Here is a 121,896-nt window from a genome sequence, read left to right as displayed (position 1 = left end):
CTGTTTGCTTGTCTGTTAGAGCTGGTAGGGCTGGCAGCTCTCCTCTCTCACAGGCGACCGAAGACACGGCTTCTCCTCGCGGAGCTGAGGCAGTCAGCAGCCCACCATTTTGAGGTGAGGCGCTGCACACACGCTCCCTTTACCAACAGGCCAGGACGCGCAGTAGCTGCCCGAGCTTCCTGCCGAGATTCGGCGGAGCGGGTAAAAGCGGTTAAACCCCCCCACAGTGGGGGTGACCGTTACGGTCTGCAGGAAGGAGGAGAAACAGGGCCAAGCGCGGGCGGCCAGCGGAGGCCTCCGGCCGCCGCATGCAGCAGCGTCACGCCCTGCGCCGCCGCTCCTCCCCGCTGGGCCGGTCCGGTGCCCCTGCTCCGCCCGTCGCGGCTGTGACGGCAGCTCTGCGCGGCGGGTTACGGGAGTTGGCGCGAAGGAGGGGGGTGGGAGGCATGGAGCTGGAGGCGTCCCGCTAGCGAGATAAACCGCCGCCGGCAGCATGGTGAGCGCGCCGCACCGGGGGTGGCGGGGCTGCCTCCCCCCGCTCCCCTCCGCGGTATCTCCCCCGGGCTGGGGGGGGGGAGGAGGGGTGCGTTGCGCAGTGTCCCGCCAGCGGCGGGGCTGGATGGGCGTCTTCCGCCACGCGTGACTGCAGCCTCGGGGACGGCGGAGTCCGTGGCGGGCTGAGCCCAGCTCTGCCCAGCCGGCGTCCTCCGCCCGGTGAGCGGATGGCCCCGCGCTGTGGCGCAGCGGCGGAGGCCCGCGCGCGCGGGAGCGGAGGCGAGGCTGCGGAGCAGAGGCCGCGCCTCCCCTCCGGCAGAGTTCGCGCGCTCCCCGCCGCTCCCGCCCTGAGGGGCCGCGGCCCGGCTGCCAGCGCCTGCTAGGAACACCCTCCCAGCCCAGGAAGCGGCCGCGGTTGTGCCCTGGAGCCGAGGGGGAAGCGTCTGAGGCTCTGCAGTTTCCCGCCCCTCACCCGGAGCCGGGTGGCGAGTTAGGCGCGGACCGTGGGCTTGTCCGTCGGGCGGGGGAAAGGCGGGCGAGCTGCCCACTGTCTGTGAGCGCGGTCTGCCCGAGTTTTACCTCTCCCCTCAACGTCAGTAAGGGCGTACGCGAGGCACTGCTGCCGCTCGGTTGCAGAAAGAAGAACTGGGAAGCCTAGAAGTAGGCACTTGCCTTAAATAATGAAGGATGCAACCCTCGGTAGGGTGTAGAGGGTGGGTAAATGTACATGCATAGGTGTTTGAAAGCTCTCCAGAGGTTGCGCACCTGCACGGCCATTATGAGATGGTTTCCCTGCTTCATCTCTGGCTCAGACGAACGTGCTTCGCTCAGGTGGAGTGTCTGTGCACATGCAGTCCTGGCTTAACGACAAACGCTGTTCAGAGCCAGTTAGGTTCAACTTTGGTTTTGGACTCCTCACAGAGTTTAACCTTATTTATTTGTGACACCTGATGCTCAGCAGTAGTGGGAGGTACAATCTCAGTCTTTCACAGCACTGACAGGTCTGCCAGCAAAAAGAATCCTGAAACTGTAAATCTGGTATTTTCAGAGTTTGTTAGGGGTGGCACATGACTAAATTGATGTACGAGGACAAGACTGCTTCTCCTGTTGTCCTGCCATCACCTCTTTAGAAAACTGATCTTACTGGAAGACTTGCTTCCTCTTTTCCAGCCTTCCTGGGACAGAGATTTTCTGCCTCTGTGTAATCTTCTGAATGTCACATATCTCTCAATGTCATGGCGCTTTCCTAGAAGGGAGGAAGACAACCATCATTTTGAGGAGAGGATTGAGTTACCTCAGCCCATTCCCTTTTCTGTGCTGAAGATGCTGTACAGCCATCACTGCGGCAGCTATGGAGATAGAGACAAAAATACAGTGATAGTAGTAGCTGTGTAGCCTGCTCTGTGTATAGTGACAGCACAAGTATATTGGAATTTAATATCATACCCTTGCAAAGTAACTTTTTCATGTAGTGCCAAATATAAGAAGCAGTTGTGCTGAACTGATGTGTGTAGAGCTACACAATTAACTGATTTGTCTTAGAAGGGATTGATTGGTTTTTAACCCAGATTAATGGCCTGACCCAGTTCCCAAACAGAGAGCTATACTGGTACACCTGAGGGGAGTGACTCACTCAAGGAGTGGCTGCTAGCTGAACCATTCATGTGGTTGGAGCTGTAGCATCAGCTGGTTTGTACTTAAAACTGTGATACTGTTTAAAAAATACTGTGTAGTACCTGTGCTGCAGTTACCACTATTGGTAAACATTAATTAAGTGTCATATACAAGCAAGTATTAGTGGTTTCACTGAAGCAATACAATAAACTTGATTTCAGCTAGTGCAATTTTTCTGGACGCACCGGATATCAGAGGTGATATTTGGACTAAACTTGCACTGAAATAGGCAGACTACAAAGAAATTATTCTTTTGATGCAGGGCCCTCATGGACACACTTAAGAATGCCTGAAATAAAGTGAATTACTTTCTATTGCAGTCATTGATCTAGGTGGGTGAAATTCAGTTTTCTGTCTTGTATTTTGAGGTGCAAATGGAATTATATGATGCTACTTTGGAGAATATTCTGCCTTACTGAATACTAGTCTTCTAAAAACAGTGCCTGTTATGGTGAGGTTGAGAGGGGTCTATCATAAAGTGTTGGAGTAGCTAATCTTGGGTTTAGAATGCCTTTGAAATGCAGGGGAAATAAAAAAGTGCAGAGTTTATGACATTTATAACTGACTTTTTTTGAGCTGTGTCTCAAAAAAGACCCTTACTAAGATCTTAAAAGTCACCCATACAAGCTCTTTGAGTAACCAGTCTTTCTACTACTGTAGGTTTCAGTTTCTATTCATGTCGTTCAGTAGAAAGGACAAATAGAAAGCTCTCAAGACAAAATTTGCAATCTGACATGATTAATTGTGATGGTGTTCTAGTATTGCATACATTGGAGGATTTGAAGCAGTAGTCAAAACTAGCAAGAACTAGGTGGCACAGCTATTACTGAGATCATACCATTACTAAGATAGCTCAGGAGGAAGCAGTGCACCTGAACACAGCTTTATAGGCTGTTCAGAAGCTATGTACTAATTACCTCAGAATTTAGTAAGAGCCATTAGAAGTTCTTTCTTAGTTCCACCTCTTAGGTGGAACTGCTCAGAGTTAACATGACTTGTCACTTGTCACTTCCATGATCTGATCTATCAGCAATCCTGGCAGACTGGGGAAGTTTCACTCGATTGGAGGCTGGCAGGTGTTACACCCGTATATAAGAAGGGTTGGAAGGATGGGAAGGAGGATCTGGGGAACTACAGGCCTGTCAGTCTGACCTCAGTCCCGGGGAAGATCATGGAGAGGGTCATCTTGGGAGCTGTCATGCAGCACATGCCTGATGGCCAGGGGATCAGGCCTAGTCAACATGGGTTTACAAAAGGCAGATCCTGTCAAACTAACCTGATCACCTTCTATGACAAGGTGACCCGCTTAATGGACAAGGGGAAGGCTGTGGATGTGTCTACCTGGACTTCAGTAAAGCCTTTGACATGGTTTCTCACAGCATTCTGATTGAGAAACTGGCTGCCACTGGCCTGGGCAGTGTACTGTGTCCAGTTCTGGGCTCCTCACCATAAGAAGGACATTGAGGTCCTTGAGCAAGTGCAGAGAAGGGCAACCAGGCTGGTGAAGGGGCTGGAGGGCAAATCCTATGAGGAACGGCTGAGGGATCTGGGGCTGGTTAGCCTGGAGAAGAGGAGGCTGAGGGGAGACGTTCTCACCACCTACAACGACCTGAAGGGAGGTGGGCGATGGTCTCTTCAGACAGGTGACAGGACAATGGGAAATGGCATGAAGCTGTGCCAGGCCAGGTTCAGATTAGATATTAGAAAAAAATTTTTTACTGAAAGAGTTGTTGGGGCTGGAACAGGCTGCCCAGGGAGGGGTTGAGTCACCATCCCTGGATGTGTTTAAAAAAAGGGTAAATGAGGTACTTAGGAATATGGTTTAGCTTAGGACAGGAATGGTTGCACTTGATGATCTTAAAGGTCTTTTCCAAACTTGTGCTTCTGTACTCCTGAAGCACCCATGGGGAACCACACCAATACAACTTTGACTCTTTAATTTTAGCTTTCTGGGCAAGGGGATCACCTGGGACAGGCATGCTGGTGAGTGTATCTCCAGCGTACACAAGGCTGATGGCTCCTGTGGTTTTGGGGGGAATGTACCAGAAGAAAACTTGCCAGTTACATTGGTACACGCCTTTCCTTGTTTGACTAGCACAGATAAAAGCTGTGTGTAGGCAGTTTTTCTGCCTAGTGAACTTGTGTGTGTGCATGTACCAATAAGATGGTCTGTCTGAGTATGTTACATAGATAAACCCAGAATGGAGGCAAGCAATCCTGTGTGGGATATAAGCTTGTGTAACAGTTTATAAATGGTCTTCAGAGTGCTGGATGGAAATCAGTCTGATAGATATTTATGTTGCAGTTAGTTACGCAGTGAACTAAGGGTTTGTCTCTCTTAACAACTGACATGAAAAAAATCTGGCTCTTGCAAATCTCGGATAAAAGCTTCACTGAGGTATATCTTTATTGTTGCACTGTGGCATACTTTTCTCCTAAGCAATTCCACATTTACCATCTGTTGTAGTCCAGCAGTGGCTGACAAGGTTACCTTTTCTTCCAAAGAGCGGGATTGCTGAAGCAGATTGTAGGACTCAACTTTGAAGGGCGAAGAAGATTGTGCGTAGATGTCGCTTTTCCTCTGTAGCTTAGGGCTGTGTAGTTTAGTCAGTCAGAAGTAGATGGTCACTCTGGGAAATTAAAATTTGCTACCTTAAACCAAACCTTTTTTCAGAAATCTCTATGTGGATTGTGTGCTGTAACATTCACAGTAGGAGACTTGTAATGTTTTTCTGTTGCCTGTGCTGCCTCAAGCCTAAAAAGAAGTCAGTAATAACGATTGCCTGATCAAGTCTATGAATTTGCTCTGAGAATTTTTAAATAGATGCTTTATTGAAACTGTTAGCTGTAGATATCAGCAGTCAAAATTTCAGAGCTGTAAAATAGCAGCGTTGAGAATTTGTGCCTCAAGGCATAGATTCCATAGATGGGAATGTGTGAAGTCTCACCAAGGAAAAAGGCTTCTCAATCTACCGTTGTCTGTTTGCTGAGTCTATGTTATATTATGCAGGAAAAATATAGAGTCTAACTTTTTACAGGAAATAAGTAACATTGCTGATTCCAGAAAATTGTTTTAAGCTAAATACATCAAATACACCTGTATGTATCCCATATTTTGTGTATGCTTTCAAATTACATTTTCCATTGATTTTTAAGCCCTATAGGCTCTGATAATCCAAACCACCTGGGAACTCACTGGTAAGAGAAAAGGAGCCCGAAACGCTCCCTCTGATCAGACTTCTGTGGAGATTCCTCCTATAGGGGTTTCCTACTTTACATGTAGCTCCCTGTAATGATAAACACTTCCCCAGGTGAACTCTATGATGGGCAATAGCTGTCAGCTGGGTAGAACGTGTCCTGAGCCTCACCCTGAGCTGGCTATATATTTTGGCAATTAGGGTTATGTTCTCTCTCTAAAATGGCTGCTGTCCCTGGAGGCAGCAATTCCAGCCGGGTATGTGTTCTCTTCATTTATTTTTAATAAAACTGAGATACTATTTTTTTCAACGGTTGTCAGATTTGGTTTTGTGCGTACAAGAGTTCTGCCTTTTTTTTAAAAAAAAATAAAGCTTTATTTAATGATTTTATGTGCCTAGAAAGTTTTCTTATGGTTATGCTGTGGTCAGATAATAAGGTTACAAACTAGACTGTTTGGAGCTCTTCATATTAAGTTCTTTCTCTTTGTTTAAGTTATAATATATTTCTGTCTGGCTAATTCTTTTTTTTTTTAGTGGCACGAGAGTTACTGTCCTAAACTTATAACAAGTTGAAAGATGGGATATGTCTCACTACTGCTTTCTAGATCTTGGTGCATTTCAAATCTTCTTGTGTTTTACAGTACATCATACCCAAGTTTGGTAACTTTTACTATAGAAATACTTTGGCTTAAGTTTATAATAATTAATTGGAAATAAAAGTTATGCACCTTGAGTCATTGTTTCATTGCTTATGAAGTTTGTTCTGAGGTGTATATTGGTGATGTCCAACTAAGGGAAAAATAAACTTTTTATGGTTCAAAGACAAGAGAAAGGTGGTGAGGTGTCAGCAGCTATCTTGAGCTAGTCTTTGTTTTCTTAACTGTAAACAAAATTTCAAGATCAACAAATGTAACAGCTGGTTTGGAAGTAATTTACATGTTTTCCTTGTCTATCATGTGAAACTTCTAAAAGCTATCTGTACTAAAAAAATTGTAAATGTGTAAATCTGTTTTCCACTAGGATATCCGGAAATTCTTTGGTGTTGTACCTTCTAGAAAGCAACAGGATTGTGACAGTGTGAAAAAGAGTGAAAAAATTAAAAATGGTGAAGGACCTTCAAGTGGGAAGAAAAAGGGAAAAGAGACTAAGGTTAGTTTTGCTTTTCTTATTAAGTGCTTGGTTTCTCTTGTGTAGGCTTGTTTGTACCTCTAGCATTTTTTGAAGTCATGGTTCTTCTCAGGTGTGTCAATCATAGGCATGGAAGGAAACTACCATTTGATAATGCCTGGCATTGGGGTTTTGTAGGTGAAGAAAATTGCTAGTTTTAAAATTGTTTGGCTTGTAGAGGAGAGGTAAAAGTTGTTACTGTTAGGGGCTACCAAGGAAATAATTTGATGCATTTGAAGCTATTTCAGCTATAGCCCATGGTTCTCTAAGTAGCTCTGCTTGTTTACCTTATAATTTAAGTAAGACTGATGCTTATGCACAGTAGATGTAGACATACCATAAAGATACCATGCTTTCATGTATAGTGAAATCTGTGGTGTCGGTGCCCTCTGACCAGTTTTTTTGACTAGTTGTTCAGAAACCTAAACAGGTGAGGGAAGCAATAACACTGACTCTCAGACAGGGTCACCTAGGAAAACCTATTGCAAAGACCAACCACTGTAAAAATGACAGGTTAAAATTAGATGGTGTTCTAGCCTCGGTGTTTTTCATAGTAATTGTGGTGTAAAAAAAGGAAGAAGTGCCTAGAGGGAGCTTTACAAACATGTAGAGAATGGAAAGCTTTCTAATAGGATAGAAATTTCAATGTGAAGCATCACAATCAAGATCTAAGATGTTACTTTAAAAATATATTTTGGCTGCATAATTTCACTGTTTGAATCTGAAAATAGAGGCCCATTTGTGGGAGCTGAAAGACAATAGCTATTGTCTTGTGTGATCTGTTAGTTGTACTTTGCACTCAGGGATTTAACAAGTTTTGGATTGGAATTGAATGTGGGTTATAAAACGTTTATAACTTATAAATTTAAATATTTATAAGTTTATAACATATAATTCTAGATAAAGAATGTATATATATATATAGATGCATTTACAGCTGATGGTGACTAGAATGCAAGCATACTTGGTGGTTTGTTAGGCACAGGAAACTTCCTACCTGCGTGGCTTGTGATTTTTCTAAATGTCTAAAGCTTGTCAATGCCTTAAAAAAAAACCCCACCAAAAAAATCCAGTTCCTTGGGACAGTTTAATACAAGCTGCTGCTAGACAGAACATATTTGTCCACTGTGACTGTTGGTGTGATCTCTTATGGGAGTTGTCGCGCTTAATGAGTGAGAGGAGAAGCTGTAAGTGACCAGGAGGCTGAGTTAGGAAATCAGTCTAGCTTCAGCTGTTGTGTATGTTTTCTTCCTTTTTCACTTAAAAGTGTTCTATTCTAAGCTGTATTGAATTCTGGTGGTGACAGCAAAGCTATATCCATAATGGAACCCAAATTGAATTCTGTACAAGTAACTTACTGGCCTGTCCCTTCTCTATTTCTGGTAGAACCATGCAGTTTCTCTGTTTGGATTAAAAGTTGGAAGCACTTGAAAATCTGCCTAATTTACTTTAATTTGCATTAAACTTGAAAATTATTCTCAACATAATCATCTATGGCTTGCTTGAAGCACATTTATCGTTACCACTGCAGTTTCTTCCTTATTTTCTCTGCCCTGCATCCCACTTGTGAGTTAGCACAAGACTGTTGGTAAATGTAACATTGGGAAATAAAAAAAAAAATCTGTCAGAATTTGTTTGATACTCAGAAATCTGAATGTGTAAATGAGTAAAAGCTTGAAGGACCCGTTTACTGGTTGAACTAATGGACTGTTACTCTTAGGTGAATAATTCACCTAGTGAAGATGAGTCCAGACCGAAGCGACCAAACAAGAAAAGAAGAATAATCTACGATTCAGGTAGTGATCACAGTTATTTCTGAATGCTCCTTTGTATCTCTTGCATCAGCATTCAAGATCAGTTAGGTAAATGGGCCTTTTGAAAGTGAGCTGTGTTTTGAGTATGTGGGTTTTCTTATGGGTGGTGTTTTGGTTCTGGGGGAGTGAGGGGGAGTGTTGGGTTTTTTTAGTAAACTAAAAATGTTTTTCTCAGTAATTATTGCTGGATAGCTAAATATATTTGATGATAATGAGCACAGTGTGTGCCATGTATGTAATGTACAGTGCAAAGCAACTTTTATGAAAACATCTGGAAAAAAACCCCAAATGTACAAAAAAAAAACCCTACAAAAAATGTTTTGAGCTTTTGACAGAATTTACTGTCTGAACTTTTTTCTTATGAAGATGCATATAAATTGCTGGGAGTTTTAGGTTTCCTTTTCTGCTAGGGATGAATAGCATACTATGTTTGGTCTTGGAGGCTGATCCCATAACTTCACATTTCTGTACACTGCATGAATGTAATATAGGAGATGTGTTTTAAAAGGCTAACTTGTGTTTCCATATGTGTCTTTTAAAATAAAAATCTCATAAATGTTCATCCCATAATTTTAAATTCACTGTATGGAACACACTGAATATAATTCAAAGCACTGTTATCACATTTAAAAAATATTATTTGGAATACTGTAAGGGAAATCTGTTTTATAGCATTTATATCTTAAAAAAACCCACAACAATAAAACAAATAACCAAAAGACGACAAAATTGTCAAGCCAACCTGCAAATTGTTGCCTGTTAATAAATTTCAAGCTTTTAAATTAAACTGTGAGCTGTTACATCATTTAATCCCTGATTGGATTCTGAATTTTGAATACTGTGCAACTAGAAAAGATTGCAGGAGTTTCTAAGAGTTTTGACTCCTACTGAAGCCTTCAGCTTGAATTTTTAGAAGCAATCTTCTTAACAGTAGACAACTGCTTCACATGTAGAAGAAAAAATATAACACAAACCTTTGTCAGAATAATGCTGTTACATATAGAAAAATGGATTTAAATCTTCAAATAAACTATTCTATAAAAAGTTCCTGTTTAGCAAGGAGGAAGAGCAGTAGAAATATTCCTGCGTTAAAAGGTGGAGTAATCTATAACTCAACTGCTACTCTTGAAGTACTGATGCTGCCTGGAGATTTTATAAAATCTAGGTCATTAGTAGTAGAAGAGCAAAAGAGAAATAATGCTCAAAGTTCTTGAAGATGCAAAAATGTGCTGCTTTTTTTTCCTATAATTACAATATATATTAGAGTTTATCATGGAAAAAGGTAGGTTCTGAAGGGTTGTTCTCTGTTAAACTTGCTAGTTGTCTTGACTTTGCTTGTCCTGCTTAATCATTTGGATGTTGGGATATATAATGTACAGTGGTGTAAGGTTGGCATCTTAACAACCTTTGGGATCTGGTGAATGGCAGTCTAACAATGATCTGAAGAATCAGTGCGATCTATTCTAGCCTTTTAGCTTTTGGAATAGGTGTTGTGGAATATATCAGCATAATATAATACTATGTAAATATAATCAGGCTAATGAATCTATGTTAAAAGCCTGCTGTGGTGGTTTGGGTTTTTTTTTGTGATATTTGTTTTGTTTTTTAGTAATCTGATGTGGTACTCTGGCAGTTGCATTCCTATTTGTAAAGGTTTTTATACAGGCATAGCAGTTTTTGGAAGAAGTAGCAAAATGCTTCTATGTAACAAACAGCACTGTCTAGACTGAGTTCTGACCAAACTTTGATTTGGTGATGTATATGCTGGAATAAATGATGGCTGGACTATTAGCTGGTAGAGAAGAACAAAGCTGTGCTCTGACCTTTCATGGGATACATTCAGCTGAGTGAGAAAAATATATCTGAACATGTTAGTTAATGTTATGTGATCTGTTACTTAAAGCCTGTACATATGTGGTCAAAATACAGATTCAGAAGAGGAGGTGCAGTCAGTGAAAAAATCCAAGAAGCCACCTGAGAAAAAAGGAGCTACTTCAAAACCTGCTAAAGTTCTAAAGCAGGATCCTGTTGTTTATATTTCAGAGACAGGTAATGGAAGAAATATGTCATTGTATCTTATGTTACAAATGGGGTGGATTGTTTGATATATTCTTAAATATGGCCATAAAACCTAATACTGGGAAAGACAAGCTGCATGTGTTTTAATGGTAATGATACAGCTATTGGCTTCAGAGAAACATTTTACAAGAATAAGAATGCAGAAATAATAGGTATAAAAGATCATAACTGAATTTGTAGGCATCAAACTTTTCTTTTTGGTGTTATGCAGCTGAAAATTTAAGAATATGCTTGTTGTTGGACTTGCTCAAAAGTCAGAATCTCATTCTCAAAGGCTCTGTCCCATAGCAGTGTGTTTGAAAGAGCCTTCTGGTATCAGGTAGTACAGAATTGCCTCAATCTATTTCGTAATTTCAGTTGAAACTTTCTTCCTGAATTTCTTTTTATCTCTTCCCTATAACCATGTGGGGTGGGATACAGCTTTTTTCAAAAATGTTGATGGAATTCATTTTTTTTTGTTTCTACAGGGGTGTTGATTGTTGTGCTGCTTTATTATTAGCTTGTGAAGTTGCATTTTAAAAAGGGAAAAAAAAGCCAGAGTAATTGCTCTTTGTAATTGTATAAGAGTATTTTGTTGCTAGTGAAAATGAGTTTATTATTTTTACTGATGGACAAAGTTTAAGTTACTCTAGCAGCTAGCAAGGAAAAAAAGCCTTTTTTATTGACAGAAAAACAGTCTTGGTGTATTGGAAGAAATACAAGTGTTTGTTGTGCTTGTTAAAGTAACTTCATTCAAAAGTCAAAAAAAGTCCATGGAAGCTGGAACTGTACAAGATGACCTGTTGTCACGATGTGAATCTTGCCTGTTTTCATCACAAGTGGTTATTTGGCAGGAGTTGTGACTTCACTTTTGGTTAATAATCTTTCATACGTACCATGTAGCAGTAATTATGCACATATAGCAATTGCCTTGATCATTTGAATATTGTAAAACATATCTTAAGGGGGGAAAAAAAAAGCCTAGTGGAAGACTGAGTTACTTATAAAGGTAGAAAAAACAAGGTTGTAGAAACCGAGTAGGATTGCAGGTTAGTGGAAACTTGTTCCTTGAGAGCTTAAAGATGGGACAAGAAGAGGATAGCTTGTGAATGTGCTTGCTGGGTATGGACTCTTTTAATGTAAAGAATATATGGGGGGAGAGGTTGGGGGGACTACAAACTGCAGGAAAAAAAAGTGTGTGTACTTCATGCTTGTTCCTCCTTGAGGGAATTACTTCTGTGTGCAAGCTGTTGATTCTGTAGGTTGCTTTCAATATTTTAAAGCCCAAACAGTTTTTAAAATCTATTTAGAAAAGGAAACAGGTTTAGTTTAAAATGGAAATTGAGATCTCAAAAGGAAAGCGTTTAGAATAGTACCATGGAAATCATAATATAGGGAACAGCCTTTTTCTTTTCTGTCAATCGATGGCTGTTTTCCTTTCCATCTCCAGAATGACTCCTGAACCCGCTTGAAGATTAGGTTGAATTTTTAAAAAAATCTTTTTGATACAGAACCAGATTTTAATGTTTTTAGTCCTGTAAGTGCAAATAAACCCTTATTTCTTCTGTGCTGTGTGCTCATCTTTAAGGTCAGACCTATGATCGTAACATAGAGGTAGTACTTGGGAGTCTTTGGAGTAAAATTTTACATAAAAATACGTAGGTTCTGTTTGCAAATTTGCTATGCCATTGAAAAACAACACCACCTTTACTACATCAGTAATTTATATACTTGTATCCATAGCACCTAAATGGGTACATAACAGTAACTTATTTGCAAGTAGATTTTTTTTTCCTCATGCCAGTTATGGTTCAGAGTTCATTGACTGGGGTTTTTAATGGTAGAGGTATTATGTGGTGCACCTATTATGTTGTTTGGTTTGTAGTTTTTCAGTAGTTAGTTTTTTAAGATATAGGAGGTTTGGGGTTTTTTTAGAGGTTTCTTGTAGGCTTTAATTTTTTTTCACAAAGTATGTGAAAAGAGATGGCAAATTTTTGCACTGGAGTATATACACTACTTTGAGAAGGTAAATAGAATTTGAGAAGACCTCACTGCTCATGTTTGCTGTAGAGCTTTTGCATTTAACTTCTTTCAGCACTTGCATAAGTGACCTTTGCTTAAAAATACCATAAACTTACTGTAACCATTCAGAATATTTCAATTATAAACTTTAGCAGGTGAACTTCCCTAGTTCCCACTTGCTTGTATGAACATTCTGTGACTGTAATACTTCATGTTTGTTGGTTTATTTGTAAAAGACCGAGTTAATCCCCTAGACTAGTTTAAAGTGTAAGAGAGGAATTACGTGGTTTTTGCTAGACTGGTTCATTTGGTCTGAAAAGGAACACTATGTCCTGTGTGGCTCAGGATGTTGAGCTGCCTGAGCTGCAGCTGGATAAAAAAATGAATGCACTTGTACTTGCCTGGATTTTTTTCAAGTTTACTTTTCTCCTGTTTCTTAATTATATTCATTTGGCATTAATGAATATTCCAATCATGAAGTAAACTTCAGGCAATTGAACCAGAACATGAAGTTTCATTGCATGGTGAGCATTCAGATCTGCTTTTGTGAGATAAAGCTATGGTCAAAGCAGCCAGTTGAAGGGAATCAAACTCTCTGGAATAAACTGGGAAGAGTTAATGGACTGATTATTTCTAATTGCATATCCATGTAATACAGCAAATTTCTATGGCAAGGGCATTTCAAATAGAGCAACTCCTTCCAAGCAGTGGTTTTGTAGATGAAGATAACTTCCTGCAGTTCAGATATATTCAGCTTCTCCTGTATTTTAAGGCTCCCAAAGCTTCTTTCTAAAGATATTTTTTAAAAGGTAATTCTTAGCCAAATATGTATAGCTTTATTTGGTATGTACTGGACTATGTAGTTTGGCACTAAAGTGTATAATTACAATTAGACGTGGCCGTTATTGCTTGGTGGTCTTAGATCTCCGAACCTTTCTGTTTTAAAGTGAAAAATACAGCAGAGGCAACTTCTTGATATTATCTTTGATAATTGGGAAATCCAAATGTAAATGATATGTCAGGGAAGTAAAGTTGGTGTGATTATGGTAAGCTTTGTATTTTTATAACGGCACGGAACCTTGACGTGTCGATATAGGCGAAGTGCTGACAATTGTGGTTTAAAGTGCATGTTTGTAGTACATCTAAAATCAACTAGCTTGTTGAGAAATGACATAAAATCTAAATGACTGTACAGACCAGTCTTTGAAATGCAGGTTGCAAGTGCTGTGTTTTTAAACGTGGAGGAAGATTTTAAAAAAGCAAAGCACTTTGCTAGTAACACATGGCATCTGTTCTTTTTGGAAAGAGCTACGTGGGTTGAGTTTGAATAGGCCTACTGTGTTAGGTTTGGGGGTTTTTTGAGAAGTGGTGGTCATCTTATAATCTTCTTAAAGATTTATTTTAAGCAAAAGGAGAATGCAAAACTCAGTCCTACCAAGTGTTGAAATTGAATACTGACCAGTGCATATTATATAATCAAAACCCAACACAATGACTTCTTTTTGTACACACAGGGTTTTTTTCTTCACCCTCAAGTTTAGCTTGGACAGCAGTCCTTGTCCTAAACCTGAAAGTTCAGGACAGGAACTGTTTTAAGTACTTGTGCAGCTGTGGTGCCATTGAAACTGAACAATGTTCAGAATATTGTGTTTTATACAGTTAATGTAGATTTAGTGGCTTCTGGATAGGATATAGACCTTTGGCTCCATATAGAAATTCTTATGTAGTAGTCTACAAACAGCAGTTTAGTAAACCTTTATCATAATAAATACAAGTTATTTGTAACATGTAGATCTCTTGCCTTTATCTGGAGTTGTTTTTATAACATCATGGTAACAGATTGTCTCCCCATTAAGTATTTTGTATTCTAAGTAGAATAGAATCCCAGGGGATTATGTTCCTGACTGATGACTTTGTTTATTATTTCTGTACTGATGTACTAAGGTGAATAAAATATGTTGTTCTGAAGGTTGTCTGAAGATCTGGCCTGTAATTGTTGCTGTTGTCCCTTCCTGCAAAAGATCACTCCCTTTTTAGATTGGCTGGGGTCATTCCTGAGTCTGAACCTTTTAAAATTATCTAAATTTAATGAAACATTTAAAACAGCTTCGGTAATTTTGATAGAGCTTGGTTAGGAAACAACTACACGTTTGCTCTGAAAGCCTCTTGAGAAAGGGTGAGGATAGGAAAGAGGAAGAGGAATAACAAACAGTTACAGATGGGCTGCAGGCCTTAGTTTATTAACCTAATTATGCTTCTGCTAGAACAGTGTATAAAATAAAAGCCAGATGTGCTTTAATGTCATTAAATAGTTCTTAAAATGCTCAGGAGTTAACAGGTGTTTGTTGCTAGGGAAGTTTGGTCTTGTGCATTGCCTGGCATAACAGGTCCTTGCTTTATGTGTAGTGTTTGCATCCAAAATAATTAAAAGCAATCTCCTGGTAGCCATCCCTGTCTGTTCCATTAATCATGGTTAGCTTTCTCTTTGTTGCATCTACTTAATTTCCAGAAAACTTGACTAGAATACACAGTCTTAATTTGTGTTTGCAATTCTGAGCTAATCCTGAAAAAAAGCCCCTCAAATGTGTACACTCAGGGTATTTTTTCATGGTGTAGCACACAAAAATGTGTCAGTGCAAACAGGAAATGCTGTTCTTGGAATAGTTGTCTTCTGCCATGCAAAGATTTTTGCAACATATAACAGTGAACTAGTTTATAAAATTGGTTTTTGTTTCTTTGTGAAGTCCATGACCCCTCTTAAGGCTATCTCAGCTGTTCACAGAGCAATTGCTATAAGAATACAATTAATCTACCATTTTTCTAAGCTAAAATAAGAATTTTGATTTTTATTTTTCCACAAATTGTTGGCTGGCTTTAAGGAACGAGGCATGACTTTTACAGGTCACATGTTGAAATGCTGACCTGAAGCAGCAGGTCTAGGACTGGGAATCCAGCAGCAGTACTAGGACTCTTGATACTTTTTGAAGTTGCAAGTGAAGTCACCTTCATGCTTGTAAGGAAACTCAGCATGTGACTGACGTTGCTGTTCACCTCTGTGGCAGTTCGTTTCAAGGAAGAAGTGTTAAGGTTTTACTGGAAAAGTTGATGCTATTAAGTGCTCCAAATGGAGTACCTGGAGGTCATGCAAATTTGTGATGTGTTTATGAATTTCTTGAACCTGGTATGAAGCTGTAGCATGAATACCTGTCCTCTAAAGCATCTCTTCAAAGCCACTTCATAGAATGGGGGTGGTTTTGTTTCCTAATGATTGCTTTATGTTCTTATTTTGTCTGCTCTTTATTTAATTCTATAGATGACTGTTCATAAGTGCTGTGATTCTCTTGCCCTTTTTCAACCACCACTTGCAGGCAATAAATGCTTTTAATGCTGCCGTGTCTAGGAAGGGCATAATTAAAGCACTAATTATTGGTAATGCTTAGTACTAGCATCATAAATGACACAAATCCACATCTTTTTTAATTAAAACCTAATTATATTTACTGTGCTTCTTTCTACTTGAGAGAAAGCAATATCCTGTTAATTTTTGTTGTTTAAATGGTTATGAGTGAATAACTAAAAAATCAATATTGCTAGCAGATCTTCTGATAAAAATAGTGATGAGTGAAGATTCTTTTCTAGCATGGAACAGCCTTTAGCTGAAGGAAAGGTGGGAGCCAGGGAGCAGAACGGAATTTGTATCTTGTTTCTGTAACAAAATAAGTTACTAATTTAGCTGTTGATTTGTAGTAATAGGTACATTTTAGTCCTGCAAACATTATCTTGTTAAACTGAAAAGAGTAAAAATACTTTTAAATTAAATTTGAGATATGCAGTCTCCTATTCAGAGTTCAAACTGTTGTAAATTAGCCTGGGACACTAGATGCTCCAGTCTCCAAGGTATGTAATAGTTAAATTGAGCTAAGTGCAATATTTACTGCTGCTAGGGAAAGTTCATTGAGAATAGTAAAGCTTTTAGCTTAGTGGTAAGAGTTGCTGCAGTCAACTGAGGGGCTGGGGCTTGAATGTTCTCTTCAATATATGACTTTGTGGATTGAATTGGTTGAAATGCTGCTTTCTCATAGATAATTTTTTTTTATCTTTTGGTGTTTTTGATTGATTGACCTGATGAGCCAGTTTCCCCCCCTTAAAATAAAACAAGGATATACTTATTCTTTCTCTCTGAACTTTCCCAAGAATAATCAGGATTCCCCTTTTTACTTGTTATGTTCTGCTTAGGAACTGTTCAGGAGTGTAAAGCTCCAGCTGATCCCTAAAACACTGTTGTTACTACCACCTACTGAACAAAGGTGAAACAAAAAATAGTTTTCCTCTATCTCTGTCTAGTAGATAAGAAAAATGACGTTACAGACATAAGACGTTTTCTTGATAGCTTCTTTAAGGTTAGATAACCTTTTTGTGTGGAAGGAAATACGGGGAGTTAAATTATTGATGGTAAAATGCACATATTTTTACAATAATGCTGTCAATTCAAGTTCTGTTATAAAACAAGCTTAGAATTGCTGTGTTTATGATATGGGGAGTGTCTGAAACATCTCTATTAGGAGAAAAGTAAAACCAGACTTCAGTTAGCAGCATGCAAATGAGACAGCCTGTGTTTCTGCTCCTTTCAGTTCTTTGTGCTTAATTCTTTCTGTGTCTAGTGTTCATTTTAGGGATTTTCTTGCAATTGGCTTCTGAGTGCTTGCAGATGTTGGGTTTTTAGAAGAGTTCATGAAGAAAGTGCTTTTATCACGAAGAAGTTTGTCTGGTGATGTTTGACTTGTGTGCTGTCATATTAACCTGATTATTTGGCAGTGATACATACAGGTTTCTGCATGCTTCAGCGATAGGGTTTCATTTGTATAACTGTCAGTGAGACTTCACAACGTGCCACAACTCTTTGAAGTCCTTGGTATGTTTTTTTTTTCTTGTTGGTTGATTGACCAAGTGAAGAGTTCAGCTCCAGAATGAATGAAATGGCTCTCACACACACTTTCTGTCTTCTGTTGTGGGGAGGACCATGTCCTGCCTGTTACAGGAGAGTCTGAAAGGGAAAGGTTGAGTTTTTGTTCAGTGGTCTGTGGGTTAATTGTTAATGAGACCGTGTATGCCATTTTATCTCCTTTTAAATTGGAAAAACCACCCCTATTTTATATGCTGACCTCTTGTCTGGTTTCTGTGTAACTGCTGCGCTCCTTTGCTGGAAGGAGAGTGTGTTTAAGTGCAGAAATGTAGAGGATGTAGAAATAGCTCATAGAATCTCTGACTAAAAGGGGAAAAGAAAGACATGGTGTTAGTGTTTCTGCTAAAAAACATTCATAAGCTGTGAGCAGTGCTTGACAAATAACTGATAAGCTTATTCAAGAAGCTTCTTGAAAGTATACCCTAATATTTTCCCATACTTTATAGTGAAATTTTGAGATTCTTAAGAATATACAAGTCTCCAAAGCCTGTATTAGCTGCTCTGTTAATGCATACTGTAAAGTAATAAAATGCATGTTGCTTTGTACTTCACATTTTATGTGAAGGAAGAATTGTGCTCTTCAAATGGATGCTGTGTTAAGGAGAGGGTTCAAATTTCAGTGACATAGGTTTGTTTTTTCTTTTGTTCTATATGTAAGAAGTGAAGGCATTATTTGCAAAGCTCTCTAAATGTGAGATCATGTCTGAACACAAGTAACAGGTATCATGCATTGTTATTTCAGTACTCTATTCAGACTTGACCTGTGCTACTAAAAGAGGCTGAATACTATGTGATGTGCAACTCAGCCTTTTTGAAAAAATAACTTCTAAAGATCTATAATACTTTCTTAGGATCTCAGTTGATGTAATCTGCCAGGATAGCTCTCTTGAGAGTTCCATGACAAGAACTAAAGTTCTACATAGCAAAAGTAATAGAATGTTCTTCATGTTTAGATGAAGAAGATGACTTTGTCAACAAAAGAATTTCCCTGAAACCAAAGGAGAATGGGACATCAGCGATTGGTTGTCCAGGAACAGCTACAGTTAAAAAGGAAGATGTAAAGCCACGAGCTAAAAGCAAGCCATTGTCTCCAGTGAAACAGACTCCCACATCGCCACTTGATTTTTTTGGGGCAAGTAATGTCCAAAGATCAGAAAAGAAACTGGTGGCAAGTAAAAGGAAAGAAGTGAGTACTGGTTTTGCTAAGGTTGCTCGTATGTCTCTTGGCAGATTAAAATGGCCATTTAATGACTGCAAGGAGGTACTTAACTGCTTGTCCTTCTTGATGTTACTGTTTAATAACCACTCAAATGTAAGTTAATTCTGATGAGGGGTGTGGGCTATTCTAAATGCTATTTTAGAATAGGATTTCTGTCTTTGAGAAGATAGCACAGTATTGAAAATAGTGTTTTCTCTATTGCTTCTTAAGTGACTTTTCTTAAAATTAAGTAGATCTCTGAGATTGAGTGGATGGGGTAGCATATAGTAGGAGGGAGAGGGCAGGAGGCAAAGGATGAATGTTGTTTTCCAAAGCTTTGTGGCACGTATTCCTGGAATAACAAAGCACCAAACAAAGCATGGAGGAAACAAACAAACAAAAAAACTAACCCAAAAACCCAATCACAGTGTAATTTTAATTTCTGTTTCAAGCTGCCTTATAGCATGGCTTCGTTTTGAACAATAACATATCTTGAAAACAGCCTCGTTTAATAGTGTTTAGACTAGAGAGCTAGGAATGAAACACCACATGTCCCATTCCCAGACCCTTTCTAGGACTATACAGAATAAATTTCTACAGATAAAACTCTTACAATTTATGCAGTATTGGGGAAACTGAACTGTTGGTCTTCTTTTTTTCTTAAATATAGCCTTCACAAAGCAGAGACAGCACACTAGACGATGAAGCCATTGCTAGGCAACTGCAGCTTGAAGAAGATTCAGAGGTAAAAGCTCTCTATATAAATTTGTTGCTTTATGCTAAGAACAGTTAGTTTAAACTTAGTTGTTTTTCTTAAGAAATTGATTGACTCTCCGTGTATGCTTTAAATAAGTGTAATAAAATTAATCTAGATCCTTAATGTGCAAACATTATGACTGGTTCTGTTTGATATCTCTATTAATGATATTGACAGTGGGATTGAGTGCACCCTCAGCAAGTTTGCTGATGACACCAAGCTGGGTGGTGAGGCTAATGTGCCACAGGGGCAGGATACCATCCAGAGGGACCTGGACATGCTGGAGATGTTGGGCCCAGGTGAATGTCATGAGGTTCAACAAAGCCAAGTGCAGGGTCCTGCACCTGGGTCAGGACAAGCCCTGTTATCCATACAGGTTAGGAGATGATGTGCTAGAAAGCAGCTCTGAGAAGGACTTGGGGGTAACTCATGGATGAGAAGCTGGACACTGGTGGCTTACGTGCATCTGCAGCCCAGAAGGCCAACTGCATCCTGGGCTGCATCAAAAGTAGTGTGGCCAGCAGATTGAGAGAGGTGATTCTGCCCCTCTACTCTGCTCTGGTGAGATGTGACTTAGAATACTGAGTCCAGCTTTGGAGTCCTCAACACAAGAAAGACATGGACCTGTTAGAGCACGGCTGGAGGGGGCCACGAAAGTGATCAAAGGGCTGGAGCACCTCTCCCATGAAAAAAGGCTGAGACAGAAGAGAAGGCTCTGGGAGGACCTTAGTGGCTTTCCAATACCTGAAAGGTGCCTATAGGAAATCTGGGGAAGAACTGTTCACGAGGGCATGGAGCGATAGGAGGAGGGGTAATGGTTTTACATGAGAATAGGGGAGATTTAGGTTGGGTATTGGGGAAAAATTTTTTCAATGTGAGGGTGGTAGATCACTGGAACAGGTTGTCCAGAGATGTTGTGGAGGCCCCATCCCTGGAGATATTCAAGGTCAGGCTTGATGGGGCTCTGAGTGACCTGATCTAGTGAAGATGTCCTTGCTTACTGCAGGGTGGTTGGTCTAGATGACCTACCTTTAAAGGCCCCTTCCAACCTAACGTGTTCTATGATAGCCACACAGTTATTTTTCTGGGCATTATTTGGGCCTTATTACATGCCTCAGGTTTGTGTTTGGTAGTCACTGTCTTTCCCTTTCTCAAGTGACAGGGAATCACAGATGCATTTTGTTATTCAGTGAACATGAAAAATAATCCCTGTGGCATAGAGGTTTTATGCAGTCATTCTCTGAATCTTACAGCATGGCATGCTGCACTTCTAGACAATTATTTTTGTTGTTTTGTTAGAACAACAGTCAGTGTTTATTGGCGAGAATATGCACTATTGAGGAATAGAGGTAATAGAAGAAGGGGCTGTGCTGTATAGGAAAGCTAAACTGATGGTCAGTTGTCACTGCAGATGCCATGTTTCTTAAGTGAAATAAAAGTGAAACCAACCTGGCTTTGTTTTTTACAATTCATGAATAAGTTTCTCAGATTCCATGAGCAGTATTCATGATTACTGGTTCTTCAGTCAAAGAAAACAGATTGTGTAAGTAGAAATATTTAAAAAATTAAATATTTGTGTAACAAATCCAAACTACTTTTCTCAGTAGACTTCAGTCTCTGTTTGAGGGAAACAAGTAATTCTTTAGTGCCATTTTCAGAAATGTATTTGCCTCTGGTAAGATGCACTTTTTCCAGCTATGTGCTGTCTTATATTAGATGAATTCTTCATCTTAAGCTTTAGAAAAGATACAGTAGAATTAAAACTTGTCAGACATGAGCCTAAAAATATTTTTTTTCCTTTCAGCTGGAGAGACAGCTGCATGAAGATGAAGAATTTGCTAAAACTTTGGCCATGTTGGATGAAACACCACAGAAGAAAAAGGTTGAATTTTTTAAACTGTTTTTTAGAAATTTTGTTGGGAGTGTTCTTACTTTACACATCTAACTCTTGTTTTGAGACTTCCATACAAATTCATTAAAACCAGCAAGAGTTTGCATAAAAATAACACAGCAGCTTTTCCTACTTTTCCTCCTGGATTTCCTTCCCTCAGTAAATGATGTGTCCTTCCTAATCAGACATCAGGCGTCGTATTTCTGTCCTACCTGCTTCTGTTGATACAGGATTTTAAGTTCTAATTCTAATTGATAGAAGTGTGCTAGTGAAGCCTTGTGCTTTAGATTAGCTGTGGTTGTCTTGGTTTGGAAGGACCAGATCAAGTGAAGGGAGTCAGTGGCACAACTTAGTGAAAAGTGGTGGGACAGAGGGAGAGGAAAGAGAATACCCCCCCTTGCTTTGAAAGAACAGGCAAATGTCGATCTTGAGTATTTGAGGCTAACCCCCATGGTGGGAGTTTTCCCACTTCTCATAGGGAAGTTAAGGCACAGTGAAATATTTTCTGTGTTGTACCTCTTAGAATTTGGTATCGCTAATATGAATTGAACAACTATTAGTACCTCTAGACTAGCCAGTGAACTGATTGGGATTGAAACTTCCTGTAACCTGGAAGCCTGTCTGGCCTTTGACATACAGAATTATTGTGTGCATGGCTGAGAGCAGAGTTTGCTCACCTGCCTTTGATAGAGACTCTGTCCTACCTTGTGGTAGGGATCGGCTTTGTTAGATGGCATTCAGTCTGTTGTACTTAATGGTAGGGAAACGTGGGGATCTGGACTTAGTGATGGCTTGGGACGTGTGTCTCTTGACTTTGGCATTGTTTGTTTATTTAGGCTCGGAAAGATTCAGGAGGAGACCAAGCTGCATTGAGCATCAAGAGCAGTCCAAACATGACAGAAAAGTGTAAGGAGTCGGAAAAAGGTAGGACACCCGACATAGAAAACATTTCACCAATTTATAGTGTTGATAAGAGACTTTTATAAACATCCTGTCCTTCCTCTGCCTCCTTGCAAGCAAAAGAAAGAAACTCGGCAGGTGGAACAAAGAATGACACCACGAAGCAGCAGGCTAAATCTGAACATTCAAAAGGGCCTCGTTTGTCCCCACAATCATCTGATGGTAAAATGACGAGAGAGACGATAGATAAGACCTTGCCTTTGAAGCCTAGCTCTAAGCTTGTGTCCCTGAAACAAAAAGATGAGATGGCTGAGAAGGAAAGGAGTGCTCAAAGTTTAGCATCAAAAGAAAAAACTGCCTCGAGGAAAGAGGAGAAGACAACGCCAAAGAAGGAGAAAATTTCTCCCAAAAAGACTGAGGTAGGAGCTGTCAAAATGAATTTGGTTAGCTTGGTGGAGTTTGCAGGAAAACAGGTTTCCTTTATTACTGTTTGTGTTGTTGTTGTTACTTGGTACTTTGAATCTTCTGGGCAGTTCTTAAGACTGAATTGTTAAGGCTTTAATTCCTAGCAACTCTAAGAACATAGGGGAAAAAATCATCTGGAAAAGCGTAAATTAAATGCATGAAGGAACTGAGAGCTCCTTAACACTCTATGCACGTACACTGCAAGATAAGGTCAGTTCTTTTTTGCATTTAACTTTCCTGAAAAAACGCAGGAATTCTGCCACTTGCTGAGTGACAGCTTGCTGTTCCTGTGAGCACGGTGACCATGTGGATGTATGCTGCTGTTGGAATGATAAACGACATAGTTTGGTGGTTTTGTTCCCCTCCCTCCTCCCTCTCTTGTTCTGAGGTATATTCTTTGTGGTTGATAGTATGTAGGAATATAATTTAGTTTTCTGTCTGGTTTGGTAACTGAAATTATTCAACACACTGGCAGTTACTGGCTACCTCAAAATGTACTTTTTAAATCCTAAGGTAGAAAGTAGCCAAATTTGACATTTAAATAACAGTTGTAATAGGGAGGGAGAGCGTGCAGCTTTTTTGGGGGTAAGCTTTGATTTGTTGTTTTTACTGCTTAAAAAGCTCGAATGTCTCCTAAAAGTAGAAACACCACAAAGTAGACTTCATGTAAGTGTAGAACTTGCCTATACCTGATCATCATTCTGAAATAAAATACAATGTGAATTTAAAGCAACAATTTATAAATGAATTGAGCAAGTATGTGTGGAATAGAGATTGATCTATAGAAAACTGACAATAAACAATAGGCACGTTTTTTAATCTTGAGAATTTTTGAATCTCTTTTCAAAAAACAGCAAGCAGTGCCTCAAAACACAAGGTAGCAAAGCCAGAGCAAGCCTCGGCATTGCACCTTAATACCCTACAAATAAGTGCTAGAGCTTATTTTTCCTTTGGTGCATAAAAACATCTTAAACTATGGTGCTTGAGTTTATTTTGTTGTTTTTATATTTGTAGTGTGTACTAACTTTTTTCCTCTCCTGCCCAAGTCTATAAGCCCTGAGGACTCTGAAAAGAAGCGAACCAATTACCAAGCATATCGAAGCTTCCTTAATCGCGAGGGTCCGAAAGCTCTGGGTACCAAAGAGATACCTCAGGTAAGTATGGCTACAGCAGAGGTCTATGTGCAGAAGTCAGTTCTGTCATGGGCTAAATGGTGTAAGTGGTCTAGCAAGTATCAGCTCAACTATTTAAAAACTGTGGGGTGTTTTTTTGGTTTGGTTTTGGTTTGTTATGTTGGGGTGGGTTTTTTTAAATAGGAAGTATGTATTGGAAAAAGCTAAATTGTAGTTCAAAGTGGTGACTACATGTAAGGAAATTGCTAAGAAATTGAACTCAGTACCTGGTTTGTGAAATCATGGTAACGAAAAATAGTTGCTGTCATACATTTGACTGACATGCTGTGCTTGAAGTACAGTGTTACAAGTACATTCAGCCAGGTGAACAACGTGTGAGGCTTTCTTGGTAGCTATTCCTTTTAATAGCTTTTCAACTTGGAGAACTCTTGCCTAGCAAGTAGCATAGGCTTATTTTTAAAGCTTTGCTGGTTATTTGACATGGTAGGGGGTTAAAGTTTATGATGAAGAGGTGTTTGGTAGAACTGCATCTGGTAAGGGCATTTTTTGTAATATTACTGTTCTCAGGGAGCTGAAAACTGCTTGGAAGGCCTGACATTTGTAATTACTGGCGTTTTGGAGTGTATTGAAAGAGATGAGGCCAAGTCTCTGATTGAACGGTATGGAGGAAAAGTAACTGGCAATGTCAGCAAGAAGACAAATTACCTGGTTATGGGGCGAGACTGTGGCCAATCTAAGTGTGAAAAGGTGAGTGTTCCTCTGCCCCAGCAAAGGAGAAGTGAAGCCAAATGGTTCCTATCTGTGTTGATGTTCTGTACCTCTGCCATAAGGAGGCAGTGCTACAAATGAAGTGCATGTTACAAAGGAAAAGCTGCCAATGTTTTAGGACTTTTTCTTAATCTAAATGTACACACATAAAAAACCCCATCAAACCCTTGTTATTGTTGTGTCCCTAAACATAGTCTTCACTGGTAAAGCACTTTGAAATGAGTTACGTAACTCCTAACTTGACTTGACTTTTAATTCTTATTTTTGCTCCAGGCCTCAACTTTGGGAACAAAAATTATTGATGAGGATGGCCTGTTCGACCTCATTCGGACCATGCCAGGCAAGAAGTCCAAATACGAGCTGGCGGCTGAAACGGAGGTGGGTTTATTTTAAACTTGGGGAAGGGAGGTGGTGGTGTGTGTTTGGTTTTGCTTTTGGTTTGTTTTTAATAGAAAGGAATCTAGATCTTCTGTCCCAGTAACAGAAACCTTATGATTCTTAGTATGACCTTCAAGGTTAAAAGTATTGAAATTAAAATTCTGAATTTATGTATGAGATCTGTGTGTGGGAGAGGGAGGAGGCTTTCTTCTTACTTATTCTCTGATCTTGTTCTGTATTTAGGTATCTGAAAGGGGGTGATTTTTGTCTCCTTACATGATTTCAGTTTTATCCTTTGGGTATTTGCTTAGCCTTTGAAATGAGTAACTGTGGCTGATGCTGTGTGGTACCTAGATCGGCCCAATATCAAACCAAACTGTAAATATGGGACAACTATTTGTAAACCATCTGTATATGTGACAGGTTTTTGTCTTTTTGGGGTACTAGAACTATTATTCAAGGTAAATTTTTCAGGGAATACTGTAAAAGCAGTAGCAAGTCTTTTAGGCATATTTTCATTTAGTCTTTTGTGGCTAATAGAATGGTATTAAAACGTGTTAGCTCTGACACGTGCTGTCAGTATATGTGTTGCTTTAGTACTTCTGGTGTGGCTAGACATTGTTGCATGTAAAGATGCTATTGGTGTTTTAAGGCAAAGCAACTCTAATCGTACTGGCTAACTGCTTTGACTCTTGGAGGGTTTTTTTGGATTGAACACTTTCTGGGTTTGTAATTTGGTGGTTTTATTTCTTAGTAAATAACTGTTCCTTTTACCGATGTGCTACTCTTGCTAATTGTTTTAGTGTTCGAGCTCAGAAGCATCATGGGTGTTTGGCCCAGTTGTTCTGACCCAACAATCATCCCCTTAACACTATTTTTAAGATGTTGCACCAGGCTCAGTGAGTAAGGGGACTCACTGCTCTGGGAATGACTAGAGGTTTTCTTGCCTCTTGTGGGTTGTGCTACAGGACCAGGTGGCATCACGTCTAACAGTGTTTTATTTGCCAGAGAGCAGTGTTTCTTTATCTGTTCTTCAGGTTTTTCATCAATACATAAGCTTTGTTATTTTCCTAAGTGCCTATGTACATGTGTTTAAGGACAGCTTGTTTATTTACTGTACTTTTTTTTTTAATTTCCCCTTTTCTTACCTTTACTTTCCTAAGGCGAAGAAAGCAGAGTCGAGACCTAAAAAGTCACCACAAAAAGCTGAAGCTGGGAAAAGGAATTTTAGCCCAGTCAAAAGGGACACTGATAATAATAAAAAACCTAAGTCTACTCCTGAAAAAGGAGGTACTGCTGGATCTGTTAAGAAAGAAACCAGTGCTGCTCGAAAGCTTACAGACTTCAAATGGCAAGCTGGAGAGAAGAAAGAAGCCCCAAAACCTAAGGGGAACTCTGAGATGAATGAAGGCGAAACAGAGAGATTGCTATGGGTAGATAAATACAAGCCTGTGTGTCTCAAGGCAATAATTGGACAGCAGGGTGAGCAAAGCTGTGCCAACAAACTGCTCCGGTGGCTCCGAAACTGGCACAAGAATGCCTTGGAAGATGGACAAGGTGACTGGCAGGGTGAACTTCTCTGTGTGTTCCTTACCAGGAAACCTTTCTTTGGTTCCCTGGACTGATAAGGGCCTTGGGGATAGCAGAGCGAGTCTAGAAATCTGGAATAAGGCTGAAGTCAATTCTGTGGGGTGTTGTTATTTGTGTGGGGCTGAGGTTTTTTGGTTGGTGTTTTGGATTGTATTTCTTTTTCCCAGCAGTTGAGCCTGAGTGGTGTATGGGTTGGGGTTTTTTGTTTTAAGCAGTAGTCCACTTACCACCCCTACCCTGGTTTGGTTTGTGGGGTTTTTATTGGGGTTTGGTTTTTTTTATGATGTGGTTGTGAGAAAATTGTGGAGATGGTTGTACTGCAGTAATAGCACTTCTGCTGTTCTTTGGTTTAGTATCGCTGCAGATCTTAACCTAGGATGGTTTAAACAGCCTTTCCCCAAGTGGTTAGGATGCAGATTTGACAGGGGGTGATTTTTGTCTGCTTAGATGGTTTCAGTTTTATGCTTTGAGTATTTGCTTAGTCTTTGAAAAAACAAGCCTTAAATGAGGAAAAACTCAAGTGATGCTTGATGATTTTAAGAGTTTACATGCAGTGTGCAATTTGTTTTGTAATGCATACCTAGATAAAACCTGGAATCTTGTTTTATAGCGAAGACCAATAAAACTGGAGGCAAAGATGACGGTACTGGCTTTAAAGCAGCATTACTTTCTGGTCCACCTGGAGTTGGCAAAACTACTACAGCTTCTTTGGTTTGTAAGGTGAGTTCGTAGTCACAGTTGTTCCTGTGCTGTTTATGTCTTGATGCCATGTCTGGATACAATGTGCAGATATCCCCTCAGTGCCTAATTGTGCCTCAGAACAATGTTTACAGGTGAAGATATGTGGATGTTTAGATACCTTTCTCAGGTCTGGGGCAAGAATACAGCTATGGGTGTCTGTGTTTCTGCTATACTGAGAGGAAGCGTATCACAGTATGTTGAACAATTTGAAATGGTTTTCAAGAATTGTGAGTGCTCAGCACTAGTTCTGCAAGTCAGAGACTGTTTGCACTTAATTTAGCGGGAGTCAAAGTCTGACAGGCTTTTAGGAAGCTTCTATGACAGATGTGGTCATGGTTTTTATATATTTTACACAGATATCTTTCCCAGACTCCAAATTCAAATGCTACATTAGAATGAGAGAAGTTGACAGGACTATGTGTCCATTTCTAAATCTGAATTTAAAAACCACTTTTTCCTAATTTAGCTGGAACGCTGTGTTCTACTAACTGTTGAGAGAGTCAGCTGGGAACTCCATATTGTAGAAATACCATTAAAGCTAACTTACTAATAGTAATGTATCAAGTCACAGATTATTTTTGTTCTTTGACTTGCAAGAACTGGCTTTGAAGGGTTGAGACTATTGTCAGTGCTCTGATCTCTGTGCTGGGAAGCAGTGATTACTTACCTCAGTATTTGAGCTCTGTAGAGTAACTATTTCCTCCCCTTGTGTGTGCACTCCCCCTGCCACCCCTCTAGCCTTAGAGCTTTGCACCAACAAGCTCCTGCTGCAGCCCCCCAAGACTAGCCCTGCAGGAAAGCTGGATGTGCTGACTTGGGCTCACTTCTGCACTAGCATGATCTCTTCTGTTTTCCAGCCTGGCTTGTTCTCAGCTGCTTCAGGTCCCTGCAGAGTGTTTCACTGTGCTTCACAGGGGTAGCCAACAACCCTGTTGTTGAAGCTGCAGGAACGGAGCTGTGCTGAGCTCACGTGGCATCCCTCTGGCAGGGGAGTTTGCTTATAATGGAGCAGCTAGATTCCTTCAGGGACCGACGTGCTGCCCAGACCTGTTCTGAAGTGTAAGGACAGCTGGGAGAGCCCTGTGGTCCCTAGCTGTTTAAACAGTTAGAAGCTGCTGCTCTCAGAGGGATGTGGCATGTTTCTTGTCCTGACCATTTGTGTGTAAGGCTTTGATATGCAGCTGGAAATACCATGGAACTTAGTCAGCCTTGGCTCATACATAGTTCTGCTTCTTTCCCTGGTGGTAGTTCTGGTAATCCTTCAGGACTAAATCTGAGTTAGTATTCCTCTCTCCTCGCTGCTCCCCAGTTCTCTTTTCGTCATATCTGTTCCATGTCTCATCAGAAGTATTTTTGGAGTGCAAGAGAAAAAGGGGTATAAGGGGAGAAAGGAATCAAACCCACAAATTGTGTGTGGAAACAGTGTTGTAAGAGCTGTCATCTGGAACTCTGAAATCCTGTTTCTGACTCTGAGTACATGCATGCTCCTCCTCAGATCTGTGTTCTCACTTGCTGTGTGGTGTGTGTGTTTGGACTAGGAGCTGGGGTATAGCTACGTGGAGCTGAATGCCAGTGATACTCGCAGTAAGAACAGCCTAAAGGAAGTAGTTGCTGAATCTCTCAACAACACCAGCATCAAAGACTTCTGTGCCGGTACGTCTGTTGTTGGAAGGAGGATTCATGTGTTTAGTTCTGACCTTCCTGTAACCAGACTCTTCCTTATTACACAGCAGTGTTAGGAATGGAACTTGCTTGTCACATGGAGGGATCCAGCCTTATTAGGGATGGCTTCATGTAGTAAACTTTTATTTCACCTTCACTTGTAGAATTAAATCCTGCTATCAGTAGGCAGTTGTTAATCTCCACAGACTACTCGAGAAATTTGCAGTTGCTCATCTGTTGTGTGGGATTTGCTTCTTGGAAGATGATGTGAGGTTGCAGTCAGTTGCAGAGCGAGAGGCTCACTACCACCCCTGTTGTCTAGGATGGGGTTACCTAACGTATAAAGCATCGGGTAAATCTCTGAGCAAGACCCTGTTTTGTTCCCATCTCATTTTCTTGTCCATATTCATTTTCAGGCACATCCTCATCAGTTAGCGGGAAGCATGTATTGATCATGGATGAAGTGGATGGTATGGCAGGCAATGAAGACAGAGGAGGGATTCAGGTGAAACTGCTATAGTTACTAGCTGATGCCATTGCTAAGGGTGCATGCCATAGGTAGCACAAAATACTTGAAGGCATTGTGCTGTCCTCAACCCACGGTCCATAGAAGGTCTCTGCAGAGTAGTTATCTAACCTATCTTAGAAGTCTGTGTACAAAGACTTGCACACTGGTAGAGGAGGTGAAAAGGTAATTCTGTAAAGGACACCTGGAGTGATGAAATTGAGTGTGTGCACTTCAGGTGTTTGTTCCTGGACAGGTGGATTTATCCCAGGGTCTCTGTAGCTGACGTCTGCCTGCAGTGGGAGGCTTGTAATCTGTCTGGGACTGTTGTTCTCTTTACTAGGCAGTAACACTGAATAAATAGCATGGCATAGGCAGTATTATCCTTTGTTCTCCTTAGCAGCTCCTGCTTGAGCTTCTGAAGGTTTCCTATAGCCACATACAACACTTGCACAAGCAAGGGCATACAGATTTTGAGCTCTGATGCAGATGCTTACACTGCAGGAATATGAAGTTGATCTGAATTTCATTAGAGCAGGCAAAGTTTGTTCTGGTAAGCCTAACAATGCTGGAGCCTCAGGGGTGGGCTCTTTGGGCAGAGAAAGTCTTTTAACTCCCTGCTGCTTCATTTTTTGTGTCAAGGTGCAGTCAGAAAGCTGTGTGTTCCCTCTGGGCATAGGCTGGCAGAACTGCCCTTGGGACAGGTGAATCTAGTTCTACAGGTGGACAGCCCTACTCTGGGCAATGGATCTTTAGCCCAAGCGTGGCTCCTGGGAGTGAGTAGTGGAACAGGGTAGAGAGCAGGTACATTGCAGCTGGATAGAGCAGCAAGCGAAAGCCGCAGGTGAGGGGTGAGGCTTTCACTGGGTAGAAACATGATTCCAGCAGGAGGGGTGTTACAGACTTGTATCTGTCAAGGCTCTGGTTAAGGTAGGGACTAATGCTGGTTGTAATGTGTTTAAATGACAGGAGTTGATTGGATTGATTAGACACACAAAGGTACCCATCATCTGTATGTGTAACGATCGCAACCATCCTAAAATGCGTTCCTTGGTCCACTACTGTTTCGATCTTCGCTTTCAGAGGCCTCGTCTGGAGCAGATTAAGGTAGGGAGGCTGCCTGTGTAGCAACTGCACCGAATCCCCATCAGTCCCTTCTGTCCTGGTGTGGCAGAGTTCATTCAGAATTGGGAATGCTGCTGAAGGCTTAATGGGTCATCTCAGTGAGTAACTGCTTTTCAGAATGGGTTCTCTGACTTGCTGCTTTTCTCACCAAAGAATGGGAAGAATCCCAAAGCCTTTCAGACTTTAGAAGTCTATCTTAAATGTATCCAAAGATTATTTTTTAAATTAGCATGTACTTTTCTACACCAATGATAAAGAATATTTATGAGAGAATTTAAATTATGCATGCTTTAAAAAAAAACATGGTAATGCTCTTTCATAGACTTGTTTATGTGTTCTGCAGGGGGAAGAGTTAATCAAAAGTCTCTAGTGACATGTTCTCAATTGTGTGTGTTACAGGGAGCCATGATGTCTATTGCATTTAAAGAAGGTTTAAAAATTCCACCACCTGCTATGCAGGAGATAATCCTGGCTGCAAATCAGGACATCAGACAGGTCAGTGTCCGCTCAGAGCACGCATCGTGTACAAGTCCTTGATTCCACTGTAGCATTATTAAGTATAGAGATCAGGATGTTTTCTGAGTCTTCCATTTGAATTGTATATTTTGTCCTTTAGGTTTTACATAATCTGAATATGTGGTGTGCAAAGGATAAATCACTGACTTATGATGAGGCTAAAACAGATGCCAGCAGAGCCAAAAAGGATATCAAACTGGTAAGTGTAAAATGCTGGATCGGCTTTTACTGTCTGATTTTTACAAGCTTTATAAGCATATTCTCAACTAAAGCAGTGATAACTGGGATGCAAGCAGCTGTCAAATTTGTCACAAGTAGTTGAAGACCAGTAAAGCCAGGACTGAGTATATATTTTGATGTATTGGTCTGTTACATAAGACGCAATTACAAAGCTTGTGCTTCTTGTCCCGAGTTCTCTAATTAGGAGATAATTCTCTTAGTATCAGAAGTACAACGCAATTTTCAAAACTGCTAAGTGTTAGGAAGGAAGTACTGAGCAAGGAACTTGACCTGATGAGTCCAGGTGTTGTTGGGTACCGTCACTCTACAGCAGTTTTGTTGATCCTGTGCTGTGTCCTGTTGTTTGTGTTGACCTTCAGCCTGCTGACTTTGGAATGTCGTTTACTTAGGGCCCTTTCGATGTCGTCCGGAAGGTTTTTGCTGCTGGAGAGGAGGCTTCTCGTATGTCTCTTATAGACAAATCAGATCTTTTCTTCCATGATTATTCTCTAGCACCTCTCTTTGTCCAAGAGAACTATGTGCATGTGAAACCAGCTGCTGCTGGGTAAGTTACTCCATACCCTGAATTGACAGATTTGTGTGTTGAGTAAAACTAGAGTAAAACCTGTTTAGACATTTCTGCTTGGTAATACAGTCAACTTGTTTGTTTTTCTCCCAGAGGAAATCTGAAAAAGCACTTGGTGCTCTTGAGTAGAGCAGCTGACAGTATATGTGATGGTGATATAGTGGACAAACAGATTCGTAGCAAGCAAAACTGGAATCTTCTCCCAACGCAGGTGAGCCCTTAACACTCACTTTGCGTGTCCTGTGTAAAAGACTCATCTGTTGAAGCTGGTGTGTCAGTGTAATTTTGTGACCCCTGTAGCTGATACCTCAGACAGTGTTCTCTGTTCTGCTGGTGAGTAGCAGTGTTGTGGCTTCACCTATTCATAGCTCCCCTGTTCTTACCAGCACGATCGATTGAGTCTTCTGGAACTTTGGAAAAGTTTACCCTTCTTTACAAAGTGTGGGGACACATGACATGTATCACTTCTGATGTGTGGTTACAAGCCTGCTTGTCTTACTGGTGTGCTTCCTGTCCCAGCCAATCACCTGGCCAGTGTTTCTCCCAAAGCTTCACCACTATGCTTCTGCTGAGCCCTGAAACACTGGCAAGCCTTGTGCTTGAGGGATTGTGCCCAGCATCAGAGACTGTATTGTAGATGAAGTTGGAAGGGACCTCTGGAGCTCAGCTAGGCCACCCCACTGCTTGCAGCAGGTTTAGCTGAGTTGCTGAGGGACTTGGCTAGCTGGGGGTTATGTGGGTTTGTGGTATTCTCTGGAAGTGTTCCTTCACTGTCTCCATCTGTTGGAGGTTACAGCACATGTTTGTGTGAAGTCAGCTGTCTGGCTGCACTCTGAACTGGGCATGAGAAACAGGGTAGGTTTTTTAATGGTATTTAAACCCCAGTAACTTCACAGGCACTTTAGAACATGGTAACAAATAAGGTGGTACAAGAGCTGAAGCTGTCCCCTAAAAAGGGGTTGAACAGAAACAAGCAACCAGGAGAATTCTTAACACGAGCGGCTTCCACTGTGGAACTGTTTCCACTGCCCCTTTTTGTCAGACCACTGTGTCACAGTGTCAGTGAGACTTGTTCCTTGTCACTGAGCCTGGGATGTGTGTTACTTTTTCAGGCCATTTATGCCAGTGTTCTCCCTGGGGAGCTGATGAGAGGTTACATGACCCAGTTTCCCGTCTTTCCCAGCTGGCTGGGGAAATTCTCATCCACAGGCAAACACGATCGGATCACTCAAGAACTGGCGATGCACATGAGTCTCAGGTAGTACCGACACTCCTCTGCTGGGTTACATCGGTTTGGGTATTGAGCTCCTTACTGTCAGCTCCTTGCTGAGCTCAGTGCAGGGTTCCCTGCAGTATTCAGTGAACGTGCTCCTGTGTTGTGGAGTTGCTTTCTTAGCATTTGGTCTGGGCAACAGCAGACAGCAAACACCCTTAGTACAGTCAGCAGTACTGAGACCTTTTTCTTCCCCACACCCCAACCTGAAGTTATTGTTTCTCAGTTAGGGGTGTGCTTCCCCGGCCTGTTCTGTGTTGGGATACCCTGTGTTGGTCACCCCTAATGCAGGAATGGCGAAGGGAATGGCACAGCACCACTTGCAGTTTGCTCCTAAGGCAGCTCATTATCTGTTTGCTGAGGGACATACCTACAGGTTGTTTGTGTTTAGAAGCAAGTGGTGGTGGCTGTACAGATTTACTCACTACTTTCACTCTGACAAAGAACCCAGATGTGCAAGAGGACAGTAAACCTGGAGTATTTGTCGTATTTGCGGGATGCGATTGTCCAGCCCTTGAGAGACTTTGGAGCAGATGGTGTACAAGAAGCTGTAACATTCATGGACTCCTACTGCTTGATGAAAGAAGATATTGAAAATATCATGGAAATAAGCATGTGGGGAGGCAAACCCAGTCCTTTCTCAAAGCTGGATCCCAAGGTAAAATTCTCTAGTGAATTTTTTCCCTGTTCTTCCATACCTTTAAAAAGAAATCCTTGAATTGTAGCTGTGGCATGAATGTGTCACTGAAAGGCTGAAGTTGGTGAAGCTGCTCATTAACTGTAACTTCATTACAGTAATCTTTTATCATCAGCTGTCAGAGATGCTACTAAAGGTTCAGGGTGTGTCCTAAAGGGGTCTGTCCTGTGCTTCCTTCAGGAGCCTTACACCTGGTGTTCCTCCTGTGGAGGGTCACTGGGAGCTGGCTGTGCCTGGGACATAGGAACGGAACAGGGAAGGGATGGGGAAAGCTGCTAGCTTGCCCCAAGGAACCTGCTGGCTGCACCCCCATCAGGCATTGCCCCTGCCCCTCATGGCATCGTGAAGAGGCACAAACTGTCTGCTGCAGCATAGGCCCTGCATTTGGAGGCCAGCTGGCAGCTTGTGTCTTTCACAGTCTGATTAGACTGAGCTGCCAGACATGGGGTCTCCCCTGGAATCTGGCTGGGAGGCTTCCATGGCTGGGACAAGGTGAGCTTAAGCTCAAGTCCCTGCTCCCAGCCAGGCAGGTGTGAGATCTGAACCATGAGCCCCATCTCAGGTTGGGTGCTCGGTGGAGGAGCAGTCTTCTCTGCTGATACCCAAACCTGCACTGCTGCTAGTTACTCCAGTGCAGTGGGTGCTTGGGGCTGCCCAGGGTGGCTTTGGTGTGACTTGTACTTGGCAGCAGGAACACAGTGCTGGCAGTGTTGGAGGGCTGAGCAAGAAGCATGTGAAGATGCACACACTACCTGACTACAGTCTCTATACTACATGGGACTTTAAAATGAGCTTGCACCATCCAGCTGTTAGAAGAGGGGACACAAGGCACTTACATGTCTTTGGTCAGGTTTCCCGAAGGGAAGATGATGTGGCAGCTGGAGCCAGGACTTCTCTGCCTCACAAGTTTCCTTCTAACTTAACTTAACAGGTCAAAGCAGCTTTTACCCGTGCCTACAACAAAGAGGTGCATCTGACTCCCTATTCACTCAGTTCTGTCAAGACATCTAAAAGGCAGTCGGCGTCTGCGATGAACTTAGAGCTGAATGAAGACTTGAATGTGGAAGAAATCCAGTCTGATGAGGATGAGCAAGACACTGTTGAAAGTGATGCGATGATTAAGGTGACTTACTCTTAGTGTTACGCTACCACACTACACTGCTTTCTGGGACATTCCCCTGAATGGAGGAAAAAAATCATGGGAGATAGGAAATACATTATCTCAGCTCTTAAACTCTTAACTAGTAGCATGAGAGCCTTACTTCTGTTGCCTTCTGCTTGAATGTTGGACCCAAGTGAGACATTGCTGTGAACTCCTGCGTAAGGCATCGTTCCAGCAGTTAGGAATACTTAGGTGTTGGTGGGACAGTGCCATCCTCAGGAGCAGCCCCTGGCCTTTGCAGTGCTGCCTGCTCCATGTCAGGGGGTCGCCCCTTAAGAATGAGTATTGTGAGTTTGTAGGCCCCAGGGCATTCAATGACTTCATCCCTGGTGGGGGCAGAGAAGACATGCCTTTTAATGCTGACACCGCTGTGGTTGATACTTTTACCAGGCTGCAGTTGGGTTTTAAACAATTTTTGTGTTCTGTTTGTAGCAAAAAAAGGCAAAGTCTTCCAAGCTGCCAAAGAGAGAGAAAAATGAAGAAACAGTGAAGAAAGAAGGGAAGAGAAAAGAGAAAACAAGACATTAAACACAATAAAATCTTGCTTGCTCTGGACGCAGCCTTGCTTACCTAACTTGTCAGGAACATGAAACGGAGCCTGTGCAGGAGCTGGGAACGTAGCACCAGTGAGTTAAAAATGCTCCTCTTATAGAGGTGATGTAGCTACTGTACTCTCACACTATGCTGTGCTGCACTTACTCTTCCTGTGCTACAATGTTACAACCTAAAATTACGCTTTGTGCAACAAACACCAGGGTGCATGAACATGACAGAAATGTGATGCGTAGTTACCTGGTGTTTGTACTCAGTCTTCCTCTGACATCTCATTTCTTTTTTCTTGGAATAAATCCTCTGGTATTATGTGGTCAACTCCTGTAAATAGTACATGATGCAACACCCCCCCCAATTGCGTATTTGTACATTGTAGAAATTCAGCAGTGTATAAAATTACAATAAAATGTTTCACAGGACTCTTTTAAAAGTTTTGATTAGGTTCCTGGAGTGTTCTGTCACTCTCCCTCTGTCCTTCCATGGTTTCTCCTTTCCTGCAGGCACAGGATGTGGTGGCAGTGTTTTCCTGCAGGTTCCCTTTTGTTCAGCTGGAGCCACAGCAGAACAGTGAGGGGGTTTAGTTCCAAACCTGACTGAGGAGCCTGTGCTCCTATGAGTTTCACCCTTAATCAAAACCAGAAAGGAGTACTTGGAGAGTAAGAAATGCTGAATAGAAAACAGTCAAAAAAAATCCAGAGCTGCTGTTGAAAGAGACCCTGGGGTGTGGCTAACACCCTGCTCTTGTCTCTGGTGCAGATAAAAGGCAGATTTTGCTCTGTAAGAAGAATTATCACTTTTATTTACTATAATCAAAGTACAAAATTTATCAAAAGCTAAATATTTACAGGCTATCACAAAATAGAAGTGACACTGGTGATTGTCATGAAGTCCTAGTGGGGAAGAGAGGTGTCATGTTGTGATACAGCTGTTGTTGCTGCTTGCTGGACAGCACCTGCAGGTCTGAAGATAAACAGAGGCTGTTAGTCATGTGCCCTGACAGAGAGCAGCTTTCTCACCTGGAGGAAAGTACCATCACTGTGCTGTGACTGACCTGCTCTCACAGGAGGCTTTTGCACCAGTAAAACTGCCTTCAAATGTCAGAATGAATGAATGACACTTGACAAATTTCTTGAGCAAAACTTGTGTCTAAGTGTGTGTGGCATAGATGGAGTGGTGGCCTTGTTCTGGAAACATGAACATGTGAAAGAAATACTGTTGGTGTCCTGTGAGCTATGATGGCCTTGTGCTCTGTTTAAGAGAGAAGGCAGAACCAAGCATGCTGGATTTGCTCCTTCCTGTGAGCATTTATCTGTCCCTACACTTAAACGCTGGTTGGTAGGTCTGTAGGAGGACTTAATGAGGATTTGACATCTGCAAACTGTTCTCTGTGCTACTGAAACACAAGCAGTGTCAGGAACACTTCCCAAACCTGAACAGGCTGCAGACACCATGACTGTAGAGATAAGCTGTGTTAAAACCCCATTTAATGACCAGGTTGTTGGAGCAGCAAAAGCTACTGCTCTTTGCCCTGAGGCGTGCAAGGAGGAGATGCTGCTGGCTGTTGCTTAACTAGAGCACAGGCTGGATGCTTGAACCTTGTGTTGCCCCTTCTGGGAGCGATTCCTCGGACAGGAGACAGGAAAAGGACAAAGTTGGTGCTTCAGTACATACCTGAAGTTACTGGTCCCCATCTTCTGCTGTCAGGTACGCTGTGCAATCACTTATTTTCTTCAGATCAACAATGTTAATCCGTTCAGAGCACATGGGACATACATTCTCAGTCTGTAACATGCTGTTTAAAAGGAAGGGTGATTGATCAAAGGCTGATTCCAACACTTAAACTGAACAGCTGTGCCTGAGGCAGAAAGCAGCCAGCAGAGTTCTGACTTACACCATGTAACACATGCAGGCCAGAGCAACAGCTGCTTCTGTCCAGGCAGAGCAGGGGGAGTTGTTTTTAACGTTTGGGAACTAACAGTGCCAGGAAGGCTGCAGGCACAACTGGCAATTACAACACACAAAGGAGCTCAGGGTGTAGCATGAAGTTGGGGGGCTGGACCTAATTATCTCTTGAGGTCCCTTCCAACCCCTACGATTGTGATTCCTGTAGCCTCAGCCATTGGTACAGAGCTGTCCTATCCCTTCCCCTTCTCCCACAGAGGATTACAGGGGCTGAGACTACGGCTGCCTCAGTCTGTGCCCCGGACTGCATGTGGTTTGTTTTGGGGGCTATTGTGCAGCACCTGTGGTCCCCAGGCTCAGAACAGGTCCCCTTTCTGGGAGGAACTAAGACCTTTGAAACCCAACATCTGTCTTCAGGTCGGCTCCTGTGGTGGGAGCGCTGCAGCTCTGACCCAGCTCAGGCTTAACCAGAGTTTATGGCCCACTGTGAAGTGCTGTTCTGCAGGTATGTGGGGCGAAACCGCTGGGTAGGGGAGCGTTCCTCTTCCCCTCCCCCACTTGTGTTTAGTTCCAAATCAAATGAGTTGCAGCTAAAACATAACAAACAGAAAACAAATCCCAACTTACTGCTTGAATTCTGAATAGAGGGCAGGGAAGTCGCAGTGGGGGCAGACTGTCCAGTCATCTCGTACCATATGCTGTCCCTGTGCACAAAAGCAATTAATTAAGTAATTAAAGGGCACATGGTGTCCTACCACACTGGGTGCTTGGTGTGTAGCTGCTGTGGAAAAGTCTCAGCCCTTGAGCTCTGAATGGCTGGAGGAATTAAAGCAAACCCACCACACTGCTGCTGTAGTAACTGGAAAAGGCAAGATGCCCTGTTTCCCAGTTCCCACCCTCTTCTGCACAAGGAAATCTGAGACACTATTGAATTACAATTCTTAATATGCTTTTAGTTCGTCAATTCTAGAATGTTCCCTGTTGATCTGTGCTGAGAGACATACATAAACCTGCTGTGACTTCTGCTGTGGCATATGACATTCAAAAACTGCCCCAGGAGCCACATCACCTGAGCCTAGGTGGTCACATTTGCCACTCCCCAGGGTGAGCACAGTGATTGCCTCGCACTTGCCTCTTGTCCCAGGAACTCTCTCTGGGCATGTTTCCTAGTTTGCTTTCAATACAAACTATGCTCATGGTTGTATGAAACAAAACAGCACCCTGTGCTACACCCAGAGACTTACGTTCTAATAAGATGTGCAGCAGGAGGTTTCTGATGCTCTTAAGGTACTTAAAAATGCTGTGTTCCTGCTGATGTTACAAACGCCTGTGATGTAAATTAACTATAACCACAATGCAGCCTAAGTAACTAGTGTGACATGTACCCAAATATCTACACTACACTTAGCCCATAAAGATGCACGTAATGAAAGTGAGCCAGGCTTTTACGATACTATTTCTAAAATACACTGGTCACCTTACTCTGTTCAACCAATCAAATAAAACATAGATAATTGCTCTGAATACTTTGTGTATGGCTTGGCATTCTTGATTTTTTAGCTTTAACCAACTGCAGCATTTAATCCCTGCTCCAGTAAATTTTGATTTTCCTGTAATTCCAGCATGCCAAGTCACACCTGGTATAAATGGAATGTCAGTTATGCAGTAGCCAACTTCAGCATGAAGATTTTGTACTGATGTTGAGTGAGATGTGCAGCTCTTCCCCTGGGAAACGTAGCCCAGCCCCACCTTTCAGTGCTCTCTGAAGTATCCTCTAGCAAAAACTGTAAGGACTGTAAGTAAAATGCTGAGGTCCCTGGCTGAGCCACTGCTTATCCTGGGAAGTGCCTAAAAATTCTGTTATGTTCTGGACATCCCCCAAAACAGATTTTTGAAGGGTGGTTTGGTTTTGGTTTTTATGTGCAGTCCTGGCAGCTTGGAGCTGGGGTGGAGCTTTGCCCTCCACAAGCTTCTCTACAGGGAAGAAAGGTGGAGCGTCTATCTCTGCCCTTACTGAGCTGGCACCTTCATACAACCCTGTCTCTCTTCTCTCAAGCACCCCAACTGTACCCTTTTGGGGGGCAGGGGAGTCTGGGTGCACCAGCTGCCCTCTCTGGAAGGTGAAGCCTTCGTGAACCACTGTGTGATTTCACCATCACCCTTCAGTGCCTGTAACTTGCAGGTGGTGACCAATGTGGCTCCATGCTAGTAACAGACAAGAGTTTCTCACTTAAAGCAGCTTGGGAACCCCTCCCACAAACCAACCCACCCCAAAAGAGCTACCCTGAAGCCACTCACACACCAAAGCCAAGCTCCGAGCCGGTTCTCAGCCCGCAGAGAACGCCGCAGCCACTCACCGTTGCAATGCAGTAGGGGAGGTTGTTTTTACAGCTGGGACACAGGAGTTCGCACACTGGCAGCTGGAATGCACAGTAGGGACAGGCTGTTGTTGGCTCTTCTGCCTCTGTTGTGTCGGGACGTCTAGAAGATACAAAGGTAAAGAAAAAACCTCAAGTGCTTTGAACTTACACAAAGATGCTTTACAAGGCCTGGGGTAGGTAGTGGTTTTGAGTTACCTGCATAGGTTCCAGGTGCTACTTCATATTCTACCAGGTAATTCTATCACTCAAGCCTTCTCACAACTATGTAAATTCAGAAATAGGTAAATTTCCCCTCAAATCTGAAGCAATACCACCTTTTTAAAACCAAAACAAATCACACTGAATACTTTGAAAGCTTTCAAAACCCACGTTCTGTATGTGTGGAGTTTCGAGCTGTGGTCTCTGTACTTCAGTGTGCTTCTGTGGTGGGAATGACCACAAGGGGCTGAAGTAACGAGGACTAAGCCTGGCTCCCTGGTAGGGTGATACAGCCCATCACACTGCCTCGCTCAGGCTTGTGTTCAGCCACAGCCCAGTCAGAAGGAGGGTCCCAGCCCAGACAGCAGGGCACCTGGGGTGGGAGCTAACATTATCCCAGGCAAAGAGCTCAGATCCCTTGTAGTATAGTTTCCTTTCTAATGTTTAGCCTAGTAACCCTAGAGACAGGTCGAGGGCTTTGCCTGGGAGCCTGATGCCTTGCAGAAAGCCTCATTTCTCATTCCATGAGCCTGGGCACATGCGCTTCCCTCGCAGTGGCCTGTTGCTTTGTCTCCACTTACTTACAAAATCTGTGATATGGATAATAATGAGATTAAACAGGGATGTCCTATTTTAGAAGCTTACTGGAATGTTCTAGAAATAGTAGCAAGCAATTAATAGGGAAGAGCTTCAAGTGAATTAAAAAAATTGGTTAAAAGATACTAAACAGAATAGTCTGAACAGTTCTCACATACACAGCTGTTCTGCCCACTCCTAAAGTGTAAGTGAAAAATCATGTGATGCCACAGCTTGAATATAATGCTCAGGCTGAGACAGGCCAGAGCCAGCTTCAAGGGATTCCAGATCTCTGTGGCAAGATGATACATGGGTGGGGGACAGCCAAAGCAAAAGCCTGGATGAGAGACTGAGCCACTGTGTCGCAGGAGCAGGACCTGGCAGTGAGGACAGATGCTATGAAAACATGAGCTTGCAGCCAAAGCAAATCAAACAGGGTAGAACATGGAGTCATTCTGCTACTACACAAATCCAGGGGTTGCCCACACCCCAAGTACAATGTGCCATTTGGGTCCTGCCCCTGCCAAAAAGGCCGTAAAAGAAGTTCAGAGAAAGGCTGTCAGGATCAGAGCTATGCCAGCTGAGACTCTTCAGGTCCTGGAAACAGACCTGATAGAGGGGAAATGAAACACAGTAAGGTCAGCTAAGATGCATTCTGCATGCACATTGCATGTGAGGCTTATCACATCCGAGGGGCCAGAAGAGCCTGTAATTTTCAGAGAAGGGTGGAAATGGTTCTTAGCCTTCCAAAGCTGAGACAGTGAAGTAGTATGAACGCCAGATGAAGCCCAAAGACTTTCTGAACAAAGCCAGCATTACAAGTAAAGCCCTGGTGTTTGGAAATAGACTCACACTGCTCACCTGACCATTGCTTCAATTTTCTTCTTGTACTTCGGATCTATTTTGTTACGATATTCTGGTCTCATCAATATAGCAGCAAAACTGAAGGCTGAGTTCTTCAATCCTGCTCTGTGACACTCGATTACAGCTGAAGTCAAAATTGGCACAATGTCTGTAAGAGAAGGAAACAGTGTTGTCAAGTACTTATTTACCAATTACGAACATTGAAAGCCTTTGAGCTAACAGGCCTGAAAAGGTGCTGATGAAGAACAGTATTGTTTTTCTTCCTCGTGGCACACAGCTGCACTATTCCTATAGCCATATAAAAGAAAAGCTCTCTCTGCCTTGCATTTCTGAAGTTCATCATGGCAGCAGGCATGTTTTTCACTACAATAACCATTTCTCCCAAATCTGGTCTGTGTTAGCTGAAGTCTACATTTCAGTCACCGTTCTCCACGTACCAGAGAAGTATTTTCAAAAGAAGGCTTGATTAAAATGTTGTGATTTTACACAGAACCAACCAGCTGAGCCTGAGTGTGGTTCAGGCAGCCCAGTACTGCAGTTAGGGAAGGTGAGGACAGACCAGTCCACTGGCGAGGAGCCCATTCAGGAGGCCGCATGCCAAAGAGCTGTCCTGTGGGGCACGGCAGAGCGCTCCGTGTATCCCTGTGGGACCACAGGAGGAGAACGCACCTTCTCCCACACTGATGGAGCTGTCCTGTAGAGCACAGCACGTGCTACGCTGCGGGCACTTACGTGATGGGAACTTGCTGATGTTGTTGGCCACACGAATAAGCATACGTGCTCCCTTCAGGTGATCACCACGTTTCACGTAGATCTGGAATACAACAAGTGTATCTAATTAACTGCAGAGAGTAACTCCTGGCCTGTTCCTGGCATCCATCCTTGTAGGGGCTGCACGCCCACGGCTCTTTCACAAAACTCATCAGAGGAGCACTGTGACACAGACCACTGACTTGTGGCTCAGGGCCAGGAAGACTTAACAACTAGAAATCACTGGAGCCCCCTGCTTCATTTCAGTTACAGAAAAGCAGCCATCCACTTAGAGATGACAGCAACATCACCACTAATAATAAACCCACCACCTGATAACAGTACTAGTAACGTAATATTTATGAGTATGAATGCAAAAGAAATGTAGGAAGCCATATGAATGTTTTAATTAGTCATTATTTAGGAAAAAAAAAAAGCTAATCCAAGAGGCAGAAACAACCATGGGTTGTCCTGAAGCTTGCTGGTAGCACGTACTTGGATTCTGTGACACAACCCTTATGCAATGGAATTTATGTCCACAGAGCATCCACACGTACACTTCAGTAAATCAGAGACCATGCAACTCACACCTACATCGAGGTTCTCAATTCATTACCTTCACTAAAACATAGCTGTGTAGAATCATAAGGTTTGTAGCCATCTCAGAAGGAATTTTAATCTTCTGGCTCTTCAACTCCGAATACATACTGAAAAGAACATCATGTGCATTTCGGTAGTTTCCTTAAAAACAAACAGCACTGAACAGTAAATTTAGATTTTCTTAACAATTTCTTTAGCAATGACATATACAGGAGCTGCCCAGGAAGTTATGCTGACTCTTAGAGCAAAACATCTGCACAACAATTACTCCAGAAAGTCTCATTTGCTAGTCACAGTATCCTAAAGAATGGCAGTAGGGGAGTTAAAGAGGAAAAAAAACCCATTACACTTGGGAAAGTCCTCCCAACAGCAGTAAAACGCTTGTGTGGGTGACCCTTTCACACTTTAAAACTGGAAGATGCTGCATCCAATATGTTGCTTCTGCACTAGAGGAGAACAGGTACTTTTAGAGCATTTGGAGATGTTTTGTTCTCTTTTTGTTCTCCTATGTCAGATATTCAAAAGCTGCTGTTTAAATGCTAATTTGCTTTGACAAACCCATGCTTCTGCAACCCAACAACCCCAAAAGCTTTCACAGAGGTAATTAAAATTCACACATTAATTCACTATACTGCTTCAAGGTCATTCCCAAGGATTGGCCAGAAACCATAGGATTTCATGGAATTATCACCTTTTTTCTTCAACATGTATTTCTCTACCAACAACCTGTTACATGTTGTTACGCACTGCAGTTGAATCCACCAGTGGAATTTGTGTGAGGAACCAAAGCATCACTCCAGAATTAATTCTTGGAAAACAACATTAACCTTTCATGCTTCGTTACTGACTCAGTCTCAAAATCATGTGATGACATAAAAACAACTTACAGGAAAACTGCACATAACATGGAAAATACCAAACAGCTTGATTTTTAAGGAAAGAATAAGTTATATTTGTGTAAACTTCAGAATGAAACTCCTAGCAGTCTCCTGAAGGAAGAGGGGACAATCTAAAAATGCCTCTGAGGAGGAAACAGTTACTGCAAGATTGGTTATTTTACTGAGAACCTCACTGAACTGATCACACTGTTACAGAACCCATCTGTACTGCGAGGGAATATGAAATACAGGACAGCAAACTGCATCTTAGGCGTACGTTTGTGATCAGAGGAGCTAGAAAATATTTTAACCCTTGAGCCTTTCCATTTCCTGCTTACATAATCAGCACAAATGCAAGGATCAGTGCCAGGTACTGCACTTGGGTCCCAACAACCCCGAGCAGTGCTACAGGCCTGAGGAAGAACGGCAAGAAAGCTGCCTGGCAGAAAAGGACCTGGGGGTGCTGGTCAACAGCTGGCTGAATGTGAGCCAGCAGTGTGCCCAGGTGGCCAGGGCAGCCCACAGCATCCTGGCCTGTATGAGAAATGGTGTGGCCAGCAGGACTAAGGCAGCGATCATACCCCTGTGCTCGGTGTACTGGTGAGGCCACACCTGCAGTTCTGTGTTCAGTTTTGGGCCCCTCACTACATGGACTGTGAGGTGCTGGAGCATGTCTGGAGAAGGGCAATGAAGCTGCTGAAGGGTCTAGAGCACAAGTCTGATGAGGAGCAGCTGAGACAACTGGGATTGTTTATTCTGGAGACAAGGAGGCTGAGGGGAGACCTTATGGCTTTCTACAACTACCTGAGAGGAGGTTCCAGCCAGGTGGGTGTTGGACTGTTTTTCCAAGTAACAAGCAGTAAGACACCATGAAACCACCTCAAGATGTGCCAGGGGAGGTTCAGATCGGATATTAGGGAAAATTTCTTCACCAAAATGATTGTCAAGCACTGGAACTGGCTGCATGGGGAAGTGGTTGAGTCACCATCCCCAGAGGTATATAGAAGACGTGTAGTTGTGGTCTTAGGGACAGGGTTTAGTGGTGGACTTGGCAGTGCTAGGTTAATGGTTAGACTTGATTTTAAAGGTCCTTTCCAACCAAAATGATTCTAACAATTCAGTTCCATGATCATACAATGGTTTGGGTTGGAAGGGACCTGAAAGATCATATAGTTCCAACCCCCCACCATGCTGGCCAAGGGTTTAAGTGATTTTCTACTCCTTAGCCCAGTGCTGAGGAGCAGTCCAGAAACGTTTATTTGCCTGGGCAGTTCCTGAAGCTGCTGCTTTTCCTTTAGAGAGATTTTTCTTATCTTACTTGAAATGAAAACCAGCAGTGTTATGTTAGGGCTGTTGCTATGGCTCCAGAGGACAGCAAGTGACAGAGGCAATAGTTGTTCTGCTTCTAGCCCTGTCTCTTCTTATTCCTTTTTTCTATTTCTAACTTCAGCTACCTATTACAGGGGAAGACCAGGCTTAAGCAAGCAGGTATCTGATCCTTTAACAGGAACCATCTCCTGGGCACATCTCCCACTGAAAAAATCACATGCAAATACTAAAGGATCAGTATTCCAGTCATAAACCACATGTAGAAAGAAACTGCAGTTCTGAGATGTGTGATATATGCAAAAGTGAAGTTGCAGGCAATCTTAGGCACTCAGGCTACTTGAATGTAATGAAGAATGTAGATATTTTCCACAATTTTCTTTTTTCAAATATTTAATACCCAGGTATGAGGCCCAACTTTTCCACAAAGGCTACATCAAAGTTCAACCTGAATACAATTAAGAAGTGTTATGTGTCTTTACCACATAAATCCTATATAATTAGCAGTACCCTAAGTACTGCATGGCTGTCCTGTCAAGAGGGGCTGTTCTACCAGGGAGACTTACCTGAACGCTGCTCCTCCCTGGCAATTATTATTGCAGTTCTAGCAGCTTCTCTGTATAGCTTCAGTGCCATGTATAAGCTGAACAGGTACTTGGCATCCTTAATTAAATCATACAAAAGCAATTAATACTCATTGAACAGACATCCAAGACAGCTAAAACTTGACAATTAAAGGGCCAGTCAGCTACCAGAAGGCATAAAATTCATAATTTGCTATACTTAGTTCTTTAGACATATTCCACAACTGGAGGATGGCAGATGTAGCAAAGCCTTCACCCAAGAACTGTCAATCCGACAGCAGGAAAATCAGTGGAAGGATTCAAAACCAGAACTTTAAAAATCGAGATGGCAGTACTGAGGAAAACAAATGGGCACTCATATTTGCTAGCAGGCTAGCAAAAAAAAAACCCAACCCACAAAACAACAAGAGAAGAGAGAATTGCTCTTTCCTAAGAAGAGGTCCATAAGGAGATCATTCCTAAAAATGCAGCTAAACCACAAAATTAATTTATCTTGTTTATAAGCCTTTGAACTAGTAAATAAGATCAAGCAAAGCTGAAGCATTGTCTATAATGGTATGGTTCCAACTTCAATAAACGAACCAGCAGACAGACAGACACTGGAAGCTTTACAGACAGCTTGGCAAAAACTCTAAGCCAGGTGCAGTATTAGGAGTAGTAAACCCAGACATTTACAATGTGTATTCTGTGTTAAAATGGCAAAGAAGTGTCTTTAAAAGGAATTGTATTAATCAATGTTGTGCTGTTCCCTGGAATTCTGTGTGGGTTTTCTATCCAAGTCTCAAGTACATAGCAAAAAAAAGCAGAAATCCAAATGAACAGAAGTAAGGATGATGTGAAGACACTGCCTTATACAGAAGATGACTGCAGAGATTCACCCCCTACTTGAGAGGCAAGGAAAAATAAACAACAAAAAGATCACAGAAATGAAACCCAGAAGGACTGGCACTCCAAAGGAAACAAGTCCAGCCAAATTCTTCTTTTTAAGTTGCAATTGAAAGAACACCATTAAGTGACAAAGAGTAATGCATTTTAAATTGATGGAGCAGAATTCCAAGTAACACATGATCAAAAGGTTGATCATCATTAGAACCATAATTTAACAATAATGAAATAGTTATCTGGATAATGAACTAACTACAACTATTTATTAGTGGCCAATATTTGTCCACTGTAATCTGCCTTAAAAAAGGAAAATTGCCATTGTCTGGATGGGGGAAAACAAAAATTATGATGAGTGGTAGGCTATGATGTAATTCTTCCCAATTTCTGACACCTCCTAATGATGACCATTCCACCGACGATAGTAGAAGGCAGCCCTTCTCCCCCTTCTTTTTCTCCTGCCACAGCAGAAGGATCCTAACTCTGCACAGACCAGTGTTGTTCTTATATGGTATTTGTCCTGACCCTAATTTTACTTCAATAATATCCTTCAATGATTTACATAGCAGCCAGATGCATAAAAGAATTCAAAAGTAGGGGGTATTTAAGACACATTAGCCTCACGTTTTACTTTCACGCTCTTACCTTTAAGGTCAGCCATTTTAAAAGCAAAATGAAGGAAGGAATTTTCAATGGACAACAACTTTTCCTAAGGTCTTTGGAAAAATGATGACTGCAGTCTAACTGATGTTAATGTTAGATGACCACCGTTTTAATTCAGTTTTGCATTTTAAAACACAGGTACTCAGAAAACATGCACACAGCAAACAGCAGAACCTTGCTAGTTAATGCTCCCTGAAAAATTTCAGAGGGTTAACGTGACAAATTAAGAATCTTTACACATTAAAGTTAGAAATACATCAGTTGACATATAAACTATTTCTTAAATGTGTTATTATTTAGTCAGACAACAGTATAGCAAAATTTTGGTGAGCATAACAATTTTGAAAACATGGTACTCCAGTAAAATCCCACATAACTGTTGGCTGTGCAAGATTTAAAGCAATCAGGCTGCTGTGGGCGATGATCTGGTTTAAAGATCAATGCTTGAAAAGATTAGCAAGTTTCTGCTGCATGGCTACTTCAAATTCACTCTTACTTTTAGCTTTACAAAAATGCCACCACATAAAAGCTTCTATTTTCTAAAAACAATCCCATTTGCTTGATAATTTAAAAGACACTGTCTCCGCAGCATAATAAAGATGAATTGTTTTTAAAGTATGTTTTTTTAAACAAGTATGTATGGCTTGATAAAGTAAAATTGCATTACTCACTGAGAGAGACTATGGCAGATTGGATTAATGCATTCAGAAGAACAAGAGAGAGCTTTTAAACAAGGAAAAGAAAGCTCTACGTTGAAGTTCAAAACAATGTTAAATATGGCAATTATGGCATTCATAACATTCCTAGAGTGTTTTCTAAAAAAACTTTAGAACCTCTTCATGCAGAACATCCTGCAGCTCCCTTACCCAGTCCTACCCACTTCTTTCAGCCAGATGGCTGGGATGCTGCTGTTAGAAAGGAGCCCGGCTACTACAGCCCTTGTGCATCCAACCTGCAGCACTCATAGGAAACTGCACTGATGCTGCAGGAATTCTTCATCTGTGGCCTCAAACAGTGTTGTTATCCTCTGGTCTCTTGCAGTTGAATTTTGTTCCTTTCACTATGCTTTGCTTCTTTCAATTTTATTAACGCTTACATTTCAAATCAGAGGTAAATAATATGAGGTGAATTTTAGTAAGAGATAGAAGGGTGGTTTGGGTTTGGTGGTTTTTTTCATTTCATAAAAAGCAAGGTTTGGCTTGCCCAACAACTATCCAGTGTCTTTAAAAGTCTAAAACATCAAGCCCTTAATTTCTAGGCACTATTACAAAGAGGAAGGAGCCAGAATTTCTAATCTCCCAACAGAATCATAAACCACAACAGTAATAACAGGGGTGAAATAAACTTACTGCACTGAGATCACATCATCTCCATCATTACCACACCTTTCTGTGCTCAGCAAGGCAGAATTATGCTTCCATACATATAATTTTCCACCTGACCGTGTTTACTCTGAGTTTGTAGGAGACCTTAAATTCATTGACTAAGATCTAATTGCAGACTCAAATGTCTGCCCCTGAAGCCTGGCTTTCACAGTGGAAAAACATGGGTGTGGTGCCATTGAGCTCACACTCAAGCTCTGCTTTAACAGGGAGGAAGACCTGACGTGGCTCAGCCACGCAGTTCTCTAAACTCAAGCCCCAGTATGACTGAACATTCCCTAAGCTCTACAGACATCAAAGCCACAAACAGACTGTGAAGCCTGTTTTTCCTATAGCTGGAACTCAGAGAAACCACAGAGCCCATCAGCAGTCACTCTGCAGAAAGGCTGTTTGCATCTTAACCTCAAATGCTGCTGAACATCAAATGAACAGTGGACATCTGTAATCTGTCCTGGAAAAAAATGTAACATACCAACAGAATATGGTCAAAATCTACTTCTTGTATTGCCTATATAGAACAGATCTAATCTATGTTCTGCTTAGTCTGTGAACAATTCCTTTATTACCAAACCTAAGGCAGTGGCAACTAATACAGAAAAATCTGTCAGCAAGAATCTTCCAACTCCCTAATCCAAGAGGGAAAAAGATTAATTAGTCTACCAGTCTGCCAGAAGCCTTTTATTACACCCAGTGAATGGTTTCCTTTTAAGAAAGGACCAGGAAACCCAGAAGAAAGGGTAATGGTCCTTTCTAAATTTTAGTAATTGATCACATGACATTAAAATAAGCCTCATAGCACAGAGCACCTCTTACCTCACAGAGTACCTCCTAAATGCATAAAAGAAAAATAAGGTTCTAAGGATCCAAAGAAGATTTTTCTATGACAGCGAGGAGTAAAAACATAAAAATCAGTGTCCACAGTATTTTAGTCTCCTCTTGTTAATCAAACTTTCAGGTTAGGAAGGTTTGTAACCAAAATCTTCAATTGTGCTTCCTGTGTTTTAAAATTTTCTATCATAAATATGTAACTTCATTCTCCAACACAGAACAGAAACTCTGTGGTTTAGTTAACAGAACCACAGCCTGTATCTGCAGATGAAACTGTACCTATGAGTAATAAATTCAAACTTCAAATACTTCTACATAATAAAAAAATAAAAGGATTTTAACATGTTTTAACTGTCATACATTCATTCACACGAAGCTGTTCTATTTTCAAGTCATCTCAGTGGCAAGTTTTTAATTCCCCTGGGCTAAGCTTGCTTGGAAAACATGGTCATTAATCACTTCAGAAATCAACAGAGAGCTGGTAATGTTGAAAATCTGTTCACAACTTTTTATGTCTTATATTGATGTGTGAATACAGGAACTAATGTGGCCTCATCATCCCTGGGGTTTTGCCCTTCATCTCCTATTTCCTACCTTACTTACTTCCACTGCAACAGTTAGACAAACTCCCCACACCACATGAAGGGCCCAGTGCTGTAGCTAGTCTTGAGACACACACATGCTGACAGTCGATCCAGGAAAGACAACAGCCAGCTGGCTAACTGGCATGAATAAACAGCTAAAATTTGCCACTTTTCCTCCATATGAGCATGAATTTTAGTCTCCTCTGCCCAACTGCCTGCTTTCATAGAGCTTAGAGAGTGAGGATTATAGTCAAGATAGTTTCTTCCCTCCTTATCTTTCTGACACTGGAGTTACTGACTGAATGATGCACAGAGTTTATCATGCAAGTCTTGCACCTTAATGAAACCAAGCTAAAACATAAATCTGTGTCTACCACAAATTTCTGGACAAAAGCTCAACAGACATCTTGTCACACAGCAACTTGACACAATAGCAGTGATGAAATACAGTACCTTGGGCATGCCATCACTCTCTCCCATAAGATAGTCTATCAGCTGATTTGTTAGGGCTTCATCTTTTGCCCGACCCACCTATTAAAGACAGAAAATATTATGTTACATAAAAGAAAGGAAAAAATACTTACTCAAAAGTTTCCATAAACCCCTGAAACTAGACAGTTAAAACATGATTTTTTATTTCTCTGTGTTCAAACCAGATGATTACTTAGTTCATCAGCTTTGACATGCAGTAGTTTGTATTTATTTCTAATGTGCTGTGTCAGGGAATATAACTAAATAGGCTTCAACTAGCACGAGCTGCTGAGAAGGCATCTGAATCAAGAGACCATGAGCTGAAGCCTGCTGTCACAAAGCTACATCTATCAGCCCAGCACAATCTGTGTCTCAGAGGAGTACTTGGTGTTTGTCACTAGAACAGAGCCAGCACTACCCTGGCCAGCTGAAGACAGTCCAAAAATAAAGCTGAGATATAAGTAAGCCTGATGCCGCAACTGGTCTTCTGTCTGAGACTGGGAGCTGAGAGCAGAGAGCAGTGGACATTAGCGACCTTGGCTTCAGAAAGGCTTTTGACACTATCTCCCATAACATGCTCATGAAGTATGGGCTGGATGAGCACACAATGAGGTGGCCTGAAAACTGGCAGAATGGTCAGGGTCAGAGGGTTGTGGTCAATCATACAAGGTGTAGTTGAAAGCCTGTAACTCACAATGTACCCCACAAGTCAGTAACGGATCCAGTCTGATCTGAACGATGGGGCAGACTGCACCCTTAGCAAGCTTGCTTGATGATAAAAAACTGGCTGGAGTGGCTGATACACCAGAAGACTGTGCTGCCACCTCCATAACGTCCTCAAATGGCTGGAAACTTGGGCTGACAGGAACTGCCATTAAGTTCAACAAAGGGAAGTACAAAAGCCTGTACCTGGAGAGGAACAACCCCATGCACCAGTATACCTTGTGGGCCACCCAGCAGGAACACAGCTTTGCAGAGAAGGACCTGGGGGTCATTAGGCTGAACATGTGCCACCAGCCTGCCCTTACAGCAAAGAAGGCTAATGGTATCCTGGGCTGCATCAGGAGGAGTGCAGCCAGCAAGCTGAGGCAGGTGATCACTCCCCTTTACTCCAGGTGAGGTCACACCTGGAATACTGTGTCCAGTTCTGGGCTCCTCAGAGAGTTCAGCAAAGCATCACTCTCATGAGGAAAGGCTGAGAGAGATGTGACTGTTGAGTGTGGAGAAGAGAAGGTTCAGGGGGGACATCTCAATAATGCAAATACTTGAAGAGAAGGTGCAAAGACGAAGGAGTCAGGCTCTTGTTAGCAATGTCCAAATCACAGGCAACAACTGAAACACAGCAGGTTCCATCTGAACATCATGAAGCACTTTATCACTGTGTGGGTGACTAAGCAATGTGCCGATGTTCTTCAGGGAGCCTGTGGAATCTCCTTCCTTGGAGATACTCAAAAGCTGTCTGGACATGGTCCTGGGCAAACAGCTCTAGGTAGCTCTCACTGAGCAGGGGGGTTGGATCAGACAACCTTAAGAGGTTCCTTCCAATCTCAACCACTGTGGATTCTGTGTCAAAGTGAGAAGGGAGGCATACAGACACTATAAACATGTGTCTGACAGCCACAAAAATCTGAATTAATTCATGAACCATCCTTTCAACACTGAAAACACCTTGTCCTCTTGTGTCTGTATTAACTTGTTCTACATTTACTGATAGAGTTTTCCTTCTATTTGTGATCTACCCAAATACTCACTAATGCTAAAAAAGGCCTCAACACAATCTCAAGAAGTAAACTTGAAAAGATGAAGAATTTTTTCTTATATCAAAGTTGCTTACTGTTTCAATTGCCATTTCTATAGCCAAGTTATCTTCTGTGTTTGGACTTTTCATAAAGTGCTTTAATGCCTAAAATGATACAAATGAAAAGTTAAAATTGAGACACACAATATTAACTTCTTACTTATTTTTAATCAAATTATTTCTCTGCATTTTGACAGACAAGTGGCACACCAAATGCTTATCCTGACTGTATTTTACAGCCACCAGGATAACCACATATGCTACAGAGGTAGCAGCTGCTCTTACAGATATTGCTGCAAATAGGAAGAGTTGAGCCTTTGCCAAATTCTGGTGTATACCTTCATCTAACTATGAAAGATGTTCACAGCAATACAGTGAGAAGAAATGAATGATTAACATGCCACTGGGCCCTATCTACACCACAGCTGAAGGAGTCATCACCTACAATGGTTGCAATTTGACAAAATCAGTAATTTTTTGGGTATGTGTTCAGTATGCAAAACCATTTAATAAGCATCAGTTCACTGATTTGTAACTGATCAAAAGGAAGCATGTCAATTGACATACTTCTATTAGTATGTTTCCTTTTAAAAAAAAAGCTTTACATTAGGGTATGCTGTAGTATTCAATGATTTAATTTGTCAGCAACCAAGTCTTCACTAATCAAGCTAATAAAATACAAAGAATTGGTATTTCTGTGTTCACGACATTTCAAGATTCATTGAGAATTACTCTGTCATTGACCCACCTGGAGCCCCTACTGCCATGACAAAGTTATGTGCACAGCAGCGTATCGTTCACAGAATACAATGCAGGTAACTGTAAATACAAATAGTTCACTCACATTTTTTACACGTTTTAAAACTATCATCAGTTAAGGCAGCTAAAGTCTACTATGAACCTTCCTGGTTTTGAAATACTGTGCTTGGAACAGTTTCTAGGAACATTCAGTGATCACTGTTTACATACTGACCCGTTCATATTGACCACACAGCAAAAAAAATTTTCCCGCCTGAAAATGTTTCTTTTCTCCTTCAAAATACAGGGCAATGCTCTGGTAGTCTTCATTGGTAGAACTTTCAGAACCTGCAGCAGACAGGTAGCAATGACAGCAGAGTATTCTTACTTAATACGACAGAAGCCCTACTGAAGAAACAAATTCCTATCCTACGGGTTTTTTCCTACTGACATTCCAAACTACCAAAGCCAGCTAGACTCAAATTATCTCTTACACCTTTTTTTCCAATTTAGTGAGACTAAAGTCATTAGGAGCCAATAATGCAGCGAAGCAATTGTTTCCATAGGTTTTGCACCATAATAGGATTCTAGGTTTTTTAACAGACTAAATACAATGGTGCAACCTACTAATGGATTGTTTCCATTATGACTTAGCAACAATAAAACAGAGCAAGAGGTTATGAGATTATCACCTGCCTTATTTTCAGTTTAAGAATATGCAAGTATACAGGGCAAGACTACTGGGACCAATGTAACCATATGGTAGTGGGAACAGCACCTAGTCTTCTAGCCAAGACTCCATTTTTCTGTACACATCTAAACCAAACACAGCCACTACACTGAAGGGAGGTAGTTTTAAACCCTTTTCCCACCCACTTAGATTACAATTAGAGACATTCTTTTTTGGATGGGAGAGAAGGAAGACGGTATAAAGAAGAGGAGAACAATAGTGGCCACCTTGATAAGCAGCTGCAACAGTGTATCACCAAGCTAGTTAGCTGTTGTGGGGTCATTAATAACCTTAACAAGAAGAATACATTTTTAAAGGAAGAGATTAACTGAAAATGTGAGATAATTTGGTAGATCCCTGTGTGAAACTGTTTACACAAAAAATGGTGCCTGACATTGGCGAAAAATACAAAAAACTCTTGGAAAGTGCCACGCTGTCCACTGGCTGACTAGATGGCCCGAGGTAAAAGTCAGCTTCTCAGCAAGGTCTCCTATTGGTCTCTCACTGAGACAAGGGGAAGCCACAAAGGGCCGTAAAGGGAAAAAGAAAGACAAAGTGATGTAATAAAATAGCTGGAACCATGGAAAAAGGAAAAAAAGGGCATAAAATCAAGAACTGTACCAGTGAAACTCTCAATTTTGGAAAAGCAGTACTATGTGTATCAAGGTCAAAGAAAGGGATTCCTTAATACACAGTAGCCTAGACAGGCTTTAAAAGCTGAAAGCAAAGCCAAGTTAGTGGGCCAGAAATATCCCCAGATTGCCAAATCTGACCTTGGTGACCTGAAATGGAGAAGTCTGGGAAACAAAACTTCATACCCCTTATGACTTCAAACTGGTCTAAACTAATGAAAAGAACAGCAAAACATACTGCAAGCAAATTCACAACTTAGAATACTCACTGATGATATCAGCGTAAATCTCCATCTTGTTGTGCTGTTGAGCTAATGTGAAAGCTTCATTGTTGCACTTGGACATGACCAGGAACTGGATGGCAGAACCATAGTCACCAAGCTGCAGAAAGAATCTAATCAGAATGAACAAATTAATACCTTAGTACTAATTAGCACAATGAATACACTAAGTGTTTTAGGAATATAGTGTATTTTGTGGCATATAAATATTATACATTTCTGATTTATTTTATATCTTGATAAGTTTAAATAGATGACTAAACTTAGAAATACTACAACGTGGACACATTTATTATTGCCTAAACTTATTACTTCAGGTTAATATAATTTTAATCAGAAAGTTTAAAAAAACCCCCAAACAAACCACCTCTAGAGCTGTTAAAATTTTAGAGAACAAAAGACAAAAAAAGAAACCAAAATATGTAGTCACTGGCCAAGCACCAGTAACCAGAGTCTGGCATGTTAGTGAGCCTCACCAACTTCCTACAGGTATGGCCTCTATCACTTTTTTCTTTTAACCTGTGTAATACGATTGTGTGCTGGTTTTGGCTCAACTAGAGAGAGAACTTTCTTCATAGTAGTAGGGCTTATGTTTTGGATTTATGCTGAAACAATGTTGATAACAGAGGGATGTTTCAGTCACTGCTGAGCTGTGCTTACATGGAGTCAAGGATGCTTCTGCCTCTCACAGAGCACCCCAGCAGCAAGTAGGCTGGGGGTGCACAAGGACTTGGGAGGGGACACAGCCTGGACAGCTGACCCAAACAGAGCCAAGGAATATTCCATAAAATATGATGTCATGCTCAGCATATAAAGCTTGAGGAAGCAAGAAGGGAGGGTGTTTGAAGTGATGGCACTTCTCTTCCCACAGATACACCTTATGGAGCCCTGCTCTCCTGGAGATGGCTGAACACCTGCCTGCCCATGGAAGTGGAGAATGAATTCCTCAGTTTGCTTTGCTTGTGTGTGCAGTTTTTGCTCTACTTAAACTGTCTTTATCCCAACCCACGAGTTTTCTCCTTTTTCTATTCCAATCACCTACCAGGTGGGAAGTGTGGTGCTTATTTGCTGGCTGGGGTTAAACCACGACAGACTGTTACCTGGCCACCATCTTTGCCCCATCAAGAGACTGTGTTTCTCTCACGATATTAACAGCCTTTTCAGGATTATTAAGGTGATCCAAGTATAGTCGAATGACACTGTCCCATTGCTTTGCATGCTCATAAGCTATCACAGCTTCCTTGTACCTGCAAAATAATGTTTCCACATCAGCTTTTCTAACTTTTAAAAAACTCTTTTACAATATGGTGTGACAAACACACAGTATTTTACTTCTGAGAGGTTACTCTGTGGCACCTTCCTTTCAGTTTGCATGTCACAGCCTTGTTCTGCATTTACTTCACTCTTTTTCTTGTGGGAGAATGAAAGGCAAACAGAAAAATGTCTATCACAACACCATTTTTTACTTACTCCCAGCATCCCTTTTGTTTTATCTTAAAAGCCATTAATCTGCTCCATTAACAAACATCACCTGTTAGATCAGTTCCATATGAAATAACTCGTGAGAGAACAATAAAACCCAAACAGATGATAATTAGTTGTATAATTTTAAAAATAAGATTTTTTTGTCTGTAAACAGGATCAAGAAATGTCTCATTCTCACACTGCACAATTGACAAACTATTTTCTAGTCTCATCAATGCAAACATTAGCTTTGGTGCTGCTTCATATTACAAAGTATCACTATTCTAAAATACATTTACTTAGAGGAAAGGACTAGCAGAAATTAGATTTCGTGATTAAATATAACCTATCTTGGGCTTTCATTTCAGCCAATAATTTCACATGAATAGATATTTTGCATGTGCAGCCTTTAAGATGTAACAGTAATTTGTAGAATAGAATAAAAAAATCTTTCCTTATTCCCCCTTTAAATTATCTTTTAAAATCACACCTAATGAGTCGTTAGAAACAATTGAACTTCAGTACCCTACTAAGGGGAACACTGCATTGGGTGCACTACTTTAAAACCTTTCATGACTTTTCTTAAAAAGATATTACTGCTTATACAGGAAAACAATTGATTAGAATTAGCCCTTATGTTTAAAATCTTTACACAACATTTTATATCCTTCAGAATCTCTTTTCAGAAGGCTATTTTACACAAAATTCAAAGCCTGTCTTTTAATTTATTTTATAAAAAATGACACATAAAAATAATAACAACATGGTTTATTAAAAAAGGTAAGCATTCAAACATACCTGCCATCTGCTTCTTTGGCTTTTGCATATTGTAGGTGAATCTTTGGAGATGAAACATGAGGAAGAAGTTCACCAACCTTTGCCCTAGAAAGACAAGATAACACTTATTTATTAAATACATCTGGTTTCAAATTTTCTCCAGTAAACCAGGCATATTTATATCAACACTGAAAAGGTCGTTGAAAAAGCAGTAATTGAAAATAATGTTTAAGTTTTAAAGGCACTTTAATATTTTCAAATAACTACACTTTGTAGACGTAAGAACTGGAAATTATAGGCTGCTTCGTGAACATACAGGTGTAAAGAGGCAGAGTATCTTCTCCTTTTGAGGTGTACGAGCATAAGAAGTGCCACACCAATGATTTTTATCACTGGTATTCTCTAATTTATCTACAGAAGCATCACAGTATTAAAACTGTAACCTAAAAGAATGTGCAGAAGAGTACAAAAGACCACTTGTGCTCTAAAAATGAGATTGGAATGTTTATGTTCATTTACAGGTGCAGTTGTGATTACTCCTGTGACTGTGCTTAAGGCGACAGACTGTACAGAGGACTCTAGGAAACGAGAACCAGCTTTACAACATCCCTAACAGCAGTGTGGAGGAACACAGAACTGTCAGTCCTTCCATAAATCCAGCTCAGGAGTTGCACACAGTGCTGCAACCTATAAAAGCCAGCAAACTAAGCAGTGAGCCTTTTAAGTGATAGGATATGAGAGGCTGAATAGGAGCCAACCTTAACTCTCACCTCTCTGCCCAAACTGACCTCCTCCTGCTGATGTGAACAATGCTTGTCTCTCCCACTTTCCAACTCAAATCAAGGCTGTCATTATATCAACACTACTTACTGAAGTGCCCTCTTGGTCTGTTTTGATACCAATTAAACTTTCATGATGGAATAAAATTTTCCTTAGTAAATGAACATAAACATTCCAACCTCATTTTTAGAGCACCACTGTGAAAGAGCAAGGGTCTTTCTGACCTCAGAACATCAGTTCTTGATATCAGAAGTCCATAAAATGTAATTAGGCAAGAGTGAAGCACGCCTCTCAGTACATTATACTTTTCCACTGGAAACTTGACAATAATCAATTTCACTTAAAAAAATTAAATGCCAGTTATTATGTATGACACAGACTCCACTTGAAACAGCAGATTAAAATTCCAACTGTCTGAATGTTCAGTCTCAGCTATGTATATTATAACTGAAGACATATAATAAACTGAACAGTAGCTACATGAACAAAATTACTAAGTATGTGCATATGCACACACAAAAGGACTCAAAACTGCAGGTAACTTTAAACATAATAAAACTAAAATACAAAAGAAAAAAGGAAGGCACTCTCATCCTTTACAGTTATGACTATATTTAAAAACACTCCAAGCTTGAGAGAACACTGTCCTTATTTAAGGTTAGGGAAGTGAACAATGAAAACAATGAAACAATTAACGAGACATGTCTGCTGTTCTGAGAATCATTCCTCTCCAAAAAGCACCACAGCAAATCCTTCCTGAAACCTGTACTCACCAGTTTTTACACCGGATGTATACTGACGCTGCCTTGTCGTAATACTGTCCCTTCTCATAAAGCTGAGCAGCTTCTGAAAATTGCTACAATAGTGGAAATAAAATTAACATATAACTTCTAAATTAAGGTTGAAAATAATGAAATAAATAATGCAATGATCAGCCTTAGCTTTATTAACTCTTCTGAATACCTTCATACTTTCCAGAATAGCTCCACAGTCTCTTTTTAGTAACCTACTGGGATGTTTAATGGCCTGGTTTACCCCTCGACGGATATCTCCCATTCGTATGGACATCTGGGCCATCCCAGCAAGGCAAGCTTCGTCGTGCTCCTGGTACTGGCAGTCAAACAAAAAGCAGTAACTGTACATTACAGGTCACAAAAGCCACAGTAACTAAGCACTGAAAAACGTTACATGGACTCAAATCAGGTTTTGTCTCAACGTTCTTGCCTAGCTGCTGTCACTCATTTAGGAGAACCTGGGTCATTTTTCTTCTTAAGTTTTGTCTTTAATTTCTGCATTTTCCTTACAAGCTCTGCCCAGAGCAAGCATGCATGAGAAGAATCTGTTTCAGTAAGCTCAGAACTACTTTCCTCTTTCCTTCAAAACCAACAGCACATAAAAAGAAACTACAAGCAAAAGAGGGTATTTCCTTTTGTTTGTTTTGTGTTTTTTTTAAAGGTGTTAAGGTCATTGATGTTTCATAAAGCTTGAATTCAGAAAATATTGCTATTGCCCTGTTATGTTCCCATGCTATCATTTAAGCTGCTTCATAATGGACATTTTGCCACCATTAGGGGAAACAGTATCAGAATAAGGGAGTGGCTACTGACTATGGTCTTTATTTTTTAACACAAACCTTGCTAGATAACAGCTCAATAAAGAAGAACAGAAGGAATAATTAGTACTTTTGTTGTAACAATGAAAACCCTAGCAGTATTTTCTCTGATATCTGCACGTCTATTATGAAACTACTCATACTATAAACCTCAGTCTAGTTATGCCATGTTAGTACAACAACAATACTGCTTTATACCCAGAGAAAGCACCATTCTTGCATGTTAAAGTGCAAAAACTACTATCCCAAAACCAAGTCATATACATTCAGAGCTGAATAAAAAAAACCTGAATTCAAATGAGTCTGAAACATGACCACTTAATGTGCAGTATGATAGTAAAAGTGTGATTATTATTAAAAATAAATTACCTTATTGTTTCCAGTGATTCCCTTCTCATAATGTGCCAGAGCATTAACATAATCACCCCTAAAAGAAAACTGGAAGTTATATGGAGTAATAGGAAGAGATGGCCACCTTCCTACCACACAAATTATACATTTATCTGTCTTGTTTTAGACATAATGGCTCCATACAAGGACATGAAGCATGCAAAAGATGGACAATTACACAGGATGTCACGACACCTCCCGTGCACTTTATAAAATATCAGTTAAAGAGGCACCCTGTCTCTTGATTCTGTTACACTCAGACCAGTAAGCCTCCTGTGAAAGGCAGGCAAAGAATCTATCTGCACAATATACCTCACTAATGTCACCTCTACTTCCACATTCTCCAGGAAGATAAATGAAACTAATCTTCTAAGCTTTAGAATTTTTGCTATATAAAAACACAGCTCAAGCTGCAGATGGCTGCATTGTGATGAATAAGCATCTCCTCTCAGTGACACTGGCACTTCCAGGGAGAACTTGTCTAAAAACTCTATTAACAGATAGGAGCTTTTCCTCTTAATTTAGTCATTAAACAGACCAGGTTTCTTCAGGGAAAAAGTGGCTATAAATAGACTTTAAAATCATGGGAAACAGTTAATACCTTCTCTCTTTTTCTGGGACTGGCAGCCTTGAAATGTTACACCCCTCTACCTAAAATATGTAAAAAAGGAAGGCCTCTGGATATTTAATGAATGACAGGAAAATGGCAAGGGTTTTGTCCAATGTAGGAAGTGTTAAATGGTGTGAACTTTATGCTCCAAGCACTTGCCTGCAACAAAATACTCATTTAGTAGATTATATTACTGTATAGTAAGACCTATCAATTGCAGAGAAACCAGATATACTGAAATTAATCAAAACCATCCTTACAAAGTTCTCTTCCTCACACTACAGCTGCTAGACCTCACAGAATCCTCTCTCAGCAATGCAGTCAACTGAAGTATCTAGATTCTATGTTCTTCTAGTGAGCATGAATATTGGTTTATTATTCCTATACTGCAAGTCTGCAGGAGAACTTACGTGAATTCAAGCTGCACAGCATATTCCTTTGATAGGAAGGGGATTTGGTCTGGGGCCAAACGCTTAGCCAGCTGAAGTGCACTGTCCCAGTGCTGCAAGTCTTTTTGCATCTATTAAGAAAGAAGAGTAACATTTTCTGATGCAGCTACCAATTAATGCATTCTAATATGGACTCTGTATTATTCTAAATACCAGTACAGAGCTGTTACTCTAGAAAGATTCAGACAGTTTGGGAGAGAGACAGAAAGAATGTCTGTCAATCACACAATGGCAAGAACAAAACCATAAAAGGGCAGAATTATCAGAAGGCAAAATATTCAAAAATTACAGTGGAGATGAAAACAGCAAAAAAAAAAAAACCCAGACATCTTAAATACCTCAAGTGCAGCAATAGGACAGGAGGATGCCAGATATAAATCCTGAGCCAGATTAAAATCACTGGTAAACATTGCAAGATGCCCCGCTAAAAGGTTGTGGTCTTCTATTCCCTACAAAAAGACACAGTGGGAGCAAAATATTGTTGTAAGTAACAATCCAGTAAACACAGTAAACCAAAACATCCTTTTACTTAACAACCACATGTACTGTATTCTACAAACCAGAAAAAAACCCTTACTTTCTTATTGTAGCTCAAAGCCACTACAGCTAATACTCTAAAATCAGCAACTTGCAGCAGTGTATCTTTAAGGTACTATTTCTTGCACACTTCTAGATGTGTAATTGCAATCTGTCAGTTTGTTTAAAAAAAAAAAAAAGAGTGGCCTTAAACATTTTCTGAAAAATAGCAACAGGAAAAAAAGCCTCCAAATGCCCAACACATGAACATATTCTGCTACTCTCAAGCAAACGCAGAAAGGAATGTTGCATATTCCAGGAGAGAATGAACCACACCAACAGATAGCTAAGCAAGTTACGTGGTTTGGACACTTTCTCTTCTGTAACTATTAACTCCCTGGAAAATAATTCATCTCTATTAAAAAAAAAGAAAATCCCCATAAAAAGATGAGTTCATAGAACCACACAATCATAATTGTCTTGGCTGGAAGGGACCCTTTAGAATTCAGCAATTCTTAAAGACATAAATCACCATATTTCCAGTTTAAAAGGGACTTTACCTTTATTTGCTCTAGTGACATCACCATCCCAGCATCACCCAATGTCCGATAAACACGTATTGCAAAATCCACCTCCATATGATATAAGCAAGCTTTGGCCAGCTCATTCCAACCAGACTGGTCATTGAGAAGTCTGCACAACTCCCATGCTTCAGAAAACCTATAGGAGGTAAAATGCATTTAAAACTAGTATTACTCATAAATAAAATTCCATCTCAACACTTCCCTCCCACCCCTCCCTGAAATACTACGGCAGGGAAAACAAAAGCCATGGAGAGATGTCAAGAAGAAAGGAGAAATAAAAATACCTAACAATGCATAACAGTTCTCTTTCTACCACACTTTTTCAAGAAACAATTTCCTTTCCCTATTCTGGCATTCTTTTCATTATATTGATTTTTCCATTACTTCATTACAGAGGAAGGGGAGTATGCAAGAAGCACCTCCAACCAGTTTTCAAAGTGCCATTGTCACAGCATCGAAATCAGTCTTGAAAAGAGTTACTTAAGCTTTTACTTGACAGTGGAAAAACAAACGAAGGGCCCCTGGTCACTTTGCTTGTTCCACACAGAGAGCTACATGGACTTACGGATCAATCTAATCTATCAACAGTCAGCAGGACATTTTTACATCACCAGGATACTCTGTATGGAGTTATAAGCACAGAAGAAAACAGTTTACACAATATAATTAAAACGTAGATGTACCTTTTCAACATTAAAGCCTGAGTAAGCATTTGTGTTAGCTCATTAGGTCCAAAGTCTTTCAAATTGCCAAGGAAACTGTGAGTGCTTAGATAGATACTGTTTGTTTTCCCACTCTGAGTCTGACAAGTTAATTCTCCATTATACAACAACAAAGGTTTATGGGAAAAAGGGACTTCCGTGCCACCTGCCAAAATTACCTTTGATCCTAGAGATCAGGAAGAAAAGAAGATACCATTTAAAAATCCCTATATGGTAGGAAGTGTAGCAAGCTGTCATAGCTGAGACAATGCAGATTTGCAGGGCATTAATTCAACATCTCTACTTCTGGTAGTCACCATCTACAGTGCAGTGCATAATTTTCAGGAAACACACATAACTTAAATCCTCTAAACTTGCAAAGTCATTTCCCAGGTGTTTGTAGGTGATGTTTCTTAATGTTTCTCTGTCACAATTACATAAATTGCTATGAATACAATCTTGGTTAACAGTGGATACAAGTTTTGTCACCCTGATCTTAAGATTTTCTTATTATCATTTCAAAATGCAATTGAAGCACAATATGCATATTTCAGATGAAAGGCTGTAACAGCAAGAAGCTTAGGGAGTTAAGACCAAAACTCTTTGGTGGACCTTTACAGAGAAACCTACAAAACAACTACTTTTCTATTCATCAGTTGCACTTAGAAATTTCTGCAGTACTATTTATTTTTATATCCAGTTATGAAAATATTTAAGACAAAGAAAGATTCAAAACATATTTTACATTATTAACTGAAATAGCCAGTAAGTTTTTAAAAGCATTTAGAGTACCTTGAATGGCATCCTTATGAAAAACGTATGTGTACACTTTATCATCATCAAAAGCAACAAAAACACCTTTATCCATGGGCCAGTTTTCCCACAGGATTCCTTTAATAGTTGGTGAGAAGTTTGGAATCTCATATAATCTATCATTTACCTACAAATAACATGTAAGTAAAATTACTGGCAAGTTACTGAGGACACAAACTAAATATTCATCCCAGTTAAGACTAAAAATAAAAAAGGAAACAGATAATCACAGACTTGTAAGGGTTGAAAGAGACCTCAAGAGATCATTGAGTCAAACCCCAATATGTAGTGCAGATATACAGAATATATATAGTGCAGGAATATGAAGAAAATATTTAAAGAAAAAATTTTCTTATAAGCAGCGACTTAAACATAATGGCTTAATTCAGAAGGGAAGTAAATGGAGAAAATGCACATTATATTCATGTTACTTACTTTTCTGAGAAAAAAAAGGTATGGGGACAGGCAGTGAAACTGGCTGTGCTTGTTAACGGGCTAAAACATCTGTACTTGAATACAACCATTTCTGAAAATTACTGATCAGGAATTTAGTATCATGACATTGTCCTGGTATGACAGATTTTATTTCCTTACACCACCATTACCTTCAAGCCTTCTTGGCAACAGCTTCTACCAGCATACATGTTGGAGTGACAAAGCTTCTTCATTCCCTATTAAAAGCACTACTGAGCTGAAGAGCCTGCTTGTAAATGTAACTGTATGGGTATCCCACACAAACTTACTGGACAAAAGACAAAGCCATCACTTTTGTCATCTATGAAAGCCAATCTGGTTCCATTGGGATCTGGGAAAATTTTTCTCACGCTGACAGGGTGCCGATATTCATTCACAAACTGCCAGTCTTCAATGTAGAAATAACGGATCACTCCGGTCTGAAAAAGGTAATAATTACATCACTAAGTGGCAAACAGATAAACTGGTTGTAGTTTCTCCCACCTTAGAGCTGAGTGTGAAGTCTGTTTAAAGCCTGCTTCGTTGTTGACAGAAGCTTAACCTTCAAACACAGCTGAAAAATTTGCTTCCAAGGAGAGCCACACATTCTAAAGATCAGATGCCCCAACTCAGGGTAGAAAAGCCATCCAGCTGAAAAACTGGCTTTTGAAATCAATTGTAAAATTTGCACACATCATAATAATAAGTTCCAAATTTTGTACTTTGAATTATCAGTACCAGTTTAAGTACTCAGGGAGGTGGGAAAGCCCTCAACTGCCACAAAACCACTCAAGTTACTAAACACTGACAGCACCAGTCTTGGTGATGCTGCCTTTCCCCTGGGACATCAATACATCAGTCTGGCTCACAAAGACCACAATGCCCCAAAAAGGATTAAAAGAAAAGAAACTGCCCCTCACGCACAGGAAAATCTCTGGAAAAATCCATAAGGATGCTCACATCCTTCTTCAGTGGTCTCCTAATTCCTATCTTGGTTGAAACACCTAAAAAAAAAACTCTCTTTGGGCAAAAGCTTCAATAGTAAGCCAAGACATCCATTTATGCTATCATACTTGTTTACCTCCGTACCTTTTTGGCCACATCTATCATACCATCACCTGAATCAACAAACTTGCAACCCAAGGGCTTTATTTTTCTATTTGGAAGACCATTTGATTGCCAACCCTCTCACTAATGCATCAGAATTAAATTCTGCTATTAAAATCAGTGTTTTGCAACAAACACTAGTAAAAGCAACACCTAACCTTCCTGCCAATGCATCTCATATAAATTAAAGGAAGCTGGATGCAATTTTAACTGCATATGCAGGAAGTTCTTGCATAGAAAAATAGTCCTCTAAACTGCTCAGAAGCCTTGGGATTTTTTTGCTAGAAGTATGAGTAAAAATCCAAATAATTCAAATAAAAATCTTTTAGATGGAATCTATTTCTGAAAACAGAAATAATACTCACATCTGTACCATATATGAGGAAGTCACTAGTTAAAGCATGGCACAAAATTCGGTATTTATCATCATCTGTTGGGAAAAGTCGAGTTTCTCGTTCTTCTTCAGCATCCAAACCTTCACTTTCTATCTAAATATAAAGAATAGAATGACCTTAAAAACTCCACTGATAGCAATGAGGTATCATAATTTTGCCTGTAACAAGCTGTAAGAAAATGAGATGAAAACAAAACTTGCATGTGCTTCCTTTAAAAATCCAGCACATGCTTCTGTCACATTCCCACTGAGACTTTTAAAATAAAACCTGTTAAATAGTTAACAAGAAAACATTTTTTCTTCACCTGTTACAGACTAGACTGTATTTCTAAAGTCTACAGAAACTCAGCTTTATATTTTAATCAGCCAGCAAAAATAAAAACACTGAAATAATTGTTATTTCCATTAACTGAAGATCATGCCATTTTATCTCATTTTTACATGGCATCAGCTTGTTCAGCTTAGGCCAACTTATTAGCCCAGCACTCCCAATTGCCAGAGCTCTTACCATATGCAACTGGACTTTACCCTCAAAGAGAGCAGCGGCATAATCGGAATTAAGATGCATACTTGCTACTGTCCCCAGGTACTCCACATCTTTAAGCTTTTTTACATCTAAAGGATTCAAACAGAAAAGAAAAGGTAAAAATATTTTGCTTTTTTATTATCTAAATTTGCAGCTGAGATGTGAAAAACTCACATCTAAGCAGATAGGTCACAAGTCACATTTAAAGAGACTTTCTTCTTAGCAATCAGTCAACTGGTTAGAAAGTACAAGAGAAACTTTTCCTGGGCAACTCTGGCTAGTATTCTTACAGTTTTGATTAATTAATTACTAGTCATAAAAGGTGATGCTTAGAGAGACGTGAAAGTTTTAAATCCACTGGCTAAGATCTGGCCATGGCATAATCCATTTTCTCTCACCCCCAGCAAACAATGTGAGTATCCACCAAATTGAGAATTTAAACCCTCTGGTCATACAGCCCCTAGGCACTTTGCCAAACTCAGTATTAAAGAGCTGGTCAAATGTCTCAAAAGTTTAAAAGTCCTTCATCAGTTAACAACATGATCTGGGGAAAAAAATAAACAAAAAGAAACATTCTACATTTAATTACCAATATCATAAACCTGAAGTTTTATTCCTATTATTTACAATGCCTTGTCATAACCACTTCAGTTTGTGAAGACCATTATTCGGTCCTAACATGACCATATAGCAATTCGAGCTGTTACTGTACAATGTGCAATGTCCAGAACCACTAAACACAATACTGAATTCATTAAGTAAGACATAATGCTGCAGCAGTTTTATTTTAAGAGAACTGAATTTATGCTTACTATTCTCTCCAAGTGCATAAAACCAAGCCCGATTGTTCATTCCTACAGCCAAATGATAAACACCAATGGCAACAAAACTGGGCTCTACTTCAACAGACACTGTGACTGGTACCTCCTGTAAGAAAAGAAAACAAATTAAAACAATTTTCATCCACTCTTAATACTTACTTTACTTATATCTAAATGAAGTTCAAAAGGAAGAGGTTATCATACTCTCTCCACATGGTTGGCTACAGTAACTTCAAGAAGGGAAGTGAGGTATGCAATCCGTGTACTGCAAGCGTCTCCAAGGATTGGAAGCTTTGTCAGGAAAACATGGAGGGATCCTCTTCGTGTAGATGCTGCCAACAACTGCCCATCATCTGTCCAAGCCAGCTGATCTACACCTAAAATATTCACAAGGTTTTTTGGGAAAAAAGGAATCCTTTAAGAACTGAAACCAGCAAACAATTATTTTGCTTTAAAATGTGAAAATGGTAGGCATTCATACCCAGGAATACATGTACCAATGTATTCAAACATCACCAATGAATATAATTCCAAGATAAATTGGAATCACTCAAAATAAACCTGTAATTATACTAATTTAGCATTTTCCTAAGAGTGAAGACTTGACAATAACTTAAGTATTTACAAACAAGAGGAGATAATGATGGTAACTCATTATCCAAAACCACAGACTTGCAACAACGTTCAGGAAGCTGAAAAGCCCACACCACACACACCCCCACCGCTCGCAAAAAAATAAAGCAGAAACCAGTCAAGTATATTATTTTAGTAATGTAAGTATATTGTATTACAGATTGAAAAAAACAAACAACTAACTGATCAAACGTTCTGAGAGCTGTACTCCTCTCTACTCTATTGTAGAGTATCTCTCTACAGCTAAAATGTGTTCCCATTTTGCTACAGGTGACCTAATAAATGAAGTTGGGAAAGAATTTATGATACATTCTATTTTTACACAGCTTATCCACCAACAGCACTTTCACTCATGTAAACAGAGTCACCTTCAAAATTCTGTTTTACTTAGTTTGTAAAACAGTCTGTCCTCATGGGGACTGGTAACATACCTTTGTTTTCATCATCCAAGTTTATTATGGCATACATTTCTCTTAGGTCTGACAGATCATGGATTTTAATGCTAAAATAAAAATAAACAGTTATTCTCACAAGTATAAATCTCAGTCATCATAAATTGGAATAAACCCAACCCCACCAACGCAGCCTAACTGAGCAAAAAATGGAGCATGAATGCTTCTGCCCTCCATCTCCTAAAGACACACATCATTATCCATCCCTCTAAACAGCGTATTGCTGCCACTGCACAGAAAGATTTGCTCAGGGAACTAAAATTTGCCAAGGCACAAATCCAATTCCAAAGAGCTCAGGGGTGGGGGACACACACTATTATTCCCTTCTGACCTGTTACAGTACAGGTTAGGTTAAAATCACATTTCTGCACTGCTTGAAACACAGATGCAAAAACCCAGCTGCCAGTCCTGCTTCACAGAAAAGGGAGCAGAGCAAGAGTTTACTTATGCTGTCATGTTATTTAGTATATGCTAAAGAACTTCTTAAAGAAATAATACTTATTGTAATGAAGTGCTTTCAGAGGCACCATGTTTTGCTCATACTTACACCACTTTTAGTGTGTAAGTATCATTAATCAGCAGTTGGTAAGGTCTTACACAGAACAGAGGACAGTTTGACTCCTACCATCCCTCAGCTCCTTTTTTACTGAAGAGTTCAGGTATCACAGAGTCAGGCATTAGCAGATGAGGAGCTAAAGGAGATATTCTGTCATATGCACAACTTAGTTTGGCAAAACTCCAGTCTCTTTATTTTTCTTTTTCTTTAATTGCTGACACATTCATAGTTTTGTCTAGATTGCAGGTAAGACCAAACACGAGCAAGAAGGATTATTAGGGTATCAGCATAGTTTATACAGCCTTAAATGAACTGTCCTCCTATTGCTAAGCAGAAGTCCAGTAAGTCATAATAATGAAATGTGGACATTTTGGTAGCAAATTGACAAAGCAGAAAAAGAAAGAATCAAAGTGAATAATCCATGCTAAAGCTTAAGCATTTATTTTTGTTACAATTAATTACAACAAAGTTTATTACAATGACAGAGATTTTTGATGTCTCCTAACTTTAGGCAGTTCCACACAGCAATCATCTCACCTTCTCTGCACTGACTTGAAGCTATAGGTAGCCTACCCTTAGTACCTAACTGCTACAATTATGAGAGATGTATAAAACTATCACTTACCAATTGTCTCCACATGATGCAGCTTTGTTTAACGACTGTGATATGGCAATGCTGCTTAAATTATCCTTATGATTATGAGCTTGAAAGATTTCTTGACCTATCTCACGAATGTGTGTAGAAATTACTACAAAACACCCTCGTGAGAAACCAATCATAATGTAGCCATCACCATACCTGTAGCAAAAAAAAAAAATTGAACTATTTGTGCAATATGCAAAATGCATTTTCTTTCAGATTCCTGGGGTAACTGCCAATGCCTCCCTGTAATACGAAAACTAAACAAATTATGGGAATTTCTGTATATAATGTAGAACAGTAGTCACTAAATTAAGGGGAAAACAACCAATGATTCTTAAAGGACAAAACCATGTTTGTACCCAGAGTTCATTCATAAGCCATCTTTTTTCTTTCTTCTACATTCTACAATGCCACTTTACTTTCAGCAAGCCACACACATGGCAGGGATGCCACAAGAAAGATCTCTGGGATCTTCATTGGAATAAACAAGGCAGAAGATGGAAATTTACATTTCAAGATTCTGGATGACTTGATCCCATCAAAGTTGTGCTAAAAATAGTAATGCCAGTCACTGTGCCCTTAAGGCCTACCTCTGCAAACAGAGTGGAAGTACCAAAGCTACAATCTGTATTTGTGAAGAGTCTGTTTATTTTTCATAGTGTCAAGTAGAAATAATGAGGTTAAGGCAGAAATAATTACAGTGTATAAGGATGAATTCACACAGTATCTCATCAGCTTAGTTGCAATGGAAACAGCCCAGGTATGCCTTGTTAGACACGTAGCCATAAATTAAGAAGCATACAACTACAGGTTTTCTTACACAGTTGTAGTGTAAAGGAATAAATGCCAATTCCACACAAACAGGTATGAAGTGACATGGTGCCACGATTCCAAGATACAGAAACAGTGTAGCTACTTTTTGGGTACAGGACTGACATTTCTATCTTGGGATTTCTCTAAAGGAACATTATCACTTGGATTAAGTAGCACAGACACTACAAGCACTTTGCACAATGTCATAAACCAAGAAATTAGATGAAGGACACAACTTCCCCCAGCTCTTTCATCAGTTAATCATCCAAACAACCTATAAAATCCTCAGTCTTATCTACTGTCAGAACAGGAGCAGTATTAGTATTCTAAAGCTAAGCATACCAACAGCAGTTATATTTGAAGATACTGCTTTTATGGACACTGAATTGTCAAGTAAAACAATTACAAAATGTGGATTTCTTTCTGTTAGGAAAAGAATTATTAAAAAAGCTACAATACATCCACCAAAAAGGCAGTGTAAGTAAGGGATATATGATTTAATTTCCAGCATTTATCAGAACTACTGGAAAAATCTTCAGCTTATTAGTACTGGAATGCTTGATTAAGAAAATTCTGCTCACCATCTGTAGGTTACAATACTTCCATAAGGCTGCTGAAATTTCAGATCAATCGGGTTATCAGGATCATTCAAATTGAAAAGAAAGAGAGTCTTCTTGCCAACCACTACGCTTACCTGCCAATGAATGAAAGGAAAAATTAACTTGGTAAGAATGGCATGACTTCAAAATAAGGCTTTACATCTTCACTAAAAGATGAGATTTATGACTTCAAATAATCCTTAAGAATCCCATGGATCTGAATTCTGAATCTTCCTCAACACTGGAATAGATTTTCAGTATATTCCCCTTGTGAGCCAGCAGTTCACAGATCTAAACGTGAGCCCAGCAGAACACACGTCTCAAATTCTTGAGACTTTCCTACAGAAGCATAAGTCAGCTCCATTTCCTCAGAGGACAGGCAGCAGGGCACATGTAGTTACTCTGCTGAATTACTCTCACCTGAACAATGATGTGTTTTTTGATCCACAACATTTTTATCTGGAAGGTTGAAGGGAAGACTCTCTCAACACTGCTATCTCAAGTAACTTGCTGAGATTTCAAAGACAGAATTCCAAATGAAACCACCTCTCCAGTGTGTATTAAACTTGCAGTATTTAAAGTCTGCTATTGGTCTAGGTAAGCACTGAATCCCAAGAACTTCATAGCAGAAGAGGGGTTGAACTTCGGGGTTTTTTTCAAGATTATTTTTATTACTAGAGTGGGTGTTATTGTCAGGCAAGAGATTTTAGAAAAAGCAGGGAGAAGCAGCTTGTTTCACCTTCTTCTTTGACAGGTACTTTGAAGGACTATTTACAAGCTTACTTTACACTACCTTCTGTTCCAGCTCTCCTTGTCTAAAAAGGAGAAAATGGTTTATTCTTAAAATAAGAGCTGGAAGAATGAAATACAAAGCTCCTATTTTAAAATTGAGAAAAAAATGCATATGTTGACCTAAAAATCCATTAATCCAGAATCATGAACTCATATTCTGACCTGTAACTCCTAAAGTTACCCCAAATATAAAAAGTAATTTTTCTTTGAGTCCCTGCACACATCTCTAACCACTGGCAAACCTGCTCTGTTACCTGTCATATTGCTAACCACTGCACTTTTCATGAACACATCCTAAATGAACACAGGGGTATGGCTTTACTTTAAAGGAAAATCTTGGTAAAGGAAAAAAAAAAACCTTCAACACCAAATGTTAAGTCAAGGAGGAGCAAATTGCTTCCTGCCCCATACTCGTTGCCAGCAGAAACCCTGAAACATCAGATTAACACTTTCTGCAGTATTTCACATTGACTTCTTACTGTGCTCTCCCTGGTTGATATTCTTTCATCGGTCTTCATAACCGAGAACTGCATATCACTTGGATCTGAGCTCACCGAGGTCTGCAAGAAATTCAGATTGAGAAATCAACACTTAATGTAGCAAATACTGATAAGTAATTGCAGTTTCCCTGCCCTGTAAGGATAGAGTTGTTACTGCATGCAATACCAAAACTAACAAGAAGTTTGAGAAAACATGACCTCAGTTTGAATCATGATATGTTACCACAGAATTTACTGAAAAAATACCAACAAAACAGTTAGAAACACAAATCCAAATAGAGAAGAACCAATCCAGATGAGGAAGAAAGGTTTACAAGATGTCATTATACAGACAGTACTATCTGGAGTAGTACAAACACAGTCATTCCAATGCAAATTCAAAGGAAGAAGACCAAGAATAAGAATGCAGATTAAATATTTACAATACATTTTAATATGGACGTATGTGATTTGTTTTAGGTAGTGATAACAGTCTAGTTGTTTTAGTAGTCAATATGAGGTTACAAAACCTCAGTGGCAAGCCTTGCTTAGCTCTCTGCTGCCTCAGCAACACTGCTTCTACTACCTAAGCCAGCTAGTTTAAAGCACAGACATGCTCTAAAAAATTTATTAGGGTATTCTTCTCTAATTGTGATCTTCAGGCATAAAGATGGGAGCATATGAAATGAACTATGGAAGATCTGTTCTTTGAAAATCTTGAGTGGAACGCTGTTCATTAAAGTAAAAAAAGTGAATGACATTCATTTGCATGTGATGCAGCAGTTGTCATTGCTCAGAAGGACTGTGATGTATGTTAACAAACACAGTATTTGATTAGAGAATCTGAGTGTGCTTGGATGAAGCACTGGAATCAGCCTCTCAACAATGCAATGGAGGTCCTAGCAGTAATCCTGACACATCTGAGCCAAGATGAACCAACCTGAAGCAAAATGAACAGTAAAAGCACTTCCTAACAATGTTTAGGGAGGACGACAGCAGAACTGCAGAGATTCTAATGTCACAAATCACACTGCATAATACAGAGGCTCAGATGTTTAGGTATGCCCTCATCGTATGTGAGGATTCCCAAACTCTCCTTGTCCTTTAAAGCAGTGGGACTGAAAAGGTATAAGCCCTCATGGGTCCCAGCTTTCTAGAGAACCCGGAGTATTAATGTACGCCATAAAATCAAATAGTGGTTATAAATACTACCTGTCTTATAGTATCTCCTTCCTGATTGCTTATAGTAATCATTTTGTCTTCACCGCCTAGAGCAAGAAGGTTTTCAGTACTCCAACAACCGCAGGTAATCCGCTTAGTGTGCTTACCTGAAAAACAAAGAAACCTATATAACACCAATGAATACAACCACAAAATAAAGGTATGGAAATATGCTCTATTTGGCCACTCAACCACAGCTTGTCAGAATGTGAAACAATTTACAGAGCAAGTACAAATTCAAGAGTGAATTCTTAAATTTATTAAAAAATCTTCTACTCCTAGATGGAAGTCTTCTGACCTTACAGAAACTTGCACAGCCCCTGTTCTTCTATTCCACTGCATCACATTCCTGGGGACCGTGCTGTATCCTTAACCTTACTGACCAGAGGAACTCAAAGGTAAGAACAAGTAACCCAACAACAGGAAAAACCTCACAAATCCTTTGCAAGAAAGATACTGCCTCATGAGGAAACTTGTGTTACCAGGTGTGTGTAGTCACATTTTTAACTTGCTGTACTATAAAAACACTCCAGGAAGTACAACAAAACAGAAGGTGCAAGTTGAGTATGAGCACATTTTTAACTTGCATGTTCATATGTAAGACTATAAAAAGTATCTAAGTATATCAGTAAAATTCTTGCTTTCCAACGTGCAAGCTGAGTTTCAAACCAGCCCATACCAAGCACAGGAATCTTGCGAGAAGTCTGGCGGTTATATATAAGTAAGTTTCCCTTTGTTGTTCCAACAGCAAGTAACGTTCCAACTCGAGACCACAGTAAGAAAGACAATGCATCCCTAAAATAAAGAAAAATTTTACTTTGTATGGCAGAGATTCCTTTCATGTGCTCCACATATGTGTTCACACACGAAAAGGAGGCACAATACACGAGTATATAATCCACAAATACCTAAATGAGATGCCTATATAATGCTAATAATTAATTAGACAGTAGGAAGAAGTAATCACTTCAAATTTCTCATTTGCACATACAATCATGTGCTTGGCTTGAAACGGTCTCTCACTAACATGTGACTTAAGATTCTACTGACAAACAATCTTTCAAAACGTAACTTCATTAAATCATATACAGGTTAAGTCACTGTGTATTTTGTGCCAAGTGGCAATTCTTTTACTTGAGGAGTATAGAAGTTAGGTTTTGTTTCAGTACAGATTAAATTCAGTTTCAATGTATGCATAAGATACCAGGCTATAACATGTGGAAAACTGCATAATCAAATATCCCATATTCCAAATGAGTTTTATAAAGCACAAGGGTACATGTGAATGGAAATACAGAATGTTTCCATATTCCAGCCATGGAGTTTTCAATCTAAATCTAAAAACCCCAACCTCACAGAAACCAGCATAACCCCCTAACTCCCTCACAATTTTTCCAGCTGAACTGTTTGTTTTTTTTTTTCATTGAATAGATAAAACATTTAAATTTTGTTAATTTTGACTACTTAAAACCACCAAGGACAACAATCCCCCTGCCCTCCAAAGAAACATACACAAAGGAAATTTAGAAATGAAGGGTTAAATCAGAAGTTTGTGTCTCAAAACAAGTAAATATAATAGCAGCTGTATCCAAAATCAGTTGTTTCTCTACTGAGATGAGGGGTTAAAACACATGCCCTAACAAACAGGACATTTGTTTCCATTCTCTTTACTACATATAGTTTTTATGTAGACTGTTATAGTTTAGTGGAATACATTCAAGGAAGTCTAATTGTTAAACCAAGCTTATCTGTTAACCCAATGTTTGATTGTTACGTAGGCCTCAGGAAGAGCTTTAAGGCTGTGCCCAAATTCAGAAAACTAGGGATTTGAACCTTGAAGTAGGATCACCTCAGACATCTCCTCCCATCCTAAACCAGTCTGCTTAGTTAATTGCATTTTAGTCCCCTTACAATCCTATGGAGAAAAAAATCCTAGCATCATTAAAATAACCTCCCTTTTACTTATGTGAAATCCTTTGGAGAAAGCGGATCTGGTGCAAAAAAATTCACCCATCCTTATTCTTACCAGAGAGTGGAAACATTTAAGAGAAGCTCTCCTTGGACTTTGGCACTGTTGACAATTAAAAAATAATCGCCCCCCACCAACCCCAAAGCCCCCACCCACAACAAGCACTTCAAAACCAGCCAATCATACCAAAATGAATTTATCAACAAACTGTAGTATATTAGTTAACAGGGTACGTGCTACAATGACATGATCTTTGCAAAATCTCCTGCACATCAACAAGACACAGCAGTCCAAGCCTTCAAAAACACACTTGGCTATTTTTTCTTACCTCATGCCACTGTCTACTTGGCTTGTTTTGTTTGTGTTCGCATCCCACAGAAATATGGCACTAGATTTGTCCGTGATTATTGCTAAAGTATCTCCATCCTTGTCCCAGTCCATAGCAACACAGTTACTGAAGAAAAAAACCCAATAAAACCAACTTTTCACTGATAATGTTAAAATGTTTGTAAGTGTAAAGAAACAGACAGAATTATTAAAAAAAAATACTTCAAAACCCACAGGGATGCTGTCCTAAGGAACCTGCTCTAGGTGATCCTGCTCTGGCAAGAGTTTTGGACTAGATGATCTCCAGAGGTCCCTCCCAATCCCTATCTTTCTGTGATTCAGTTGAAGTCTCTCTCCCTCCTTTTTGTCCCCAAACAAACCCATGATGGATTGCAGATTTATATGTACAGTGTACTTTTAGAGCGACCACACATCTCATTGAAATGACAGAGGCTGAAAGTAAGGACATAAAAAAAAGACTGCTACCCACATTCCCTGAATACTGCCACCTTGATTTTCAGGAAACAGCAGTTTTGTTTTCACAGAATCACAGAATCATAGAATTGTAGGGGTTGGAAGGGACCTCGAGAGATCATCGGGTCCAACCCCCCTGCCAAAGCAGCTCCCTAGGACATATCACTCAGATAGGTGTCCAGGTGGGTCTTGAATACCTCCAGTGAAGGAGATAGGCTAAAGCCAGTGAAGGAGAATAGGCTAAAGCCTATTCAGCATTGGGATGATTTTTCTCATAGTTCAAGCAGCATCATGAACTTATGAACATAATGAAGGACACAAAACCTATGCAGAAACAGGGAAAACCTGCACCTGCAAATAGTTCCCAGAGTGAAGACGACAGTACACTTAGAAGTCCAACGAATCACAGAGAGTAGTTTACAACATGTATTTAAAGCATTATATACTGCAGACTAAGAACCTATACCATCTGACATCACTTTTTTCTTTCTTTCTAGATCAGTTGATAGTTTCAGATTAAAAAGGTATGTCTATGAAAAATTTCCCTGTCATCACTGCTCAAATGAAAGCTCCCAATTTCAAGTGTCCTACTGAAGTAGAATGCTGAGAACTAATTCAGTAAGCCTTCAGTTCCAAATTCTCCAGATTTCTTTTTAAAACCCTCAGCAGTTTATTCTAGAGAGCAAGTATTCCCAAAATACACCCATGTATACTTAACAGCCAATCAGAACATCAAGAGTAGGAATAACAAAGACAAAAAGGAAAAAACAGGGAAACTTGCAGATAAGTAGGAAACAAAATAAATTCTGTCAACATAATGGTAAGAAGATGTTTATAGCATCAACTATCACAGCAGAGTATGTGATATTCTCAGCTCCACTGTTAGGCAAGGAGAGGTCCAGCAGTTAATAACTGCAGTTGGTTAACTGTTCACCAACAAATTAAAAAGTTTGTCCTGAGGGGGAAAACCTCACTATAAGCACACTTGTTTCTGTTTAACCTGTGTATCACAAAAATTTAATTTTATTCTAATCGTAACCATTACAGAGAATTTATTCGTCCATCACAGCAAAAGGTTTGAAATAAGAATTCAAGCCAAGTACCTAACCTAGGTAGCTTTGCTGGCAGGCCTCAAAGAGCCAGTACTATTCAAACAACCATAAGCAGGTGGTAATTATGTTGACAAGCCTTGGAATATATGGTCATTTTACAAGTTATTTCCACTCTTTGCTTTGCCATGAGAAGACAACATTATCTTAAAGCTGGTGTAGATGTTTCATGTTTCCTAAAGGGTCACCATCTGTCCCTCACTAAGGTAGTGCTATCAGTGCCCATCTGTATGTCAGACTTCCCTTCACTCCACCCTTGCCAACACACACAACAGTAGAGGATCTCCAGTCCAACCCAAGCTCTTCTTGGAGTTCAGGAGCGGTTGGCAAGCAGCCTTCCTCCCTTCTGGCAGTTTGCTGGAGAGGGTGAGCATTTACCACACACACTGCAAAATGCAGCACAGCATGAACTGGGCCATAGGTAGGACCAAGCAAAAGGCACTGACACAGCCAGCCCACGTTACGAACGGCACCTAACCAGAGCAGGAGTTTGAAACCAGACAGCAAGATGTGATCGATGGTCTGTAAGATACAGGTGAGTCCAGTAAAGACTGTAAGAATTGCACATACTGGCTTGGTGCAAGGCAGCAACTACCGTGAACCCAAAAAAATGGATTTCTAGAGAGTTCCTGGGGAGCTGAGTGATTCTGGCTTATGGCTACTAATGACACAGTGACATTCTAGAAATTAAAGTTAGACTTCTAGATTACAGACTTCAGATTTAAGCATTAGTAAGAACTTTACCTTGACTTTTTCTAATATTTTAATGGCATAGATTGAGTTTATTACTAATAAGGAGTGCTTTGGGTAGGAGAAATATTTTTCTGGCTATCCTTAATAGCTTACTATGAGTTCAGCTTTTACTGCCTCAGATTCCACATGCGCTCATTTTATCTCCTTTTCCAGGTATGTTCATCAAGTATGCTCAGCTCTACTTACAGAAGTCTCACATTGTACAAGTGCCTCACCAGAAGAGAAACATTTTTAAAGAAAAAACCACAAAGAAACTAATTTAAAATTTATTACCTACCCTGGTAAGTTGATTTCATTTCTCTTCTGACCATGACGATCAAAAATTTTCACAGCACGATCACCTCTAAAACAAGATTAATATATTGAATGACTCCCTTTCCTCATCACTGATTCCAATGGACAAATGCAATTAATATTTGTAATCTTACCCGGTTACAGCAAGGAAATTTCCCAAAGTTTTCTGCCAAGCAAACTGCACATGGGAACCAGACCATGCTTTTTCTAATAGACTGAATACTTGCTGGGAGACAAAAAAAGCGGGAAATTACATGTCTTAAATCACAAGCATATAACGACGAACAATTTCCTAATACATTAGCAACTCTGTGAACTGTGGAGTAACATCTCCTCATTCCTCTCCCCCCAATGAACTTCTGGGTGACTATAATGCACCAAAGTACCAAAATTCCACAGAAATACCTCTTATTTTGTGCTGGAAAAAGTCACATTTCTGGTACTGGATGTCTGCATTGAAAACTATGATGACTTTGTCACAACTATTTTGATTTTTGTCTTACAGAGCCACTAGAATAATTTCATGAGACACCCCTTCGTGTCCAGAAGATGACCAGACTATTTAGTTCTCTAAACTTGATTAAAAAAATCTGTGATCAGAAAGCATCCTTAGTATGCCAAACAGAAGGCTTGATCGACATCTGTGCTTTTAAAGATACAACACTAGTTTGTTCTCTCTGAATTGTTGGGTCTTAAAAGACCTCAAAGCTCCTCAATGCTAAAAAGATATTCTGACAGAAAACGTTTCTCAAATTCCTTCTCCTTGCATACTTACGTGCACAGATTTTTCTCTAACCTGGGTGGAAGATAAAGCCCAAAACTTTCTTTCACAGCTTTCCACAACGACTTACTTTCCCTCCCACCTCATCAGATAACCACCAACACCTGGTATTCATTCACCAGCTGTCTGGCTGCCTTACTCAAGCCTACCCCTCTTTTGGATGAGGGTAAATCAAGGCATTCCTCGCACTGAATTTAGGTTTTACTCACAAAGTCGCAAGCACAAAGCACATCTGACAACTATGTTCGGTTGTGAAAAAAATCTAATAAAATACGTAGTAAATGAACGCTAAGGAAAACCATCGTGTGAGGGCAGGCAAGCCCCAAGGCCTTCAGGCTCTCGCTGTACAGCAGCGCATAAACTACACCCGCCCGAGGGGCCTGAGCAGGAGACTCCCTTCGGCCCGAGGGGAGCTCCTCGCATCCCGCCCCGCTGCCAGGGCCCGCGCTGAGGCGCGGCACAGCCAGCCGGCGGCAGGACACGGTACCGACACCCGACGCGCGACGGCAACGGCCGAGGCGACGGCAACAGCCGAGGCAACGGCTCGGGCAACTGTCGCGGGGAGAAGCAGCGTGACCGCAGCGTGAGCCTCCCGTGGCCTCAGCTCCCCCGAGGGAGCCCCCTGCGCGGCGCCAGGCTCCCTCCCGCCCGCTGGAGGCCGGCAAGAGCGGATGGTTCCCGCCGCGAGCACCACCCGCCCGCCCGCCCGCGAGAGGGCCCCGCATCGTGCCGTGCGGAACGGGAGCCCCGGCGCCTGTTGACCGCCGCCGCCCGAGGCCACAGCTCCCCGACAGCCGCCCCCATCCCCACGCACAGCGGCTGAAGACACTCACCTTCATCGCGCCCACCACTCGCTACGCAGCAAACGCCCCCGCGCATGCGCCGTCTCCCCTCCCGAGCGGCCAGTGAAGCAAACCCCGCCCGCCCGCGGCGTCGCCGTCACCCCGGAGATGGGGAAGGCGGAGGGAGGGCACCGCCATCGTGGCCCAGGGTTGTGGGCCGCAGGGAGCGCGACAGCGCCGGGCAGCCCTGATCGGGCAGCGGTGGAAGGACAAGGCGGAGCAGCAGAAGTGGCGTTTCCTAACAGTGCCGCGAAGCGCCGGCTGCGGCACGCAAGAGGCAGCGGGAAGGCGGCAGGAAAACCGCCGCACTGGAGTTGGGCTGTATCCAGTCGCAAACAGCGCGGGTTTCATCACGTAAGTTTCAGCGCTTAGTAATTTATTTATTTCTTTTTAAAACAATAAATAGTTCACCGAGAGCATCGACACATGTAAAATTACAAACGTACAAAGACTTTGGGTATCAGACGCCTCAAACTTCTGCAGAGCATTGCGGGAGCTCACACCTCCCTGCCTGCCATGGCCACAGGCGCGCGTTACCCGCTCTTTTGGGAACGTAAGGAGCAAGGCACAGAAAAGCAAATACAAAAAGACCTTCCGAGGACATTCAGACCGTTCAAAGCAATTCTGTGTAACAGCACAGGGCTCAAAAAAGGCAAATTACAAAGCATCTGAAAACGTCGGGGGAACCGTTAAATAAGGTAACGAATCGGATGCAATCCTGCGAGGCACACACAATTGTTCCTTCTTATAAAATTATACTTCTAGAATTAGTGCAAAGCCTCATGTAAAATGTAACTAGTCTCGATGTAATGGAATGCTTCACATATTCCAAAGTGCAAACGTTGGACTAAGATCGGTTAGCTTTTCATCACGCTTCAGAATCCTTCCAATAACTCAGGTTTATAGATTGTTCCTTAAAAATATCAAAATGTATATATAAAGAACCAAAGAAGAGGAAAAGGTACAATGTTCTGCATCTCACATAAAAACTCTGAAAATCCCAAAAGTACACTGGGTCTCAGAAATCTCCAGCAGAAATTATTAAATAAGCAGGTTTCTATTAGCATAATAAGACAATATTTAAAATAAGGCTTTGGTTAAATAAAAAGTTTGCTAAACTAGGAATGATGATAAAAGTGCAAAAGATTCACCAAATACACAACTTCATTTCCCAGGCAGGCATTAGGCCTGCCATTTGCATTGGTCTGTCAGAAACATGTATCTTAAAGGCAAATTAAATATATGGGGGGTCCAACCCGATAACTTGTTTCACCCAGAGATAGATTCAATTATATCAGGGGAAAAATATCCATTTATAGCATCATTCTTCTGCATGTTTGGGGGATCAAGGCTCTGGATCTGTAGTATTTGATTAGTATAGTGAGCTCGCTAATGAGTTCACTCATTTCTTAGCACTTCCTAAACAGAAGTCCTCTGCAGGCAACTGGCTGGTTAGAGCTGATTTTTTTTACAAATAGAATTCTTGTAACATACTGGTAACAAAGATTTTTTTTTTTAAAAAGTGCTTAATATTGGTCCATAAGAACAACATGTACAAGTTAGCTTGAGACCAAACACTTTGCCGTGGTAGGTATCTTGTGCCTCATGTTCATTCGTGCACTGATCGTTTGCTTGAGGAATAAAGAAGTCATCTGAGTCTATGCAGAATGTCACCTTCATAGAAAAAATAATTTACAGTTTTACAGTCACAACACATGCTCCAGCTCTTCCTAAGCACAGTGGTGCAACCTGTAAGGAAAAAAAAAAACAAAAAATCTGTGAGATAAATGCAGTCAGCTTTACGTCTTTTTTCCCCCTAAAGCGACAGGGTTTAGTTAATGTTTGTAGCAATAGTTGTACAGCTGCAGCAGAGTGGTAGTATCACCACTCGCTCTGCCCAGGTAACTTTAAAAAAATGGCATATTGGTTCAAAATTTGGATAAAACCACACAGAAAATGCGAAGATATTTTATATGATAGAGTGAAGCACTTTGAAAGCAATAGCAAACCTGAAGAATATGCAACAATTCTTATACACAATTTCATTTACTTCGTATTAGAGGAAAAAGAATCCTTTGTTATGGTACAAACTGGACACCTGAGCTAGACAGTCTGACAACTGTTGACAAAACAATGCATTTTTGTCAAACATGAGAGGGGCAACCTCTCCTTTTTACTTAAATATTTTATAAAATCCCACTAAGGGTTCTTGAAAAGAGAGTAATTTCCCAGTTTCTATTAAATGAAGTTTTTTTGTAAACAGAAGTCAATTCTAGCAGGACCCTTTTCTGCTGAGATTATGTTGGACTTGAAAAGAGGAAGGTAGTTTCAAACACCTTAGCTTCCTCTCTTACACTTCACAGTATTGGAGTATGTGTGCATAATACACTAAGGGTGTTTATGCCAACTCTCTTATTTCCTTTTTTCCCCAGGAAAGAGCAGACTTATCCTGAATCATCATCTATGGTTCTGACAAAGGAGAAAATTGAGCAGCACTGTTAATCTCCTCTGTTAGACTCATTTCTTTCTTCAGCAGGACAAATCATTACCAGTACTGCCACTGAAGGCCCCAAGCTCTAATGAGCTTCCTAGGCAGCCCAAGTTTTAAGATCTTGCAGCAGTATGAGGTGAGGGAAAATGGACAGTTCAATTTTCTGAGTGCAAAGATTCTGATAGAGAGCAGTTCTCTTTTGGAATTAGCAATTTGGGTCTATTATGGGACAGCATATTCATGAGATCAGAATTCCGCTACCTAAATACTGGTGCCTATTGCTATTCTAGATGACTTTGGGCATTCATCTTGGCCTGCAACTGGACTCCAGTGGGGCCTTGGTCTCCCATAGGTTCTGTGCTGTGGCTGTCACCCTTCTATCAACACTAAGGGGTCTCAAATGGCAGTAGATACCAAAGGACAGCCTGCCTAGGATGTCCTTGTGTGTGCTTTTCCTACAGAGAGGAACATTCCTGGAGCTATAAAAAAACCAGAAGTAATCAAACTATGAATTGACAATAATGGTTTCTGATCATGAATTGAAGACATTTTTTCTTTTTTCAGCTGGATGAAAAGAAATGGGAAGAAAAGACAACCAAAACCTTGAAAAAATTGATAAATTTGCTGAGAGACATATTAGAGCTAAAACTAATCAACATTTATCTTCAGGACAGGAAGTCATGCAAAAAGAATCCTTTATGAAAGTTTGGGGAACATTTTATTAACAGTAGTTGAAATTATCCAAGAAAAGAGCTATACTCTTGCCAAAGAAAGAAGGGCATTTTATTAGAAGATAGCAACTGTCTGTTCCAATGTAAATCATCTTGAGATGGTAGACCAAAAAAAAAAAAAGACAACAAGCTAGTAAGAAAGTGCTTCTTAAGAGAAGTGTTTGAATTCTCTTTGTAAAAAGAGGCACTCTTGAAATAAGAAGATATGGGTAGCTTATGGTCTGATCAGAAACTATACCTGTGTCCATTCATTTGTTTGGGGATCGTAAGACTCCACAGTATTAAGGTATGTTTGACCATCGTATCCTCCAACAGCATACAACTTGTCACCAAGAAGACATACTCCCACTGCATCTCTGCTAATGCTCATGGAGGCCACAGCAGTCCACATATCTGTTTTTGGATCATACCTAAAAGGTAATTTGTGTTACACTCTAGAACTGTGACCAAGACGCAACAGAAAAACTATACTGGACTCTGCATTCTCAAGGTAGCAGAAAACAGGTGTTACTGGGTCAGCACAGATTTGGGTGTTAATTTCAAAGGACTTTTTCCCCCAAATACTCCCTTTGAAAATGTTTCTTTAGTCAGTACTAGCTATGCATCTACTTTGTGCTGCTTTCCATATCGGAATACATACTGCTGCTCTTACTACATTTCTCATTGTATATCTAAACATACCACTCCACAAACGGTTCTGCTGCTACACTGTGATAGAGCAAGTGCTTGCTCTAAGTGGTAACTATTCTATGTCAAATCACAGGCTGCTGAATTTGTGGAAAAAAAAGAGAATTAAAGCATATTTCAGAAATACTTGAAATGCCAGTAAAGACAATAGAGTTCATTATGAAGTATTTACTGTAACTTTTAATGTATTTTATTTATTTAATTATTATTTAACACCTGCTTCTGCAATTTGTAATGCAGCCATCCATTAACAACTTCATGTAAAGACAAACCAACTTTGGTATGACTGAATTACATGCCAGTTTCCCAGTACTATCAGGGGATACAAGAAATAGGATGTAAGCATCCACAAATCCTGACTGTTAACTCCTTTTGTAAGGATCCACAAATCCTGACTGTTAACTCCTTTAAAAGTTATAATATCAACTGATATAACTTCTTGTGTGAAAGAAGTTTGACTCCATTTTTAAAAGCATTCAGTTCCAAGTTGTTCTCAGTAATCAATCAATTCATCCAATGAGGTCATTAGAAAAAGAATTCTAGATTAAGTGCATTAGGGAGAATTCAATAGGTAAGTTTCCTCTGTCCATGCTAAAAACATCACAGCTATTTTACTGGGATTCTCCTTACAGTGCTTTCCATATATCACCCTATGGACTAGCGCTGTTTGAATTACTAACAGGATATGCCTTCATCAGGATATTACCTTTCTACGCAGTCTGAGAGCCTGGATGTTAAGTTTGATGCTGGGGCGTCATGTCCACCTATTGCATACAAAAACCCATTCCAGGTGGTTACACCAACACCACCTCTTCGTTTTGACATCTGAGCACAGAGGGTCCATTTGTTTGTATGAGGATCAAAACATTCTACTGACTTCAGACAAGAACTTCCATCTCGACCACCAACTGCATAAAGCCTACAAAGTAAAAAAAAGGTAAATAAATATTGTCTGAACAAGGCAAAGTTTCCAGTGATGTATGAATCATAATCATAGAATGGTTTGGTTTGGAAGGGACCTCAAAGATCATCTAGTTGCAACCCCCCCTGCCATGGGCAGGGACACCCTCTACTAGCCCTGGTTGCCCAAAGCCCCATCCAACCTGGCCTTGAACACTGCTAGGGAGGGGGCAGCTGCAGCTTCACTGGGCAACCTGTGCCAGGGACTCACCACCCTCACAGGGAAGATTTTTTTCCTAATGTTTAATCTAAATCTCCCCTCTTTTAGTTTAAAGCCATTACACCTTGTCCTATCACTACACTCCCGGAAAACCAAGTCCCTTTACAGCTTTCCTGTATGCCCCTTCAGGTACTAGAAGGCTGCTCTGTAAGGTCTCCCTGGAGCCTTCTCTTCTCCAGGCTGAACAAGCCCAACTCCCTCAGCCTGTCTTCACAGGAGAGGTGATCCAGCCCTCTGAGCATCTTTGTTACCCTCCTCACAGACTGTCAAGTCTATTAAAGGGATGCTTAGAAGGAGACTTTTAACTTTTAACAGAATGCTCAGTTGCAAAAACTCAAGATTTTGCTCCAATCTTCTATTGTTGTGATCAATGCATAAAAATAATGTACAGAAAATGGATTAGAACACATCATTTTTGTTCCAACCATTGCAGATAGCTAACATTTCCAGAATTACTTGGGTGACTTGAGAGACAAAGGCCTGTTTCTACAACTGAGTCAGAGAGACAAATTCAGTAGTGGATCTGTGCATGCAGCAGTTCTGCCCTGCCTCACTTTAGGCATTCAAGTATTTTTCCTGCCCTGGGCTTTAGTTGATGTCTGCCAGCGCTCTGGTAAATCCCTCACACACACTAGGTGGCCTAGTTTGCTCAGTTCTGACAAAAAAGGTGTTTAGCATCCTGCCTTAACAAAGGATTTTCAACTGCTGGAGTCTCAGTGAAAGAGAACAACCACTTGTTCCCTTCTGTATTGAGGGAGATGGTAACTACTTATCTGTCCATAGAGATGGTGTCTCATAAGCAATACTGAGGGGTACTGAGATTCTGTCAGGAAGCTTGCTTGACCCAACACAGTATTTTTTTCTGTGAATGAAGAAACTTGGTTCTTAATGCTATTAGCAGGTATTTATGAAGAGAGATAATAATAATTTAGGATGGTCCTCTAATTACATTAATATAATGAGATAGAAAACGAAAGTTGCCTTCACGTACTTTCCATTTAATATTGCTACACCAACAGTGCTCCTTGGAGTTGACATACTAGCTACAAAGTTCCACTGACGAGCCTGCGGATCCCATCTTTCTACTGTATTCAGGTAGCTCCAGCCATCATGTCCTCCTACAGCATACATGGGACCTTCCAGTACAGCTACTCCTAAAAAAACAGATATAAAAAACAATCGCTTCTGCATAAAGGGAAAAAAGATCACATTTTCCTAGCGACAGCCCAGTGTACACCAAAAATATTTAAAAACAAGTAAAAGAAATGTCTTTAGGTAGCCAGTGCTGGATGTAATCTGAAGGAGAGAAAATATTCAATAAGCAGTTGGCATTAAAATAAAGTTTTCACACACACCCTCCCTCCAATTCCTGAATGTTTCCTGATCAATCCTAAAACATCTTTTAAGAAGATGCATTCAGCCTTTGCAGAACTCAACATACCAAGACCATGACGATGAGTGGACATAGGTGGCATTACACTCCAAGTTTTTGTTCTAGGGTTGTAGCACTCCACTGTGTTCAATGTTTTCAGTCCATCTCTGCCACCAACAACATAGAGTTTATCATCTAAGACTGCAACTCCAAACTGCAGTCTTCGTCCATTCATGTTTGCAACAGGAGTCCACATGTTGGTACGAAGTTCATACTTTTCAATACTTGTAGCTCCTGAATGACAACATATGCAAGTTATATATTTAGAAAAAAAAAAGTCTGAATTATCAGGATAGCTTTTACTTTAGCAATATGCTGATCCCACAAGACAGCATGACATCCTCCAGCAGGCCCTTAATTCTATGTATACAGATAGTGCTTTTTTTTACTTCCTCTAGCATAAATGGCACCATTATAAAGGACTTTCTCAGTGCTTTTCATGATAAAAAGCAGGTTTTCTAACTGCTTTGCAGAATCAAGCTTTAGAAATACAAATGTTGGAAATATAAAACAACCCTCGTGATGCATTTATGTATTGAAATCAACTGATTTTTAATATTAGAAAACAATCTGAGGCTATGTGTGTGACATGAAGTACTAAAAGTGCTAACTTTAAAACAGGTGAAAGAAAACACTTTCTTTGCTGTAACTTTTCTAACTTTTCAGATACTTTCTAATTGCCATTAAACAGTATGGAAATGTCTATAAAAAAGAAAATCCAAGTAGCTCTGCCTGAACCTTTTAAAAATTAATTTAATCACTTTCTTTTTCAATTTTGTGCACGTGCAGGTCAACTTTGTGACCTGTTGGTCATTTTCTTTCACTTCCAAACTACTTGAGTAACTAAAGGTTAGTTTTCACTCAATTCAGCATTTCACTACTCAGAAATCAGATACCCCCTTGATAATTTCAAATCAATCATAACTCTAACTTAATGTTTACAGTATTATCAAAGCTACACAGGTGGTCTTTTAACCTCACAATCAGCACACACTTAAGGTGTTTCATGTTCCACATTGTAGAATCTTTGAAATCTGGAATAAACATGTTAAAAAGAACAGTTTGATAGATGTTTTTACAAAAGAACCAAAACATCTCATGAACTAATCATTACATAAGCCAACACCTTTTGTTGCATCCATTCCTCCAACTGCAAACAACACTCCCACTGTAGATTTTCTAGGTTTGGTGCGAGGACTTTGCAACATAGGTCGTCTCTCTGGCAACAGATGGTACTTCATTGCTTCCATAATGAGTTTCTGACATTCAATGTCATCCCTAAAGAGTGCATTATTTTCCATGTCTGCCAGAAACTGTGAGAAAGAGAGAAAATTAAACAAACTGTATTGCTATAAACCACATGCAGAATAAGGATATGAGAAAATTTTATCCAAAGAATTCCACTGCCAGATTTTAAATGTATGTATTTTCAAAACAATCACTTACAAAAAAGACTAAACTTAGTAACAAAACATTCACATTTTAAGCTAAGCCATTAAGTTTTAAAAAAAAAGGAAGGCCATCTGATATTAATGCACGATTAAAGCTTAATGATCCCGTGAAGAAAACAACATCTCATGTTCCATTACAGGTATGTTCCAGGAAATGTAATCAGATTCAAGGCAAGTAAGTCAGTCAGTTTTATTCCTGGATCCATCTAGTCCAGAGGTCTGCTTACGGCACAGGCTGAATACTTTAATATATATTCTGTTCCTTACTCTGACCACAACCTGGGTTACAGCATAACAATTAATACAAGCCTTTGTGAAACTTGTTAAGATCAAGGATGCAAACAAATTTGCCAAGTGTTACATTTTAAATTTCACTTAAATAAAATTCAAGTTAAATAAAAGTTATTAAGTTTAAAGATTTTGAAGTCCTTTATACTATGTACTTGTCTGACAGTAGGAAAAACATACTAGTAGGATGCTTGTCCTAACTGTAATTATTAGAAGTCTAGACATCTGGCATTTTCCTGAGCTGCAAGACATGGCCTGGGTAACAGAGAAAAAAGCCAGTAAAGTGCCCCACTGAGACCTGGACAGTTGTCAGAACAGTAAGAAAAAGGCAAATGTCTTTGAACTGCTGCCACAAAATCCAAAAGCCTTGTGAATATTAGTAATCTACATCCACAACCCAGAACAAGATGTCATTGTTGAGCTGTTGACAGTCAACCAACAACAAGTACAAAATTGCTGTGAAATTAGTAATCAGGAGTACTGAAAGGACTCGTTATGAAATACTTCTGCATAATATGGTGTGTATATCCCTCGCTTAAAGCTGCCTTAGGACTGCAAAGTAGGAAATAGGACATCCATGATTCCATAGAGAGTGCAGATTGCTAGGCCTGAACATCATTACATCGGGCAAATCAACAGAAACCGTGACAGAAAACATAATTAACATACAGAGAGAATAATCTCCCCCAACTTTCAAAGCCCCTCACCAGCAGCTTTTCAGAAAACCAAGCCTGAGTTTTTGCAGCATTTTTCTCTCAGCATTTCTGTTCTGCTTCTATTTAAAATAGCAAATTAAAATTTTCTCATACGAATTAACAGAGATATCTTAATATTCATTCTTTACTTTCAGTACTTCCCACTCTCTTCACCCACAAAACCACTTACCATTTGTATCCCTTCACAGCAACACATTATGATTACAAAATAGTAAACTAAAAGCCATTTTTTAACTTCCAGCATACAATGCTATAAAACTGCATGTGCTTATAAAATAAAATAAAGTAAAATAAAAACTACTGTCCTGAATTGGACACTGTCATAGTTGCATGCATGAAAACAAAGCTCATACACAACATGACCCATGTGGACCTCCAATAAGTATTTCTGACACACAAACAGCATTTAATATTTAAAGCAACACCGTGTGTGTATATATGAGTTTTGCAACAAGATGCAACCAATGTTTTCTGAGGTTTGTCACCCACCACCAGCCTATAAAGAAGTTTTAGTTTTCTCATAGTGCACAGTCTCAATCTCTGAACCCAACTTCATCTTCAGTTACAAAGTAATGTCAGCTAAGATTGCTTTGGTACCCAGAAAACCTGCATGCTCTTGAAACCAAACCCTACTGTATTACGATTTTCTGTAACTAGTCTTCATTCCAGCACTTGGAATGGGCTTAATTAAATGAAAACAATTTTTTTCCAAGTTTTATTATTTACATAGCTAGGTGTACTGAAAGCATGCATAACTCAGCAGGTACAAATGACATGTTAGCAGCAAATTTTAGTCATTGGAAACCTGATGAAGAGAAAGTTAGTGCACGTACTGAGGTACTAAGAATTTCTGTCTGAAAAAGAAGCTGAGCCATCTTCTAATTCAGAAATTCCTTAATCATAATTTTCATCAGCTTATCAGAGATGCAACACCTGCCACCTTACAGCTTATGAAGCTGACAAATACTCATCTTTAGGCTTTGGAAGAGCAAAAGAGACTGCTTGCATTAGCCAAAGAGACGACAGGATGCTAAACACAATCAACCAATAAAACTGACAATTCATGATGTTGGGTTTTTTTTGTTTCTAGCATTACAGTTTCACAGTATTTCCCTTTTTTTTAAACTCTGTAAATCTAATACTCTTTGCATCTCTGCTTGCAATGTTATTGATTTCAACAAGTTGTTCAATTTTCTAATTTCATTTCTTCCAAATAGCTTTTACCCTTTAACCATAAAATTGGAAATCCTTTCATTACGTTGTTAGCTGTCAGATTGCATAATGCCATGTGATCATGAAGCAAAGCCTTATTCTGAAAATGTTAAGACTGTTTTGGGCACTTTAAACCGATTTATTCAATGCAATAATTGTTGCCATATTAGAATCACAGCTTAAACACCTTGTTAAATAAAGTAATAAAAAGGCATCAGAAAATTACTATATTAGAAACATAAGTAGATATTTGGAGAAGACATGAAAAAATAAAAAAATAAGTGAAATATGATACTGCTTTTGTGTTTCATTCTGCTGTTTTCCTAATCAGTTACTGAGTGGACATAATTTTATTTCAGTACATATTTCTGGGGTAAGTTCTACACTTTCAGTTGCTAAAGATGTTTCAATTACAGTGAATTAAGTAAAAGAAATACAGCTGTGGTTATTCAGTTATCAATTAATTTAACATTCAAGGAAAGAATTACTTCCTCCAGATTAACTGGTTTATACTGCATTATGTTTCTAGAAAAACTGAATTACAAAGTCAAGGCCACACCTGAGAAAATCCTCCCACTGCATACATAATAATCAGTATGGAAATATTAATACTAAAATACTTGCTAGTGAATCTCCCAATTGAACAAGAAGACACCAGAATAGTGGTAATACTCAGAATGTTGTGTATGTGCTTATCACTACGAATGACCTGAGCTCAGGGGTTTTTTTTTATATTAATGATTTCTACCTGTTCGGTTTCCTTAAAAATCCCATTTTCTTCATTTAATAGTGGTAATTCTCACAAAGCAAACTGAAAAGTGTAAAGCAAAATCCTTTGAATGTATAGTGTTAAATATTAGTAATGAAGGTCCAGCAAGGAACCATGACACTAGTCATTCATATAGGACTAGGAAAACTGTTAAGTCACAACTATTTAAACAGATAACGTGTAAAAATCCTAGAAGGGGAATTATTGATTGGGAAGAACAGAAAGATCCCAAAGACAGTTACATTGATTATAGAAGAAAAATCCCTCCACTTTTTAGAAAGGTATGTAATAAATTATAGGATGAAGGGGAATGGTTTTAAAGTGGAAGGAGGTAGATTTAGATTGGATATTAGGAAAAAAAATTCTTCAATATGAGGGTGGTGAGGCGCTGGAACAGGTTGCTCAGGGAGGCAGTGGTTACCCCCTCCCTGGAAGTGTCCAGGGCCAGGTTGGCTGCAGCCTGGAGCAACCAGGGCTAGGGAGAAGTGGTTTTTATGCTTTGTCACTACCAATATAACAATGCTGTAGACATTATGTCCACTATAACCGTGCTATAAACAAGAGTGGAATTGAACAATTTACTTGTGGAGCAAGCAGAGGCAGTCTAATGTAAGCCAGGAGTTTACTGAGATCTTTCCTTCTCTGCTCCAAATCATGTCGAACCCATGTAAGTAGTGCATTCAGTATAGTTTCTTCATTAGGAATATTCATGTCATCACTTGCTAAAAGCTTTGCAATTTCAGTGGCTGGCAGTAATAGAAATTCCTGGTTCCTTATCACTTCCATGAAGTTTTCCTGAAAAAGAAAAAGGAAAGTATTTTTAATACAGGTGACATCATACTTTGAGGATTTTTAAAATGGAAGTCCTACTATATATTACTGCCTTTTACTCTCCCTTCATGACACCTCTCAGTTGTGCCAGTAAGTACCACTGAAGAACTGACCTGGGAGGGAAAAAAAAAAAAGGAAAATAAAACCATACTAAGTTATTATGACTCCTGGTCATTTTCCCAACCGTATCATTTAGTCCCACAGGCAGATGTGCTGAAACAACTGAGGGAGAAGTGCAACGCCAGAAACAAGCAATGGGGTTACTATGATGGCACTGCAGATTGAAGAAGTATAATGTAATTATATGCAGTTTGTTCCTGTTGACAATGTAGAATACCACGTAAGAGATTCTGTGAAGCAAAGAGCACAACGTGCTACAGCTACTGGGCATATCTGTACTGTCTTATTACTGCTGGATTAAATTATGGCATTAAATTTTCAGAGGAAATAAAAACCACTAACAATTTTATTGTTGATTTTAAATGGATTATTTTGTGTTTATTTTACTATTTTGTAAGTTTTATACAGCTGATTTGATTGGAGAGCAAAACATACAAAGAATCCACAATACTGAACACATCTTGCTTTATTAACAATATTTACTTTGAGAGGATTCCATTTTCTAACTTTCATGGTCATTTCCAGAAACAAGTCCTTACTTAAAACAGGAAAGTCACAATATGTAACATTTCTTACATCAATATCCTATTACTCCAGAATTCAAGGACTTGCAGCATATTCTGTAAGGATTTCTCATGAACTTTGGTAGAAATAGCGTAAATGTTTGTAGAAACCAACACTATTTCTCACTATGTTATAGTGAGAAGCCTGAATGTAACAGAAAAGGAGAAGACTGTGTCTATCCTCTTCCCTCATAACCTTTATGAGGCAGCAAGGGAAAGTAAAAGCAGTCTATGAATCCCATGTTCTAACATTTTAGTAGCTCAAACCTCAGTTAACCTCACACTCCAAACTGAGAGCAACTTCATGACAATAAAACAGTATTACAATCAATTTGGTAAATGTGGATTGCTAGATAGCTATCCAGTGGGATGGCTGGTTTCACCTTACCATCACATACACCTCCAAATCACCTGGAAGAAAAAGCACATTAGATCCACAGACAGGGAGCTCTAACTAGGCCTAATAGAAAAATTAGCCTTACTTAGTATCTTTCATGATGTAAAGAGAAAGAATTACACACTAATGGAAAAAATCTAGATTAGAAGCTCACAGAGAATTTTTAGGTCAAAAAATCAGTGAGGAACCTGGGAGCAGAAGCTGGACTGCACTGCAAAACAGGTATGAATTGTTTGGCGTTGCATATGCAAAGGACTGCAAGTCAGCGAAGTGAAAAAGGTAACACCTCTTCCTTTTTATAGCTTAGTCTAAACATGTACAAGTTATGCCTCAGTACTCCAAAATTATCAACTAATTAAAAGAATGCTGAGCAAAGAGGAAAAAACTAGTAAGGACTAAACTAGTCTGCCTTACATGAAAGCCACATGTGCATGAGATGGCTACAAGATGTCTAAGGGGAAAGATCAAAGTCACTCCACTCCACAGGCAACTCTGGAGTTGAACTTAGGAAAAGAATTGGAAGTGTTATCTGTGCACGAAATAACCGTGTACTCCTGGAGAGCATTTGGAAAGGAAAATTTTACATTTAATATCTGATAAGCTTTCTTACTAGAGATTCAATTGGCTGCACAAAGGTTGTGCTTCCAAGTGAAAACTGATAGATTAGGAGGGCCATAGAACCGTCTTTTCCTCTTTAATTAGTTTAAATGTCTAATACAGAATCAAGAAAACAAGCAAATACAGGAATTAAAAACAGTGAAGGGACTGTACCAATATTCACCAATATACACACACACACTTTTTTTTAACTCTGTTATCAAATGCTTGGGAGTAAAATTGAAGCTGAAAAATGATCAAAATTATTTCCAGAGTTAAAACATGCAGTTCACAGAAATTCACATTCCGTTCAGTTCATTTTTTTCCACTGCTGTTTTTGGTTGATTCTCTGTCCTAGAGAATATGCAAGCTGGAGTTGTGCTTTTAGTTTTGCTGAATACACAGGCAGTGAGCACTGACAAAGAGAAAAGCCAACACTTACTACCTTAAACTTTCCATATCGACTATCCAGGTCACAGGAAGAAGGGGAAAGCACCTGCATGGAAAGTTTCCTTTGTCTCTGAAGGCAACAACAAGCTGATCTTGCATTAAGTCAGTCAAGGATCTTCTTTGGAAAACTTTTTTCCAACTGGATTTAATCACTTGAACAGCTGTTGTGTGTAAAAAGCCTGATTTTCCTTGTTGCTTGCAGACAATTGCGTTCGGATGGGAACAGATTCAACTTCCTCTTGCTCCCATTCTATTTATAAAGCGGAGAGGCCTTGTGAGCAGGGTATCAAAGCATTCCACTGGGAATACAGCCACTCTTTGGCCTACGTCTGGGGCTTTTTATGATCTGAATCTGACAATTCCTCTTCCTCTAAAGACAGAGATTCTGAAGACAAAAAGGAGGAGCCAGTGTATCTCCTAGCATTCTTAACCTCCTCATTAGCCTTTTCTTTCCTTCTTCTTATGGGAACTCTCTGTGGAAGAACAGGATATTTCAGAGAACAAATGGTCTGCAGTTTCAGTCCCTTGCTTTCTGGTCCTGGGAAAAAAAAAAGAGGAGTTTCCCACCCCCAACCTTAGTTCCTCAAACACCTCGGTAACTTTTACTAATTGAATAGCCTGGGGTTTATGCATCAGCTAAAGCAGGGACGCACAATCCCTGTGCTCCATGATGGGCATTGCTCATTCACATCATAACCTTAAACTCACCCTTCAGCAAATGAAGGGCGAGTAACACTGATATTCTTAACTTCATCTCTGTCTTGGTGCAGAGCACAAAAATATTAGGAGCATATAAAAGATAAGAGGTCACCATACTTATTTCTAAGTGGTAGTTAATCCCCATGGTGGGATCCAGTGAGATGAGGTTAGGCTACCTTTGTACTGTGCCAGGAGGACTAGAACCTTGGAGAGCATCAGAACTCCTGTAAACTGAGGACAGTACAGAGGCAGCTCCAAAGCCAGCTCTAACCACAGGGCTCTGTTTAAACTCCAAGCCTAGGCAGCTGAAAAGCAAGAGGTGCTTGACTCACAAGATCTGAATGAGAACAGGGAATGTAATTTTGTCTCCTGATTGCTTCAGTGAGCTGGTCAGCTGAGGTATGAATCCACTAAGAACCAAGTAATCTGACCTCCTGGTAAATTATTAATAGTCAGGGAGATGTTAGATAGCAGCTAGTTTCCTTTTAGTTTGCTCTGACTGCTGTATAAATGATAAACCAACCTAATGCTTTCTGTGTGCCCAGGGTTTGTTTAGAGTACAACTACTGTATCTTGACTCTTCTCTGCATAGTATCTGGATTCCAAAAAAGCTGGGCAGCATGCAGAAACCTATCCAGGTTTGCCAAGGCAGTACTGATCAGTTGTGCTAGGCAGAACATAGGGATCTTGACAGACAGAAATATCTTGGGTGAAAAAAGACGAGTGACTATTTTCAAAACCAGATGATTACTCAGCAGGGTATTTTGGACTACAATTTCAGGTGCAAGAATATAAAAACCATGTTTTACTAACAAGTCTTTGTGTCTGGCCCTTTGTGGACAAAACCCCCTGAAATTTCTCTCCTTTTCAAGCTCCCCCTACCAAAATAACAAACTCTCCTGGCTGCTGCAAGAATAAAAGAGATATTTGCCTATTCCTCCCAAACCATAAATTCCATATTGCAATGATTTTTGTTACTGCTGGCTTATAAGACAGCAAGTCTAAGTGTTCTCCATCTATTGTGCAAAATTCCCATCATCTGTGCTTGACCCCAGTCTGTTACTCTATCCTTTCTAAGTTTTTCTTCTTATGAACAGCCACTGGCTACGCTCAGAAATCATAAAAACTCCAAAGTTTACGTTATCTGAATCGTAACATTTGATCACTGCTCATATACTTATGAAGACTTCTGATAAAAATCAAGACAACCTCTCACTCTGCTTTAAGCGTGCAAAGCTGAGCGACAAAGATTACAACACTATGCAGGGACTGACCCAAGCACCATCACATATCATATTCAGTATGTCTGCTTTTTGGGAGGGGGCTGTTGTTACGAAAGTTAAAATCTGGCCACTGAAGAAGCTATTGACATGTACCTGAACATCTCACTAGTTGTATAGATGATCTGAACACAATGCAGGCTAGCTATTCCTCAGCCTCCCTTTGATTTACTATTTTTGTGAAAGACGAGCTATTGGTTTTAATTAAAGGTACACTACCAACTGCTTCAAAAGAGGAGTGTTTCTTTTGACTTTGTGAAGACAGCAAGAAACATGCACAGAAAGCACAACGTGCAAAAAGGCAGCAAATGGATACCCTCCAGTTGGCTTAATAAAATTCCTAAATGTGTAATTGTATGACCCCCAAAACAGAATAACCTTTGTACAAAAGATACCTTTACTCAGATGCATCTCATGATTCTATCAATTGCATTTTAACTCCCTGATGCCTGAAAATCAGAGTTGCTCTTTATACAGCACAGCATTAAATCCACAACAGACAGGTTTATGTTTCACTTAATACACCCTGAGGACTTTGCAAGCTTTAGTTTTCAGTGCCAAAAAATGGACCTATTTTGATAATAACCCTAAAAATTGTTCTCTGAAAAAGCAACTTATCAACTGTCAACATAGGAAGCAATAGAACAGTACAATACTGAAGTCCTTTTAGCATAACATACATCTATGTCTTTATGTGAAGAAGTGCAGTATTCAAATACTTCTTACTCATTTATTTTTTCAATCTTGCTGTTTTATGCAATTAAAATTGTGCCATAAAATCATACTAATGCCTTCCAGTGACACTAATGAACATTATTCAGACTGAGCTGGTCTATTAACAGAGGTAGGCCTACTGGGACAGCTCACTGATTGGTCCTCCAGTTTAACCTCTTCTAATGAAGCAGGTAAGATGCTTATCAAATTGTAGCATAAAAACCTTTAAAACTGAGAACTTGTTTTAATTGCACAAGAACAGTTATATGGCAATCTGATTTTCTTCTGTCAAAGGGAAACTCATAGAAAACAATGTATATAGATGAAAGTATTTTGTATTATTCACTACCTTCTACTCCAAATGCTTTAAAAGCACCAGAATTACACAGAAAAGTACATAGTACACTCAGTATAATCCCCTGCTGTTGTGTGCTGCCCACTGCAGCATAAAAGTAATTCAGTGTTTTAGCAAACAGAATTTCCAGGTACTACAGTGCGCTTAACCCTTACGCTCTAGTACTTCTGAATGCAAAGTGCATCAAGTGGCTAGCACTTACTAGCCTTCAAGATTTTCCTTTTCCAACTGCTTTTAAACAAATGAAATTACTTAGGGATTTATTTTAATTGACGATTCGGTTGGACCATACATTTCTATGCAGTTTCCATAGCAACATTCATTTCAAACTAAAGAAGCTGCTTCTCTATTACTCATTATTATTAAAATTCAATTTCATGTCTCTGTTGGAACTAAACAACATTAGAAGAGGCCTTGGGAAGAATCCATCTAGCACCACTAATTAGTTTTGAAAATGGCTTTTTAAAATCCACCTCATTTAAATTTCATTCACATCAAAGCCTTAAAAGCAACAATTTTGCCACTGAAGTAAACAATGGCCAACAGGCATGTAACTTTTCCTGTGGTATGAACAAGAGAAATAGATGCTTTAACATAGTGGTTTTTAGAAAGTTCACAGCCTCTTTCCACCACAAGTCATGAACTGCCAGTCAAAACAGCAAGACTGCAATCCCTAACATTCATTTTTGAAGATGCTTTAGTCTAACATTTATTATTGTTCTGATCTGGGCAGTTCACATATAAGGGACATGACAGTAGCACAGACCCAAATGCATGCGTACTCTGAAAAAAGAACAAATGGGTCAGAGGACGGATGTTCTCTTTTTGCAGACTTTTTGTGCTCAGTGTTAAATCTAATACTCCTCAAAGGCATAAACCACTTTTATCACTCCTGTTTTATCTGACTGTCTCCCTAATTGCAGTCTCCTCCTTGTTGTTTGAGCAATAACTAGATCAAGAATAGAAACATGTAAGTTACAATCTGACCTGTTTTGGTAAATTTCAGTGTGTACATGATTTTAAATACATTAGAGATCCACTTACTGAGGAAGAACATTATATCATATATTAAAAAAGAGCTAATTTAAACTTTTATACATACTAAACTATTTTAATACAGGAAGAAATAATTGATAAAAGTTTTTAAACCAGCAAAGCCCAAGGCAGCAAGAGGAAGAACCATGGATTTCTAATAGAAATTACACCTCTTGCATCTAAGCCAACAGCTTAATGGCAATGCAACACCATGCCACACAAGCAAATTAAGTACTGTCCTCATTCCCACATCTCTTATGCAGTATCTACATGTCCTCATTCAGGCCCCAAGAGCTTACACAGGCGAAATCTCATCAAGAGGAGAGAAAAATGCCTCACAAAACTGCAAGGAATAGATGAACTGACTTGCCTCAGAGATAATTCTGCCTTCTTCTGCTAAAAATATTACTAAAACATGCTTGTAAGAAGGAAAAGAAGAACATTTTACATTAAAATAAGAGGATGACTATTAAGAAGATGAAGTTTAATTATATTGGCAGGTCAGTCTACCTATAAATTAACTCTGAAAATAGCACAAAAAATCTGTATTTAGCCACATATTGTCCAGCCTAGGATCAAATTGTTTATGCCATCCTGACATCACATTACTAAGAAAGAATTTATATTGATGAATGCTCACATTCATATCCCAGGTTTAACTCAGAACCTGATTACTCCAACTCATTACAAGAAAAGAATTCTACAATTTCATGTAGCACTGTGTCATTTTGGACTAGATGGTGGCAGCTTGCCCACTGTTAAGTTTCCTGGTTTTGACTGACAGAAATAAGAATGAGCTTTTGAATTATTTTATTCAATGCATATCACACACTCCCATTACTGTTAGAGGGGCCCATTTATGCTTGCCTTTTTCCTTCCAACTCTAAACCAACAACTTTACAGTTACGCCGTTTCTCATTGTGGGAACATATGTGCATTCTTGCTTGGAAAACAACCAAGGCTTTCTAGGGGAAAAACATAAGTATTTTATTCAGGCAAACATTCTGTATTTTCCTTACTAAATAAAGTGGATGAGACTTAAAATAACAACATACCATAGTGTAATTGTGAGCCACCTTGTGCAAGTCAGTGCAACCCTGCGCATCAGCAAAAGATCGGATTCCAAGGCAATTGGATGGATGAAGCTGCTTCATTAGGAATTTACAGCATGCTTCTACAACCTGAGAGAGCTGAAGAAGGCAAGCTGTAGACAACAGGCACTCAATGTTATCTTCTTTTAATTCAAGGCGACCTAGTAACAAGAAAAAGTAGGTATCATCATTTTGTTCTTACCATTTGTTAAGTCCTCTAAAATGCAGAGGCAAAAGAATTATTTACAGATTACATGACAAAATGTAAGGCTTAGCAAACATCACCCTCCAACAGATAGCCAGCTTTTCATAACGCATACCTTACATAATGATGTAAGGAATGGGAATCCCGATAAGATTCCTTGTCTGTCAGTCATGCTAACATTTAAAACCTTCACATAATTTGTTAACTAACAGAATATAGTATCATCAGAGAAACTATATCCTACCAGGTTGCCTCGGGTAGCAGCAATGATGCTTATTTATTTATAAGGAATTAAATAATGTGAAAGAACATTTGAAATCTAGCAATGGAATATATAATGCTCACAGGAGGATAATTCATTAGATGAAATTCACATTGTCATTTAAAGTACCTGTATATGCATATTGAACCAGAGCCCACAATGCATTTGGCTCCACACCTTCCATCTTGATTTCTTCCTGTCTTGCTTCCCTTACGTCATTAGTGAACATGGCTGCAAAGTAGTCCGAAACAGAGGAGAGAACCAATCTGAGCACATCGTGGAGGAGAAAAGGAGAGAAATGGGGGAAAAGAGAAAAAAAAAGTCAACCTGATGTTTGTGAATTTATGATTCATTACTTTGCCCTTTGAAGAAACACTGTACTGAGAAAAACACTTTAAAATTGACAAACTGCTCCATGCTCTAGTTCCCTTCCATGAATAATGAAGTACTGTTACTGAATCTACATTTGCTGCAGAAGTAAATTAATTACCCTCTCAAAGCTCAATGACTTTTAATAGCCAACACAGAAACCCACAAAAACACACAAGTTGGAAATGGAATATAAATATACATTACAAAAAAAAATTACTTCCTTTTACATTATACCATTACTTTTTTTAACGTGAGTTACTAGTCCTTTTCAAAGTGCTTTAAAATGCTTCTACTGTTGTTGTACACATTTGTGTTCATTTACTAATACTGATGACAGAACTAAGCACAGTAAACATGGAGATGGTATAGAGCGATCTCTTTCGTGGGTATGTTTTTAGCCATTTGTTAATGATTCTGAATATTTTAAGATACTGAGTGAAAATGCTGCTGCTCAACAGACATTTCTTTGCATTATTGAGAGCAAAACACTGAATATAAATAACAATGCCACTCCACAAAACACGCAAAAATTTACATGTCTCAGAATGTATTCACGGGACAAGGGTGAAAAAAGAAATCATGTGGAGCAGGAGTATTCAACCTACAGTTCTGTTGTATGGAACCTACTCTAACTATTCATGAGCTCTCCTGGTCTCTTCCCTAAGAGACCTCTATGAACAGCCCTGGGGGTTGGATCAATTTTTGTGCTGCAAAATAACCGTTGCCTTGCTCACAAGGAGTTCAGATATAAATACACTTGCATATAAACTGAGCTACACAAACAACAAGCTCAAGAAACAAACCTGCTGCAAATGTACTACACAGTCTATCTGCACACATTCAATGAATCTGATACTTCATGAAATGTCAAGTTATTCTGTGCAGAATCATGATGTTGGCTTGTTTAGATGACAGAGGTCAGGAACCACAAAACAGAATAAAATCAATTGAAAAGGTAAGCACTGATGCCTAGGAGTAAGTCTGAATGTGTATTAATGGGGAGGATTTGCAGGTACACAAAGTCATGAACTACAAAGAACTGCCTCTTAACTAACTGCAAGGCAATAAACAAACTGGTGACCAATTTCAACTCCTTTTTTCTTGCTGATTTTTGGACCACTAACCATTTGGTCAGGCCTCCAGCAGGGTAACCTACCCCTCTACCCCCCCACAGCTGCTGAGGCAACAGAGTTGCATTATGAGTGCATGGGGAAGAGACTGATTTTATCTTAATATCTCATATGATTCAGGTTTTGTAGCTACAATTTGTGTTCCATTATGTTACCACGTTTAAATTGCTGATACAGTAGAAACATATGCATTGATTTCTGAAGAAACCTCGTCATCATTGCACTGGTATGTATTCACAGAATCATTAAGGTTGGAAAAGACCTCCAGCATCACCTAGTCTGACCCAAGACTCCAGACAAATACCTTCTACCAGCTGTGTGATATCAGAAAATTTCTCCTTGCAATTTCCAGTTCTGAAGTCCACCAAAAGAAGTTATTTGGAATTCAAAATGCAGTCTATTTACTACTTTCACAAACGTGTGTTTGGATTCATGAGAAGGTTTACACGCTTCACAGCATTAAGTGCTTTCCAGAGAGTGACTTGCATATGCTGAAACAGGATGTGCAGCCCAGCTGTAGATCAATACAAGCAATATGCCAAAGCATAAACTGTAATGGTAACAATTTCATAATCATTTTAGCCAAGAAGCATGTTCACAATGGAAAGTCTTAGAACAGCTGCCCACACACTGCTCTCAATTCTACCAGTTTAGAAAAAAGTTCTTTCAAAGAACGAAAGGGGATTAAAAGTTAGTGTGACAATGCATCAAGGTGACACTGAGCTAGCATAAAAGAAAACAAAGGCAGACTTCCAGCAGTTGGCCTTTTCTTGTCATATGTTTTTCCTGCTAGTCAATAAAAATCAATTGCTACTTTACTTATCCCGTTTGACACCCACTTGTTCATTGACCTTTTAATCTCCTAGCTAGTAGCTCACCTTTCTTTTAACCTTTCCTTGGATTGTCTGAAATTAAACTGCTTTCCTACATACAGACTAACAAACGTGAAACAGCTGATATCTTCCTAAAACTGTAGAATCCCCACCCATATGTGACCTTTTTGATAAAAAAGCTCTAAAAGAGCTAAGTGACAGGTATGAATTTTTAAAAGAAAATCTGCAACAGCTACAAAAACTACACTTCTAATCACAATCTCCTTGCTAAGTAGAGCCATCATGGCTCTGTTAGCATTTAACATAAAGAGAATCTCTTAATTATTGGTAAATAACATAAACATATTCATCCATATCAAGAGTTTACTGGAAAATACTGATGCTACAAAATACTCCCTTTTCTCAGTTTAGGATCTGAAGGAAACTGTGGGGTTGGGATGCTGAATTTGTAGTCCTTTTTTTCACCTTAGAGTAATTATTATGCCATAATTGGCATAATTAAAATGTGGATGAAATCAGTATATATCAAGATTAGAGAGGCCTTTTAGCAAAAAAAAATGAACATAGTTGGCATTGCATTGTGGATATTGAAGATATTTACCTGTACTCTCCTTACCTAATTACCAGGCTACTGCCAAATACTCAATTCTGCATAGATAAGATTACATGAATTTGGCTGCTGAATTATATGCAGTGAATTGGCTGCTCTTTTTCAGTGCATAGAAAAAACATAGAGAAAAAGGAACTCGTGAATACCAGATTTTTTCATCTGAGAGATCATAAAATGCCTGACCAGTTGATCTCTCTGGAAAAACACTCAATAGCTATGGGCTAAATACTGACAAAATCTGGGTGTTTAGTTATGCCTCCCTGTTCTTACAGGAGGTTCCAGTGCTACTGATGTCTTTCATTTCTGTGGTTTGTACTGATCTAAAAATAGAAAGACTTACCATTGACAGCTTAACTTACTTTGAAGAGTTTTCTAATTTCACTGTTATTTACTGAGAGACAGTAAAATATGTGTAAGCAAGGTGACATGCCAGAATTAAATTGGACTTCTGGTTGGAATTGCCACAAGCTGCATCACCTAGACAGTTTTCTAGGTCTTCAAAGCAATTATTATGTAAAATGATGATAGCTGTCAAACCTGGCAATTTACAGATTTAGCATCTCCCAACCTAATTCACCTGACAGAATGAAGCAAAGCTGCTTAACATCTTAAAGATAAAAGGGACACTTCCTAGGCAACTCCTTTTTGGTGCCTGTGTAACAGCTGAAAAGAGACCTGGGGAACTCAACACCACACTAACTGCATTCACTGAAGCTGGAAGGTGAGACTGAATAGTTCATGCATCCTAGTATGAAGCACCTCATATACTGGTGGCTTCAGCTACTTTCTATTCTTGATAACAAAACATGTCAATAAGAAAAAGAACATAGGGAAATGGTGCCAACCCCCACTGCTAATATAGCTGTATTTATATGAATTAGTTTTAAAGCAAGCAATACTTAAAATACATGCAGTATTTTTATGTTAAAATGATTTCCAATTACAGGTCTCTTCCAGGGAAATCAAACCTTTCAAAATTCATTTGCTGCTTCTGACACTGAAATGATGATTACAATAAATCCTTTAGTAATTTTTTTAAAAAACAACCACATTGTTAGTAGCAATAGTGCTTTTAACATAGTCATCACAGAACTGCTTTTTACATACTCTGACTTCTTAGAAAGAGACTGTGTTAAACTTTTATAAACGCGTAGTTAAAGCAAACAAACAAAAAGAATTTACAAACTAAGGCAATACAGATTGTGAAAGAAAGGAAGTAATATTAATCCAGATGGAAAAGAAGTACAAAGATAAAGAAGCCTCAAGAAAAAAAATAAAGTCTGAACACCAGGATTTCTGCTCTTCCAAACAAGCTTCCTAACCCCCTGAGTACATAAGCTTCCATATGCGTTCTTTCCTCTAGTCCTGTGTCTTTTGTATTTCCATCTTTCAGTGTCAACAGGAATCACACACACACACACACCAGAACATTCAAGTATCACCAAAAGTAGAAACTAAGCATTATGAAAAAAACAAATCCATACAGGGAACTTAAAAATATCAGGTTCAGAAAATCTGAAAACTCCTCTCTGTATATGAGAATGATTAACAAGAGTAATTTCTTTTTTAGCAATTCTATGTGCTCCCATATTAACAAAAAATATTTCACCTTTGTTAAAAAAAAAAAAAAGAAAAAAGCTGTCCAGTGTAACTTTTTATTTTCTTACACATCTTCAAATGTCAAGCCATTAAGCTAAAATCTAATTAATACATCTCCTGTCACACTGACTATTCCAGTCTGCAGAGTCAATACTACAGAAGTAGAACTTGGATGCAGGCAATAAAAAAATCCTACAGACATTGTTTTCTTATAACATGGGCTAGTACAGGTACATAAAGCCAGTCTTCCTGAATTTCTAGAAAAATCTGAATCAAATTTAAGATTTCCATCTTTATCTTTCCCACTATAAAAAGTTCCATTTTCAGTGAGACACTTTGGACATACTGTGATGAAAACTGTAGGTATTGCAATGTTTCTCTGTGAAAACAGAACAGTAAGAGAAAGAACTTACTGTGCAAAAGGCAAAGCTTCTTTCTAAGTTGCTCCAATATTATAAAGTGAGCTAAGGACAATCATAAGCCTCTCAACCTCGTGCTACAGCACAGGGAGTGTTTCTTTGGCCTTAACTTTCATGCTTATTTAAAACACAATACCAGCTACAGCAAGATGTTTCTTCTCCTAGGAAGAGAAGATCAGAGCTAGTAACAGGCCTAATGCACTCAGAAATAGACACAGTAGCAGAAACTGGCAGAGCAAAGAGAGTTCTCCAAAAAAGTGAGAAACAGGTACAAACCACATAAAACAGCTTTATAGCACACAGAACGTTGTCTTTCCGTTTATCTTGTTGCACAAAAAAAATCTTCCAGTCTCTACGAGATGTTCACAGCTTTCTACACTTTTTAACCATTAAATAACCCATACTGTATACTGCAAACATGCTACCATGGCCACATAAGGAATTAAAATTATTTCCTTAAAATCATTATTTTCCCTGCTTACAATATTCCAAAGCTCTTCTCAATTCAGAGAATTCAACTCTTCTTCAGACTTCTAAATTACTTCAGTGGGTGCAAAACCATGAGGGGTGTGTGCATTCCCAGTTTTCATCCAATTCACTCTTTCCACAAGGACAGTGCAGATTTGCAATTAATTTGAACAAACTGAAGACTGTTCTTACGCAACTCTGGAGCCACAGGCAAAGCTAGATCATCTTGCTCACCTTTTTGTCTCTCCCAAAAGGATTCATCATCATACAAAGCCACATGGCTGTAAGTGTTTACAAAGCAATTCAGATCAGGGGATGGTAGAGAGCATGCCTACCCAATTTAGCAGTAATTGAAGTAAGATTTGCTTAAATCAACTTGGAAAATCAGAGATAGTCTTGACGTTAAAATTGAAGTCTCTGAGGGTAAAAGCAAGTTATGGCATAACTGCCCCCCTGATCCTCTAGTCCGTTCCCATCCTCATGCTATCATTTCCTCAGTTGTGTGGAATCATCCTCAGTGTGGATGATACCTGTAGAAAAGCAGAGATCTGGCCTTGTAAGAAAAATACCAATCCAGAACCAGCAACTTCTCCCCATTTCTTACTATTACAGCACTAAGCTGTAGTCCTGCTGTGGGATAGTAATGAGCAAAGGCAAATAGGAAGGCTTTAGGCTGTTATTTCTGTTGTAGACCTAATCTTATGAAACCACAATTTAATTATACCTAGGTTCCTCTTTGAGCTGTTAATATTGTGCATTAAATACTGCAACATGCTTCAGTTATTCACACACTTGTTTCACAACCTTTGCTATTTTCCTAGCTTTTAAGTGGCTATATGATCTGTTAATTACACAGATGACACAAAAGGTAATGCTGGATCATAATTTAGCCCTCTAACACTAACTGTCAGCATTCAGTTGTCTACTATCAAGAGACTACTCACACTATGGGAGCAAAAAAAACTTCATGCAGACAGAAGACCATCGTTACAGCTATGACCCCACCAACTTAACTGTTAGTACAAAGAAAAAAATTAAACCTAAGAAATGTTTAAAATTTCATTCTGTGGTACGGAAACCACGACGATTTAGAATATTCTGAAGGTGCATTTGGGACTTTTGGGGGGGTATTTTAAGCAAATATATTACTGCATGCTTGAAGACATAAAACATGAAAACATCACAATTATTCTTGATGCTGTATCACATGCAAGAGAAATTAATTTTCATTTTCCAAATCAATGTTAAAAAACATAAGCATTTTTAAAATATTCTAAATAGTTTAGGATGTTCTGACCTTTTTTAAACAAAACACAGGACACTGAAAGTCTGTTTGTAAACAAGTACAAAGTTACTTCAAATTATAAACTTACCTGTGAGCTGGAATTCTACGATCACCAGCAACTAACACCACATCACATAGCTGTTTGTGTCTGAGGTAATTTTCCATCTTTTTACAAGTTTGTTCAGCGTGGTTGAGAGCCTGAAAAAATTCATCTGAGGTACAGGGCTCCATAGTTTGACAAGATGATAAGGTATGACTGCTGTTGGAGGTTCTGCTGATAACAGAAATAACAGATAACAGAATTAGTTCATGCATATTAAGGTGCAGCAATTCTGTAAAATAAAAATCACATGATTTTTAAAATGAGATACATTATGTTTTAATATATATTCCCTTGCCATTTTATTTCTCTTCATAGTCATGCTTTCTTTCTTCCTCCAAACTGTACCCTTGTGAAAAAGGTATGTTCATTTTATGCTGTACTACTCAACAGACCAGCAAAGATCAGTCCAGTAACCATATCCATAGTGTTGTCAGATCATTCAGAAAGAACAGATATCCACCAAGACCCTGCAAACTGAAAAAGTGATGGAAAGATGCAATAAGGAATCAAGCCTCTTCCTGCTACATATGTTGAAGTCTTGCTTCACACTTAGGCAAAGGCAGTTAGAATAAAATTCAGCACATACAGAGGTAGTAAAAGAGTATAGATATGCAGGGGGAAAACACCATGAAGAAACTCATCAATATACCACCAGTCCTACTGCATGAAGCCTAACATGTCTGAAAAGAGATCTAGCACTGTAAAAGTCAATACAGGGAAAAGGAAAGGGGAGATGTGGGAAAAAATTATTCCTGTCCAGACACACAGCAGATTGGGAGAAAAGAGTAACAGAGGAAACATAAAAGGAATGCGTGGGAGGTCTGGGATAGAGTTAATTTTCACAAGTAGCTGTGAGGACAGAACCAGTACAGCTGACCCTAACTAGCCGTAGGGGCATTCCATGCCATATGACATCATGCTCAGTATATAAGGGGAAGGAGCTGGTTGGGGAGGAGGGGATCACTGCCCTTGTGGACTGGGCATCAAACTCCAGGCAATGAGCAACTTGCATTCTGCATCACCCACTTTATACATACTTTTTAAAGTATTGTTGCTATTTTACTCTTCCTTTGCTGTCCCAGTAAACTGTCATCACAACCCACAAGTTTCGCCTGTTTATTCCAATTCTCCTCCCCATACTAGCAAAGGTGAAGATGTGAGCAAGCAGCTGCATGGTGCTCAGCTGCTGGCTGAGGCTAAATCACAACAGTCCCTTTTGGGGCAACAAGGCAATTGGAAAAAAGACACAGGTCCTGAGCCTCTGGAGGAGGTTTCTGTCAGGCATGAGGGAAAGGTATCCCTTCAGTGAAGCTGCTGTATGTCATCCAGGCAAGAGGACCAGACATCCAGCTGGCTTTAGACACTGCTGTAAGAGAAAAGCGGCTGATGCTCTACCTCTACACTGACTGATGGATGGTGGCTGATGCCCTGGGGCAGGGGAGGGGGGTTACAGCAAAGGAAACAAGAGCAACTGGCAGCACAGAGGAAAACCCATCTGTGCTGCTCCATTGTGGCAAGATATTGCTGCCCAGTTAGAGAAGCTGGTCATATATCATGTAGATGCTTGTGTACCCAACAGTTGAGCCGCTGAGAAACATCTAAACAACCAGCAGGTAGGTCCTGCTGCTAGGACTGAAGTGGCTCTGGTGGATTGGGGCTGGCAACGTAAGCCAGCTTGGTGGACCCATGACACCTCAGGTCATCACAGAAGAGATGCCACATATAGATGGGTGGACTTAACCATGGGCACTACTGCACAGGTTATACTGCAACCAAACAAGCCAAGCAGTTAAAGTCTTTCTAATATGAAGAATGGCTGAAATAAAAATACTTGTAGGCCTAAGAGATTGATTATAGCACACTCCCACAAACTTGACAAGGCAAGCAACACGTGCTTACAATGGTGTAAGCAACCACTGGATGACTGGAAGCAAATCACATGCCCCATAATCATGGCATTGAATAATCAGGCTGGGCATCAAGTTCCAGGCAGTGAACAAACTACATTGTATATCACCTGCTTCATATATTCTTTTATTAGTGTTATTATTTTCCTCTCCCTTTCCTGTCCTAGTAAGCTGTCCTTATCCCAACCAAAGAGCATTTGTACCTTTTCTCTTCCCATTCTCCTCCACATCCTACTGGAGGGGCAGGGAGGGGTGAGCAAGTGGCCCTGTGGTACTTAGCTTCCAGCTGGGGCTAAACCACACAATGGGCCTAGGACATAAAAGAGATGTATCCTAATTACATACACCAAGGAAAGCACTTTTTCTTGCTCACAGTTCTTTGACTGACTACTACTTACTTTTTTACAATGCAGTCAATTTACAAAATACTTCGGACCTACCACAGTATTTGGAAAACCATGGATTCACCAGATCTGCATCCAGACCCTACTTTCACAAAGATTTCATGAATTTACACAGCACACTCAGGGCTAAATCCACCAAAATACTTAGCTCAGTCCTTCGCCTAGGATATTTATTTCAAGACAGGGCTTCTTAAAAATCGAAGTTTATTTTTCACAGAAAATGTTATATAAAGGGGTTTTTTGTTTGGGTTTTTTTGCATGTGCCCTGATAGCTAAAAAAGTTATGTAATTTGGCACTTAATTAAAACCTACATTGAGTAATGGATTAGAACATGATACCTGCCTACCTACTTCCCTTGGATTACTTCACATTAAATTTGCTGTCTGAAGCTGTGGTTAGCCATTTAAGTTGTATCAACTTCTCACACCCACGAGTCACTTGTCCTACTCCTCCACTGATGAGCTGTAACAAGTGTTCTCCATGGCCAGGAACACTGAATCAGGGAACTCATATATAAGAAAACTGCAACCACATAACCATTAGAAACATTATACTGGCAGAACTGGGTGGCATTCTCACAATGAATGTGCAAGAAGGACTCAGAGAAAGCAACTCAAACCCACAACCCTGCAAAAGAAACAGAAATGGAAAGAACAGAGCGCTGCTCAACAAGAAAGTGTTACAAAACCCTTGTTCCCTATTACAATTTATCACATTCTCAACTGCGTTGATACAGTTTTGGTTTTGGGGTTGGGGTTTCCAGGGTTGGTTTTTTTTTGGTTGCTGAGCTATATTTTAACTCTGATTCCTCAAATTAACCTCATTAATAATGAAACAAAAAATTCTCATGATACCAGGGATTTCATTTACATTACAATCTCACAGAGAGTCCTGCTGAAAGAACTGAAGAAGCAACAAACTAGTATGGAGAAGGAAAACAAACTCTCTAAGCCAGCACTTTGCTGGAGTACACTCTCACTAGAACTATTGCCAGCCCAAAGACTGCACCAGGTACCTTCTGCACAGCACTCACCAGCAGTCACCACTTTTGCTCAATGAGGAAAACTAATTGTAGCGGTGTCTGTTTTCCACTATCTAAAGCACTTACTCAGGACACAACAGAAACAAGCCTAGTTCTTCCTCTCATGTGCAGTTCAGCCCTGTCCTTACAAACCATTTTCCATAATGAAGAAAAGAAGGAAAGAATGTTTCAGTGGTCCATAAAGAGAACACAGAAGAGACATAGTTGAGGTACTTGCAAGAACAGAATGATACAGCTTCAGGGGCAACTTATGCCTATTACCCAATGACTGGTTATGAAAAATTCAAATTTCCTTCCCTCCCCAAACTGTTTTATGAATCTGTTCAGTTTGTCACAGCCATGATGGCTTGGGAGATTACACAAGCGAGGAAAGAACAGAGCTTTTCTCTCCTAGCAGCAGAACTGAAATGCCTTCCAAAATTCTTCGCCTACATCCGTTCTACCTCGATAGAGACAACCTGGGTATCTGTCACTTGACTGTCAATCTCATGCCCAAAGGCCCAGCTGCGAGCTCCTACAGCTCTGAGTGTCACGGTGGCTCTGCTCTTTTTGGATTTGGGTCTTGACTCCAATTTAAGCACAGCATGAACTTCCCCTCCCAGAGGCAAGAGGTATTTGCTACCTCTGCACGCCTCACACACACTACTTCAAAATTTATATTAAAGATTGATACACATCTCGTGCACTGACAGCCTCAAAATGTTTTCTGCCTATTCCTTTAAGATTTCAGTTAGTATTTTTAACACACTAAGTGGAAATATTATTACAAGTATCTTCAGACATTACTCAGTAGGGTTTTCTTGTATTCTTAAACTTCAATCACACTTTCCTTGGTCTTTCCTTTCGTTCTCTATTTATGTCAGAAAGATCCTATCTAGCACTGTTTTTTTTATTTTTTTTTAACTATGGTATGATTTCAGGCTGATTGTAAAAATATAAGCTACACTAAGGACAAAGTCTGTTTCCCATGCTGGCTACATACCCTGGTGACAAACATTCATGCACTAAAGATGCTAGTTTTCTTCAACTTTATATATCTAATAAAGAATTTATAGAAGCATATATCTTTGGAAATCAAAATCACGTAAAAAGCCATGCTATAAACCCACTCATTTTGGGGGGATTTCTTGAAATAGGTTGTCTGAAATAAGGAGCTCTGACCATTTTAACAGTAACTCATTGCAAAGCAATGAAGCAGTTAACTGGGCTGGGAGTAACATGATGATAAAGAAGGTTCAAAAATAAAAGCATATATGATGACATTGACTGGTGTGCTGAATTCAGGACTTGCCTTCTGCTGTTGTTTCAGGCTTCATTGTTGTAGCTTAAACAAAGTCACAGCACAGTTTTCAATATAAAAACAAACCAAAACACATGCAAGCCTTCTTTCTTCCCACTTTCACTCAATTCTCTCCCAAAAACGAAACATCAGCGTTTTTAAATTCTACGGGGGAGAAGCACAATCTGTTCCTATTAACAGAATTTGTTATTTTAATTACTCTAAAGCATTGAGACTCATTGCAAAAGAGCAGCTACCATGATTATTTTATAGCAATCACACATATTAGTTAACAACCTATACATTATAGTAAGTATACCCTTGGCTATAATAAGGGTTGCAAAACCCGGTTTTTAAATATTTTATTTTATCCATTTTAAATTATTTTTAGGAAGGTATTTTTTAGACTATGAAGTTTGTCTTTGAAATAAAAATGAAGCAAGAAAGACTTGACAATGACACATTTCAAATTATTCACTGTGGAACTGAGATATAGGGACAAAATTCAAAATTTAAAGTTAATTTTAGATTTTTTCTCAAAAATTGTGTAAAATTCTGTCTAAAAAAAAATTATATGAAAATTATGTGTAAATTCACCTGCATTTAAAACTGTCACAATCAGTACACCCAATTTAGCTGTAACCTCATCCATACTCCTTAAAAAAGGTCAACTTCTCCAGAAGGTAGTGTGAACTCCTATGCATCTGCAAAAATGTAGTGTTACTGCAAGATCAGAGTGACATAGTTAGATCAAGGGTATGTAGTACAGCTGCTGACCTTGCATATTGTCTCTCCTAACCTTCTGCAGCAAATAACAGCTTATTTCCTTGCACTGAAAAGTCGTATTTTTTTGACAGAACAACATGTTGAAGTGCAGCTGCTTATTACAGCCTTGACTGGACAAAGTAGTCAGGCAGCATTACAATGGGATTTCTGTCTGAAAAATCTTCATGGAGAAAATATCCTAGGCATACTACTACTGTGTCCACTCAACTGGCTGGTTCACAGAATCAACAAATGAAGCCTGATTATTTTCAAAAGGTTCCTATGCTCTGTCTCCTTTTCCCCACTCCACCCACCAGCACAAGTCTAGCTCTTCTCCTTTCCCCTCAATACCTTAAGGTATTGCCTCCCTAGGCAAGGGAGAGCAAACACCGTGACCACCGGGAAGCTGTGCTGTGCAGCCAGCTTGGCAGCAGCGAGTTCTGCCCTTTTCCAGCGAAGGCAGTGAGCTGGGGTTCTCTCCATTAACTACCTGCCACTTGCGAGGAGTGACATTATCTTTGGGATGTCTGCCGACCCCCACATTAGGATGAAAACAGCCTATGGCTTTTTAAAGCTCCCAAGGAAATGGGGGATGCCAACTGCAGAACACAATTGTAGAAGTGTACGATAAGCTTGGTCCCCTTAGGAATCCAAGCTGAAAGCAAGTGCTCTATCCACGCTACAGAACCTTGCAGGCAGCACTGCGCACCGACCCAGGTGGCTTTCAGATACACTGGAAATGGTGTGAAATAGTAACTGGAACATGAATAACCTGTGCACAGAATTCTGCTTAAATTCTGTTTTACCTGCGTTTAACGCAAACTGGGTGTAGATAAAAGCACTGGAAGTAGCCAACGCTGACAGAACTGTACAACACTACTGTGTTTCCAAAGGACAGCACTTTATTTCTCAGAGAACTAACTGCCCCCAACATTTTAAATCTGAATAATAAACAGAAAATCAACATACCAATATAGACTTCTCATCATATACAGATATGAAAAAAAAACCCATGGGATTTCAAAGAAGAAAAGTAGTAAAAACCTTCAAAAAGGTTCAGAATAATAGAAAAGGTTTAGAGATAAGTGATGAAAATGATTAAGTACGTGCAGGAAAATGGGTGTGACTGCCCTGCATTTAGAGAAGACAATAAAAGGAAGAAAAATAAATGCATAGTACCACTGACTATAAATTACATGCTCCTGTTTCTATTTTTATAACACAAACTCAAGAATAACATCAATGAGACCAAAAGCCAATGTTTGACAGATCAAAGCAGAACTCTGCAATCATAAATGAAATGTATGGAATTTATTCGAGCTATTACCAATAAACTGCAAGTTTCACTACTGTTCAAAACCAATGAAAGCACTTATTCTGATACTAGAACAGCCAAACCTCCAGTAGATGGACTTTCTAATTTTTAAAGTTCTGTGCAGCCTAAAAGTAACCTAATAGTCTGCTTTGAGAAAGGACACTGGATTTTCTATATTGAATAGCAAACCCATGATCTCAAGGTAATTTTTGTTTTTTATAATAGTATAATTAGAAGCTCTGTTGCAATTTCAAGTCACCTTTAAACTAGGGTAGTTAATCGTTTAGGTCATACACTTTAGAAAAAGAAGAGAATGTGTCACCTTGAATAAATCAGGATACATATTAAGATAGATCTTTTGCATTTTTAAACAAATCCTAACTTTGCAACTTTCTTGCTGCATTAGGATGTCTTCCTGCATTGCAGTTTTTACATACAATATTTCAAAGTGGTTTTAAAACTATTTTTTCTCAATTTAGTTGTTTACAATGCTGTTGCCAAGCTAGCTGACGTTTTATTGTAGCCAGAGACCAAAACACAACTTAATAAAATGATATGCCAACTTTTATGTCAGCTTGCATGATTTTATACTATACTTGGTAAGAAGTAAATTATTTCCTTTTTCAAAATTAGTAAGACAAAAACCTCAGCTGCAGAAAATAGTTTGTTGAAATGAAGGATGCTGAAAGGGTTCTTGTGAAGAGCAAGCAAATTGTAAAAATCAGGAGACTCTTTCAATGGCTGGGAAGAGCACAAATAAAAGGAGGAAGCCATAGATGGTTACAATAAAGACTGCTAAAAATTCTGTATCTTTTATTATGCTTGATCCTAATTTAAGATAAGAAAAGACAACAGAAAGAGGACAAAAGTGCCTCTAGAGAGGTTAAAGAGCTCAATAAGACTATACTCACATGTGAGCTTCAGGGTTGGTGATTTACTCTAAAGAATTATAGCACCAGCTAAAGTCTTGCAATCTGAAGGCAAAGGTTCAAGCAAACACAAGTGTATCTGCATTAACCTTAATCTAGTTGGAGCTCAGACCCCAGTGTTACCTACGCCAGGCCAACAGAGACACCACGCACTGCCTAAGCAGTGATCCAGAAGTGCAGTAGGACAAAGTCACACCTGACTGAGCTTTGACATAGTCAAAGCACATGACAATCACTGCAAACATACTGTGAACTTGCATGGAAGCCCATTCCATCCAAGCAAATAGCTGGACTCCCTTGTGGCTTTGCCAAGTCCATGCTGAAGCCTCTTGTTACCTTATCTTCATTGCAACAGCTACTGTTCAAGCTTTTTAGATTATCTGCTTCATGCATGCTAGGTAACCGTGCTGCACTAACTCCTTCCAAAAGTACAGAGACATAACCCAAGTGAAGATGTAAGAGGCACAGAGAAATAATAATTTTAGCAGTAGCATGGAAAAGAAATAACACTTGAGATTTTTCTCTGTAAAATAACTTGTCTTTCAGTAACAACATTTCTTATTTTTGCCTAATTCATCCACGTATCTAGGAAAAGCACTCTTCAGATATACTTCAGATTACTGAAAAACTGTCATGCTACTATCACAGTTGGGGAATCTATCAACTGACTTTTATTTGAACAGTTTGCATTACTTTGTGATGGGAGATAAACAGAAATACACAGCAGAACTGGGAGCCCTGAAGAGCTTACAGCCTCAGAAATCAGTAAGGCTGAGGTGAGAGAAAGACGCATCAAAGGCTTCTGCAGACTGAAAACTGTTGGGGGGGGGTGGGGGGGGGGGAAGGGCAGACAAATTATAAATTACTACATACTAACTCCAAGACCATTCACACACAGCAATACTACAAGACCAGCTACCACCTGGTACATGCAGACCTTGTCTTAAAATCAGTTACAGATTTTACTAAACATACAGAAGAATTCTGAAATATTGCTTCTAATATGCATTTTATATTATATTTTAATACCTTTCCATACTTAAGTCTACCATAAAATAATTCCAGTATTTTAATGCATGCCTGGGTGAAATGAACCAGATACAATACCCTGCATAGTAGGTATGACTTAGGTAGTTTTAGCTTGATATCCACTGTGTCTTGAAGGTGTATGAACTGCTGATAAGGCAGCCACAAAAATTTAAAAAAACCCAAATTTATTGCTAGTAGGCTTAAATTTGCTGCACAAGAATCTGTACAGCTGTTGGAAAATTTTAGAAGTGTACAAATCCAAAATGATGACCATCACCTCAGTAAGGTAGGAGACTTAAAGAGCAACAGTAGATGAAATCTAGGAGATGGAAACCACCAAAAGAATTCAAACCTCACTGGTCCAGTAGAGAGTCATTCAAGCTAATGCTGGCTGCAGACACCACACAGGAGTACGATGCAAACAGTGTTATAGCTGACTGGCTCTGATCCCTGAATCCAAGTGACACATTTGCATCTCAGATGCAGCCTTTTTCAAAACATCTGGTACTAAACTTGGAATTTGCTTATCCCTTATGCCACCAAGCTTACTATTAGTAAGAAATTAATCTTACAGCAGCTCTCCTCTAATGAATCATATAATGATCTAAAGCTTTCATAATGACAAAGACCTGAGCTAAATGCTTTTTTATCTGTGCTACACAACATGGCAAAGAGGAAGGACACACACAAAGCAGTAAAGCTGCCTCTTTCACTTCATGGTTTCAGGGCTTGTAACTGGGCAGCATTACAGTGGAGTGAAGAAGTTCGGTAACTCCACAGCTCCTACAGAAAGTTTTTAAAAACTGTTTTTTTTATACACTATTTGTTTCTAATGGAGGAAACAGTCTTAATAGGGGGAAAAAGCCCCTTGAAAACTACACAGATGAAGGTGCCGGTTGGTGTATTTTCTTCTCAAGTCAATAGATACAAGAAATTGCATTTTAGACTAATAAAAAAGACCATTTCATTAAGTTCTTAACATCAGAAAAATACCAGCTGTTAGGCATGCACATAGTCTGCTCAACAGCTTATACATTCTTAATAAAGGGAGTGAGCAAAACACGGTTTAAGTACAGTCTCTCCGTGAGCAGAGATACAGGTAACAATGCAAAGCAACGCAGAACGCAATTTATCTAAAATATTTTTAAAGCATCAAAGTAAAACACCAGCAAGAATTCCAAGACAATAAAGGAATTACAAGTAACTCTAGATGCTATACATGACAAAGCACATAATTAAAAAGATACTTTAGATTTACTAAGTTCAAATCCTATGTACATTTTCCATAGGATACAATTCTGCCTGCAACCCCCCCCCAATCCAAACAACCAAAAGCTCCCAGTGTTATGCAGATTTAAGTTCTTAAAAGTCTGTCCCCCAAATAAGTATCTGTAGTTCTCCTAATCCACAAAGTAACAAATCAGTTTTGTCATATGTAAATCCTTCTCCTACAATTAAGGACAAATTTGTAATAATTTCTAACTATGCATATATCTCTTAAAATGCTTTTTCTACACTGATTGCCTTGCTATGCTGAGAATATCCTATTTGGGATAATGCTGTACATAATTTCACATCACAAAGAGCTGCTGCTGAAATGGAAGGTAGTGGTACACCTATATCATATATATCTGTATTTTCCAGTGACATAGCTATTTAAAAATTCATAACTGAATATCACTCAAAATAAGACCTATTCAGAGGTATGTTATTTCTAGCTATATAGTGCTGCAGCACAGTAAGACTGCTGTTAGGAAGAAGAGTACACAAGATTTCCTTTCCCTGTAATTTTAGTACTTTTGCCATTCAGTGATAAAAACAGTGACAAGCATTTTTATCCTCTCTCTTTCCTTGAATCTTTGAAGGTTATATAAACCATAAATAGTGTTTACATCTGGACTACTTTACCCTCACATTAAATTAATTCTTCTCCCAGGAAATTCACAACACCAAAATCGCTGTAACTAGATTAATACGTCCTTAATAGGCTTTCTCAAACAGTGTCCCTTTTAAGTAGTCTTAATTTCTGCAATGCCTTATCATTGCAAAGTTATCTGAAAAGTGAGAAAGCAAACATCATAAAATGTACTTGAAATGGTAAGCTATTATACACCATGTATACTCTAAAACAGGTAAAATGCTTTTAGCGAACAATAGCTGGCCTATGCAGTAAAGGGAAATAGAAGAATTAAACTGTAACTTAACAATAACGATTATTAACTTGCTTAATTTACAAAAGCTGGTAAACATCTTTCATTTCAGAATAAATTTTACAGTTCCATCTTTAGCAACAATATATATGAGACCACCACCAAAACATCATTATAGACACAATAAAGCCTTTTTTTTCTTTTTAACCTAGATACACAGTTTAAGACACCTGGATGGACAACTGCAATTATTATAAGCACAAACTGGGTTGGTTTTAAATAGATTAAGCTTGTCGTTGTTTTTATTTCATTTAAGATGCATATGCACAGGAAAAAGAAAATCTAGTCTCATCTCCCTCACGTACAGAAACATGTGGAAACATCAGATAGGAGTCACAAGCAGCTTACATTTTCATAGTTTTCTCCGAAGTGGCATGGGACTAGGTCTCAGTGTGACTAAACAATCAGCGTCACTTCAAAATAATTCAGAAAGCATCCTGTGATATTACCATTACCTTGCTGATAGCAGCATGCACTTGGTATATGGTTTAAAACACAAGTGAGTGCATACACATTTGCACGGCTAAAGTTGTCTTTTAAAAAGGTCCCAGTGAACACACTGAAACCTGATTATAAATCGCATTCTGATTCTGATTCACAGCAGCTGCTACATTTCTGAAGCATTTTAACCTAGAATAAAGGCTAAGTTATATATGCATGCTCTCTGTAAACATGAAGGGAAAAGACATTGCTCAGAATAGGAAAGCAATAATTAACCTGCACGAACTGCTGTCCGATTCATTCTCTTCTTCACTTGCTCTATCATCTGTTTCTTGTCTGTCAAGCCAGCGTGCACCTCCACAATCTTCTGCCGAGAATTCAAATGTGTGGATTTCTGAGGTGGATGCCATTGGCCAAGGAGGTGAATTCTGGAAATCCTGTTGGCTGGACCTCCTGTAGCCAACTGATGCTAAAGGTAGGTTACCCGAATCTAAAAACTTTGTGCCACCAGCTGTTACATTTTGTCCTCTATTCCAGAAGTCTCCCTGGTGGGTTTGAATTGCGGAGTTAGGAGCTGACGCTTGATGACCAAACCACCTCCATCTGATTTTTAAAATCTGCTTCACGTCAAACTCTTTACGAGAACCAGACATCCTTAGTGAAAGCCAGTGATCGTCTAGGCAACGGGGTAAGAAGCAGCACACATAAAAGAAGATTTGTGCACCCAACCAAGACAAGAGAAACACATGCTCTGCCTGTCTGTGGCAAGCAGATTTTCTACAGAAGGAGGGGAGAAAGCATTGCATTCACGTAAAAAAGGCTTCTGTAACGGTATGTCGTTTGAATATAAACAAAAGGCAACAGACAATGAAAAATCCTGAGATAAAAAGAAAAGGTAAAACAAATCACCTCAATCAGGAAAAATGCTAATCACTTTACCCTAAAAGCTCCAAGGCTGCTTCTGTAGCTCTCCTCCAAACATTAGCTTTCAAAATCACCAAACAGTATTCATTAAAGCCCTTTCAAGAGTTGAATACCACCCCTTTTCTTAAACCACAAATGACAGAGAAGTAATTCCTGTACTGCATCTTAGAATCTCTGCTTCTTGTTCTGTTAACTCTTGCTACTACAGAAAGGGGAAAAATCCACACAAAAAGCAAATTAAATTCTTTCTGCACTGCCAAGGAATAAATTTACAGAAAACACTGAAAACCAATCCAAAGATAACTGATTATGCTGGGGAGAAACTGAAGTGTAAATAATTCTTTTTCCCATTACAGGACATGCACTAACTTAAAAAGGACAAGAACAGCCTGGAAGGCTCAAGGGACTAGTTCTGTGTTATAGAGCCTTTCATCTTGATGTGCTTTGATTCAAATCTAGGTCTGCAGTAACTGAAAGTTTCTATCTGAAATGAGCTAATGGTTTCCGTTCACTAAGAGTGAAGGCAAGGAAAAAGCTAAGTAGTCACTGTCCAAGACACCAGAAACACCCCCTGCGAAACAGAGAACAAAAGACACTTCTCAAAAGGATTCTTTCTGATCATATGCAATCAGCTGTTCCAAATGAGGTTAAAAGTACTGTGAAGGAACAGTGACAGAGAGATGTATACTTTTGAAACAATTCCCTCAAATAGGTAATTTATGTCATGTATTAGAATATCCAACAAAAGTTATTTGAATGAGGAAGAGAAAGCCACAAGGACAAAGTACACAATGACCAATTCACATTTCCTATGCAAAACAGCCTACTTCCTCTGACATATGGAGCTAGTTATGTATAAAATGCTGAGACTCATTCCAGTCACATGCAAACAGTAATAACAATTTTAGATCAAAGGCACTGGCTTTTATCAGTCCTTGATAAACACATCTATGTTTTCAACCTTCACAGTTCAGTTTGTTCAAGTCTCCAGGATACATATGCAACAAATTTACAAGAAGTGCTTCTTTTCTATGTACAGTTTCTATCAAAAGTGAAAGTCACTATCTCTCAGATGAACATCATGAGCTACAAAATACATGATCCTGTAATTAGGATGCCTGCAGTGTTCTTTAAAACAGGTTATCTGCAGAATCCATATGAAAGCTTAAACAGTGCCCAATTTTACCTCCAAAAAACAACCACTCTGTTTCATACTCAGTGCCAGGAGTAAATCATGTTATTTCCTTGGGAACCACAGTGCTGAAAGGGCTAGTTATAACCTAGAAAGCTCACCCATCTAGGCTCAGAACACAGTTATTTATAAAAGTGCTTCTCACAAATGCTAGCAAAGCTCATTTCTATAGAAACAGCATTCCAGCTGTGCTCCACAAAGAGAAACTGCATTTCAGAATGTGTATGTACCCTGCTAGCACCCTGGCCTACCGGGTGCTCTATACTATGGCCTTTCCACCATGTCTGGAAACAGCTGAAGATATTTGGAAGGTGAATGACTGAGCAGGCAAATATACAAGGTTGTTACCATCTTTTCTGTGGATTTCACTTAAACACAAACAGGAAAATATTTAAGGATAATGATTTAATGTGTCAGCACAAAAACTGAAAGGATGTTTCACCGAAATCTGACATGACAGGTAGACCCTACTCATCTTGCACACATACAGCAAACACCATCATTTGTGTAACTGCAAGCTGCATGAAACTATAGTACAGATGAAATAATAACAAACTGGCCTCTTCTTATTTATTCTGTCCTTACATTTTGTGTTGGTGTCAGGTGTTCATCAAGGGTGGAGAAGCAGGACAAGAGACTGGCATATTTGTTAATAATCATCACAGAAGTAGTAGTTTAATTACTATTTAACTATGAAAAGTAAGCTTTAAATACCTTTATTTCTGCTGGCACAGTAAATCCATTATACATAAGGACTGACCTGGATTCTTTCTTGTGTAACAGACAGACTCATTTAAAATTCAGACTGTCCCAATACCGTCTACTAAAACAATGGCAGATTTCCCGATTCCAGCATTTTTTCAGCACTTTCTCATGACTTCCTGGGAAATACAGCCTAATTACTGTTTTTCTTTGGCTGTGTAGCTACAGGCTCAAACAGAGATTAGAAAAGAAAATGTGCAGTAGTTTTAAAAGACCAAACACAAAACTATTTTATATTTTCTTTCATTTTTCTAGATTATGCAAACTCTCACTCCTCGTTCAGTGATTCTATATGCTCTCCCAAATTACAGTTCTAAGACAGAGAAATATTTCAGATATTCATGCAGTCTGTTTCATATAAGTTACATACAAATTTGTATAACAAATGACAAGATGAGACAAGTGCCACTTAATTCTTCAGTTTAAATTGACATTGCTCGGAAATAATTGAGAGCCTCTTCTTGTTCTGGACTATCTTTACTACTATGAATAATGTGATAGCTCTTATCAGGTCCCCTGCCCAGAGTACAGTTTTGAGGTGATCTCATACGATGATTAGGACTTCCACTTATGAGGATCACTCAGACTTCACCTTTGACACATCTTTAATCACGATGTGGTGACTGGTGTTCATAAATCCAAACCCCCACACCTACTGTATGCCCCCCCCTTCACATGTCTTTCCAATGCACTAACATGTTTCTGAGAAACCTGCTACAAAGGTAAACTGAGCAGTACCCTTAGTCACACACAGTATACACGGACTCGGAAAAGATTCTGAAATATTTTTTTTCCATTTACTAACGTAAATGTTTCCTTCAATGAAAAAAAAAGAACATCTTACAGACATTTTTTCTGATGATTGTCACTGTTGCAGCTGAAAAAACATTTTCTATTTTGTTGTGATTCCTAACCACATTTTAAATACAGGCACACTGTCCTCTTTGGGAACATAATTCTGTTCACATTAACGAGGTTGTGTAAGTTTACTGTGAAGACAGCTTTGAGAACTCTGACTGTGACTGACCAGACTGATCCCCCAAGTGTGGAGCACCTCAGTGGTTAAGTACCTCTACTTCTCTCATGTGAACCATTCCACATAATAATAAGTTCCTGAGATAGCAGTGGGGGACAGTTTCCCAGGTTCTGCCTTGTGAACAAAAGGAAAACATTTAAATGCACACCATATGTTAAATCTGCAATTGAACAAATAGGTAACTCCAAGAACATAGAATGACAACTTAATAAATTGCTCATTTCAAGATCTTCAGAACAGTTTAACCTCCACAGATAAATGTTTTTGGTTTTTCTAAACACGGAAAATCTTTACTACACTGACATTCTCTGATATTACATGTTTATTCATACTGCAATCCAGCACACTTAGTTAAAATTTAGACAACATTTTTATTCCAAAGATACTTCTGCATATTTTGAAAGAAGATATTCTCTAAATATTAAGTACATCATTGGGAAATATGAAAAAACTGCTATTTAAATAATCAGGTCTAAGCACTTCTATTCATTAGGACTTCTTCTTCACTAGGAATTCTGTTAAATTTTCAAATTATGGAATTCTTTTTGGACGCGTTTTTAAGATTTGAATCTCAACACCACTTTTCAAGGTAACATTTTTCCTGTCACTGTTACGTTTTGACTTCAAAAACCATCACCACCCAACTTCAGGGCACCTCAGATATAATATTTTCAAGGTATTTAGTCTGTCAAATGGATTTTAAGTGAACCATTTTTAAATTTAAGATCTAGGGGCATAAAGGCTCACAGAATCACTAGGTTGGAAAAGACCTTTAAGATCATTGAGTTCAACTGTTCCTGTCCTATGCTAAACCGTATCTCTTAAGTACCTCATCTACCCATCTTTTAAACACACCCAGGGATGGTGACTCAACCTCCTCCCTGGGCAGCTTGTTCCTCATCCTGACAACTCTTTCAGTGAAGATTTTTTTCCTAACATCCGATTTGAACTTGCCCTGGTGCAGATTAATGGCATTTCCTCTTGTCCTATCTAGC

At 39.6% G+C, this 121,896-nt stretch overlaps 3 protein-coding genes across 5 annotated transcripts; 1 reads left to right on the top strand and 2 right to left on the bottom strand.

The window, feature by feature from the left end:
- The first annotated feature begins 386 nt into the window (after positions 1 to 386).
- On the top strand, positions 387 to 35,917 carry RFC1 (replication factor C subunit 1). Its single transcript, XM_084266877.1, has 25 exons — positions 387 to 496; positions 6,387 to 6,515; positions 8,254 to 8,329; positions 10,277 to 10,396; positions 18,344 to 18,576; positions 19,259 to 19,333; positions 21,150 to 21,227; positions 22,073 to 22,160; positions 22,254 to 22,555; positions 23,648 to 23,755; positions 24,302 to 24,481; positions 24,776 to 24,880; positions 26,044 to 26,437; positions 27,081 to 27,190; positions 28,750 to 28,864; positions 29,290 to 29,378; positions 30,348 to 30,485; positions 30,903 to 30,998; positions 31,120 to 31,218; positions 31,649 to 31,803; positions 31,918 to 32,035; positions 32,937 to 33,082; positions 33,542 to 33,755; positions 34,726 to 34,917; positions 35,389 to 35,917. The coding sequence occupies exons 1-25, from the start codon at positions 494 to 496 to the stop codon at positions 35,482 to 35,484; spliced, it is 3,459 nt and encodes a 1,152-aa protein (XP_084123003.1). The 5' UTR covers positions 387 to 493; the 3' UTR covers positions 35,485 to 35,917.
- A 434-nt stretch (positions 35,918 to 36,351) lies between these two features.
- WDR19 (WD repeat domain 19) lies at positions 36,352 to 72,789 on the bottom strand. Its single transcript, XM_084266699.1, has 32 exons — positions 72,733 to 72,789; positions 71,521 to 71,601; positions 70,232 to 70,344; positions 68,820 to 68,993; positions 67,618 to 67,688; positions 66,758 to 66,930; positions 66,545 to 66,659; positions 65,715 to 65,821; positions 65,178 to 65,300; positions 63,996 to 64,145; positions 63,232 to 63,379; positions 62,422 to 62,626; positions 61,715 to 61,874; positions 60,977 to 61,087; positions 60,600 to 60,709; positions 59,559 to 59,616; positions 58,541 to 58,681; positions 58,351 to 58,433; positions 56,819 to 56,902; positions 55,657 to 55,803; positions 54,545 to 54,669; positions 53,149 to 53,261; positions 52,212 to 52,280; positions 50,360 to 50,437; positions 45,550 to 45,646; positions 42,796 to 42,920; positions 42,162 to 42,243; positions 41,427 to 41,577; positions 39,768 to 39,891; positions 38,038 to 38,114; positions 37,180 to 37,300; positions 36,352 to 36,468 (listed from the first exon to the last, which is right to left on the bottom strand). Exons 1-31 carry the CDS (start codon positions 72,772 to 72,774, stop codon positions 37,186 to 37,188), a joined length of 3,552 nt encoding a protein of 1,183 aa, XP_084122825.1. The 5' UTR covers positions 72,775 to 72,789; the 3' UTR covers positions 36,352 to 36,468; positions 37,180 to 37,185.
- An 8,000-nt stretch (positions 72,790 to 80,789) lies between these two features.
- On the bottom strand, positions 80,790 to 117,640 carry KLHL5 (kelch like family member 5; the record flags this gene model as incomplete). Of its 3 annotated transcripts, none has more annotated exons than XM_084266803.1 (11): positions 80,790 to 81,039; positions 82,751 to 82,922; positions 83,906 to 84,118; positions 85,371 to 85,533; positions 85,821 to 86,045; positions 86,938 to 87,124; positions 90,830 to 91,042; positions 98,344 to 98,540; positions 98,976 to 99,112; positions 105,651 to 105,836; positions 117,264 to 117,640. In XM_084266803.1, 11 exons carry the CDS (start codon positions 117,638 to 117,640, stop codon positions 80,983 to 80,985), a joined length of 2,127 nt encoding a protein of 708 aa, XP_084122929.1. In that variant the 3' UTR covers positions 80,790 to 80,982. The 3 variants fall into 3 exon arrangements, with proteins under 3 accessions (XP_084122929.1, XP_084122930.1, XP_084122931.1); XM_084266804.1 differs by having other exon boundaries at positions 105,651 to 105,833; XM_084266805.1 differs by lacking the exon at positions 105,651 to 105,836.
- Positions 117,641 to 121,896: the final 4,256 nt, after the last annotated feature.

Source organism: Gallinula chloropus, assembly GCF_964237585.1.
Source record: "Gallinula chloropus genome assembly, chromosome: 7".
In the NCBI taxonomy this organism is placed as follows: domain Eukaryota; kingdom Metazoa; phylum Chordata; class Aves; order Gruiformes; family Rallidae; genus Gallinula; species Gallinula chloropus.
This window is presented reverse-complemented; position numbering and strand designations above follow the sequence as displayed.

What these genes read in the sequence shown, in the direction of transcription:
- WDR19 (XM_084266699.1), bottom strand. Translation starts at nt 72,774, where the DNA reads ATGATTACTATAAGCAATCAGGAAGGAGATACTATAAGACAG. An exon ending in GATTTACGCTGATATCATCA is followed by an intron (nt 53,262 to 54,544) that starts GTGAGTATTCTA and finishes TGTCTGCTGCAG; the next exon opens with GTTCTGAAAGTTCTACCAAT. An exon ending in CATCAGCAAGTTCCCATCAC is followed by an intron (nt 41,578 to 42,161) that starts GTAAGTGCCCGC and finishes CTTCTCTTACAG; the next exon opens with ACATTGTGCCAATTTTGACT.
- RFC1 (XM_084266877.1), top strand. An exon ending in AAAAGGGAAAAGAGACTAAG is followed by an intron (nt 6,516 to 8,253) that starts GTTAGTTTTGCT and finishes TGTTACTCTTAG; the next exon opens with GTGAATAATTCACCTAGTGA. An exon ending in GTGTAAGGAGTCGGAAAAAG is followed by an intron (nt 22,161 to 22,253) that starts GTAGGACACCCG and finishes CCTCCTTGCAAG; the next exon opens with CAAAAGAAAGAAACTCGGCA.